Raw genomic sequence first — 144179 nt, 5'->3', positions numbered from 1 at the left:
TCACAGAACAATATATATTCGTCCATATCAGTTCAACTCATTATTTTTCATTCCTTCAAACCCTAGAACGACCTCCTACTCTCCTCCAACATCAAGAACACCAAGGTAAGTCCATTCTAATTATTCCAACTCAATTCTAACATATATCCTTGTAATCTAAATAATAAATCATCATTCCTAATATAGGGTTTTCAAGAAAACCCATCTCAAGATTTAAGAATCAAGATTTGGGAAATCTTCTCCAAAATTCAAGTCTTTAATTCAGGTTTTGGAGCAATTAAGGGTTTGCAACATATTTCCTTCCAAAGTGATTCAAGCTAGGTTTTGGGTGTTCTTCAATAGAAAAGTGAATTGTTAAATATTGTTTAACAAATTAAGGTATGCCTCTTTTGAACATACTCTTTTGATCGATTTTTTTTATAAACTCTTTGATTTTGATTCATATGTCTCTTTTGAAAAATCTTATTTTGGAATGCATGACTTCTTTTCTTGAAGGTTCTTTATTGAATAGAAAGGGTGAACTTCTCATACAAAACCCTAATGTATGTCTAAGATTTTAATAATGTTCTTACCCTTATCATTGATAGATTTGACGGGTTAGAATAGAGAAAATGGCATTGAAAGCTCGGTTATGATTTTTGGATATCAAATGATTTGTGGGCTGTTTTGGTATGATTAAATGGATAGAATTAGTTGGATATTGATATAAAATAATTGTTGTGATTGTTGTTGATGTTGTTGTTCTTGAATTTGGAAGTATAAATATTATTCAAGATCCTTTAATGAATGAAAGGAAAAGAAATCTTTTCATGTTCCTTGAACTCTAATTCATGTTTAAATGGTGGTTAATGTGTGTGAGGGGACAAACCCACATTAAACCTAGATCGTAACAAACCCTATATATGTATGTGATATTATGAATGTTTTCCTCTATAAGATATGTTTAATAATGATGGTTAAGGGTTGGTAATGATATTCTCATTGATGATTTAAGACATGGAAATCTTTCGTAAAGAAGTTATACGTTTTCAAACATTGGTCGGAATAACTTATCCTTTCAATATGGCATAATGCTCCGTAATGATAATTTGACTACAAAGATGATTTCTTTTAGACAAGGTCATGCGTGTGTAGGGTCAAGCCCGCATCGAACCTTACACGAACTATACTACTTTGTGAAACTCGCTTTTCCCCATTATTGGATGATTGAACTTAAATCTTCTAAAGGTTAGACCTTCAACTTGTTTTGTTGTAAAATGGGTTTCTTAAACTTGAAATTTGAATAAGATTCTCAATCGGTTGTAACTTGAAATGCCTCTATTTGAGATGATGACTTGAGAAGTGAGGTTCGGCTCTAAGCCATGATTGATAATTTAGTAATATGACATGATTAGTATTTTTGTTTGTATTTTGGACCTGTATGGTAAAGTTGTGTTAGTCCAGAGGACGATTAGCCTTCGTGGTTTCCTAACCAGGAGTATCGATTGATTGATTAGTTTGGCTGTGAGTGGCTTGCTTTCTATCTTGTTTCCTGTGAGTGGCTTGAAGTGATATTGAATTCGTAAGTGAAATGCTTGGCATGGTAAATGGTAAAGAGTTAAATTGATATGCCTTTCGTTGATCGATATGTGTAATGAACTTAAATGTTATTGACGGTATGACTGCTTTGAGACAATTGGTGAATCGGCTTCTATGCCATGGACTTTGTTGTTATGTTTGCCTTGCTATTCGGGAGGAGGAGTAGCCACTATGGATCCTAGTGTATTAATTGCCTTGCCATTCGGGAGGAGGAGTGGCCACTCCCGGGTTCGCTACCTGGGGTGCATTAATGGCCTTGCTATTCGGGAGGAAGAGTAGCCACCGTGAATCTATATTTCGGTGTATTGCGCAGTGTGCCTAGCCATTCGGGAGGATGAGTGGTTACCGGGAATTTCATATCCCGGTGTGTTTATGCCTAGCCATTCGGGAGGATGAGTGGTCACCGAGACTTTATAATTCGGTGTGGTGAGTTGTGACAAGGGAACCCTACGGTCATTCCCTCGATGTGATTGATTCTTGGGCTTGTGTCAGTATGTAAAATATTCGTATATGTGTAATATTCGTAATCTCTCATGGAACTGTTGTTGACAATCATGATCAATTTGAAAGGCATAATTAAAAGTTGTAACTTAACAAAAGACTTCATAATCGATTTTTGATAATTCTTATGGAGATACACATGTTGAATACTTGTTTCTATATTGATTAATGGATTTGTAAACTGTTTAACAAATGATATTGAGAATCACAAAGTGGAATGGCTGTTTTTATGCTATCTTTTTCAGAACTGATTTCTTTATATATTATTATATTTTATTTTCATAATACTTGTTGTCCCCGAGGCACTCACTGAGTACAAAAGTACTCAGGCATACCATTGTTGTTTTTGATGGTATGTTAGGTAACGAAGAAGGGCAGGTTCGTGATACTTTCGACGCTTAATAGGACTTGCTACTGCTGTGGATTTGGTGAGCCCACATCCTTGTTCGTGGGACACTTTCCGTTTCATTTATTATTCTAGATTTCCGGGCTGCGTCCCGAAGTTTGACGATTGTTATGTCTCTTAGAAGCTCCATAGATAGTTGTCAGAATTGTTGGTAGATTGTCAAAAGTCTCGTACGACTTAATGGGTGTTTGCCACGTTGATGGCCATTGCTTATAAAGACTTCCGCTGATTTAATTCATGTGTTACATTTAATTTATAAATTGTTGGAGGCGAATATTGAACCTGGCGGGTTCAAGTATTATTATTATGTCGTTTAGGTTCTTCCGATGTTGTTCATGACGTCGGATGCCGGTCACGTCTAGGGTGGGTTTTGGGGCGTGACAATTCTGTCTGAAATTTTTCCAAGTTTTACCATAGTTCCCACAAACTCAATTCCTTTATTTTGTTTGTTCTTAAATACTTCCATAGCTCATTTTATGGGCTTAAACCCCCATAACCATAATATGGGAACATGTAATCTCATATATCCTAAGGTAACTCCCGTTTCCGTGATTAGGACAACTAACGCCTAACGAATCTCAACGGACGAAACTACGAGGTGTAACATTCTCCCCCTCTTAGAAACATTCGTCCTCGAATGACAGACTCTTGGGGATTCTGCAAAATGTTTGCCAGAGTTTCCCCTACAATATGGCAATACCATCCTGCACAGCCACCTAAAATACATCGCCTCATAGGGCTATAACAACACGACAATAACTATTGCCACATACGACCAAGAAAACATCAAGAAAAGTATTACATACCTCAGGATAATGGCGTCTTTTGCCTGAGTCTCCTCGGAGGGTGAAAATAAATGCGGGTACCTGGAATTCATGTCTTCTTTGGCTTCCCAAGTCATTTCCTCTTTATTATTATTCTTCCATAAAACTTTAACTGAAGCTACCTCTTTGGTTCTGAGCTTTCGTACTTGCCTATCTAAAATGGCAATGGGGACTTCTTCATAAGACAATTGTTTCGTAACTTGGACATCATCTATCGGCACAATTCTAGAAGGATCACCAATACACTTACGAAGCATCGATACATGGAAAACTGGATGGACTGACTCCAAATCCTCAGGTAGGTCTAATTCATAATCCACTTGGCCTACCTTGCGTACAATCTCACATGGTCCCATGTACCGGGGACTAAGCTTGCCCTTTTTGCCAAATCTCATGATGCCCTTCATTGGCAACACCTTCAAGAATACCCAATCTTTCACTTGGAATTCTAAGTCTCTTGGAGAATTATCTGCGTAGGATTTTTGTCGACTCTGAGCTGTTAATAATCGATCTTGTATAAGCTTGACTTTCTCTATAGCTTGCTGGACCAAGTTTAGTCCTATCAATTTGGTCTCTCCTACTTCGAACCACCAAATTGGATATCTACACTTTCGCCCATACAAAGCCTCTTATGGGGCCATTTGGATGCTAGAATGATAACTATTGTTATACGCAAATTCAATAAGTGGTAAGTGATCATCCCAACTACCTCCAAAATCCAATACACATGCTTGTAACATATCCTCAAGAGTCTGAATGGTACGTTTAGCTTGCCCATCTATCTGTGAGTGAAATGCCATGCTAAGGCTCACCTGAGTCCCCAAACCTTCTTGGAAAGACTTCCAAAAATTGGCTGTAAATTGAGTCCCTCTATCGGAGATAATAGAAACTGGAACACCGTGAAGTCGCACTATCTTTTTAACATAAAGCTTTGCATAATCTTCTGCTACATATGTAGTTCTGACTGGTAAGAAATGAGCTGACTTCGTGAGTCTATCCACAATCACCCATATAGAATCATAATTACATCGAGAACGGGGTAAACCTGTAATGAAGTCCATGCTAATTACTTCCCATTTCCAAGTTGGAATTTCTATAGCTTACAATAATCCACCTGGCTTTTGGTGCTCAATTTTCATTTACTGACAGTTAGGACATTGAGCTACGAATCCCGCTATATCTTTGTTCATCCCATTCCACCAATATATAGATTTAAGGTCATGATACATTTTCGTTGCTCCTGGGTGAACAGAATAACGGGAACAATGAGCTTCTCTCAATATTTGGTGGCGTAATCCTGCAACATCAGGAACGCATAACCTACCTCGACATCGGAGAACTCCATCTCCAGAAATCTCAAATGATGACTTCTCCTTCTGAGGGAGTGTATTTCTGTAACAAACTAGCTTGGGATCCTCGTATTGACGCTCTTTCACTTCCACTACTAGTGACGAGACCGCTGCATTTTGATTGATAGCTCCCATACTTACTGAGTCCACTACTCGAACTCCTAGGCTAGCTAACTCCTGGAGCTCACGAGCCATCTCTCTTTTCTCTGGCTGAACATCACATAAACTTCCCATAGATCTACGGTTAAATGCATCAGCCAATACATTTGCCTTCCCGGGATGATACAGGATGTCAACATCATAGTCTTTTAATAATTCCAACCATCGCCATTGCCGTAAACTAACTCTTTTTGCTTGAAGATATACTGAAGGCTCTTATGATCTGTATAAATATCAATATGGACGCCATACAAATAATGTCTCCACATCTTCAATGCATGAATTACTGTAGCCAATTCATGATCATGGGTTGGATAATTTTTCTAATGTTTCCGCAACTGTCAATGAAGCATATGCAATAACCTTACCATGTTTTTCAACACGCAGCCTAATCCAATGCCTGAAGCATCACAATAGACAACATAACCTTCCGACCCCTCTGGAAGTGTCAAGACTGGGGCAGAAGTTAATCTATCCTTTAGCTCTTGGAAACTACGTTCACAAGCATCTGTCCATTGAAACTTAGCTGATTTCTGGGTCTGCTTCGTGAGTGGTGCAGAAATAGAAGAAAAGCCTTCTACAAATATCCTGTAATAACCTGCTAAGCCCAGAAAACTACGGACCTCCGTAGGTGTTGTTGGCTTTGGCCAAGTCTTCACCACTTCAATCATTTGGGTATCTACTCGAATACTATTGGCTGAAATAATATGCCCTAAAAGGGTCACTAAGCTCAACCAAAACTCACACTTAGAAAATTTGGCAAATAACTCTCGAGTTTAGAGAGAACTCCAAGAATGGTATGCAAATGATCCGTATACTCTGCCTCGGACCTAGAATATACGAGGATATCATCGATGAACATAATCACAAATAAATCTAAGAAAGGCCTGAACACATTGTTCATCAAATCCATAAATATGATCGGTGCATTAGTTAGCCCGAATGACATTACCCGGAACTCAAAATGGCTGTATCTGGTTCTAAAGGCTGTCTTAGGGATATCTTTCTCCCGAACTCGCACCTGATGATACCCGCATCTCAAATCTATCTTTGAGAACCATTTGGCGCCTTGTAATTGGCCAAACAAATCATGAATCCTTGGGAGAGGATATTTGTTCTTGATTGTTACCTTATTTAGCTGCCGATAATCAACGCACATTCGCAAGGAGCCATCTTTATTTCGCACAAACAACACGGGTTCTCCCCACGGGGAAGAACTAGGCCTAATAAAACCTTTTTCAAGCAAATCCTTCAATTTCTCCTTCAATTCTTTCAACTCTGCGGGAGCCATTCTATAAGGAGGAATAGATATGGGCTTTGTATCCGGTAGCACGTCAATAGCAAAATCAATCTCCCGTTCTGGAGGGAGGCTTCGAAGATCTTTCGGAAACACATCCGGAAACTCATTCACCATGGGGACAGACTGAAGAGTTGGCGATTCAGCTTCTACATCATGAACCCGAGCTAGATGGTAAATACAACCTTTTGCGATCATTTTTCTTGCCTTGAGATAGGAAATAAACCTACCTTTCGGGGACGCTGTGTTTCCTTTCCATTCTAAAACTGGTTCTCCCGAAAATTGAAGCGAACCATTTTCATTCTACAATCAACATTGGCATAGCAAGAAGCCAACCAATCCATGCCCATGATAATATCAAAGTCCACCATTTTTAACTCATGTAAATCAACCATAGTACGATGGTCACAAATCACAACTACACAATTCCTATATACTCGGCTAGCTATCACCGATTCACCAACGGGTGTAGATACCTCAAAAGGTTTGATCGATTCCGGTTTGACCCCAAATCGACCCGCAACATATGGAGTAACATATGAAAACGTGGAGCCCCTATCAAAGTATATACATCATGAGAAAATACCGATAATATACCTATAACGACATGGGGAGAAGACTCAAGATCTTGGCGTCCAGCCAAGGCATAAATACGGTGCTGAGGACCGCTGGAACTGGGAGCTCTCCCTCTACCTCTACCATGGCTGACTGGCGCCAGTGACCCTTGCTCCATAGGGCGTATCGATGATGATGACCCGACTGTCGATCCTGAAGGCTGAACTCTACCCCTACCACTAATCGAGGGGCATTCACGCATGATATGCCCTGGCCGACCACATGTATAGCAAACCTCTGAACCTAGTCGACACTGACCCTAATGTAACTTCCCACACCGGGAACACCATGGCACGGGTGGCCTATCCTGACCCGAATCACCCCTGAACTGAGAACCCGAAGCCCTGAAACTCTGACTCGGCCCGGAATGAGTAGATCTATCAAATCTCTGGCCTGTAAACCGTAGAGGCGCACTATTCATATAATAGCCTGAATGCCTAGAAAACTATTTTCTTGGCCCACCTCTAAACTCACTTGTTGGACCCGAAGATCTAGCCCTCTTATTATACCCTCTATCATGATCATGCTCACTTCTTGGCTTTCTTCCAAATTCTGGGCATAGGCTTGAATGCATGAAATATCCATGTTGTCCTAAAGGGATGCAGTCAAGCACCTATCCATCAAATTTTGCCCTAGGCCCCTCACAAATCGGTGCACTCGGTCACCCATATCCGCTACCATAGTCGGAGCATACCTAGCCAGAGAATTGAAGCGGAGACTATACTCTAAAGTACTCATACTTCCTTGTCTAAGATTTAAGAACTTATCGGCTCTAGCTCGCCGAACCTCAGGGGGTAAGTAATGTCGGAGGAAGGCATCCACGAATTCTTGCCATATCGGGAGAGGTGCATTGACTCCCCGTGAAGCCATCCAAACCGTATACCAATTAACCACGACATCTTGGCGTCTATAGGATGCTAACTCTACCGATTCAATATCTGAAGCATGCATTAACCGAAGTGTCCTCAACATCCCATCAATAAAATTCTGAGGGTCCTCATCCGGCTTTGACCCGAAGAATTCTGGAGGGTTCAAGCTAATAAAGTCACGGGCCCTTGCACTAATAGCCCTATCACCTTGCCCAATACCTTGCCGCTGAGTCTGGGCGGCAACTAACTGAGTAAGTAAATGAATGGCCTCTTTTACATCTTGGCCCGACGCATCCGGTAGAGAAGCTGGAGGTGCTAGAGCTTGGGCTGAGGCCCCCTCATGCTCCTCAGAATTAGGTACTGAGTGAGAGGACTGAGATTGAGCCGCATTCTGGGACTCACTTTTCTCTACAACCGTTGGCGGTGCTCTTTCAGCCTGCTTTCCTACCACTGTCTTGCCCTTTTGGGCTGCTGTAGCTTTTCTCTTCACGGGCATTTCTGAAATACATAATACACGGTTAGGGAAAAAGAAATCCTTATATCATGGCTCTATCGCACGATCTTATGAAGAAAGAAGGTCATTCATTCCTAAAATGCCCGCACCTCCTGTTTATAACTGAGGCGCGCAACACACCCATAAATAAAACTCTATTGGACACTGCTCGTAGACACACCCTAGGACAAAATTGCTCTGATACCACTTTTGTCACGACCCAACCGGAGGGACATGACGGGTACCCGGTGCTAACCCACCCGGACACCTCTTATCGTACTCTCATATTCACATCTAGGTGAGCCACATGGCCTACTCATAATTTATATGCATCAATAGTACTAATCTCATTGGGCAACAACATATTTATATCATCATTAATAACAATGCCCATATCCATATATACAAGCCGACGAGGTTATCAAAATGATACACAAAATACAAGTCGACAAGGCTACAAGATATCTAACCATACACAATTGTCTACGAGCCTCTAAGAAGAGTATGTCATATCATATAGACGGGACAGGACACCGCCATGCCCATAGGTATGTACACAAAAGAATAAATACCAAAAGCTGTAGCTCCGGAAGAAATGGAGCTCCTCTATGTAGTCCCTGAATAAGAATTTACGGATCAAGCCTATCTCCCTGTCCACCTGCGGGCATGACGTAGCGTCCACAAACAAAATGACATCAGTAAGAATAATGTACTGAGTATGTAAAGCATAATTAATATCATAATAGGAGCATAAGAGACAGCATAAGAAATAACATAAGATGGGAGATTCGGGGGATAGTAGCCATCATCGTAATTACGTACTTTTCTTTCATAGGGACCTTCCATTACTAATGCGTGCTCATGTACATAAATATATACATATACATATATCCATATCCGTATCCATATTCATATACATATTTGTATCCATAGCATACCCGACCATGAAGATTTGGTGGTTTCACATACCCGTGCCATGACAAGGCTCGGTGTCATACATACCTGGCCCTACCAAGGCTCAGTGTTATCCGTACCCAACTGCAGTGGTGTGTGCGCCATAGGTATCATACCCGGCCATATAAGCTCGGTGTTACATAATAGTCATACATACTTAAATCCGCATGCATAGGAGTTCATGAGTATCATCGTCATTATTGACATCATCATTTTTATTATATTTATCCTTAGAGGATCAACTATCATATAAAACAAGAAATATAATCGTGAACGTATCGAGAATCGTAAGCTTTGGAAACCTTAGAGATAGAGTCATTTAGAAGACATTATGGAACTCATGAAAGGATACATATAGCAAGGGGACCATGCCTTAATGAAAGAAGGGTTAGCCTTACATACCTCTTCGACTTCTTAACTATTTAGCGTTCACCGTTGAAGCTTGAATAATCTACATTTAGAGGATTCATACCATGGTTAAGCCTTAATGACACTCTTCAATTCAAACTAGAATAATTCATGTTCTAATGAAAATTGGGCAGCATTTCCCCTATTTTGTCAACTTCCACTGTATCATAAAACAACTCCCAACGACCACAATAATATCCACAATATCATAATCAGGTATTCACATTCGATTTAGCCTTCAAAATTCATCCTTGTGTTCAACTTATGCTAGCAACTTCATACCCATTTTAGTACATTTATAATGCTTCCTCAGCACCATTATTAATTTCCATAGCAATATTATACCCATATTATACTAAGAATCATAACTCAAGTTAGCTTACTACTCAAAAACCTCATAAAAACTATATTCGTAACTCATCTTCCACTTTTTACTTCTACCCAAGTTGTTCAACAAATAAGCATTCTTGATAATATGTAATAAGTATGAAAACTAACCTTTTATCTCATAAGAATGAGCTTTGGAGCAAGCTATCAACTTATATGAAAACCCTAGCTTCAATATCCAAAGAATTCTTGGACTTTATTAACCCTAGCAAGACCTCTAGCACATGGGTATCTTGATTCTTATTTATTGATATTTAATCTCTCTTGGATTTTGGCTTGGATTAGTTTATGGATTGGAGGAGAGGGTTTTTTAGAGAGCTTTTGGATCTGATTTGGTGAAATGAAATGTCCAAATGAAGTGGAGTAAAATATATAAAGTAGAACTTAAAATCCCGGTATAATATGGTTCACTGTGACCATTTGACACTGGGCTGGTGCAGTTTGACAGGCCGCAGAAATTTTCTGCGGGGACAGTCTGTCGTAGAATAGCCATAACCTTTTACTCAGACGTCACATTGACGAACGATTTATTGCGTTGGAAACTAGACCCGATGAAATTCAATTTGGACAAAAGAAACATACCAAAACTCCTTATATTCTAGGAGATATTCCCCCACCAATTTGGACAAAAATTCTGTCTGAAAATTTCCAAGTTTTACCAAAGTTCCCACAAACTCAATTCCTTTATTTGTTTGTTCTTAAATCCTTCCATAACTAATTTCATGTGCTTAAACCCCCATAACCATAATATGGGAACATGTAATCTCATATATCCTAAGGTAACTCCCGTTTCCGCGATTAGGACAACTAACGCCTAACGAATCTCAACGGACGAAACTACGAGGTGTAACAAGTTATGAGCTTACAACATTTATAGGAATAGGAGTAGCGTGAATATCTCGTATAGATGCAAAATGAGGAAAACATGTCTTTTGAGAGAAGGGTTAGCCTTACATACCTCTATATCCTCTTAACTAACTAACGTTCACCATCGAGCTTGAGCAATCTACATTTAAAAGGATTCATACCATGGTTAAGCTTTAATGACACTCTTAAATTCAAACTAGAATAATTCATGATCTAATGAAAATTGGGCAGCATTTCCCCTATTTCGTCAACTACAATAAGATCCACAATATCATACTTAAGTAATCACATTCCATTAAGCCTTAAAAATTCACCCTTTTGTTCAACTTATAATAATAACCTCACACCCATTCTTAGAACATTTTCATACAATACTTCCTCATCACCATTTCTACCTTCCATCACAAGATTATATTCATATAATACTAAGAATCATGACTCAAGTTAGCTTACTACTCAAAAACATCATAAAATTACATTTTACCCTTATTTACTACTTTCTTCTTCAACCCCAAGTTCTTCAACAACCAAGCAGTCATGATAACACGGAATAAGCATAAAAAATAGCCTTTTATCTCATGGGAATGTTCTTTGGAGCAGCTATCAACTTGTACAAAAACCCTAGCTACAATGCCCAAGTATTTCTTGAAATCTACCAACCCTAGGAAGCCTTCTAACACATCAACACTTTGATTCTTGCTATTTGATCTTTGTAATCTCTTGGATTTGGGTGAAATATATTTGGAGAAGGGTTTTGGAGATCTGTGGAGCTTGGAAGAAATGTGGGAAATGAAAAATGAGCAAGGGTAGGCCTTGTATATAAAAAGAAAATTTGACCCGACCCGATTATGCGGGCCGTATAATTTATACGGTCAGTATAATCAGACCGTATAATATCACCAGGGGACACCATTCTCTGGAAGGAATATATGGACCATTATACAAGCCGTAAAATTTATACAGTCCGTACAAATGGCCGTACAACTGGAATTTCCAAATTTCATTCCCGTCGACTCGTTTGACTTCCAATCCTCGTAGACCCTCCTTAGCACTTGCTTAACACTTCATTAACAATATAAGGAGCGTTATAACTCTTCCTCAAGACATTATTAAATAAACATCAGCTCGGTACTTTGCAAAACCTTTCCGAACACGACATACATTTCACTTCCTTTAACAAACTAGATTTCACATATTCATATGACCTCAAACTTTAAGCTACCTAATATTTCCATTACTCTTGTAAGGATTTCATAATCACCTTAAGTTCAAATTAGCCTACTCACAAGGCAACAAATCCGCAATTTCCGAGGTGTAACATCATTCCTTTGGTTTAAGCTTCAATCCATGATTTCTAAAGTAGGAAATGGGGGTTTTTCATGAAGGAGGGCTTAATGGGTCTTTCTTGAAAAGTTCATAAAATTGGTTAGACTTCCTAAGTTGCTTTAAATGATGAAATTGATTGGTTTTATGCTAGATTATGATGTATCTAAGGTTGTTAATCACATACCTTCCATTATTAGTGATAAATTCTTGAATTTAAGAGTTAGGGTTTATGCCCAAAATTGGGGGTCTTGCATTGATTTCGAAATTGGATGAATCCTTGAATTAATTTAGCAATTAGTTGATAGGCTTTGATCACCTAGTGTTTAATTTGATAATTTACCCCCGAATTTCCCTTTTTGCCCTTGTGGGCCCCATTTCCCCAATTCTAGGGTTGATTTTTGACCCAATTTTAATGATAGCAATATAGGTATCGATCTTCATGATTTCTAATCTAGATTTCGAATATTAATAGACTTTCTTGGTCTCGAGGCTCAAAAGAAATGAAAGGCTAAGGAGTGATTGTTAGTATTATTGTTGTTCGGCATTCCAGGTAGGTTACGGTTTACCCTATGGTGAGACTTCATTTAGCGAAGCATTTATTTAGTTAATATCATCAAGGAAAGCATATAAACCTTTGGGTATAAAGTTGGGTTAGATATGGTCTTAGGTTTGGCCTTGATGTGTGCTTGGTGCTAGCCACCCCATTGTGTTGTGACTTGATTTGTTCTATTGTTGTTGTCTTGATGTCACATGGTGATAGTAGATATTTGAGACAATTGACATATCTTGTTCATGATATTGTGGTATCTTACTTGTTGATGTTGATACGCGGATAGTGTTCTATATGGCTTGTGTAGCCTGTTCATGATATTGTAGTATGTTACTTGTTGATATTTGATGCGACGATAGTGTTCTCTATGGCTTGTGTAGCCTTTTCATGATATTGTTGGCGTACCCATGCGTTTTACTTGTGATATTAATTTGATTATTGACATTGAACTAATACATTGCACGCTCTCATCCTTTATGATATATTGTTGATACATTGATGACACTTAAGGAAACACTGTGATGAGCTAGGTTCAGTTGGATGAGAGTGACGTGAGGACTGATATCCGATGGTTGTCCCAGAATCGTGGTTGTGTGGTAGCGACTCCCGAGGTTTGTGCCGGGATTGTGAGGTAGTGGTATCCTAGTTATTACCGTACCGTGAGGTACAGGGGACTCCGTGGGTCCCCCATGGTTATACTACCAAGACGTCGATATTTCTGTCCAGAGTACATGTATACGCAGCATTGCATTACATTCACATTTCATACATTATTGCATTACATTGCACTCTAGCTTAATTGTGATAATGTTTGGTGATATACTTCTGTTATTTGGATTTGGATTGGATATATTGAGACTTTGCACACTTGGGTATAGATGCTATAATCTAGGTGATGACGTGTATGCGGTTTCTGGATTATGTTTGACTCACACTTGTGGATTTACCTTTTTATCTTACCTTATTGCCTGGATTATGTTAGCTAAACTTAGTCGGCCTATGATACCTACCAGTATTGTGGTTTTATACTGACCTGCAGTTGCTGTATTCCTTTATGAATGCAGAATTCCAGGTGGGTTTGACCTATGTCTCTCGTGGCTGTTAGTCGCTCCGAGAGTTGCTTAGAGTCTACAGGGTGAGCACGGGACGTCCGCAGCCCTGAAGATTCTTCTTTATTTATGTCTTATTTCCTCTTCCGTGACATATTCAGATTTGATGTATTATTGATATTCCGGACTTGTAGATTATAGTTAGATGCTCTTATATGGATTAGAACAGACTCTGGGGTGTATTTTCCTTACTTTCGCATATTTGCTTTATTATTACTGTCAGACTTACGTGCTCTCATCTCTCCCGCTTATTTAATTAATTGTTGGTGTTTTTACTATTGTTGGGTTGAGGGTTCGCCTACCAAGGTGGGGAGGGCAGGTGCCCGCGTGACTTAATTGAATTAAGTTGGTATCAAAGCCCTAGGTTACCCGGTCTATAATACAAGAGTGTGCCTAGTAGAGTCTTGTGGATCGGTACGATGAGCTTCGTACTTATCCGCGAGAGGCTATAAGACATTTAGGAAACTTCCAATTCTTTCATTCTCTCGTGCGACTTCATTAAAATTGGTATCTAGTCGATTCAAATTAGTATCTGAACTTTCTTATCTTAATCACCCAGGGAGGGTGGACACTCGTCCCTAAATTCTTATGCGAATTGTTGATCTATGGTGATGACGAATCGATTTGGGGATGAAGCCAAATCAATTCAAATGGGAAAAATTAATGAATACGAAGAAAAGGGATGAGAAATAAAGGAATAGATACTTGACCCGAATGGGGGAATCCTATAGAAAAATTTAGGTATATTAATCCTAAACCCTTCTAATTTGAATTCAAACACCCAAAATAACCAAAGAAATATGAATCAAGGCAAGAAGTCCACCTGAAATCCACAAATGAACAATCTTCATGAATTCATTGGAAATAAAAGGTTCTACAACCATCAATGGAATCCACCATCATATGACTAACACTAGATTCTACCTACCAATATATCACTCAAAATATAAGTATCTCTCAAATATTCATCATCAAAGTATTCTCCCAAAAATGAAGGCTAAGTCTAATACTTTTACTCCTAGAAATTAGAAGAAAGCTAGCTATTACATATTTGCCCTTAATGAGGCAAGGGCCTTGTTTGGCTAGTTGGGATGTTGGCTTGGAATTCGAAATGTCTCTCCCTTGCACAAATAGCCATCATCCAATCCTCAAAGCTTGCAATTGCGACCATTTGCATTTATGCCCCTTCTTTGCATGTTTGGCCACTTTTGCATTTCTATCCTTTTGCACATCCAGCCAGCTTTGAGTGTTGGCCTTCTTTCTTGCCCAAGCCTTGCCCAAGCTACCTTCCATATGTCATAAGCCATATTGTGTGGCTTATAGGAGCCTCCAAAGGCCTCAAACGACCTTCTCGTCTTGCATGTAGCTTGTAGAGCTTGATGTCTCATATATCGTCCTTGAATGTACATCTTGAAATGAAGTGTGCTAAGTAGGATCATATCATTCTCCCCTTCTTCAAAAGGATTCGTCCTCGAATCCGAACCTAGCAAAACCCAAAGGAAGACATACGAAAATATACTCCTCAAGGATTGAGGGTTAGCACACAAAGTATAACCACACATACATGCCTAGGATGGACAAGTTTGTGGTACAACCACACATCAATAACAATCATGAATAACATTGGCACACATGAGGTACCAAGAAGTTGATCCCTCCAAAGTTCATGACATAAGGATGAAGTAACAATGGATGCAAAATACAAAGTATGCGATACTACATTGGTTCTATTTGACATGACGCACCATGGAAACTCAGTTTCCAAATAATGTGTCCCTAAATCAAACAAGGTAACACCTGAATCAAATGGGAAGTATAGCCACCTATTAGGGTCAATTCCCCAACATAAGATGCACCCCCAACACAAATAAGAGCATCATCATATGCAAACAAGTAATAAAGAAATGTTTCACTTAAGATAACTTCCTCATCTATGTCATCCTCCAATGTAGCCTCACTATTAGGTTCAAGAATAAAATCATCCAATGGGCTATTATGAAGTTGAACATGAAAGGAAAAATTTGAAATTTCTAGATAAGAATCACCTTCCTTTTTAACACTTTCCGTTCCCATAAGTTTATCACAATTCCTCAAAGGAAGATCTCCATCGTAGGGAAGAGTGTCATCATCCCATAGTGGATTACAAAACACATTATAGCCTCCAAAGGTAGCTACATGCTCAACATTGCAATATCAACCACTATGCATATCACCCTCACTAGTGATGTTATCATTGAATAGGACATTATCTTTTAAGAGAGAAGAATCTATAAACAACAAAGATTCTGAGCATGCAATGCCACTCTCAGAAAGACAAAGGTCACTTCCCACAACACTTTCATGCACACGACTAGGTAAATGATCAATTATATCAACATCATCACTAAATTAAGGGTCATTAAGCACATCACAAGGTTCCTCAAATAGTGGACTTTCATAGTAAACAAATTGATCAACACAAGTAACCACACTAGTTGGATGCAAATCAATCTTGCTAGAAGAATCAATTCGGTCATCCCTAGGATCAACTAGTGGGTGTCCTAAAATCGCACATGAAAATGTACTAACACACATATCAAGAGGATCAACACTAGGTGGACACAACTTGCACTCAAAGGAAGAGTCAAGATAGTCATCAATATGATCAACTAGTGTTGGATCACCCATAACAACTACATTGTCAATTGTCATTATAGCATTAGGCATATCACAAGGAAAAGATTCGTTAAGATCATTTAGGGGAAAGATATCATTTATACTCACTTCAACAATATGTTCATTCACATCATTTAGAGAGTTAAGATTAGCTATTGTACCTTAGTTCACATTCATCTTCTTTGCCTCGGGTTTCATCTTTGGAGCTTACTTGCCCCTTCGGGAAGCACTCAACTACCTCAAAATCCTTCAAAGGTTGAGGTTAATCATTTGGCTTGCTTTCAATAATACCTACACTATCAACAAGACCACTAGAAAAGAAAGAAAAGTTACAATGGTTAGAAATAGGTTGTGACAACTCTCTCACATCACTCCTCACTTCCTCTTTTTTTTTCCTCTCTAGAGTTGTCACTTTTCACTCTCTTATTCCTCTCAATCTTTTCTCTCTCAATTTCTTGGGAGTTGGAACAAGTGCCAAGTATTCCTTTAGAAGGGTTAGGGAAAACCTCCACTTCATCCCCTTCTTTTGCTCCATAAGGCTTGGGTTTTTTTCCTTTCAATTTTTCCTCCTTGAGCATTCGGAGGAGTATTTCCCTTATGTACTTGAAGTCTTCTTTTATCTCCTTGAACCTACCACTTGTTCTTCTTTCTTCTTTGGGATCATTCCTCGCTTGAGACCCCCTATTCCTTCTACTTCCTTCACCTATCGTCACTCCTCTCCTACCTTTCATAACATAACCATCTTAAGAACATGGTAACCTCGGATTAGGATAAGAGTGATGATTAATTGTATTCCTTGGAGTAGGATATGATGTCGGATTTGAATAACTGCCATAGGGGCTTCCATACCCAACATGTTGGTCATCTCCCCTCAACGCTTCTCTCCTCCTACCCTCCACATCATAACCATATTGGGAACATGATAACTCGAGCTTAGGATAAGAAGTATGATTCATCGTGTTTCTTGGAGGAGGAAATGTATACTCTCTTCTCCTTCTAGGAGGACTTCTACTCGGCCCAACCCACATACTTATACCATTTTGCTTGGAATGGAAAGTATTATAATATTGACTAGAAGACCCGTCATAAGAACCATATGCAACTTCATTGTCTTCACAAACATATCCACCATGAAGTGCATAGTCACTAGGCTCATCATCACCACATTCTTCCCATTCTTGCAAGTTCCCACCAATTGCTTCATATCGAAAGTGTGAGGAAGGAGTATAGCTTAATTCTCCCCCATGTCTATGGCATGTAAGATGAGACTCTTCATAATCGCATCCATTATAGGACTCGTTGTGATACTCATCATGAGGTGTTGCCTCACAATTACTGTCGGAGTAGTATTCTTCACATACGGGTTATGATCATATCGACCATATTCTTCATTCGGTCTATGAGCACCATCACCATCATATTCATTGTAAGAATAGTGATGTCCATACTCATGGTCATACCTCTCGTCAACTCCCTCATAGCCTCCGTCACCCTCATAGTCATACCCTCAATTGCTACAGGCATAACCTTCAAAATCATCTTCACAAGACTCGGAAGCTATGGATGACATTCTTATCTCTCCTTCTCCTTATGTCTCCTTTTCGTGTACCTACAAAACGAGCAAACAAGATTAGTTGCAAAAGCTCCTCACGTCACTCGTATTTGCACTCAAACTTACCTCTCAACCTAAGCTTCTTCCAAGGTTGGTCAAGAACCCTTTTTAATCCAAATCAATTCACAAGATTGCTAACCTTTGTAGAGGAATATATTCTTATTAATCAAAATACGGAAGACTCGATAAAGCAAAAGGACTTGAGCCAAGAAAATTTAACGTTATTAAAACGCAAAAAGCTTGAGAAAAATTGGCACGAAAGAAATTAAGGACTCAAGAACTAGTTAACAACCAAGTAAGGATCATTACTAGTTGTTAATTAGTTAGAAGAATCAAAGAAATGAAATTAGGAAAGAAACAAACTGTTTTGGACACTTAGAAAAATTTTCAATTTTTTTTTTTTGATCAGGTGTTGGCCATGCATCGGGGCCAACACGCAAAAATTAGTCTCTGAAAAGTTCCCTTTCCGTGTCGAGTCCATGTCGCGGGGCTAACACGTAATGGTGTTTCCGTGTCGAGCCCGCGTCGCGGTCTAGCACCTGATTGGTGCTGACGTGGCAGGCTTTTAGTGTAAAATGCACTCCTCAAATGCATTTTATTCTATATATTTTTTTCTCGAATTTCTTGGATCTGATGACGTTTTGACCCTATCACAACCTTGTATTTACTATATTGGGGTAGAAAAATAACTTTTGATGACTTTTGATTCAGACACTTGGATCAAACCCCTCTCTTAATCTTCTTCTCCCTTATGAAGATTTGAATACCCTCAAGAACACCCAAATTTAAACCCATTCAAATCTTCTTGTTTTTCCACGAACTTTTATATCTAGGATCCCCTTCACCTAGAGAACAAGATTCAACACTCAATTATCTTCAATTTATCCCTAAATTTGAAGACCCATTTGAAGTTCTTCAAACCTTCAAAACCCAAAAATGGTAGATCGCTCACAATTAACTCAAATTTCGGATCTAAGTTCTCCATGATGTAGAGAACAAATCCCAATAGGTTTCCATCTCCAATTTTACCTCCTTCAACAAAACCCAAACTTGTTCTTCAAGCTTGAAGCTCCAACAATGGTAAAATTCACAAAACACCTTCAAACTTCACCAAACTTCGGATTTAGATGTATTCCACCTCAACAAACTCAAATCCAACTTCAAAAACAACCAAACCAAACCACAAAACAATTTTCAAATTTTTGTTTTTGATCTTTCAATTTTTTATTTTTTTGAAAATTTTCAAAATACAACCTTACGATTAAGGATTGTGGAAACAAAACTAGAGCCTAAGCTCTCATATCAAATGATAATGAATCAATTTGGGGATGAATCCAAATCAATTCACACGCAAAAAATTAAGGAATACGAAGAAAAGGGATGAGAAATAGACGAATAGATACTTGACCCGAATGGGGGACTCCTATAGACAAATTTAGGTATATTAAACCTAAACCCTTCTAATTTGAATTCAAACACCAAAAAGAACAAATTTAGGTATATTAAACCTAAACCCTTCTAATTTGAATTCAAACACCCAAAAGAACCAAAGCAATATGAATCAAGGCAAGAAGTCCACCTGAATTCCACAAATGAACAATCTTCATGAATTCATTGGAAATAAAAGTCTCTACAACCAATAATGGAATCCACAATCATATGACTAACACTAGATTCTACCGACCAATCTATCACTCAAAATATGAGTATCTCTCAAATATTTATCATCAAAGCTTTCTCCCAAAAATGAAGGCTAAGTCTAATACTTATACTCCTAGAAATTACAAGACAGCTAGCTATTACATATTGCCCTTAATGAGGCAAGGGCCTTGTTTGGCTAGTTGGGATGTTGGCGTGAAATTCGAAATGTCTCTCTCTTGCACAAATAGCAATCATCCAATCCTCAAAGCCTGTAATTGCGACCATTTGCATTGATGCCCCTTCTTTGCATGTTTGGCCACTTTTGCATTTCTATCCTTTTGCACATCTAGACATTTTTTAGTGTTGGCCTTCTTTCTTGCCCAAGCCTTGCCCAAGCTACCTTCCACATGTCGTAAGTCATCTTGTGTGGCTTGTAGGAGCCTCCAAAGGCCTCAAATGACGTCCTCATCTTCCATGTAGCTTGTAAAGCTCGATGTCTCATATATCATCCTTGAATGTACATCTTGAAATGAAATGTGCTAAGTAGGATCATATCATATGGCGTGTTTTGGTTTGGGTGCGAGATATGTTATTCTGATTTAGGAACTTGATCAAGTTTAGTCTTTAGTTATGGCTTGAGGATTCTATTGTGTGGAGTCACGATTAGACTTAATTGTTGTGCGGTGTCGCGATTAGACTCATTTATTGTGAGTACTTTCATGAGATTCGGAAGGAAAAAAATTGGCATCTGACATGGTTGTCAGGATAAGGTTACTACTGGTGTAAAAAGTTATTCTTGATATGACCTCGTTGATGTTAAAAGACTGCTCGGTTCTTAAGTGAATGCTATAAGCACATCGTTTGATTGGTAAATTGACTGGGTTGTAGATTTCTGAGAAGTTAGTAATCGATTGATGGAAATGACTTCAAATATAGGGGTATGCGATGAGTTAAGGACTTGAAGAGTTAGTGGTCACTACGCTTCAATTTGAGGAGGGTATTGATATTGTTTGTGGTCCGTTCGGCTCAGAGGAATGATTGGCTTAGAGGATCGAGTGGATTTGAGTGTTGTTGGTTGATAGTGATAGAGTGGTTTGAGATAGAATACGGGAACTGAAGGATTATAATGAGGCATCTTGTTATCGGGTTCAGGTGATTAAGGTTCCCAAGAGTAAAGGCAAGGTACATGAGTACGTGGGTTATGTTTAGACTGCGGGGGCATTATATCACGACGTATGGCAAGGGGTGTGACCGATGAGGTTGATTGATGTCTTCGAGGTTAAGGGCAAAAAAAATCATTGAAACACGTGTTAGTGATGTGAGAGCTTGGTTGCAATTGTACAGTGTAGAGTGGGCTTGAGAGTTTATGGATGAGTTGTAATGTTCAGTTATATCATAGACTAATAGAGATTAGTGGTGGACTAAGGTTGGGAACCTTGTACTCATTGTGTAAAAAATTGGCTAGATCGCCTTACTAGTGGTGTTATCACTCGACTTGGATGATTGAATAAAAAGGAATTGTCGTGCAAGTGGTTAGAGGTTTTCAGATTCAATAATTGAGGTGATTATTTGAGGAGTAGTAATGTTAAGGATTTGAGTAAGAGATTAGTAAACCTGGGTACTTAAAACGATAGAATAGACGATGATGGGTTAACTGAGTTATGTTCGGTATACATTTTAGAAATTGAGTAAGGCAATTCGGGCAAGCACGGTTCAGTGGGATACGTAAGGATATTAGTGATATTGTTGTGTGATATGCCGGATTTAGAGAGCGCTCAGTTCAGAGTGGTAAGCATTAAGGAAATGTTGATGGTCAGAGTGTGTTGTTCGATCCTATCTCCAGGATTAATTCGTCTGGTTTGCAAGATTTATGATTATGTGGTATATGATGGAGTGGATTCGAGGATTGATTACGGTATTGATGATCGTGAAGCGATTAGAAAATTCTGAGTTGACGAGTCGAGAAAAGGTGTAGATGATTGTGAATCTATAAGAAAAAAGTACATCTTGGGGATTTCTTGGGTCAGTATGGATTGTGGTGTCGTCTTCTTGCATTTTCCAATTGAGATGTGTTTGTTACGAGTGCTTAAGAAGGAAATCTACTTGGATGGACTATGTGATATGAAAGAGTTCCGTGAGGTTTGTGATTCGCGACTAGTGAGAATCATATTCCGTAAGACGACTTGTTGAGGTTTGTATAAAGTGGCTTGGTTATATTGACTGGACAGTTTGGGTAAACGGACCTTTTTCGGGAATCCATCGATTCTGTGAGGTCTGGATGGTTATTTAGAACTTGTGTGCTTATCTGGTTCAATTTCCAATGCACTCGGGTGCATTTTGAGACTTGGGTTGGGAAGTGAAATTGAGGTATCGAGGGTTGACTTGGTCAACGAGACCTCCGTTAGGAATTTCGAGGCCACGAGTGCGTTTGTAGTGTGTTTTTATGTATGTCTGTGTTTGTCGTTTGTGAGCAGATGGCCTCGGGAGTTAGTCAAAATTTTGAATTGAGTTGTGAAACTTGGAATCTTTTCTGTTGTTTGGTGCCCGCTTTGGCAGTACCAGCACTGCTGCAGCGGTACCACTATAGTAGTCACCCTACCGTTGAAGCGGCCTGCGACATTTGGGAATGACCGCTATAGAGGTCATGGGGCCGCTGGAGAGGCACCGCTCTGGAGCAATTATCTCGTGCATCAAACCAGTCCCATAGGAAAATGCTGAGGAAGTACCATTCCGATGGATCTTACATTATTCTTTGCGATTCAGCATCGCTTGATGAGAACTTGTCTTGTCAGGAGGAGCCTATTGCCATGTAGGATAGGAAGGTTAGAAAATTGAGATCTAAGGAGATTGCGTCAGTAAAAGTCAATGGAAGCATCGTGTGATTGAGGAGACTACTTGGGAGACTGAGTCTGAGATACGTGAGAGATATCACCAGTTATTTTCCGAGTCAAGTACTCTTCCCTCATTTCATTCCCTTGTCGCTCGAGGATGAGCAATTATTTAACTAGTATCTGATGTAACGACCGGTTTGCTTGTTATTGCGTTTTTACCATTTTTGCCCTTGTTGACTCGTCCCCGAGCCTTGTTAGTACTATTTTGACCCCTGGGAACCGGTGGGACAGTACCCTAGGCATTTGGGTTTTGGAATGACTTTTAGAAAATTTGCCTTAAAGCGAAAATCGTTTGACTCGAAGTTGACTTTTGGGTAAACGTGCCCATAATCGAATTCTGACTGTTCCATTAGTTCTAGAGGGTGTTTTATGACTTAGTGGTGTCATTGATTTAGTTCCCAAAGGGTTCAGGTGTGATTTGGGTCATTGGTTGAGAAACTGGTTAAGTTAGACTTGGAGTTGACCACGGTCAACATCGGGTCGAGATGATCCCGTGTCGATGTTTTGAAAGTTCTAATAAGTTTGTATGATGATTTTGGACATGGCCACAAAGTTTTGTTAGATTCCAATGAGTTTTGGATAAGTTTGGGTTGTATGGTGTTTGTTTTCGGTTTTGACGTCGACTTGAGCATAACGGGTACCATATTGAGCAAACGGCCTTTGATTCATGTTTCGACTGAACCATTATATTCGTATCGTAATTTCGGAACTAGGGTTGTACATTGACCGGGTTGGTTCGGGTTTTTTAAAGACCAAACCAGACCAATTGCATCGTATTTTTAAATTTATAAACCAAACCAAGACAACAAATGTCGGGTTTTTCAACCTCGGGTTTTCATAGCTTTCTTGATTTTTTCGGGTTGCTCGAGTTTTTTGGGTTTTTCTGGTAAAGTATTCATACTAAACATATAACTTGTACATTAAATATTTTTTTAATCCGTGTACGATACGACTATCTAATTAAGATGTTTTTTAAGAAAATAACACAAAATGTGAGATGAGAGATGACATTATACCAAAATATTCAACAAAAAAAGTAATGAGGCATATAGAAAATGATCATAAACTAAAAGTACTAAGTCTAAAATAAGTACGGCTAATAAGTATTAATTTATAACTAAATATTAAAGAAAAAAATAAAATTAATTTATGTATTTTCACTTTCTAAATCAATATAAAACTAAAGAATGGATATACAACATTATTGTCATTCCTAGGGTTAGAATTGCATTTCTTTTGTTAGCATTAGTATCGATTTGATTTTTGTTGAGTTTTATTTCAGTTACTACTATCTATTGGCTATAAAACTTATTGGACCATTCAAAATTTTAATTCCAAGTGAAATGATATGTTAAAAGACAAAAAACTATGGAAAGGTTTAAGAAATATTTATAAATTACATTATAAATAAATATTTTTATGCATAAAATATTTTTGAAATTTAAAGAATGTAATGTCGGGTTGATTTGATTTGGTTTTTTAGTTAAAACCAAACCAATCCAATAGTAGTCGGGTTTTCCTTTTTAAAACCAAACCACTCATCGGGTTTTTTTCTCGATTTGGTTCGGATTATCGGTTTGGTGCGGTTTATCAGTTTCCTTTGTACACCCCTATGGAACCATAGCTAATGAAATCATCGAGTTTCAACATCGTATGAGGGAGTTATGGTCATTTTATTAAGAATTGGGTTGACAGATTTTTCAGATTAATTACAAAATTACCACTGAATTCATATTTAAAAATCTGCATTCTTCCAAATATTGAAACCAACATATCTCATTCATTATAAGGTCAAATGGAGTGATTCAAAAGCCTAACTTGAGTGAATTCACAAGGAATACATTGGAGGAATCAAAAGCGAGTTTTGGGATCGTTTGGCACCAGAAACAAGGTGGAACAGCTGGTCATTTTTGCTATTAATGTTGTTTGGGGTTTCTCTCATCTTGAAACCTTGGGGTTGGGAGAATTCAAGGATGTGCTTCAAGTTTCTTCCATGGGGTATGGTCTAAACGATAATTTAAGTATTCTCCTTTGATTCATTTCCTTGGTTTAAGCTTTAAATCATGATTTCTAAAGTAGAAAATTGGGGTTTTTCATGAAGGAGGGTTTAATGCCTCTTTCTTGAGAAGTTCATAAAATTGGTTAGACTTCCTAATTTACTTTAAATGATTAAATTGATTGGGTTTATGCTAGGCTATGATGTATCTAAGGTTGTTAATCAGATACCTTCCATTATTAGTGATGAATTTTTGAATTTAAGAGTTGGGGTTTATACCCAAAATTGGGGGTTTTGCTTGGATTTCTAAATTGGATCAATCCTTGAGTTAATTTAGCAATTAGCTGATGGGGTCTGATCACCTAGTGTTTAATTTGATAATTTACCCCATTTTGCCCTTGTGGGCCCTGTTTCCCCAAATTCTAGGATTGATTTTTGACCCAATTTGAATGATAGCAATATAGGTATCGATCTTCATGATTTATAATCAAGATTTTGAATATTAATAGACTTTCTTGATCTCGAGGCTCTAAGGAAAGGAAAGGCTAAGGAGTGATTGTTGGTGTTATTGCTGTTCAGCCTTCCAGGTAGGTTACGGTTTACCCTATGGTAAGACTTCCTTTAGCGAAGCATATATTTAGATAATATTATCAGACTTCGGGTATAAATTTGGGTTGGATATTGCCTTAGCTTGGGCCCTATTGTGTGATTGGGGCGAGCCACCCCATTGTGTTGTGACTTGATTTGTTCTATTGTTGTTGGCTTGATGCCACGTGGTGATAGTAGATATTGTTGATTATTGACATATCTTGTTCATGATATTGTTGTATCTTACTTGTTGATGTTGATACGTGGATAGTGCTCTATATGGCTTGTGTAGGCTTTTCATGATATTGTTGGTGTACCCATGTGTGGTACTTGTGATATTGATCTGATTATTGACATTGAACTCATACATTGCACGCATTCTCATCCTTTATGATATACTATGGATACATTGATAACACTTGAGGAAACACTGTGATAAGCTGGGCTCAGTTGGATAAGAGTGACGTGAGGACCGATATCCGATGGTTGTCCCGGAATCGTGGTTGTGTGGTAGCGACTCTCGAGATTTATGTCGGGATCGTGAGGTAGCGGTATCCAGGTTGTTGTCGAAACGTGCGGTACATGGACTCCGCGGGTCCCCCATGGGTTATGCTACCGAGACGTCGATACTTCCATCCGGAGGACAAGTGTACACAACATTGCATTGCATTCACATTTCATACATTATTGCATTGCATTGCACTCTGGCTTGATTGTGATGATGTTTGTGATATACTTGTGTTATTTGGATTTGGATTGGATATATTGAGACTTGGCACACTTGGATTTAGATGCTATAATCTAGGTGATGACGTGTACTTGGTTTTTGGCTTATGTTTGACTTGCAATTGTTGATTTACCTGTTTATCTTACTTAATTGTCTGGATTATGTTAGCTAAACTTAGTCGGCCTAGGATACCTACTTTGTCACGACCCAGTTAGGAGCCGTGACGGGTACCCGGGGCTAACCACCGAGCACCGCTCGTGCCATCACTTATTAAGCTTATTTAGCAGGCAATTATCCGATTCATGCTTAATATATAATAAAATCCATTTTCATTTAGAACGAAATGCTTTTATACATACGAGCCCTTAGGCTAGTAAAATAATATACACACATATATATACATAATGACCATGCCATGAAACCACACGACCCATGTCGAGCATCTACGAGCCTCTAAGAGATGAAACCTACAACTGTACACAAACGAATCATCATAGGCACCTCCGGGACAATGGAGGGCTTCCAATCAGCTAGAAGCCTCTAAGAATCCGGAGTGAGATCTCCTCCCTGTCTACCTGTGGGCATGAACACAGCGTCCATAGAAAAAAAAGACGTCAGTACGAATATTGTACTGAGTATGTAAGGCAGGAACGAAATAAACAAACATAATAGAAAGATCATGAGTCATGGGACAAAGATATAACCTGCACACATGTCATAGGCAATCATATTACTATCATATTTCACAGTTTACACAATCATAGTACCCATGTTATCACATCCCATACATCATTACGTACGTCATTATATACCTCATCACAACATAATCTGTATCGTTACCCGCGTCCGGGTAACCCTCATATGCCGCCCACTAGTGGTGATCATGCCCGGCCCCCTCGGTTGGGTGTAAACATCGCAGCCCGCATTAGCGGTGACAGGCCCGGCCATATAGGCACGGTGGAATCATACGCATCCCGCATTAACAGTGATATGCCCGGCCATATAGGCGCGGTGGAATCATATCATCATAACATCTATCATAACACGTCATTATTATACATCTCAAGCCATAAAATCATGTTATCATTTCTTAGTGTCCCATGTATCCGATAGTGTTACAAGTTAGCATTACTTATCATCTGATTGTCATAACATACAGTAGCATTAAGAGCATTCATTAGGCTTTAAGACAACCATACTATGTCGGGGTGACGTAAGGTTGTGAACCCCCGATTGTATTATGGACATTTATGAGTATCATGCCTCGCCTTGAAGGGAATAAAACATAAGGCGAGTGTTTACAGTAATAACATCATTAGCATTGTAGGAACAACATGCCACAGTTTCTTGAATCTCTATACTCTAGCTCATTGTCATCACTATCATGCTCATAGAGGATTTAATATATGGAAGAGATCTTAAGCTTCATCTTATAGAAGGATTTATGAAAAGCTTGAAGAATTCATGCCTTTTGAAAGAAGAGTTAAGCCTCACATACCTTTGTTGTTTAAGCAATTTAGCGTTTGCTTATTCTCCTTCAACGTCACGCCTCTACCTTCAAGAAGAGGATTCATACTAACATTAGACAATTAGCCATAAGAACGCATTACTATTTCTAGAGAAAATTGGGCAGATCTTCTTTTGCTTATACTACTTCTCCCATCTTCCGTATCAACTCCCAACACTTACAACAACAACCACAATATAGCAATCACCAATCATCTTCTATATACTTTAAACAAAATCCACCATTTCTCCCCCTTTTTCCCGCATTTATGGTTTTAGGTTCGCTATCATATTTTCCACGTATCACACTTATCTCACGGTCTACATGTCATTTATAACATATTCATACTCACAACACACTAGCATTCATGATTCAATTCCACTATCATTCAATGGTGACACTATTCACCCATTCAAGACCCATTTCCCATGTCTCTCTACAATTAAAGCTTCTTAGTCTCCTAATACCTTAAACAACATGATAAAGTCATGAAACATACCTTAGATGAGGGTTGAACAAGTCTTGAGTTGAATTACTTCACTTGCACCAAACCCTAGTTCCACCTTCTATGGAATTTCTTGACTTAAATGACCCTTTGATGTGTTTCTTACACTTGGTTTTAGTGGATTGATGAAGTTGATCTTAATTCTTCACTTGAATTCTTGGTTTGGAAGAGTTTGGATTGTTCTAGAGAGAGATGGGGTCGTGGAGTGAGAAGGAGAAATGAATAAAATGAACTTGGATCATTTCATTTTTATATAAAGTTGAAATCTGTCCCGATGCCATTATATGGTCCATTATACGGTCCGTATAAATTTATACGGTCCGTATAATTGACCGTAAAACTTCTCCAGTGGCTGCCCTTTCCTGTGTCAACTTGACGGTTCATTTTACGGGCCGTATAATTTTATACGGTCCGCATAATCTACCGTAAAACCCACTTTTTCTCAACTTATTCTGTTACACTTCTACGGTTCATTATACGGCCGTAAAACCATTATACGGTCCGTATAATCGACCGTATAATCCACCAGTTAATTGAATCTTATTTTGTCACTTCGTTAAATCTCCGATCTTTATGGAACCTTCTTAACAATTGTTTAACTCTTCGATACCAATCTAAGGGACGTTATCACTCGTCAAAACACCATATACATCATACCTTTCATCGGCCTAATCACTGCACGCTAGCGGGGGAATTTCCAAGGTGTAACATTCTTTCCCCTTTTTGGAACATTCGTCCTCGAATGTTAAACACTCGGGATTCTACAAAAAATTTGCCAGAGTTTCCCCTGTAATCTGGCACTACTAACCTGTCACAACAACCCATAATATCATCGCCTCACAGGGCTACATCACAATATCAACACATCTATGGCCACACGCGACCAAAAGCATAAAAATAAAGCATACATATCTTATATCGTCGACGCTTCATCTTGAATCTCTTCCGGGGGTTGGAACAAATGGGGGTACTTGGATCTCATTTTCTCTTCCGCTTCCCAAGTCATCTCTTCGCGATTGTTATTCCGCCATAGAACTTTGACTGATGCTACCTCTTTATTCCGAAGCCTTCGCACTTGCCTATCTAGAATAGCCATAGGCACCTCTTCATATGTTAGCTTCTCTGTCACTTGCACATCCTCTATTGGGACAATCTTTGTGGGATCTCCGATACACTTACGGAGCATCTAAACATGGAATACTGGATGGACTGATTCAAGCTCCGAAGGCAATTTCAACTCATAGGCTACCTGACCCACCTTACTAATGATTTCATAGGTTCCGATGTATCTAGGGCTTAGCTTCCCTTTCTTGCAAAATCTCATCACCCCTTTCATCGGTGATACTTTCAGAAACACCCAATCGACAGCTTGAAATTCCAAGTCTCGTCGGCGATTGTCTGCATAAGACTTTTGGCGGCTTTGAGCTGTTAGTAATCGATCTCGGATCACCTTAACTTTTTCCACCGCTTGTTGAATCAATTCGGGGCCTATCAATTGTGCTTCTCCTGTTTCAAACCATCCAATTGGAGATCTACACTTCCTTCCATATAAAGCCTCGTATAGAGCCATCTGAATGCTGGAATGATAACTATTGTTATATGCGAACTCAATTAGTGGCAAATGATCATCCCAACTACCACCGAAATCCAACACACACGCCCGTAACATATCTTCTAAGGTTTGAATGGTACGCTCGGCTTGCCCGTCAGTTTGTGGATGAAATACCGTGCTAAACTTCACTTGCGTGCCCAAACCTTCTTGAAAAGACTTCCAGAACTTAGCTGTAAACTGTGCTCCTCTATCCGTGATAATAGACAATGGAATACCATGGAGTCCCACAATTTCCTTGAGGTATAGCCTTGCATAGTCTTCTGCTGAGTACGTGGTTCTAACTGGAAAAAAATGGGCTGCTTTTGTCAATCTATCCACGGTCACCCATATAGAATCATATTTACCACGAGAATGAGGTAATCCCACGATGAAATCCATGTTAATCACTTCCCATTTCCAAGTGGGTATTTCTATCGCTTGCAACAATCCTCGTGGCTTTTGATGTTCCGCTTTTACTTATTGGCAATTTGGGCATTGTGCTACGAATTCTGCTATATCTCTTTTCATGCCATCCCACCAATACATCATCTTGAGATCATGATACATTTTGGTTGCACCCGGGTGAATAGAATATCGAGACCAATGTGCTTCTTCTAGAATTCGTCGGCATAAATTCGCCACATTCGGCACACACAACCTGCCTCGGTATCTAAGAATCCCATCAATAGAAACTTCAAACGGGGACTTTTCTTTCTCATGAGATGTGTCTCTATAATGACATAACTGAGGACCTTCAAACTGTCGTTCTTTCACCTCCATATCCAAGGATGAAATTATGGAATCTTTGATACTAATACCCGCATTACCTGAATCAATTACACGCACTCCAAGATTAGTCAATCGATGAAGTTCTTGAACCATCTCTTTCCTTTCCGGAGGGATTTCACATAAACTGCCCATTGATCGGCGGCCAAGTACATCGGCTACTACATTCGCCTTCCCGGGGTGGTATAAAATGTTAATATCATAATCTTTTAATAATTCTAACCACCGCCTCTGCCGCAGGTTCAACTCCCTTTGCTTGAGGATGTACTGGAGGCTCTTGTGATCTGTATAGATATCAACATGCACACCATACAAATAATGCCTCCACATTTTTAGGGCATAAATAACCGCAGCCAATTCAAGATCATGCGTCGGATAGTTCTTTTCATGTTTACGCAATTGTCACGAAGCATATGCAATAACTTTACCATGCTGCATCAACACGCATCCTAATCCCACACCGGAAGCATCACAATACACAACGTAGCCATCTGGCCCTTCTGGAAGTGTCAACACTGGAGCTGAAGTTAATCTGTCTTTCAACTCTTGAAAGCTACGTTCACAAGCATCACTCCATTGGAATTTTGCCGACTTCTGGGTTAGCTTCGTTAATGGGGATGAAATGGAAGAGAAACCCTCTACAAACCTTCTATAATAGCCTGCTAAACCCAGAAAACTACGAACTTCCGTAGGCGTCGTAGGCCTTGGCCAAGTCTTCACTGCTTCAATTTTATGAGTGTCGACTCGAATACCGTCATTGGAAATAACATGGCCCAGGAATGTCACCGAGTTCAGCCAAAATTCGCATTTTAAAAATTTTGCATACAGCTCCCGAGCTAGAAGAATACCAAGAACGATCCTCAAATGATCTGCATGTTCTGATTCCGTGCGAGTACACCAAGATATCATCAATAAACACTATCATAAACAAGGACAAGAGAGGCCTGAATACGGTGTTCATCAAATTCATAAATACAGTCGGAGCATTAGTTAGCCCGAATGACAACACTCGAAATTCATAGTGGCCGTACCTCGTTCTGAAGGCTGTTTTCGGAATATCCGCTTCTCTAATCCTTACTTGATGGTAGCTCGACCTCAAGTATATTTTTGAAAACCACTTGGCACCTTGCAATTGATCGAATAAATCATCAATCCTTGGGAGAGGATATTTGTTCTTTATTGTCACTTTGTTCAATTTCCTGTAGTCGATACACATTCGTAGATATCCGTCTTTCTTTCTCACAAACAAGACCGGTGCTCCCCACGGTGATGAACTGGGTCTAATGAATCCCTTCTCGAGCAAGTCTTTCAGCTGCGTCTTTAGCTCTTTTAATTCTGCCGGAGCCATTCGATAAGGGGGAATAGAAATAGGCTTTGTGTCCGGCAATACGTCAATAGCGAAATCAATTTCCCTTTCTGGTGGAAGACCTGGAAGTTCATCTGGAAATACGTCTGGATGCTCATTCACCACCGGAACTGACTGGAAAATTTATGGCTTTGCCTCAGTATCATGAACCCAAACTAAGTGATAAATATAGCCCTTAGCTATCATCTTCCTTGCCTTGAGGTAGGAAATAAACCTACCCTTCGGGGATGCTGTATTACCCTGCCATTCGAGCACGGGCTCTCCTGGAAATTGGAATCGAACCACTTTTGTGCGACAATCAACATTTGCATAACACGAGGCCAACCAATCCATACCCATGATTACATCGAAATCTACCATTTCTAACTCAATCAAGTCAACTTGGGTCTGACGATCGCATATCACAATAACACAATTTTTGTACACTTGTCTTGCTATCACGGGATCACCAACTGCAGTGAGTACCTCAAAGGGTTTAATTGACTCGGGTTTTACCCCGATACAACCCGCAACATATGGAGAAATATAAGAAAATGTAGAACCCGAATCTATCAACGCATACACATCACGGGAAAATATAGACCATATACCTGTGACTACATCCGGAGAGGACTCGAGATCCTGTCGTCCCGCTAAAGCGTATACACGGGGCTAAGTGGCACCCGAAGTAGATGTTGCCTCTCGGCCTCTGCCTCGGCCTGCTGTCATCTAGGAAGTCTGCCCTGCGGGGCATGCTGATGAGGAATCCATTGCTGAGCCTGTGGGCTGAACCCCACCTCTACCATATCACGAGGGACAATCTCGCATCAAATGTCCAGTCTGCCCACAAACATAGCAACCATCAGTGTCCTGACGACACGGCTCTGAATGTAATTTGTTGCACCGACTACATCGGGGAACTGGTGGTCTCCTCTGACTGTAATCACCCCCAAACTGAGAAACCGAAGCTCTCGAGCTCTGACCCTGCCCCGACGGAAAAGAGCGATCAAATCCCCTGTCTGCGAACCTGGGAGGTGCACTAGTCGCTGACTGGCCTGAATGTCGGGAATAAGCTTGCCTTGATCCCCCTCTATAATCACCACCTGTGCCCTCAGATCTATCCCTTTTGTTTTGCCTCCTATCACTGTCGCGGTCGCCCCTTTGTTATCGTTGTCGTCCCTCTAAGTTCTGAGCATGGGCCTGTATCCGGGAAATGTCCATCCCGTCTTGCAAGGAAGCCGCCAGACAATCTCGGAATAGATGCGGTCCCAGACCACTCACAAATCTATGTACCCGATCTCCCATTTCGTCCACCATAGTCGGAGCATATCTAGCCAAGGAATTGAACTGTATGCTATACTCCCGGGCACTCATGTTTCCTTGCCTCAAATTCAGAAATCTATCCGCTCTCGCCCGGCGGACCTCGGGTGGTAAATAGTGGCGAATGAAAGCATCTACGAACTCCTGCCAAACCAGAGGAGGCGCGTTCTCTCCTCTTGATAATAACCAATTGTTGTACCACAATACCGCCACATCCCGGAGCCTATATGATGCCAACTACACGGATTCGGTTTCGGAGGCATGGACAATCTTCAACGTCCTCAATATTTCATCAATAAAACTTTGGGGGTCTTCCTCCGGCTTTGACCCGAAGAATTCCGAGGGATTTAGACTCATAAAATCACGGGCCTTTGTACTTGTTGCCCGGTCACTGGAACCCACATTTTGTCGCTGTGCTTGTGCGGCAACCAACTGGGTCAATAACTGAATAGCCTCGGTCATTTGCTGACCCGAAGCAACCGGTGGAGGGATCGGAGCTGGGGCTCCTCCTTGCTCTCCCACATCGGGCGGGGTAGAAGAAGTATTTGACAAGGCCTCGTTGTGTGATTCGCCTTCCTCTATATTCACCAGAGGCTCTCTTTCTACCCGCCTCTTTGTCGTAATCTTTCCCTTCTGGGCGGCGGTAGCTTTTCCCTTTGGCGGCATTCTGAAATCATAACACACTATTAAGGAGGATAACATCGTATACACAGCTCTATCTCACGATCTCATAGAAGAAAGATGGTCATTTTTCCTAAATGCCCTGTAGCCTCCTGTTTATTGATGTGGCGCGCTACACACCATAAACAAGACTCTACTAGACACGGCACGTAGACACTTCGTAGGACCGAACTGCTCTGATACCACTTTTGTCACGACCCATCTAGGGGCCGTGACGGGTACCTGGGGCTAACCACCGAGCACCGCTCGTGCCATCACTTATTAAGCTTATTTAGCAGGCAATTATCCGATTCATGCTTAATATATAATAAAATCCATTTTCATTTATAACGAAATGCTTTTATACATACGAGCCCTTAGGCTAGTAAAATAATATACACACATATATATAAACATAATGACCATGCCATGAAACCACACGACCCATGTCGAGCATCTACGAGCCTCTAAGAGATGAAACCTACAACTGTACACAAACGAATCATCATAGGCACCACCGGGACAATGGAGGGCTTCCAATCAGCTAGCAGCCTCTAAGAATCCGGAGTGAGATCTCCTCCCTGTCTACCTGTGGGCATGAACACAGCGTCCATAGAAAAAAAGGACGTCAGTACGAATATTGTACTGAGTATGTAAGGCAGGAACGAAATAAACAAACATAATAGAAAGATCATGAGTCATGGGACAAAGATATAACCTGCACACATGTCATAGGCAATCATATTACTATCATATTTCACAGTTTACACAATCATAGTACCCATGTTATCACATCCCATACATCATTATGTACGTCATTATATACCTCATCACCACATAATCTGTATCGTTACCCGCGTTCGGGTAACCCTCATATGTCGCCCACAAGTGGTGATCATGCCCGGCCCCCTCGGCTCGGTGTAAACATCGTAGCCCGCATTAGCTGTAACATGCCCGGCCATATAGGCGCGGTGGAATCATACGCAGCCCGCATTAGCGGTGACATGCCCGGCCATATAGGCGCGGTGGAATCATATCATCATAACATCAATCATAACACGTCATTATTATACATCTCAAGCCATAGCATAATGTTATCATTTCTTAGTGTCCCATGTATCCCATAGTGTTACAAGTTAGCATTACTTATCATCTTATTGTCAAAACATACATTAGCATTAAGGGCATTCATTAGGCTTTAAGACAACCATACTATGTCGGGGTGACGTAAGGTCGTGAACCCCCGATTGTATTATGGACATTTATGAGTATCATGCCTCGCCTTGAATGGAATAAAACATAAGGAGAGTGTTTACAGTAATAACATCATTAGCATTGTAGGAACAACATTCCACAGTTTCTTGAATCTCTATACTCTAGCTCATTGTCATCACTATCATGCTCATAGAGGATTTAATATATGGAAGGGCTCTTAAGCTTCGTCTTATAGAAGGATTTATGAAAAGCTTGAAGGATTCATGCCTTTTGAAAGAAGAGTTAAGCCTCACATACCTTTGTTGTTTAAGCAATTTAGCGTTTGCTTATTCTCCTTCAACGTCACGCCTCTACCTTCAAGAAGAGGATTCATACTAACATTAGTCAATTAGCCATAAGAACGCATTACTATTTCTAGAGACAATTGGGCAGCACTTCCTTTGCTTATACTACTTCTCCTATCTTCCGTATCAACTCCCAACACTTACAACAACAATCACAATATAGCAATCACCAATCATCTTCTATATACTTTAAACAAAATCCACAATTTCTCCCCCTTTTTCCCGCATTTATGGTTTTAGATTCGCTATCGTATTTTCCACGTATCACACTTATCTCACGGTCTACATGTCATTTATAACATATTCATACTCACAACACACTAGCATTCATGATTCAATTCCACTATCATTCAATGGTGACATTATTCACCCATTCAAGACCCATTTCCCATGTCTCTCTACAATTCAAGCTTGTTAGTCTCCTAATACCTTAAAAAACATGATAAAGTCATGAAACATACCTTAGATGAGGGTTGAACAAGTCTTGAGTTGAATTACTTCACTTGCACCAAACCCTAGTTCCACCTTCTATGGAATTTCTTGACTTAAATGACCCTTTGATGTGTTTCTTAAACTTGGTTTTAGTGGATTGATGAAGTTGATCTTAATTCTTCACTTGAATTCTTGGTTTGGAAGAGTTTGGAATGTTCTAGAGAGAGATAGGGTTGTGGAGTGAGAAGGAGAAATGAATAAAATGAACTTGGATCATTTCATTTTTTTATAAAGTTTAAATCTGTCCCGATGCCATTATACGGTCCATTATATGGTCCGTATAAATTTATACGGTCCGTATAATCGACCGTAAAACTGCTCCAGTGGCTGCCCTTTCCTGTGTCAACTTGACGGTTCATTTTACGGGCCGTAAAATTTTATACGGTCCGTAAAATTTTATACGGTCCGTATAATCTACCGTAAAACCCACTTTTTCTCAACTTATTCTGTGACACTTCGATGGTTCATTATATGGCCATAAAACCACTATACGGTCCATATAATCGACCGTATAATCCACCAGTTAATTGAATCTTATTTTGTCACTTCGTTAATGTCACGACCCGACCAGGGCCGTGACGAGTACCCGATACTTGTACCGTGCACTCCTTAGCTATCCTGTATAAGCAGTGCCATATTTTTTTTATTTTTTATTTTTCTAAACATTAACATTTGCAGTAAACTTTCTAATATCGCGTTACACCAGAACGCGGACCATTCGGAATAAAATACATTAAACTGCACATAGCTGACTGTGTATATCTGTCTACGAGCCTCTAGACATAGTACATTTATACATAGAAAGGGCCGAGTACGGTCGCGCCCGAAAATACATACACAAAATAGTACCAATGATATGAGGCTCCGGAACGACTGGAGCGCTGTACAATGCTGCAGATGGAGCCCTAGAAACCCGGTCCGTGTACCTGCTGACCTGCGCGGCATGAACGCAGCGTCCACAAGAAGGGACGTCAGTACGAATAATGTACCGAGTATGTAAGGCATGGAAAACAGTTCAAGCAGTAACATAAAGTACGATCAATAATAATATCACAGAGTCATAGCGCGTATAACGAGGCAAGAACTTAACCTGTACATAGGGAGGCCCCTCTTTAGGCCGGCTGTCATGTAGGCTTTTCTTTTCATCTTTGAAACGTTTCTTTTCATAGGCATAGGAATCAACATTTTTATATTACTTATTCTCGTGTACAGAAAACAGTACATTTCAGTAACGGTATCTTTCATTTACATTTACAGACGCCGAATACAATCGGCTCCCCCAACCCCCTCCCCAACGATGACCCAACATATTACATCACATATGTATCACACATTATATATATATATATATATATATATATATATATATATATATATATATATATATATATATATACAGACGCCGCGTACGGCTCATCCCATATCCCGCGTCCGGGCATCCCGCGTCCAGGATGGAATCCAGCTGAATCAGGTGGTGATATAACAGTGGCCCTTCCCTTTTTCCCCATATACACATACATATACATTTACTTATCTTTTACGCATATACATGTCTCATATACAATTACTTCATCGTATATATATATACACATCCACATACGTATACCCGCTTTATATACATATATCATATGGGCACACAAGAGAGCCAAGGAGACTCATGTATCCATCGGAGTGACATAAGGTCGATGATCTCCGATTACTTTACGGAATGTTAGTGATAGCTTTGTCTCACCTTGAAGGAACAAGTATTCTAAAGTGAGACTATCAACGGATAATAGGGTTACGGTAACCAAAATTGACATCGTAGGCATTTTAGATGACAGTCATGGGTTTTGGAATCTTAGAAAATAAAGTTATAACTAGAAAATATAAATACGATTTAAAAATTAGTTTATCGCTTTCATGTTTACATAAGGTACTTGGCTTAGTCATAGGGTCGTTTTGGTCGTACTTATCATAGCTACATTCCCTTACCCAACATTGTCATTATCATTATCATCATAGGGGCACTCCCGTTGGAGTGGTCATAGCACTTATTTCTTGGTGACGGAATCGGGATCGAAGGCCCCCTTTGGATACACTTCAAGCACGTTAACCAAGACTCTAGGAAAATCCGAGAGCAACGGGCCCACCTCGGGCCGGACGAGGTAGCGTATACCATTTACCCATATTACGTGTCATAGCATTACTTGTATGAGTCTTGGGGTGATCGGGTCCCACTTAGGCAAGTTATAGGGGTCTAGAAGGTCATTTCATCATTTTGCACACTTTCTACTTCAATTCAATTGAACGAAAAGTTGAAAACTTTAAGTGCGGATTCCGGGGATTAGGGGTGTCCCCGAGGCTCGTACCCGACTTCTTTTAGTTAAGACATGCCATAGAAAGAAGGGTGAAGCCTTACATACCTCTTTTCGCGTCCTTTGCTACTCCGAATTCACGACACAATCTCGTCAAAATCTGCAAATTGGTCAAGTTTACCAAAACTTCTTATTAGAATACTTAGTGTTGAAATCCTAAGGGAGTACTTGGCTACCGAAATTTCGGCAGCACTTCCTCTGTAAATACATCATCCTCGACATTTAACTTAGTCAAATTCTCATCAAGCACAATCCGGGAATTCAAACCCGGCCAAACTACTAACATAATTCAACAACCACACTAGTAATTCACATATTCCATTCAAAGTACATTATAACGATTTCCTACTATCGTCAACACCTTCCGACTCCAACGAGCACAATAACAACTTCATAAATATATATATATATATATATATATATATATATATTCCAACAACATTATACCAATACCATTACATACTATCCATGCAAGAGCATTATTTCCAACTTACACAAACTTCCAATCACCAATACTTCACCAAACTTATTGAGTCTTTATTTGCAATATATGATCTACAACACAACAACTAAAATATTAAATTCAACTTGCCCCTTATCCCTTCACAATTCAACACATACACACGATTATACATGCCTTATACACGGCCTAACATCAAGCACACCTACACTGCTTCAACCTTAGTAGAGTCATTCAACTTTCATCATCAACATGGCATTCATAACAATAATAACTAAACATTAGATAAAATGATTAACATACAATTTCTACACACACAATCATGCACCACACCTCACGGCCTCCACCCCCACTTCCCTATTCTTCACAAATTTCACTCACTTTGCATACTACAACATGCATAATTATTCATAACATGAAAAAAAAGGGCATAAGTTCTCACCTTGCTTCTTCTCCACTTCTTCACTTGACTACACTTCCAACTTATAAGTATTTGTATTGTTCTTGCTCCAATAAACACTCCATCTTGTTAAGCACCCCCTACTTAGTTAGAAATAATTTTTGAAGGAATTTTTGTCAGTTTTTCTTGGAAATTTTTGGTATGGCCGAAATGCCCCCTTTGTTGGTCTTCTCTTCAAGCTTCTTGATCCTTCTATGTGATAAAGATGAAAATATGAGGTGTTTATCACCCTTTTATTTATTTCCACATGGTTTAATTAAAAGAGAATTTGGGCTTGGGCCATTTTTTGCTTGGCATGGCCGGTTGGGCTTCTTTTTTGCTTTAAAAATTTAAGCCCAATTATATTTTGGGCTAGTCCTTGTAATTCTTGAAAATAATTTGCCCAACTTCCAATTTTGCCCTTCGTGTTTCTCCATATTTCCATGAGTCATACCTCGGATCCCCTTTTTTGCTCTTGACCTTTCTCACTATTTTCTCTTCTAAATTTTCCATACGCAACTCATGTGCCAAACAAGATAAAATGTGGCCTTGCTTGCCGCCTTCCCGCGATTGCCTTGAATTATCCAATTTCACAAAACGCGGGATATAACATCCTCTCCCCCTTTAAAACATTCGTCCTCGAATGTTGAACTGGCCTCATTGCGTATCATATTATTTCGGGGAGGGTTCCTTTGTAGATACTTCATGTCGCTTAGCATGTCCATTTTAGAGGCTTAGGTTGCCCTCAGCGATCTTTACCGTTGTGCTCCTTCCTCCGTGGAGTCTGCTGCGTCTATCCCTTCACTATACATGTTACTGTATGTCGCCATATTAGGAATTCCTTGCCTTAGACAGTGTGGACTCAATATTGGTCCCACCCTGCGACACCTGTACTTTTCTCCTTCATTCCCAAGGCTTTCTGTTGTCATGGCTTTTCTTTTTCTGTTAGCTTCATCTGTCTCAGCCGATATGGCTCGTATGGGGTTTCTAACCACTTTCCACACCCCAACTTACTCTGGGCTGCCTAATTTTTCACTCGTCTCTTGTTTCCTCATTTATGAAATTTTCAGCATATTTCCCAGGGGGTCACCCATCATGGAATTACTCCCACCTGAGCACGCTTAACCTTGGAACTTTAATGCATTCCGATATCTCGGCGTCAATATTTTTACTTCCGCTTCCCCGTACTACTTAGGTCACATAATATGGAACAAGTTGAGGTCTAGGCAGTTTTCGAAACGTCCGCGTCACACGTCTTTTCCTTCATTTACGGTTCTGACCTTCTCAATTTCCCGTATTCGCCTTTTTACCTATGCGTATGACCATTTTTCGTCCAAATTCTCAGTGTGTTCAGTAATACAGAGGGCAGTATAGGAAAAATAAAATTTGAGTTAATTAACACACGTCTATCACAGAAAATACTGAAAAATACCTATGGCCGCGTCTGCGAATGGTTCAGGGTCCTGTCGTCCTGTCAGTGCATATAGGCGGTGTGGAGGACCGACTGAACTAGGTGCTCCTCCCCTACCTCGGCCGCGGCCTGCTGGAGCCTGAGAAGTCTGTCCACGAGGGCGCACGGTCGACGTCGAACCGATCGCTGATCCGGCTGGCTGAGTTTGGCCTCCTCCATCCTTTAGCGGGCAATCGCGTACAAAATGGTCAGTCCGACCACAGGAAAAACAACCACCGGTGTCTAAGTAGCACTGCCCAGAGTGTGGCTTGCCACACCGAGCACATCGTGGTGGGGGAATCCCCGTCCTGCCGGAATCAATTCTGTACTGGGAATCCGAAGCTCTGGCACCCTGACCTGGTCCTGAATAAGTAGGGCGATCAAATCCCCTATCCACAAATCGAGGTGGGGCACTGGCCGCTGATTGGCCTGAATACCTGGATTGCTCTTGTGCTTGCCCCCCTCTATACTCGCTTCTAGCCCTGGAAAATCTGCCTCTTTTTCTGGAACCCCTTTCTGGATAGCTCTCCTCTCTCCGTGGCTGATACTGCTCTTCCAGATTTTGGGCGTGGGCCTGGATGCGGGTAATAGTCATCCCATCTTGGAGTGAGGCTGTCAAACACTCCTTAACCAAATGTGGCCCAAGCCCGCTTACAAATCGGTGCACATGGTCTCCCCTATCTGCTATCAGGGCGGGGGCATACCTGGCTAGCGAGTTGAAACGAAGACTGTATTCCCGAACGCTCATATTTCCCTGTCTCAGGTTCAAGAACATATCGGCTCGAGCCCGTCGAACCTCTAGCGGTAGGAAATGTCGTAGGAAAGCCTCAGTGAACTCCTGCCAAACCGGAGGGGGTGCATTTGCTCCACTCGATGATATCCAGTTACCGTACCACAGAACTGCCACATCCCGCAGCCTGTATGAAGCCAACTCTACGGACTCCGTATCCGAAGCATGTATGATCCTCAGAGTCCTCAGCATCTCGTCTATAAAACCCTGCGGGTCCTCCTCTGGCTTCGATCCATAGAACTCTGGCGGCTTCAGGGTAATAAAGTCTCGGGCCCTTGCGCTTACCGCCCTGCCGCCTGTGTCCACATCTTGCCGCTGAGCTTGTGCGGCGACTAGCTGGGTCAATAACTGGATGGCCTCTGCCATCTGCTGGCCCGGAGCTGCTGGCGGTGGAACTGGAGGTGCGGGGGCTGGAGCTGGAGCTCTTCCCTGCTCTGCCGGTGCAGGGGGTGCAGGAACAGTCTGAGGGGGAGCTTCATTGTGAGATTCTTCTTCGTCTAGCTCCTGTTCAACTCTGCGGGCCGCCACCCCCTTGGCTTTCTCGGCCGTCGTAGCCTTTCTCTTCGGCGGCATTACTGAAACCATAACATCGGTTTTAGAAAATGAGCATGGAAGCCTGGTAACATAGCTCTATCGCACGATTTCAGAATACAAAGAAGGTCACATTTCCTAAATGCCCTGTAGCCTCCCGTCTATAAGTGTGGCGCGCTACACACCCATAGACAAGACTCTACTGGACACGGCTCGTAGACAAACCCTAGGACCGAACTGCTCTGATACCACTTCTGTCACGACCCGACCAGGGCCGTGACGAGTACCCGATACTTGTACCGAGCACCCCTTAGCTATCCTGTATAACCAGTGCCATATTTTTTTATTTTTTTTTTTTTCTAAACATTAACATTTGCAGTAAACTTTCTAATATCGCGTTACACCAGAACGCGGACCATTCGGAATAAAATACATTAAACTGCACATAGCTGACTGTGTATATCTGTCTACGAGCCTCTAGACATAGTACATTTATACATAGAAAGGGCCGAGTACGGTCGCGCCCGAAAATACATACACAAAATAGTACCAATGATATGAGGCTCCGGAACGACTGGAGCGCTGTACAATGCTGCAGATGGAGCCCTAGAAACCCGGTCCGTGTACCTGCTGACCTGCGCGGCATGAACGCAGCGTCCACAAGAAGGGACGTCAGTACGAATAATGTACCGAGTATGTAAGGCATGGAAAACAGTTCAAGCAGTAACATAAAGTACGATCAATAATAATATCACAGAGTCATAGCGCGTATAACGAGGCAAGAACTTAACCTGTACATAGGGAGGCCCCTCTTTAGGCCGGCTGTCATGTAGGCTTTTCTTTTCATCTTTGAAACGTTTCTTTTCATAGGCATAGGAATCAACATTTTTATATTACTTATTCTCGTGTATAGAAAACAGTACATTTCAGTAACGGTATCTTTCATTTACATTTACAGACGTCGAATACAATCGGCTCCCCCAACCCCCTCCCCAACGATGACCCAACATATTACATCACATATGTATCACACATTATATATATATATATATATATATACAGACGCCGCGTACGGCTCATCCCATATCCCGCGTCCGGGCATCCCGCGTCCAGGATGGAATCCAGCTGAATCAGGTGGTGATATAACAGTGGCCCTTCCCTTTTTCCCCATATACACATACATATACATTTACTTATCTTTTACGCATATACATGTCTCATATACAATTACTTCATCGTATATATATATACACATCCACACACGTATACCCGCTTTATATACATATATCATATGGGCACACAAGAGAGCCAAGGAGACTCATGTATCCATCGGAGTGACATAAGGTCGATGATCTCCGATTACTTTACGGAATGTTAGTGATAGCTTTGTCTCACCTTGAAGGAACAAGTATTCTAAAGTGAGACTATCAACGGAGAATAGGGTTACGGTAACCAAACTTGACATCGTAGGCATTTTAGATGACAGTCATGGGTTTTGGAATCTTAGAAAATAAAGTTATAACTAGAAAATATAAATACGATTTAAAAATTAGTTTATCGCTTTCATGTTTACATAAGGTACTTGGCTTAGTCATAGGGTCGTTTTGGTCGTACTTATCATAGCTACATTCCCTTACCCAACATTGTCATTATCATTATCATCATAGGGGCACTCCCGTTGGAGTGGTCATAGCACTTATTGCTTGGTGACGGAATCGGGATCGAAGGCCCCCTTTGGATACACTTCAAGCACGTTAACCAAGACTCTAGGAAAATCCGAGAGCAACGGGCCCACCTCGGGCCGGACGAGGTAGCGTATACCATTTACCCATATTACGTGTCATAGCATTACTTGTATGAGTCTTGGGGTGATCGGGTCCCACTTAGGCAAGTTATAGGGGTCTAGAAGGTCATTTCATCATTTTGCACACTTTCTACTTCAATTCAATTGAACGAAAAGTTGAAAACTTTAAGTGCGGATTCCGGGGATTAGGGGTGTCCCCGAGGCTCGTACCCGACTTCTTTTAGTTAAGACATGCCATAGAAAGAAGGGTGAAGCCTTACATACCTCTTTTCGCGTCCTTTGCTACTCCGAATTCACGACACAATCTCGTCAAAATCTGCAAATTGGTCAAGTTTACCAAAACTTCTTATTAGAATACTTAGTGTTGAAATCCTAAGGGAGTACTTGGCTACCGAAATTTCGGCAGCACTTCCTCTGTAAATACATCATCCTCGACATTTAACTTAGTCAAATTCTCATCAAGCACAATCCGGGAATTCAAACCCGGCCAAACTACTAACATAATTCAACAACCACACTAGTAATTCACATATTCCATTCAAAGTACATTATAACGATTTCCTACTATCGTCAACACCTTCCGACTCCAACGAGCACAATAACAACTTCATAAATATATATATATATATATATATATATATATATATTCCAACAACATTATACCAATACCATTACATACTATCCATGCAAGAGCATTATTTCCAACTTACACAAACTTCCAATCACCAATACTTCACCAAACTTATTGAGTCTTTATTTGCAATATATGATCTACAACACAACAACTAAAATATTAAATTCAACTTGCCCCTTATCCCTTCACAATTCAACACATACACACGATTATACATGCCTTATACACGGCCTAACATCAAGCACACCTACACGGCTTCAACCTTAGTAGAGTCATTCAACTTTCATCATCAACATGGCATTCATAACAATAATAACTAAACATTAGATAAAATGATTAACATACAATTTCTACACACACAATCATGCACCACACCTCACGGCCTCCACCCCCACTTCCCTATTCTTCACAAATTTCACTCACTTTGCATACTACAACATGCATAATTATTCATAACATGAAAAAAAAGGGCATAAGTTCTCACCTTGCTTCTTCTCCACTTCTTCACTTGACTACACTTCCAACTTATAAGTATTTGTATTGTTCTTGCTCCAATAAACACTCCATCTTGTTAAGCACCCCCTACTTAGTTAGAAATAATTTTTGAAGGAATTTTTGTCACTTTTTCTTGGAAATTTTTGGTATGGCCGAAATGCCCCCTTTGTTGGTCTTCTCTTCAAGCTTCTTGATCCTTCTATGTGATAAAGATGAAAATATGAGGTGTTTATCACCCTTTTATTTATTTCCACATGGTTTAATTAAAAGAGAATTTGGGCTTGGGCCATTTTTTGCTTGGCATGGCCGGTTGGGCTTCTTTTTTGCTTTAAAAATTTAAGCCCAATTATATTTTGGGCTAGTCCTTGTAATTCTTGAAAATAATTTGCCCAACTTCCAATTTTGCCCTTCGTGTTTCTCCATATTTCCATGAGTCATACCTCGGATCCCCTTTTTTGCTCTTGACCTTTCTCACTATTTTCTCTTCTAAATTTTCCATACGCAACTCATGTGCCAAACAAGATAAAATGTGGCCTTGCTTGCCGCCTTCCCGCGATTGCCTTGAATTATCCAATTTCACAAAACGCGGGATATAACAGTTAAATCTCCGATCCTTATGGAACCTTCTTAACAATTGGTTAACTCTTCGATACCAATCTAAGGGACGTTATCACTCGTCAAAACACCATATACGTCATACCTTTCATCGGCCTAATCACTGCACGCTAGCGGGGGAATTTCCAAGGTGTAACATACTAGTACTGTGGTTTTGTACTGACCTGCACATGCTACATTCCTTTATGAATGCAGAATTCCAAGTGGGTTCGACCTCTGTTTCTTGTGGTTTTTAGTCGCTCCGAGAGTTGTTTGGAGTCTACCGGTGAGCACGGGACGTCGGCCGCCTTGAAGATTCTTCTGTATTTTTGCCTTATTTCCTCTTCCAATAAATATTCGGACTTGATGTATTATTGATATTCCAAACATGTAGTTTATAGTTAGATGCTCTTATATGAATTAGACCAAACTATGGGGTGTATTTTCCTTACGTCCGCATATTTTCTATATTATTATCGTCTGACTTATGTGCTTTCATCTCTTTCGCTTATTTAATTAATTGTTGGTGTTTTTACTATTGTTCGGTTGAGGGTTCATGTCACGACCTGACTAGGGGCCATGACGGGTACCCAGGGCTAACCACTGAGCACCACTCATTCTATTACTCATCATACTCATAATACATTTCTTTAATATTCATATGCTCATAATCATAGGAAAACCATTTTTTTTCATTTGGAAACATAATTACCTTATATACATAACCCCTCCGGCTATAAAAATAATATATACATACGAGGAGAAACCGTGAGACCATACTACCCACACATACGTATCTACGAGCCTCTACTACAGTACTAGACATATGGACGGGAAAAGACCCCGTCGTGCCAAAAATACATACATACATATATATATACATATATATATATATATATATATATATAATCAACCAAATAGCACCTTCGGAATAATGGAGTGCTCCTGTAAATCTGCTGGTGGCTCCTATGGGTCTGCACCGTCTCCCTGTCCACCTGTGGGCATGAACATAGCGTCCAAAGAAAACGGTCGTCAGTACAAATATTGTACTGAGTATGTAAGGCATGCATGAAATGAACATAATAGAGAAATCATAAGTCATAAGGTGAAGATACAACCTGTATAACCTTTAAGGGTGGATACATTTCATACATATATCATATACATAGTCATAGTACATGTATCATTATAGTGCGTACATCATCGTATCGTATAAATCACCATCGTTAACCCGCGTCCGAGTAACCATCATATGCCGCCCACTAGTGGTGCTCATGTCCGGCCTTCTAGGCGCGATGGAATCGTAAGCAGCCCGCCTTAGTGGTGACATGTCCGGCTAAATAGGCATGGTGGAATAACAGGCAGCCCGCCTTAGCGGTGACATGTCCGGCCAAATAGGCACGGTGGAATCGTATCGTCATATAATCAATCATAAACTCATAGGCATATCATAACTTTATCGTAACTTAGCATCATCATACATTTATCACGAAAACATACATTAGAACTTTGAGGCAATTATGGCTATATCGGGGTGACATAAGGTCGTGAACCCCCGGTTATATTATGGAGTAATCATATTCATATATCCCACCTTGGAGGAACTAACATTTTTAAGGTGACTGTGTACAAGGAAGAGCATCAATGGAGCCATACTTAGAATCATTAGCTTCATGGATATCTTACTTCACTCTAGGACTCTTTATACTTAACTCATCATCATCATTACCTTGCTCGTCGTACCTCTTTTCTTTATCTCGTACATATATAGCTCATTACAGTCATGAACTCATAGTTTCCGTTATTCAGAAAGATAATGGAAAAATAGGGAGATTTATGCCGTAGGAGTCATGCCATAGAAAGGAAGGATTAGCCAGTTTTATCGCTTGATCGCTCTCCTTTGATGCTCACGTTTCTACCTTCAAGAGGATTTGCATTACCGTTAGTTAATCGATTACAAGAACGTGTTACTATTTCAAGGGAAAATTAGGCAGCATTTCGTTTGTTTATACAACTTTTCTCATATTCCATATCAACTCCCAAACGTTCATAACCACATTCACAATATCACAAATAACAATCGTCATTAATCTATATTACCCACATTTCGTAGTTTCACTCCAACATCTCCATAATCACGATCATAGTTCATTATTGCATTTTCTCACATATAATACTTATTCCATGCTCTAAATGTCGTTCACAACATACTTACAATTACAACATACCAATATTCATAATTCACCCCAAACTACTACACAACAATGACTGTATTCACACATTCATGACCCATTTTCTATCTCCTTTTACAATCAAAGTGTTTCAACTTTCAACACCTTAAATAACATGTAAATACCATAAAACGCACCTTTGATAGTGTAGGAATAAGCCTTCATTTGAAATATTCCTCTCTCACCAAAACTCTAGCCCACTTCCCATGAAATTTTCTTGCCTTAGGTGAACCCTAGTGAGTTTCTTGCACTTGATTCATTTGACGAAATTTCCTCCCTTGCCTCAAATGTCTTTGGAATCTTAGTTAGAATCATTAATAATCCCTTCTTACTTGTAGGGACATCATGTACACCTTAACTTACGTTAGTCCATTCGTCGTTCAGCAACCCAAAGTTCCAAGGTGTAACAGTTCGCCTACCGAGGTGGGGAAGGTAGGTGCCCGCATGACTTAGTTGAATTGGGTCGTGATAGACCCTATGTGTTTGCTTGCCTCTGTTGTGTTTGTTTAATTAGGAACTAATTGGAAAACATGGACTCAAGTGTTGTATAAGGTTGGTATATGAACATAAGTATTGAAAGGCAAAGTTAAAGGGAGGTTGGCACTTATTATATAAATGACTGTGAGTGTGACTTACCTAGGACTAAAGAAAAGGAGGATAAGGCTTGGAGTTTCTAGCTAACTCTGTCTAACCTCTCTATTCTAGGTTGTTGGGGTTCCCTCATAGGAGTTCATATTCTATGGGACCCTCCAAATGTTAAAGACAAGTGGAAATATGTTTACTTACAATTTGAGTCTCTTTTTAAAGGATTAAATTGGTATGCAACATTTTACCTTCAAATAGTATACTCTAAATCTATTGATTTTGGGTCTGTGCACACTATGCACACTGTTTGGTTTCACTTTGTATATTACCTCCCTTTCTTTGATTTTTTTTTACTTTTGTCTAATTAATATTCCAAAGATGTTAAAGGTCTTAATTTACTTTTTTGCTGTTTTCCCTTGGATTAATTGAGTTTCTTCATTGTATACAATGGGATATGCCCAGATATATAGTATATCCAGTTCCATATATATATATATACAAATGTATAGAACATGGTATATTTAGTATATGGTAGGTATATCACTTATGTAAGCCATAAAAATGTTGACTTTGTTGTTAATACCTTGTTTCAGTTTTGGGCCACATCTCCTGTGTTTTGTTGTTGGGCCTCGGTTTCTTTTATTATCATTTAGTCTTTATTTACGCCACGGTCTTAGACTATTGTTCACTTAATTTTGACCTATTAGTTCCTCTGAATCCTCATTTATGTATATGACTTTGGTTTGGGCTTCTTGCATTAGTTATAAATCTGTGAACATGTTTGCCATTATAATCTGCTTGTAGTAAATGAATGATTAATTCCAAAACACTTGTCTAATCCCACCACCTCTTTTGTGTTTGCATGTGATACCCCACGGGCCATTTGGGCCACCTCTCTGCATCTGGAAACCCGTTGGGCCTGAAGCCCAGCTACTCCTATTCATTGATCGAGTCCAATGAAAGGAAAGGGAAGCTGATATTTGTTAAAGGCCTAATCATGGGTGAAAATGACACTGATGGGCTTGCGTAGGCCCATCGGTTTTTTTTTTTTTTACTTTCTTCTTTTCTCTATTTCATATATACCTGGCATGTATACATATTGTATATGTACTGAATGTGCAAAATATTGAAACCCCATAGTTGTAGAACTTAGGAGATAGTTAGTAATTTAGGAAAGTTGCCAAACTGGTTTTAAACTCGGTTATTTTCTCGCATTAAAATTGGAGCTTAACCATAAGATTTTAAGTTTCAAAATAATTTTCAAAATTGCGGTTGATTATAAAGAATGAAAAACGGGATTTGGTTAAGTTTAAATTGGTTCAAGGTTTAAATGAGGGAAAAATGATTCTTCAAGTGCTAAGTAATAGATTTGGGCCCACAGCCTGTGATGTAGATAATAAAACTGTTGGATAATGTCACTTCAAAAGAGGGATTTGAGTTAATTGACTTCAAAACACTTGTAAATTTGTATACTTAAAGAAACAAATCTTGGACTTGGGCTGATTTGAGGATTGGCTTTGGACTTGCATGAAATTCTGAACAGTATAAAGGTTGTTTTGGGCCGGGAAGCCCAAAACTTATTTTGGACAGAAAAACAAACCTGTTGGACCGAATTTGATGCATGAAGGATTTGGACTGAGAGTGCAAATTTGATTCTATTGGCTTCAATGATAAAAATTGGACCGAAGCAATAAAAACTTGTGTTTTCTTATATATATATGTATAAAATCGAATATACACTCCATATTTTCTATATACGTATAATAAAACCCGTAAGAACTAAACTCATTTTATCAGGACTAGAATAGTAGTGACTCTACTCGGGAGAAATTCCGAGTATGTCCTAGTCCGGCAATAAAGTGAGTTGAACACTTACGCGGATTTTTGAACCCAAAACCCCCTTTTCTAAGGGGACTTTTTGCTAATTTTTTCTTGAATTTATGATATGAATGAAATGACAAGTTTGTGGAAACTTAAACATTTTTAGCAAATAAATACAGTAAATCACACATTGAAGCTCATAGGTCAATCGTATTCTATGGATCTTTAATACTAGGGTGCATAAAACCTTTCCTAGGGGATCACCAGAGCCCTTACCCATCGGGCTGAGTTAATTTCCAAGTATAAATATAAGTTCCCACTTCTAATTTCTCATTTTTCCAACTTCTCAACTTCTCTCAAGAACTCTAGAATATTCCATACACTTCACCAACATAAAATCAAGGGAAATCAAAGATCAGACACCAATAATCAAGGGAAATCAAGTATATGGGTGCTTGCTGGGGTCCATGGAAGCAAGGCATTCCTTTGGAATTGAAGTTAGGGTTTTCTCCAAGTGAAGTACTTTCATCCAAAGACCATTCCTACTTAATCAAATGTGAGTTTTATGTTCCATTTACGTTATTAAGAGTACTGAATGGTTGAGAGACTTGGATTATGGAAGAAAGTAGAAAATGGAGTACAAACATGGAAATAATAGTATTCCTGAATGGTAACTTGATTTCAATCATAGCTCTTGACATGTTATGAATATAATCATGTTGAGAATGATATTAACAGTGTTGAGGAAGCATTGTATGTGAATGGATACGACGTATAGTGGTAATCATGGTTATGGATGACTTTGAAATAGAATTGTGAGAATTGAATAATGTATAGCTTGATGAAGATTATTGATTATGATATTGTGGTGTTGTTAATGATGTTCGGGAGTTGTTACTATGTGGAGAAAGTTATTGAAACAAAGGGAGTGCTGCCCAATTTTCGTTAGCTTTTAGTTGCTTTAACTTAAGCTTAAGTATGTTTCTGATTATCTAATATTAGTACGAATTCCCTTGAATATAGAGTTGTAATCTTGGAAGGAGGACGCTTAGCCGTTAAGGAAACATAAAGGTATGTAAAGCTAGTCACTTCTTTTCCAAGGCATGATTCCTACACCATGACTTCCTTTATCTTTCCATGACTCTCTTATATTCCGGAAACGATGAGTCTATTGACTATTGAGAGTTTTCCACGAGATAGGGATAAGAGATGTGTTATGTATAGGGCAATGATGATGATGAATTTAAGTCTAGAGGCCCTAAAGCTTATCATATGATATTCTTATGAAGCTAATGATCCTTATATGATTCCTTGATGTTATTCATTGTTGTTAGGCTCACCTTATCATGCTAGTTCTTCAAGTGAGCATGATGGTCATAACCTCCATAAGGGAATCGGGGGTTCTCGACCTTACGTCACCCCGATAGAGTTGTAGCTTTTACTTGAGTTCTTATGCATGCTTTATGATAAGTATTTGATAATGAGATTACACCGGACCTATATGGCCGGTCAAAACCACTAAGGCGGGTGGCTTATTACATCATGTCAATATGGCATGGGCAGCACCGCTAAGGCAAGTGGCTTATGGATGATGATGACAGCACTACTAGTGGGCGGTGCGATATGATTACCCCGGACGCGGGCTAATGATGTCATTGGTTCAGACAGTGTATGAATATATGTGTGATTTGTTTTAAAAGGTAAAAAGTGAGCATGCATGATTCCGCCTCAAAGGGCAAGCAGTTGTATTGATACTTTCTCCTTATGTCTTCTATATTTCCTTATCGTGTGATCATATATGCCTTACATACTCAGTGCATTGTTCGTACTGACGTCCTTTCTTTTATGGATGCTGTGTTCATGCCCACAGGTAGACAAGGAGACGGTGCATATTCATAGGAGGCTATCAGCAGCAATATAGGATCACTCTAGTACTTCGGAGGTGTCATTTGTTGATACATTCTTTTGTGCACATATTTGGGTATGCCAGGGTCCTATCCCGTCTTTATGCCTCGGTACTCCAGTAGAGGCTCGTAGATGCGTATGCGTAGGTAGTAGACGTCTTATGAATACACTAGTGTATATTTTGTATATCATTTTTGGTAGCCTTCTGGGCTGATGTATATATATATATATATATATATATATATATATATATATATATATATATATATATATATATGTTTTGTAAATGTTGATGGCCATCTCATGATAAGTTTCGTGTTGGGAATAGTGTATGTTCAGGTTGAGTTTGATGGTAAATATGATAGGCGGTGCTCGGTAGGGTAGTTCCGGGTACCCGTCATGGCCCCTAGTCAGGGCGTGACAAAAGTGGATCAGAGTAGTTCCGTCCTAGGGTCTGTCTACGAGCCGTGTCCAGTAGAGTCTTGTTTATGGGTGTGAAGCGCACCACACTTATAAACAAGAAGTTTCGGGGCATTTAGGAATAATGACTGTCTTTTTTCTACATAGATCGTGCGATAGAGCTATAGTACAAGATTCCCCTTTTCGGTAATTGTGCGTTATGATTTTAGCAATGCCGGTAAAAAGGAAAGCAATAGCCACCCAGAAGGGCAAGGCTATGACAGAAAGGAGGATGGAAAGGGAGCCACCAATGAATATAGAAGAAGGTGAATCCCATAATGAGGCTCCATCCCATACCTCCCACACTCATCCTATTCTAAAGGAACAAGATGGTGTCTCTACTCCAGCTCTTATGCCTCTAGTTCCCCCATCAGGTGCTTCGGGTCAACAAATGACTGAGGCTATCAAGTTCTTGACTTAGCTAGTTGCTGCCCAGGCCCAGCGATAGGGTGCGGGTTCCAGTTACAAGGTGGTTAGTGCAAGGGCCCATGATTTCATGAATTTAAATCCTCCGGAATTTTTTAGGTCAAAGCCGGATGAATACCCGTAAGGGTTTATAGATGAGATGTTGAGGATGCTGAGGATTATCCATGCTTCCAATAAAGAGTCCGTGGAATTGGCATCTTATAGGCTCCGTGATGTAGCGGTTCTTTGGTATAATAATTGAATTTCTTCAAGAGAGGAAAATGTGCCTCCCCCTGTTTGGCAAGAGTTCGTAAATGCTTTTATCCGTCATTATTTGCCACCCGAGGTCCGTCGGGCTAGGGCTGATCAATTTTTGAATCTGAAGCAAGGGAATATGGGCGCCCGGGAGTACAGCCTTCACTTTAATTCATTGGCTAGATATGCTCCGACAATGGTAGCCAATATGGGAGGCAGAGTATATAGATTCGTGAGTGGCTTAGGGCCACATTTGTTCAAAGACTGTTTGACGGCTTCATTACAGGAGGGGATGGACATTTCCCGTATTCAGGCCTATGTCCCGAACTTAGAAGAGCAGCAACGACCGCACCGAGATGAGAGTAATGTTGATAGGGGGAAGAGTATGAGGGCCAGATCTGTTGGCAGCAAAGCGACCATAGAGGGGGATCGAGGCAGTCATATTCTAGATATTCAGGCTAGTCGGTGACTAGTACACCTCCTCGATTTGCGAGCAGGTGATTTGACCGCCCCATTTATTTAGGACAGGGCCAGAGCTTGAGGGTTTCGGGTTCCCAGTTTGGAGGTGATTAGAGTCGGAGGAGACCACCGGGTCCACGATGCAGCCAGTGTAGGAGGTTACATTTGGGTCCATTTCGTCAGGGCTCAGATGCTTGCTATGCCTATGGTCAGGTTGGGCACATGATGCGTGATTACCCGTCGAGGGGTGGTAGAGTTGGGGCCTATCCCACAGGATCAGTAGCTGGTTCTTCCTTGTTTGTGCGCCCGGTAGGGCAGACTCCCCAGACTTCAGCAGGCTGAGGCAGGGGCAGAAGGGGGGCATAGAGTTCCGGTGGCACCCAGCCCCGTATTTATTCTTTAGCCGGACGTCAGGATCTTGAGTCCTCCCCAGATGTGGTTACAGGTATATTATCCATATTCTCCCATGATGTTTATGCATTGATTGATCCGGGTTCTACCTTGTCATATATCACTCTTATGTTGCTGGTCGTAGTGGGATGAAACCCGAACCGATCAAACCTTTCGAAGTATCTACTCCTATTGGTGATCCAGTGATAGCTAGGCAAGTATATAAAAATCGGGAGATTGTGGTGTGTGGTCGGCATACTGTAGCTGATTTAATTGAGCTGGAAATGCTTGATTTTGATGTTTTTATAGGCATGAATTGGTTGGCATCTTGTTATGCTAATGTTGATTGCAGAATGAGAATAGTTAGATTCCAATTCCCGGGAGAACCCGTGCTTGAATGGAAAGGCAATACAGCGTCTCCAAGAGGTAGGTTTATTTCCTACCTCAAAGCGAGAAAGATGATCGCAAAAGGCTATATTTACCATTTAATCCGGGTTCATGACATCGAAGCAAAGCCACCGGCTCTTCAATCTGTTCTCGTAGTAAATGAGTTTCCGGATGTATTTCCAGATGAACTTCCAGGCCTTCCACCAGAACGGAAAATTGATTTTGCTATTGATGTGTTGCCGGACACCAAACCTATATATATTCCTCCCTACAGAATGGCTCCTGCAGAATTGAAAGAGCTAAATGCGCAATTGAAAGACTTGCTCGAGAAGGGATTCACTAGACCCAATTCATCGCCATGGGGAGCACCTATCTTATTCGTAAGAAAGAAAGATGGTTCTTTATGAATGTGCATTGACTATAGGCAGCTGAACAAGGTGACGATCAAGAATAAATATCCTCTTCTGAGAATCGATGATTTGTTTGATCAATTACAGGGTGCCAAGTGGTTTTCCCAAATAGATCTGAGGTCAGGTTATCATCAAGTGAGAGTTAGAGAAAAACACATTCCGAAGACAGCTTTCCGGACCAGATATGGTCATTATGAATTTCGAGTAATGTCATTCGGGTTGACAAATTCCCCAGCGGTGTTCATGAATTTGATGAATAATGTGTTCAGACCTTTCTTAGATCTATTTGTGATATTGTTCATTGATGACATTCTAGTATATTCTCAGACTAAAGCAGAACATGCAGATCATTTGCATACTGTCCTTGGAATTCTTCGGGCTCGTGAATTGTATGCTAAATTTTTGAAATGCGAATTCTGGCTGAATTTGGTAACTTTTATGGGCCATATCATTTGAGCTGACGCCATTCGAGTTGATACTCAGAAAATTGAGGTTGTGAAGACTTGGCCAAGGCCTACAACGCCTACAGAAGTCCGTAGCATTTTGGGTTTGGCAGACTATTATAGAAGATTTGTGGAAGGATTTTCTTCTATTTCTGCACCACTGACAAAGCTACCTAAGAAGTTAGCAAAATTTCAATAGACCGATGCTTGTGAACGCAGTTTTCAGGAATTGAAGGATAGGTTGACTTCAGCTCCAGTTTTAACCCTTCCAGAAGGGGCCGATGGTTATGTTGTGTATTGTGATGCCTACGGTGTTGGATTAGGTTGTGTGTTGATGCAGCATGGTAAGGTTTTCGCCTATGCTTCTAGGCAGTTGCGGAAGCATGAGAAGAATTATCCAACTCATGACCTCGAATTGGCTGTGGTTATTCATGCACTAAAGATGCGGAGACATTATTTGTACGGCATCCATGTTGATATCTACACGAATCACAAAAGTCTCAAATATGTCTTCAAACAAAAAGACTTGAATTTAAGGCAGAGATGGTGGTTAGAGCTATTGAAAGATTATGATGTGAGTATTTTATATCACCCCGGAAAAGCGAATGTTGTGGCGGATGCACTTAGCCACAAATCAATGGGTAGTCTATGTAGTGTCCAGCTAGAGAAGAAAGAATTAGTCCATGAACTCCACCAGCTAGCTAGCCTAGGAGTTCGCTTAATGGACTCGGGCGACACAAGAGTTACTGTGCATAACCCAGTTATTTCATCTCTAGACATGGAAGTGAAAAGCGCCAATATGAAGATCCCAAGTTGAGCCACTATAGAGGCATACTTTCCCAGAAGGAGAAGTCACCATTTGAGATCTATGCAGATAGGATTCTCAAATACCGAGGCAGATTGTGTGTTTCGAATGTTGCGGGATTACGATATCAAATTCTGGAGGAAGCTCATTACTCCCGTTATTTTATTCATCCATGAGCAACCAAAATGTACCATGATCTCAAGTTAATGTACTGGTGGGATGGAATGAAGAAAGATATAGCAGAATTTGTAGGCTAGTGCCCCAATTGTCAGCAAGTGAAAATTATGCACCAAAAACCGGGAGGATTGTTGCAAGCTATGGAAATTCCAACTTGGAAATGGGAGGTTATCTACATGAATTTTATTGTCGGTTTACCTCGTTCCCGGCGCAAATATGACTCCATATCAGTAATTGTTGACAGAATTACAAAGTCAGCTCATTTTCTACTAGTTAGGACTACATACGCCGCAGAAGATTATGTCAGGCTATATCTTAAAGAAATAGTACAACTTCATGGAGTTCCTATCTATTATTACCGATAGAGGAGCACAATTTATGGCTAAATTCTGGAAGTCTTTTCAGGACGGTTTGAGTACTCAAGTGAAGTTTAGCACATCATTTCACCCACAAACGGATGGACGGGCAGAGCGTACTATTCAGACTTTGGAAGATATGTTACAAGCATGTATACTAGACTTCGGAGGTAGTTGGGATGATCATTTTCCGCTAATTGAGTTTGGTCATAACAACAGCTACCGTTCCAGCATCCAAATGGCCCCGTATGAAGCTCTATATGGAAGAAAGTGCAGATCACCAATTGGATGGTTTGAGGTAAGAGAGGCACAACTAATAGGTCCAGAATTGATCCACCAAGCGGTGGAAAAGATCAAGCTTATTCGAGACTGATTACTGACAGCCCATAGTCGCTAAAAATCTTATACAGATAGTCGTCGATGGAACTTAGAGTTCCAAGTCAATGATTGGGTATTCCTGAAGGTACCGATGAAGGGTGTGATGAGATTTGGCAAGGGAAAATTGAGTCCTCGATATATTGGACCTTATAAGGTAGTCCGCAAGTGTCACGACCCAACCCCATGGGCCATGACTAGTGCCCGAGCTGGACACTCGTATACGTACCTGTTAAATATAGACAAACTGATTCTTAAGAACAATATGGAAACTTTGCAAAAGAACCTCAAAGGTTCATAACGTCATCATATATAGGTATCCAGATAACCTGTCTCCTGAGGAGTCAAAACTAATCAAAATATAATATGATACGCAAGCCGACAAGGCTGCCACTACATGTCAATATAATACGCAAGCCGACAAGGCTGCCACAACATATCAATACCACACGCAAGCCGACAAGGCTGCCACAACATATCAATACCATACGTAAGACGGCAAGGTTGTCATAACATGTCAATACCATACGTAATCCATATAGACACAGCTGAACAATGCTTATAATGCAACAAACCTCTCGTCAATAGGACATCGGAGTAGAGAATTATAGACGTTACAAACTGAGCTGTCAACGCAGAAACAGGACTGCTACAGTACCGTCGGCCCACCCACTATAAAAGGGCTAAAAACCCCCATTTTCATCATAAAAAATGCTACAATGTTCCAGAAATTCAGCCATTAAAAAGGGCTCTTAATCTCACATAAAAGTGAAGATTTTGAGCAAAATTTCAAGCTACGAAGTACTAATCGAAGTTCAGGCAACGCATAGTCACGAATATAATTTTGTTTGGAGTTAGAGGAGCATGGGAACAAGAAAATGTTGAAGATTTTGCTACTTTCATAAAAACAAGGTATGAATCTTCAAATCTCTCTCTTTATCAAGTTTGATTAAGGAATAATTGCAAGAATAGAATTATAGTTTGTTGTGTTGATGTTGTTGAATTATGGATCGAGGCTTGAAGAGAATTTTGGATAAGATATGTATATGTTCATCTTGTAGAATGTTAAGGATGTTGATATTGATGTTGTTAGTATTAATTTCGTCTTCTTTACGGAAATAAATTTATTAATTAGTCGTACCCCAAGTTGGTTGGTTGAGAAATTTGGACAACAGCGTGTGGGCTGTTGTATGGCATATATTGGTGTTGGAAATGATGTTACTACTATTGTTATTGTTGTCGATGTTGTTGGTTGTTGAATTGGAATTTCGGGCTAGGCACATAAACAGGGGAAATGATGCCCGAATTTCGACAGAATCTAAAAGGACTTTCATTAAGTGTTTAAGACGAGCGTATGACGATGATCCTAATGATATTATGAATGGTTATATATGTATATTATGAGGCTACGAATAATTCTTAAGAGAGTTGCAAGACGGGAAGTAAGTTGGAAGTCGAGAATCATCTTCCAGGTATGTTAAGTCTAGTCCCCTTCTTTCTAAAGGCAGATCCTTTCGTTATAAACCTTTGTATCGTACCCATAATATCATTGGTTCCGTAAATGATGGAAGTCCACGAATTTCGTGATCCTTATGATGTTATTGAGTTCTAAAGGCATGATTATTTTCCTACCAAACCATGTATGAATTCCATAAAAATTGTCATTTCCAAGAATGTTAGAGATTCATGACGCTTAAAGTTTTTAATGATGCCAAAGATGAGAATATTTTTCTATGGTGACTATGAAGAGAACGATTTCATGTTTAATGATTCCAAGGCATGATTCCTTTCCCGATAATCCATAAACGTTTTCCAAAAATGTCGTATTTTCTAAACCAGAGATTTATGATTCTGTGGGCTCTTATGATAACAGCGATGAACATGTTTTTATGATGATGATTTTATGGTTAAAAGTCTCAAGTTATGAGATCAATGCTTTTATGAGATTATTGAGCTTATGTCATGATTATGTCGATTTTATTCATTGTTGTTGATCTCACCCTATAATAATTGTTCCTTCAAGGTGAGATATAGCGATGGTGATAATTCCATAATGAAAATCGGAGGTTACCGACCTTACGTCACTCCGATATAGTTGTGGCTTTTGATTGGGCTCTTATGCATGCTTTATATATATGTATGTATTTTTTCACACCGCACCGCGCTATAGTCGGTCGGGCAGGCACGTAGATGTGCACACCACTGCAGTGGGCATGTTATGATATTGCCCCGGACACGGGAGGCCTGGACGCAGGCTAATAATGATAACACCGAGCCTTGATGGCTGGGCATGATATTATATATGACACCGCGCCTTAATGGCCGGGCATGTTACTATGTATATGTATAGAAATGTTTTTTTTAAAAGGTTAAGCATGCATGACATCCGCCCTACGAGGCATTCAGATGTACAGGTTATCTTTCTTATTCCTTGTTACTTTTCATATCTATGTTATGTTGTTACTCATGCCTTACATACTCAGTACATTATTCGTACTGACGCCCCTTCTTGTGGATATTGCTAAAAGATGAGTAGAGGATATTGCTAAAAGATGTTCCAGCGGGATTAGCGAACTCCATTTCTTTCCGGAGTGTTGCCGAGTCAGAGTATGTGTGTTATGGTATATTGATTTATGTTAGAGACTTTGCAGACAGAGTCATGTATACAGTATGCCAGTCTTATAAGCGGCCATTTAAGCCGATGTATCATTATGCATTACTTTACAGATTCATATGATTAGAGATTTAATTTGATTCGAGAACGATGAAAAGAATGTTTTCGAAAAGCTCCCATTGTGCATTTCATTTCATGACTTAAGAGTCTTGTGAGATTTATGAGTATAACGAGAACCAGTGGGTTCGCTCGACTCTAAGTAAGGGTCGGGTGCCCATCATGCCCTATCAGGATTGGGGTGTGACAACTACGGACTTCCGTGGGCGTCGTAGGCCTTGGCCAAGTCATCACCGCTTCAATTTTCTGAGTGTCGACTCGAATGCCATCATTGGAAATAACATGGCCCAGAAATGTTACAGAATTTAGCCAAAACTCGCACTTTGAAAATTTTGCATACAGTTCTCGGGCTCGAAGAATGCCAAGTACAATTCTCAAATGATCTGCATGTTCTGATTCTGTGCGAGAATATACTAGAATGTCATCAATAAATACTATGACAAACAAATCCAAGAGCGGCCTGAATACATTATTCATCAGATTCATGAACACGGCCGGAGCGTTGGTTAGCCCAAACGACATCACTCGGAATTCATAGTGGCCATATCTCGTTCTGAAAGCTGTTTTGGGGATATCTGCTTCTCTAACTCTCACTTGAAGATAACCCGACCTCAAATCTATTTTAGAAAACCACTTTGCACCTTGCAGCTGATCGAATAAATCATCAATCCTTGGAAGAGGATATTTGTTCTTTATCGTCACTTTGTTCAATTGCCTGTAGTCGATACACATTCGTAAGGATCCATCCTTCTTTCTCACAAACAAGACTGGTGCTCCCCACGGCGATGAGCTGGGTCTGATAAACCCCTTGTCAAGCAGATCTTTCAGCTGTGCTTTTAGCTCTTTCAATTCTGCCAGGGCCATTCGATAAGAAAGAATAGAAATGGGCTTGGTGTCCGGCAACACATCTATGGCGAAGTCAATCTCTCTTTCTGGTGGAAGACCTGGAAGTTCGTCCGGAAACACGTCTGGGAATTCATTCACTACCGGAACTGACTGGAAAGTTGGCGACTTTGCCTCTGTGTCATGAACCCGAACTAAGTGGTAAATATAACCCTTGGCTATCATCTTCCTTGCCTTGAGATAGGAAATAAACCTACCCTTTGGTGATGCTGCATTACCTTTCCATTCAAGCACGGGCTCTCCCGGAAATTGGAATCGAACCACTTTTGTGCAGCAATCAACATTAGCATAGCACGACGCCAACCAATCCATACCCATGATTACATCGAAATCTACCATTTTCAGCTCAATCAAATCAGCTTTGGTCTGACGATCACATATCACTACGACACAATTTTTGTACACTTGTTTTGCTATCACGGGATCACCAACCGGAGTGAGTACCTCAAAGGGTTTAATTGACTTCGGTTTCACCCCAATACAACCAGCAACATATGGGGTAATATAAGAGAATGTAGAACCCGGATCTATCAATGCATACACATCACGAGAAAATATAGTCAATGTACCTGTGACAACGTTCGGGGAGGACTCAAGATCCTGTCGCCCAGCTAAAGCATATATGCGGGGCTGAACAGCACCTGAAGTAAATGCTCCCCCTCTGCCTCTACCTCTGCCTGCTGGAGTCTGGGGAGTCTGTGCTGTGGGGCATACTGAAGAAGAACCCGCTACTGAACCTGTGGGCTGAGTCCCAACCCTATCTCTCATCGAAGGGCAATCCCTCATCATATGGCCAACTTGACCGCAGGCATAACAAGCGTCCGAGCCTCGGAAACACTGTCCGGAATGTAATCTACGGCACTGGTTGCACCGCGGTACTGGGGGTCCCTTCTGACTAAAATCTCCTCTAGACTGAAAATCTGAGGCCCTCGAACTCTGGCCCTATCCTGACCGAAAAGAATGATCAAACCTCCTATCTGAAAATCTGGGAGGCGCACTAGTCGCTGACTGACCTGGGTGCCTAGAATGCATCTGTCCCGGTCCCCCTCTATACTCACTGCTTGCCCCCATAGATCTAGCCCTCTTGCCTTGTCTCCTGTCAATATCACGATCACCTTTCTGCGGTGGCTATCACCCCTCTAAATTCTGGGCATGGGCTTGTATACGGGAAATGTCCATCCCGTCCTCCAATGAAGCTGTCAAGCAATCTTTGAATAGATGTGGTCCTAAACCACTCACAAACCTGTGCACTCGATCCCCCATGTCGGCCACCATAGTCGGGGCATACCTGGCCAGGGAATTAAATTGGAGGCTATATTCCCGGGCGCTCATATTTCCTTGCCTCAGGTTCAGAAATCTATCTGCTCTAGCTCGGCGGACCTCGGGCATCAAATAGTGACGAATAAAAGCATCTACGAACTCTTGCCAAACCGGAGGAGGCGTGTTCTCTCCTCTTGATAACACCCAATTGTTGTACCATAACACCGCCACATCCCGGAGTCTATAAAATGCCAACTCCACAGATTCGGTCTCAGAGGCATGGACAATCTTCAATGTCCTTAACATATCATCTACGAAACCTTGCGGATCTTCATCCGGCTTTGACCCGAATAATTCTGGAGGATTTAAACTCGTAAAATCACGGGCCTTTGTACTCGCTGCCCGATCTCTTGAACCTACGTTCTGCCGTTGTGCCTGTGCGGCAACCAATTGTGTCAATAGTTGAATGGCCTCGGTCATTTGTTGACCCGAAGCAGCCGGCGGAGGGATTGGAGCTGGAGATCCTCCTTGCTCTCCCACATTGGGCGGGGTAGAAGAAGTATTGGACAAGGCCTCGTTATGCGATTCGCCTTCTTCTATATTCATTGGAGGTTCTCTTTCTACCCGTCTCTTTGTCGTAGTATTGCCCGTCCGGGCAGCTGTAGCTTTACCCTTTGGCGGCATTCTGAAATCATAACGCGCTATTAGGGAGGATAAAATCTTACACATGGCTCTATCGCACGATCTCATAGAAGAAGAATGGTCATTTTTCCTAAATGCCCTGTAGCCTCCTGTTTATTGATGTGGCGTGAAACACACCATAAACAAGACTCTACTAGACACGGCTCATAGACACTTTCTAGGACTGAACTGTTCCGATACCACTTTTGTCACGACCCAGCTAGGGGACTTGACGGGTACCCAGGGCTAGCCACCGAGCACCACTCGTTCTGCTACTCACCTTACCCATTTAATGTTTTTTTATCAATTCATGCTTAGGACATAAGAAAATCATCTTTTCATTTGAGAGCATAAAAATACTTTGATATACATAAGCCTCTCGGCCATCAAAATAATATATACATATACATAAAAGCCTCTCGTTAGACCATCTACCCACACTGCGCATCTACGAGCCTCTACTGATATACTATACATATAGGTGGAACAAGACTCCACCGTGCCCAAAATATACATATACCAAGAGAATAATCATGAGCACCTCCGGATAATAGAGTGCTCGCAATCAGCTGGCAGCTACTAAGAATCTGGATCGAGCTCACCTCCCTGTCTACCTGTGGGCATGAACACAGCGTCCAAAGAAAACGGACGTCAGTACGAATATTGTATTGAGTATGAGAGGCATGAAAAACAATAATACATCAAGGAAATAAGGGAGGCATCAAGTATGGAGCAACTGTACCTGACTGGGAATTACATGTAAAGTAATGCATGCTGACTTACTTTTAAGCTTATCATCATCTCATGTATGCATATCATATATATATATATAAACTGCCCGACCATATAGGTGCGGTGTGATAATCAGTAACATTAGCCCGCGTCCAGGCCTCCCGCGTCTGAGGTACCATGTCATGCCGCCCACTAGTGGTGTCTGCCCATGCCAACTGGCCATGGTGTATAAGCTGCCCGCCTTAGCGGTGACTGCCCGGCCAACTAGGCGCGGTGTAATATCATCATAACATGCTCATTATAATATGCTCATCATAACATATGCATAAAGACTCTAAGACAACCATACTTTATCGAGGTGACGTAAGGTCGTGAACCCTCGATTTCATTATGAACATTTATAAACATTCTGCCTCACCTTGAAGGAATTAGTATGTAAGGTGAGTCTAAGCAAGGAATTCCAACATATCACTACTGAACTCATGACATTTCTCTTATCTCGTATCATTATTCATGATCTTACACTCTTAGCTTTTAGGAGCATAGGAGAGTCGTGAAGAAGAAAGAAGAATCATGTCATAGGATTCATGCCATAGAAAGAAAGGACTAGCCTCACATACCTTTGTCATTTAGCTAAGCTATCGTTCACGTGTTCTCCTCCAATATCACGTCGCTACCTTCACGAGAGAGTTCGCATTAACGTTAGTTAACGGATTATGAGAACGTATCGTTATTTCTAGGAAAAATTGGGCAGCATTTCCTTTGTTTTTACTACTTTTCCCACATTCTATTTCAACTCCTAAACATTTACAACAACACTTCACAATATCGTATCAACAATCGTCATTCAAATACGTTGAGCAAAATCCACCATTTTTTTTCTCCATTTTCTCCACATTTATGGTTATAGTTCGTTATCGTGTTTTCTCATATATAATGCTTATTTCCTGGTCTAAACATCATTTACAACATATTCATAATCATGGAACATCAACGTTTATGGTTCCATTGACTACCATTCAATTATGACACTATTCTCCCATTTAAGACCCATTTTCCATGTCTTTCTACAATTCAAGCATCTTAGCTTTCCAATACCTTAAACAACATTATAAAGTCATGAAACTTACCTTAGATGATGGTGGAACAAGCCTAGAGTAGAGTTCTTTCTTTAGCCCTAAAACCCTACTTCACCTCTTTTGGAATTTCTTGGTTTGGATGAACTTCACTTAAGTTTCACACACTTTGTTTCATGGATTTAATGTGGTTGATCTTGATCTCCCTTTGATTCTCTTAAATTCTTATGGATGAAGTGTTTTGGATTATTCTAGAGAGTTCTTGAACCGTGTAGGTGAGAAATGAAATAAAATGAGCTTAGGGTCCCTTTTTAATAACTCAAAATCTGATTTTTAATGAACAGCAGTCAGGGTGTACAGTGGTCGTAAACCCCACTTTACGGGCCATACACTGGTTTACGGTCCGTCCTCCACGACCGTATTTAAGCATATCAAAACCAGAAAGGTAGGCTGAAGATCATGGCAGTTTACGACTCAGTTTACGGGCCATACACTGGTTTACGATCCGTATTCCAAGTCGTGTTTAACCATTTGATGCATTTGACAGGAAGTTGAAATTTTGGAAGGTTGAAGGACGATGGCACTTTACGGTCCGTAAATCACTTTACGGGCCGTATTCCATTTTACGACCACTGGGCTGAAATGAAATTCTGCAACTTTCTTATTTTCAAAGTTCATAAATAGTCATCCCCTACTTAGTAAAACATCGCACACTCATGCCCTTCGTTGGTCTATTCATTGTTGGCTCACGAAAAATTTCTGAGGTGTAACACCGCCGTACCCCTGGGTAAACATATATATACATCAAAAAGGATTTGTACCAAAATTCTAGGCTCCGAAACAATGGAGCTCTCCAAGACAGCTGAGTAGAAGTCCTAATCTGGAGGATCGCCAAATCGAGTATATGTACCTGCGGGCATGAAACACAGCCCCCCGAAGAAAGGGGGGTCAGTACGATATATGTACTGAGTATATAAAGCATGAAATACAACAAAGAGAATCACGACTGAAATAGAGATCATAGGAGACAAGTATGACATTTAAAGTACCAATACACTAGCCTTATGAAACGTAAAACATGCATGTCATTATCATATATCGTACCCGGCCCATTACGGGACTCGGTGAATAAAGTCATCACACACCATCCTTGGCGCCATAATCACATCATCATGTCATCATATCATCATATATATACATATACCGTACCCGACCCTCTAGTGAGTGACTCGGTGAACAATGCAGTGAACTGTGCACGAGAACATACCCGGCCCGGGACTCGGTGAAAGATATAATAACAGCATGCACGAGCAGAGTAGTGAGTAACCATATGCAAATCAAATCATCATCTGAGACTCGATAGAATAGATAAAATGAACTAACACTTGAATATCAACGGAGACAGTCATGTCAAGTATCTCTCGAACATCATTATGAATTTTGTCAAATGGATCTTCAGGAGTCATAGACGTGTACCGAGACAATATGAAATAACTTATGGAGATCAATAATATTAACCACCCTAGTGTCTCTAAGAATAGGAACTTATACATTCGTCGTTTGTTCATTCCATGTAAATCATGCCAAAAAGAAAGAAGGGTTAGCTTTACATACCTTGGGCGCTTAATCCGTGACTCGATATGTATACGTTGCCCAAAATATCTCAACCTGTATTAAGACGTCAAGACTATGGTTAGGCTACGAAAAGGCATAAACCGTACTTCAACATTAGTAGCTTATTTCAAGACAATTGGGCAGCACTTTCCCTATATTGCTCAATTTCCTCACATTTACGCCAACTATACAACAACCAACATAACAACAACCAAGGCACGTCTAAGTTATCGCATTAAGAACTAGTCGAAGCAAGATCCGAGGATACTCCAAAACAGCCCACATACGTTTCGCATACGATATTTTATACGTTTCTTTCTTATCAATTAGTGATTCACATTAGCAACAACACAACAACGACCTTAACTACACTTAGTCCTCCAATTTCACAAGAACAACAACACGTGTACCCACTTATAACTATATTTCCATTCCTTTCCACACAACCAAATCATTCTCGAATACAATACAATTGTAACCTTAAGCATCAAATTCTTTCACTTTCATCACACAATCAATGACAACCATAACGACAACAACATCAAAATTAATTTATCATTTTTAAGTTAGAGCAACCCCCACACGGCCCCAAACAGTAACTTAGCATCAACACACACAATTCTTTACATCCAATTCCACATTTACCAATTTATACAAAGTCCAAACCACTTCTAAAACGTGTTAGAGAGAATTAAATATTACCTTAACAAGCTTGGCTCCTTAACGTTGCTAATCACCTTTAATATCTAAGATGTCTTAGAAATTCAATCTCTTTCCATGAAAACCTTAAGCTCGGCTAAGATCAACCATGGCCGTGAGCTTCTTTATTTTTCTCTTCTAATTGGACTTGAAATTCATCAACTCAATTGTGTAGAAGGTGGGGGGGGAGCTGACCGTGAGCTTCACTAGGTGGCTGCCATGGCTGGCCGTAGCTCTCTCTCTCTCTCTCTCTCTCTCTCTCTCTCTCTCTCTCTCTCTAGTTCACTTTGTTGAATTGAAAATGGAATGCAAAATGATGAATTAGTCATCAATTTGTGACTTTATATGCTGCCTCATGAGATGACACGTGTCCACCACAATGACACGTGTCCCACCATTTTGACACATGTCCCACCATGACATGGACCAATCAGATTTGGCCATGTTGTAGTGGGGTCCATTTAATACACTTAATTAATTATTAATCCCCACTTAATAATCTAATCATGGTTAATTAATCCCTAATCTCCACTAATATTTCTACACTAATTGAATTTTATAAAAAAAATCGTGTACTAGTTAAAATCAGGAATTAAAAGTCCTTGCCTCATATCCCGAGAATAATCTCGTCCTTAAACTTATGTCGATTAGCTTACGAATAATCCAATGTATAAAAATATGGGGTATAACAACAAGATAGGTCAAGTAGCTTATGAACTGAACTTACCTCCAGAACTTGAATCAGTCCATCCAGTTTTCCAAGTATCGATACTCCGCAAGTGTGTTGGAGATCTTTCTAGAATCGTGCCTGTAGATGATGTTCAAATCACTGAGAAGTTTGCCTATGAAGAGGTACCTATTGCAGTATTAGATAGGCAAGTGAGGAGGCTCAGAACTAAAGATGTCGCCTCAGTCAAGGTTCTGTGGAAGGAATAACAATAGAGAAGAGATGACTTGGGTGGCAGAAGAGGATATGAAGATCAAACATCCGCATTTATTTCCACCCCCGTAAGAGGTTCGAGATAAGATACCATTGACCCCAGGTATGTAATGCTTTCTTTTATCGCTTTTGGGTTGTGTGTGGCCATGTTCTTACTGTGTTATTGTAGCCCTACGAGGCATTGTTATTTTTGGTTGATGCAACAAGATGGTAGTGCCATATTACAGGAGAAACTCTGGCGAAATTTTTGTAGGATCCCTGAGAACCTAACATTCGAGGAAGAATGTTCTTAAGCGAGGGAGAGTGTTATACCTCAGAAATTTCATGTCATTATGTTGTAAGTAGACTAACGCGAGCTTGAGGTTAATATTAAGCTCATATGACTATAAGAAGGATACTTGGTAATTTTAGGGTGCATGCGACAAGATTCAAAGTTATATGCATTGGTGAAATAAAGTTTGATAAGGACAAGTGAAGTATAAGTGGTATTTAGGAAAGATTTCGCAAACTATCAAGCTATGGATTGATTAGTAATGTCTTAGGAAGAAGTTATAAGGATACTTAGGTGGTTAATAAAGTGTTAAACAAGTGTTAAGAAGGTTCCATAAGGATTGGAGATCAAACGAATCGACGAGAACAAGCTCGGGGAGAAGGTGGATTATACGACCATTTATACGGTCCGTATAATAGTTACAGTGAAGGGCCATCACTGATGGAGTTATACGGTCACTTATACGGACCATATAATATTATACAGACCGTATAAGGGTCCGTGTAATCCTATCGGGCTGAGTTAATTTCCAAGTATAAATATAAGTTCCCACTTCTAATTTCTCATTTTTCGAAATTCTCCACTTCTCTCAAGAACTCTAGAATATTCCATACACTTCACCAACATAAACTCAAGGGAAATCAAAGATCAAACACCAATAATCAAGGGAAATCAAGTATATAGGTGCTTGCTAGGGTCCATGGAAGCTAGAAATTCCTTTGGAATTGAAGTTAAGGTTTTCTCCAAGTGAAGTACTTTCATCCAAAGACCATTCCTACTTAATCAAAGGTGAGTTTTATGTTCCATTTACGTTATTAAGAGTAATGAATGGTTAAGAGACTTGGATTATGGAAGAAAGTAGAAAATGGAGTACAAACATGGAAATAATGGTATTCCTGAATGGTAACTTGATTTGAATCATAGCTCTTGACATGTTATGAATGTAATCTTGATGAGAATGATATTAACAGTGTTGAAGAAGCATTGTATGTGAATGGATACGACGTATAGTGGTAATCATGGTTATGGATGACTTTGAAATAGAATTGTGAGAATTGAATAATGTATACCTTGATGAAGATTATTGATTATGATACTGTGGTGTTGTTAATGATATTCGGGAGTTGTTACTATGTGGAGGAAGTTATTGAAACAAAGGGAGTGCTGCCCAATTTTCGTTAGCTTTTAGTTGCTTTAACTTAAGCTTAAGTATGTTTCTGATTATCTAATCTTAGTACGAATTCCCTTGAATGTAGAGTTGTAAGCTTGGAAGGAGGACGCTTAGCCGTTAAGGAAACATAAAGGTATGTAAAGCTAGTCCCTTCTTTCCAAGGCATGATTCCTTAACCATGACTTCCTTTATCTTTCCATGACTCTCTTATATTCCGGAAACGATGAGTCTATGACTATTGAGAGTTTTCCACGAGATACGGATAAGAGATGTGTTATGTATAGGGCAATGATGATGATGAATTTAAGTCTAGAGGCCTTAAAGCTTATGATATGATATTCTTATGAAGCTAATCATCCTTATATGATTCCATGATGTTATTCATTGTTTTTAGGCTCACCTTATAATGCTAGTTCTTCAAGGTGAAACATCATGATCATAACTATTCCATAAGGGAATCGGGGGTTCTCGACCTTATGTCACCCCGATAGAGTTGTAGCTTTTACTTAAGTTTTTATGCATGCTTTATGATAAGTATTTGATAATGAGTTTACACCGGACCTATATGGTCGGGCAGCACTGCTAAGGCGGGCGGCTTATTACACCGTGTCTATATGGCACGGGTAGCACCGCTAAGGCAGGAAACACCGCTAAGGCGGGCAGCTTATGGATGATGATGACAGCACCACTAGTGGGCGGCGTGATATGATTACCCCGGACGAGGGCTAATGATGTCATTGGTTCAGACGGTGTATTTATATATGTGTGATTTGTTTTAAAAGGTAAAAAGTGAGCATGCATGATTCCGCCTCAAGGGGCAAGTAGTTGTATTGATACTTTCGCCTTATGTCTTCTATATTTTCTTATTGTGTGATCATTTATGCCTTACATACTCAGTACATTGTTCGTACTGACGTCCTTTCTTTTATGGACGTTGTTTTTATGCCCACAGGTAGATAGGGAGACGGTGCATATTCATAGGAGGCTATCAGCAGCAATATAGGAGCACTCCAGTACTTCGGAGGTGCCATTTGTTGATACATTCTTTTGTGCACATATTAGGGTATGACGGGGTCCCTTCCCGTTTTTATGTCTCAGTACTCAAGTAGAGGCTCGTAGATGCATATACGTGGGTAGTAGACGTCCCATGAATACACCAGTGTATATATCATTTTTGATAGCCTCGTGGGCTGATGTATATATATATATGTTTTGTAAATGTTGATGGCCATCTCATGATAAGTTTCGTGTTGGGCATAGTGTATGTTCAGGTTGAGTTTGATGGTAAATATGATAGGCGGTGCTCGGTAGGGTAGCTCCGGGTACCCGTCATGGCCCCTAGTCGGGTCGTGACAAGAAGTTTGCTAGTCATGCTAATATAGTTGAAATTTGGTTATGATTGGTAGTCCTATTAATTATCTATGGAAAATCTAGACCAAATGGGTGTTGAACTTGATCAATATGGTTACATATACATAAGATTTATTGTTTGACACCATGATTAGTGTGCCCAACTATTTGTCTGGGTTTAGCTAGCATGAGAGTTGGTTTTAACTACCTAAGATATGGTTGTACATGTTTAAGCTAAGTATGGAGTCCTTTGTGACCTATGTGCTTGATGCTTTAGAATGATTTCTCGGTGGTGTGTATGAGAGTCAAGGGTTGGTCTAAAAATGTGTTATTGAGGATAAAATGAAACCGTTGTGATTATTGGATCTGAAACTATAACTATTGAAGCTAGAAATAACATTTACTTGACTTAAGAGAGGAGTAAGACCCTCTATATGCCACCTTTAATGATTCTGTTTTCAAACTATGAGGCTGGTACTACTTGGTTTGTTGTTGGTTTTGATATTATAAGTCTCAGATTGTATTCTAAAAAAGCTAAAGGCATTTTAAACTTAGTTTAGCATCTGTGAACCTATACTGATGCTTTGTTGAGTCTTGTAAGGATGTTTGAAGTCCCTTGTTGACAAAACCTATAGTTATGTGTTGTGTGACCCTATATGTGACTCTGTATGCCTACTTCATTATTTGTGACCCTATATGTTTTCTTGCCTCTATTGTGTTTGTTAAATTAGGAGTTGATTGTAAAACATGGACTCAAGTGTAGTCTGAGGTTGGTATATGGACATAAGTACTGAAAGGCTAAGCTAAAGGGAGGTTGGCACTTAGTGTATGAATGACTATGAGTGTGACTTACCTAGGACCAAAGAAAAGGAGGATAAGGCTTGGAGTTTCTAGCTAACTCATCCTAACCTCTCTAATCTAGGTTGTTGGGGTTCCCTCATAGGAGTTTATATTCTATGAGACCCTCCAAATGTTAAAGACAAGTGGAAATATGTGTACTCACAATCTGAGTCCCTTTTTAAAGGATTGAATTGGTATGCGGTATTTTACCTTCAAATATTATACTCCAAATCTGTTGATCTTGGGTTTGTGCACACTGTTTGGTTACACTTTCTTTGTTACCTCCCTTTCTTTGATTTTGTTTACTTTTGTCTAAATAAAATTCCAAAGGTGTTGAAGGTCTTAATTTGCTTTTTTGTTGTTTTCCCTTGGATTGATTGATTTTCTTCATGGTATACAATGGGATATGCCCAAATATATAGAGTATATCCAGTTATGTATACATACAAATGTATAGAACTTGGTATATTTAGTATATGGTAGGTATATCACTTATGTAAGCCATAAAAATGTTGACTTTGTTGTTAATACCTTGTTTCAATTTTGGGCCGCATCTCCTGTGTTTTGTTGTTGGGCCTCTGTTTCTTTTATTATCATTTAGTCTTTATTTAGGCCACAGTCTTGGGCCATTGTTATCTTAATTTGGACCTATTAGTTCCTCTGAATCCTCTTTTATGTATATGACTTTGGTTTGGGCATCTCGCATCAGTTATAAATTTGTGAACATGTTTGCCATTATAATCTGCTTGTAGTAAATGAATGATTAATTCTAAAACACTTGTCTAATCCCACCACCTCCTTTGTGTTTGCATATGATATCCCACGGGCCATTTAGGCCACATCTCTGCATCTGGAAACCTGTTGTGCCTGACCCAGCTACTCCTATTCAATGACCGAGTCCGATAAAAGGAAAGGGAAGCTGATATTTGTTGAAGGCCCAGCCATAGGTGAAAATGACACTGATGGACTTGGGTAGGCCGATCGGTTATTTTATTTTTTAATTTTTTTTTTTACTTTCTCCTTTTCTCTATTTCATATATACCTGGCATGTGTATATATATATTTTATATGTACTGAATATGCAAAATATTGAAACCCCATGGATGTAGAACTTAGGAGATAGTTAGTAATTTAGGAAAGTTGTCAAACTAGTTTTAAACTCAGTTATTTTCTCACATAAAAATTGGAGCTTAACCATAAGATTTTAAGTTTCAAAACTATTTTCAAAATTGTGGTTGAGTATAAAGAAGGAAAAATGGGATTTGGTTTAGTTTAAATTGGTTCAAGGTTTAAATGAGGCAAAAACGATTATTCAAGTGCTAAGTAACATATTTTGGGCCCCAAGCCAGTGGCGTAGATAATAAAACGGTTGGATAATGTCACTTCAAAATAGGGATTTGAGTTATTTGACTTCAAAAAAACTATTAAATTTTTTATACTTAAGAAACAAATCTTGGACTTGGGCTGATTTGAGGATTGGCTATGGACTTGCTTGAAATTTTGAAGAATATAAAGGTTGTTTTGGGCCTGGAAGCCCAAAACTTATTTTGGACTGAAAAACAAACTTGTTGGACCGAATTTGAGGCATGACGAATTTGGACTGAGAATGCAAATTTTATTCCATAGGCTTCAATGATAAAAATTGGACCGAAGCAATAAAAACTTGTGTTTTCTTATATATATATATATATATATATATATATATATATATATATATATATATATATATATATATAATCGGAGATATACTCCATATTTTCTATATACGTATAATAAAGCTCGTAAGAACTAAACTCATTTTATTAGGACTAGAATAGTAGTGACTCTAATCGGGATAAATCCCGGATAGGTCCTAGTCCGGCAATAAAGTGAGTTGAAAATTTACGCAGATTTTTGAACCCAACCCCCCTTTTTCTAAGGGGACTTTTTGCCAATTTTTTCTTGAATTTATGATATGAATGAAATGACAAGTTTGCGGAAACTTAAACAGTTTTAGCATATAAATACAGGAAATCACATATTGAAGCTTATAGGTCAACTGTATTCTATGAATCTTTAATACTAGGATGCGTAAAACCTTCCCTAGAGGATCAGCAGAACCCTTACCGCGAACTTTGGTCCAATAAGACTTTTTCTCTTGCTTGAAAAACTCTTTAAACCCAATTTTCCTAATTTCCCTAAATAAATTAGGTGGCGACTCTAAAATACTAAAATCCAATTAGAGCACCAACAACCTCTTAGTAACTTTTATGCCTTAACCCGTTTAAAAGCGAACCGTAACATCGATACTCTTGAATCTCCCACACAACCACTGTACCAGATTCACATAGTCGGTCGGGCAGGCACGTAGATGTGCACACCACTGCAGTGGGCAGATTATGATGGTACCCCGGACGCGAGATGCCCCGGACGTAGGATGACATGATATATGGATCGGGATGTACGCTCTGCAACACTATTATTTATATATGTGTATGATGATTGTTTTTTAAAAGCTAAGCATGCATGATATCCGTCCTAAGAGGCAGTCAGATACGCTCGTGTTTGAAGTTTCAGCACCGTTTCTTCAGCCATAAAGGGTACCATAATGATCAAACAACATTTTGTTGTTGTTTCTATTCAACCATTAGATCTGTATCATAATTACGAAGTCATAGCAAAAAGAATCATCGAATTTCGACGTTGTATGAGGGAGTTATGCCTATTTTAGTATAGGAGAGGATTACTAGTGCTGGTGTTCCTCACCAGCAAAGTGGGGTCCGCACTTGTGACCCTGCAGGTGCGAAAAATAATCCGCAGGTGTGGAAATGACAAGTGGCAGGCCCCAGGTGCGACCTTTTGGCCGGTGAAGGGGAAATAGCTGAGTATTTAAAAATAAGACTTCATCCATTTAGTATTTTGAGCATATCTTGAGTTCTAGAGCTCTGTTTAAGGTGATTTTCACGGCGTTGTTCTCATCTAAACAAGGGGTATGTATTTATCCTTTATTTTGATGTTTACACAAGATTATTTCCCTTGATTATCGATTTTATCTGTGTTTTGTTGGGAAAATTAGGGTTTTGAACCCAAAAGTTCAAAAGTTGTACAAAATGGTTTTGAGGATCGATGACTTTTTGAATGGTTTTCTGGATCTAGACTAATTAAGCTATGGATAATCTAATTTTGAAATAAATTTCTAGTTTTTCCCTTGCAGGCTCGGGGTTACATTTTTTGATTCTGAATCAAAGTATTTCAATATGGGTATCATTGGACTCGTTTAAACTCATAGAGTACTATTTTGACTATATTGGACCTGATTTTGCAACGAAATTCTAAGTTTTTCCCTTGGGGCTCAGGTTTGACTATTTGGGTTTCTGAATAGAAGTATAACAACATGGGTATCGTTAGACTCGTTTAACCTTATAGAATACTATTTCGACTAGATTGAACTCATTTGGCAAATTTGGATGTGGTAGAGCTTCCAGAAGACTTAATCTTCATCTGAATTGAGATTTTGACCGTTCAAAGGCACTTCGGAAGGGGAAGGCTCAAGTTTGGGTTCGTGGCTCCTGCTCGGATTCGAGGTAGGTTACGGCATACCCTTGTTAGACTCTGATTATACAATCGTATGTAGATGGTAGATATTGATGGGGAAAGCATGATTGGCCTTCGGGTATAGTTGTGGTGATAAATCCACTGGCTTGGTGTGGATGTTGTTATGTGGGCTTGTCGTCATGTTTACTAATATGTTGTGATTATTGATTGACTTACCTTGTCACTTGATATCTCACTTATCTCACAAAAAGAGAAGGATCATATTAACGACGTGAGTTGTGTTCAGCATTCATGACATGCATCTATTGGTTCCATGAGTTGCGATCTTGTTGAATTTGATTCCATGCATTGACATACCATCAATTTACATACATGATTGGTTACAATGGTGGGAAAGTGATGATAGCTTGAGTGGCAATTGATAAAAATGGTAATTTGTAAGGACCTGTTAGGTAGTTTTGTCTATTTTGACTGTTTTTACCCCTATTTGACCTTCCACAAGCTTCATCCTGATATATTTGATGTCGAGATCGGTGGTGAAATTCCCGAGGCATTCGGATATGATTTGAGAGAGAAAATGAGAATTTTAGAATTTCATAAGTGTTGAGTTGACCAAAGTCAACATCGGGGGAAATGGGTCTTTTTGGTAATTTCATCGATTCCAATAGGTCTGGAATGTTGATTATGACATGATAGAGTAGTTGGTTCAGTTTCCAAGTGACTCGGGGGTATTTTGGTCATTTGGTTGGAAAACTAGTTTTCAAGCATTTGGGGTTGACCGGGTCAAGATGGCCTCTTTTGGAAATTCCGAGTGCATGGGTGAGTTCGTAGCATGTTTTTAGGCAAAGGTGCATATTTGGTTTGTATCCAGGAGGTTCTGGATGAGTCTTGGGATTTCGGTTGAAAGAGCGAAAAACCAGAAAAATTTTGCTTTCAGTTTCTGCTGTCCTTCTTCGCTAGCTCTAGTGAACCCAGTGTCACGACCCAAATCGTGGTCATGACGGCACAAACACTAACGCTCCTGGTGGGTGAACCATCCCCTCAATCAGTACTTAATCAATGAAGTAAGTACGCGGAAGTAAATAACACCAACAACAATAACTCTTTAAATCATCCATAATCATAAAGTGCGGAAATACCAAGTCAATACATTCCCAAGGACTGAAGTAAGAGTACAGAACGACTAATCCAAATACAAGTCTAGAAATATAAATAAATGTTTGATCACAAGGGAATATTGTCTAAGGGAAATAAGAAGTAGACAATAAAGGAAGAGATCTGAAGCTGCGGGCTGACAGGTGGCTCACCCTCCAATCTCGATATAAGAAGCCTTGGGGATAAACTCGGCCTTAATGTAGATCTTGTCTCAAACTCTGCACTTAGGAAAAGTGCAGCAAGAGTAGTATCATTACAGCACATGTACTGGTAAGCATCATAGGACGACTTAGATTAGATAACGTATATGAAATACAAATATTAACAAGTAAACAGATAGGGTAGTCGAACATAATCAACAGGCAACGAATATCCGAAATCATCAAGTCATATCCTAGGTGAAGCTCCTAATCCACAAGTCTGCCAAGTTCAAGGAATTACCTCATCTAAATAACACAACTCAAGTACAGCACCAACAACGTCCAATAAGACAATATATGATGCGATAATGAAGGATGCAATGCAAATGTGATGCAAATGTCGTACTGTAATGTCCAATATCTCAATCTGTACATACATGCTATAAGCATTTGTCGCTTCAATAGTCATAACCCATGGGGAGTCCATGTACTAGCAACCCCAGACAGACTACTGGCTGAGGCTTTATCAATATATTCGGTATAAACCTCGGATCATAGCAAAAACACATGTTACTTTCATCTTTCTCTTTCTTTCCATTTCAAACTATTTCCATTAACTATTCCAATTCCGAATCCATTTCCATAACTTTTTCATCATGTATGAATGCAACAATGATGTATCACATACAACAATTCCAATAGTAGGATACAAAATTCACAACACAATAAGCCAATTCAATCCTTGCACGAATTATCAAGACTACCATGGAAATGTATCATGAAATCAATCCCAATACATCAAATAAAACTAACACATCCCGCATCACCACGGTCACGTAGTCAAGTACACCACATGTCAATAAATGCATAAAGAATGGCAAAAATCCCACATAATCAAAAATCATACTAACCTAGTGGATTTAAAGATACAACCATGCTTGAAGGCCTATAATGCTTTCCCTGTCAAAAACTACATAACACATGCGATTCACTTATCAAAGTTTAAGAGGATAAGCCGTAACCTACCTTGAAGCCGAGCACAAGCCTCGAACTCCTCAAATCTGGGCCTTACCCTTTCGGATTGCCTCCGAACGCTCGAAGTCTAGGAATTAAATGATCTACATTATACTACGAATCTAACAATATAAATATATCTATGTTTTCAAAAAGAAAAAAAACCAAAATAACCCTAAAAGTTACCCCAGGCTCACAAGGTTAAATTGGGAAAATACGAGTATGTACCTTTTCTCTTCTCATAGCCAGTCACAGAGGAACTGTTGGATGATCTTGAATAAAACAGACTTCAACTGATTTCTTTCGATATGCACCTAACTCAAAGCCTTGATGAAGAATCATGAAAACTGGTATATGGTTCAGACCCTCATGTAGAATGTCATTCTTTTCACATTGTCCCTCATAAGGTAATATTTCACATCATCAAGAATGCTCCCTCTCTTTTCCTCAAATTCTGAAGATTACATACCATTACAAGGTTTGATGACATCTCTAATTGCATGGTCAACTCATGTCATTTACTTATTTGTATCTAAAGGGTTAACCATATTCACTCAGGATATCTCAATCCATGAGTACTCTTCAATCATAAGTAATCCAGTTCAAAGGACTTCAGCATATCCAACAGACTGGTGTTATCTCCTGAGGAGGAGTAGGAACTAGGTCCTTCCTTCCCTTAAGATACTGTTGTTCCTTGCTAGCTATTATCAACTCAGCATACTTGTAGTTCAAATCTTCAACTTGTTACGCACATTCAATTCTATGGGAGAGTATCTAACCAAATTTTGGTCACATAAATATTACATTATCTCTTTATGATAATACTTGACACGCTCCCACTTTTTAAGGCTTTGAGTGAGAGAGGATTCTCCATTTCATCAGTCATTTGCTCAGAGCAGTCACCATGTACCAACTATTGTTAACTGCCTCCCTCTCACTCCAGCCTTTATACATGATCACTTGTTGGTCGTAGGAACCCAAACCAACTTGGATCCCAAGTACTGATAGAATGGGTGAACTAGATGTATGTTCGCCTATACTGGTAACACACTCTTCTTCTTATGGGGACCAGGTCCCTGTTTTCTCAGTCTGTTCTCAACGTCCTCTCTGTTTCTCTATACAGACTGCGCTTTTGCTTTACTCAAGTCCTCATAATGAGCAGCATGATCATAATGAGTGCACCACCATTTTTGAGTCACAGAGAAACATTCACTCTGCATATTGTAGGGATTCTTGACTTGTTTAGCACCAAATCTCCGTTTTCTATCATCACCATTGCACGTAGCAGCAGTTTTATCCAAGGGCAAGGTCGAAAATAGTGACTTCTCAAGTTCAATTTTGACTTGTTTTAGCTCCTTTGAAGTAGTCTATTCTTATCTACTTCATCAATGAGGCTCATCCTGACCTTTTCAAGTCTGCTTTCAATCTCAAGATGAGTTTTACTACCCTTCCCCTCTTGTTTTCTCCATGGCGTGTTTATCCATTTTTTTCGTTTGTCTATTTAACAGAGCATTATCTCTAGACAAATCCTCCACTTGTTCCTTTAGATCCACTATAGTGGATGCCATATTATCTCTTGCTTGTTCTAAAACATCAGCTTCCTCATTTAGAGTGTTTTTCTCATTTACAAGGCTATGATAGGCATCAATCAATACATTTGCAAGAGATATTAACTTCTTTTAAGAGTAGTTTTTTAGATTTCTTTGAACATCAAGAAGATTTAGGTCATTTTCATCCTCGTCTTTAGATTCTGCCACAAGGGCAAGGAAGGAATCATGTTGTGAATCTTCCCCATGAATATCCATCGAGGATGCCTTCCTAGAATCATTTCCATCTTCAGATTTTTCTGAGGTATCTTCCCAAGCAGCCAGAGCCTCTTCTACCATGATGTCTGCAGCAGTTTTTGAATTAAGCTTGTCGACCGGGACCTGGTTCTTTTCCTTTCCTTCTTGAGCATTTTTGCTGCAGCATCCTATCTTCGACAGTTCCTCAGTAATGAGAGTTAATTCAAACTCCTCATTTGCTAGGTTATTTTTGTCCTCATCCTTGGTAACTTTCCTTTTCTTCCTTCTTCATTTCTTGTTTTCTTCATCTTTCCCTTTTAGCTCATACGTCTTGAGATCGTATATAAGCTCATCAAGAGTTATATTTGCCAAATCTTCAGATTCAACGATGGTACACACTTCCCTTTCCGATGATATTGGCAATGCCCATAGTATTTTGCGGTTAAAGGACTCCTCTTCATATCCTTTACCCAGAGTATGAAGCTCATCAATGATTGAGGAAAATCTAGCACACGTATCAAAAATTGACTCACTATCCTTCATTTTGAAGAACTCATATTCAGTAGTAAGCATCTCAATCGTGGACTGCTTTGCTTTATTTATTCCTTCATACTTATTTTGGAGAGCCTTCCAGATGTCTTTAGCAGTTTTACAATAAAATTGTATTCTTCTGATCCCAGACTGCGAACAAGCATGTTTTTGGCTTTGATATACTTTTGAGCTATCTCCCTATCAACATCATTTTGTTCGTCCTTTATCTTTGAATCTGTTACAGCACTGGTCACGCAAACATCCATAGGAGAGTGAGGACCATCACAGATGATGTCCCACAGCTCTGAGTCATGTCCCATGATGAAATCTTGCATTCTTGCCTTCCACCATTCATAATGTTGTCCATTGAATCTTGGTGGCCCATTGATATATTCTCCTATCTCAAGACTTGGTGGATCAGACATAACGAGAGATCATTTCTAGTTGTTACCCTTTTAGAAAGCACCTGCTCTGATACCAATTGCTAGAACCGATGAATCCACCAGAACAGTTTAAGGGACCTGGTCCCTGAAATGTTTACAAAGTAACTAAAGCAAAATATTTATGTGAAAAACTCCTTGCTCAAGGGATTAAAAACCACGACCTATCTCAGTAGGATTTCCAACTTCACTAAACTGAGCAATGTTTCAGATTACAAGCTTTTGCAACCTAGGAATTTGACCACTAATCCCTCCACTTACAATAACTCTATTGCAAGTACCTTCTTGACTAACTCTAATCAAGCACCAAACTGATTCAACTAACTTTAGCTGAATCTTAACACCACTATGACTAACTTTAGCCAAGTGTTTACAACAAAAGTTTGATAAAAACAAAATACCTACAAAACCCTTCTTGAAGAAGTGTAGGTTTACAATGTAGAGATCATAAGGATAAAGACTAGACAATTCTAGGACTCAAAACATCTTCCATTGTTGAGATCTGGTCCTTGAACTTGTCTTAGCTTTGTTCTTGAAAGCACCAAGAGAACTGTGGCGGCTGCACTTGTAAAGATCTGTATATTAAGGTTTTCAAGTGATAGTTTAAACAATGCCAACATGTTGTTTAAATAGGAACTCAAATGAGAGCATGTGAGGATCATGTGAGATGCATGTGACCTCAAAAGAGACGCTACACTGGTCTTTAGCATTTAGCATGCATATAGCTGTGCTTCTTTGGTACTGCCTGACGGAACATTACACACAGCTTTATAGATGTCATGTGATGTACAGTCTTCAGGGGACCTTATCAAGAACCTGATCCTTGGCATGTTTGTCAAATCATCAAAACTATAAAAAGTCATAACTTATCACAAAAGCTTCTGGAAAATTCCTTTCTCAAGAATGTTTCTTCAAAAATTGCAATCTAAACACACAAATTCTCATAATGATTTCCAAAAATATTTCTCAAAAACTTTGTATACACGTCATATGATACCTTGTTATTCGAATGTGAAAAAATGTTCACTACAACTCTAAATTTTCTGACAAGAAGAAAATGTAATTACAAAAGCTATAAAATTAATAATGATTCACTATGTTGAATAGAATAGACATAAAGATACATGAGTATAAATAAATTATAGATTACGTAGTGTCCAGGTGCCAAAGTGTGGGAAACAAAGAAGAGAGATTTCAATAGAATAAACAAGAGGAAAATGTTTTAGAGTATTGAATGCAGCTTCAGAATTGACGGCACTTCACGGGTTGAATCACTGACCTGTTCATGGAGCCAAATTGACCCTTTTAGGAGATGGGTCAATTTAATTTCAACCTGTTGGGTCAACTCAATAGTCAGATCATGACCCAACCCGTAGAAACATCGAAGGGTTTGACGGGTTGCACGGGATTGGGTTGAATTTGCCACCCTACCTAGGACCATCTTCTTCTCCCTTACTATTTTTCTTCCCAATCACCAGCTCAATAATCATCAATCAAATTATTCTCTGGATCTGGATCATATGCACATAGACGAACCCCCTCACCAATTCGTCCAATTTCACCTTTTTTACCGAAATTTCTGAGTAGTGACCAACAAAACTAATTCTAAAATTGATGTTGATAACTTCATAACTCTCACTAGCTCAGATAAAACTAGATTATATTCCTCATGAAAATACTCTATTATTCTGAAACTGTTTGGTTGGTAGGGGTGCTTATCGGGTGGTTCGGTGGATATATGCGCTTAACGATTTGGCTTATAAACTATCGGGTATTAAATATACTTATCTGTCAACCTAACCAGTACTATATCGGTTGGTTCGATTTGAATTTAACGTTTATCGATCATTTATCGGTCGGTTTATCGGTTAATCAACAAAGTTAATTAAGAAAAGACGAAACCCAAAAAACCTCATCGTTGAATCTGATAAAATGAGCATGAAACTCAAGAACTTTCTTATCACTTTCTAATATAATTGAAAGCATGGAATTCAAGCACTCTCTAATACTTATCACTAGCAAAATCAAAATACATAAACAACATATACATGAAGCAGAAAGTCGAAACAAATGGATAAAAAAGAAAAACACATACACACATCAAGGAACATATAAAATTCAAAGTGTTTATTGGAATTATTTGAAATTCAAGCGCTGCTATTTACTCTTTAGAGTTTAACAATTTTGGATTTCTAACTGTATATATTTTCTAATCTGCTTATATATACAAAAGGGTGTAAATGTAAATTTAATCATTCTTAGCAGGTTAACGGTTTATCCGATTAGAAAATTGAGTAATGCGTACCCCACATGTTACGCCCTTAATTATAGATTTCAATATGTTCACCAACTGTTAATCCGATAACCCGATATCAGTAAATTTGTAGTTGGATTATCAGTTACGTAACTACGATTTTGAACACCCCTATTGGTCGCGATTAAGTCATCAAATACTCAAAAAGAAAATCATCACCCTTTGGAAGCCCTCTGAGGATATTTCTTTAGTAGATCTCAGCTCTGATTTCTTTCAAATTAAGCTTAACAGGAAAACAATACGCTTAGGGATCTACATGAGGGGCCTTGGGTAATATTGAACCACTTCTTATCACTCCGTCGTTGGGATCCTAAATTTGTTGCTTTCACTTCTCAATTAACTTATTATACCGTTTGGATTCGTCTTCCACAGTTGCCCACAGAATTTTACGATATTCAAATCCTTCAAAAAGTGGGCAATAAGGTTGGAAAATCATTGAAAATAGATACATGTACTAGCGATGCTACAAGGGACAAATATGCCCGTCTTTGTGTTGAGGTGCCATTAGAGAGCCTGTTAAAAATACAAGTCTATTTAGTATCACATCGTCAACAGATCTTATACGAAGTCCTTAATATGTTGTGTGTTTCTTATGGGAGTTCTGATCCATACCCGCCCAGTCTTGACTGGAGTTGGATCTTCAGAACCATACAATCACATTCTCAATGGTTATAAACAATCAAGAGGTGATTATGAAAATTCAAAAACTCTAGACATTGCCCAAATAGTGATGTAAGGTGTGAGGATAGGGACAAAGCTTTACAATCAACACTACTGGATGATTACTCTAGTTCCTTACCCACATCCATCTCAAGCGTCATCATCCAACAATTCCTTATGGACAGCCATGCAGAACTCATTCTTGGAAAATACGATGTTTCATAATCTTCCATTTTATCCCCTTATGAGTCAGGGACGCCATATATTCATAGTCAAGTTTCTATGCAAACTCTTTTTCCTCTGTTTCCTCGTCCTCTCTGATGGGCCCTTATGACCCACGGTCTCCTTCTCCATCCCCTACACCTCCCAACTCACCTAGTCCCAGCGAACAAAAGGTGCTAACTCACCTTGAGGTCGCGGTGGTTATGGAGTAATTTCAAAAAAACTTAAACATAAATTCTCTAGCTGAGGGGGATTCGTCTTTACATCCTCAAAGAGTAGTTTGCAAAAAACTGCTTCTTAATTGTAAATTGTCCCCCCGAGTTGATCAAGTACTACATAGAAATGTGACCAACCACAAACTCCAAATCGGGGAAGTATTCAGTTGTGGTCAACCCTACTCTGATCCAACTGGCTCCAATGAATGAGGGAGAGAACCAAATGGAGGAACACCCCTTAGTACCTCCTGATTGACTCCCACGCAATAATAGATATATGAATTTCATAGTTTGGAACTGTAGGGGTTGTCAATCGCGCCACTTTACAAGAAATTTCAGGAACATGCTAAACTACCATATGCCTCCAGTGGTAATTTTACTAGAAACTCACTTACAAAATCTTGAAATACTTGGGGATGATTTTGGTTTTATCAATATGTACCAATCTCCAACTGAGGGGCAAGTTGGGGATATGGTTTTACTCTGGAACAATGCTCTTGTGATGGTTGAAAATGTGGCTACTAGCCTACTACAAATCATGAAATACACAGCATGGTCCAGGTAACTCCTAACCCTACTAAATGGTTACTCACTGCTATTTATGCAGTCCCATGTCAAATAATAAAAAAGTTCTATGGGAAAATCTTATACTTGACTTTCAATTTAAAGATTCCATGAATAGTTCGAGGTGATTTTGATTATATTCTCTGTTCCTTAGAAACATGTGGTGGACTATCATTAAATAACTCCATATCCAATTTATTATTCTACTGCTTTAGTTATTGTCAATTAATTGATTTGGGTTTTAGTTGTAGCTGTTATACGTGGACCAATAAGAGGAAACAATATCATACGATTTCAGAGCGTCTGGATCGAGTCATGGCAAATTATGAATGGTTAAATCTCTTTCCTGAAAGCCATGTTCGTCATCTGCCTCGGATTCATTCCGATCATTGTCCGCTTTTGTTGTCCTTAGATTCTTATTATCATAGAGAAAATAAGATTTTCAGGTTAGAAACTATTTGCACTTCTGACCCTTCCTTCCAACATCTAGTTAATGATGTTTGGAGTCAAGAATGTAATCTTCTTCATGCTATTACTACTTTTGTTGATGCTGTCAAGATTTGAGACGTGATTCCTTTTGTAATATTTTAAGAAGAAAAAGGGTATTTTAGCACGTCTCTCATGTATTCAAGCCTCTTCTCCAGAGGCGGATTCAGGATTTGGAGATTACGGGTGTCATACCGTTTGTTTTAAATATATATATATGTTGATAAAAAATTTACCCTATTTTCGACCTTGTAAGACAAAGTTTCTACTTACAAGGTCGAAAATAGGGTAAATTTGTCATCAACACATATATAATTTGTCAATCTATAAAGACAAATGGATCTAACAAAAACTGAAATAATTATGATACTTTGGCACAACGGAAAAAAATTCGAACAAAATTAGTAATTGCATAAAATATTTATACATCACTCATTTATAATTGCACTCGATGAGTTATCATATTCTAAAAACACTCAATGATGGCATAATTATTTAAAGAGACCGAATAATTTCACATACATAATTTCAATAACAGAGACGAAGTCTTATGTGAAAGTCTCGACTCACAACAATAGAAAATCTAAAAAAAAAAAAAAGCCAAAGAAATCAAATGAGATTTCAATATAGTTTTCATGTCGTCCTTCGTTGCAACAGCGTTTTATTTTGTAAATTAAAATTTTCAACATGATTTAAATCATTTCATTAAGAGTAAAAGGAGAATTTAAAAGTCAAGTTATTTCTAATTATAGAAAGGTGACATTCTTTTTTAGATAAAATAAAAAAGGAAAGTGCATCACATAAGAAGAGACTAATATTTAATGCATAAAATAAAAAAGGAAGAAAAAGAAAGTCAGCAAAAATTAAAACAAAAAAATGTAAACAAAAATTCGAGGATGTGTAATGGAAATAAATATAGCAATGTGAAAGGTCTTGTGGCCTAATGGATAAGGCGTTGTGTGTTTGAGTCTGGGCGTGATCCCTCTTTTTGCAAAAGAAAATAAAAACGCGGCATAAAAAGTCAGTACAAAGCAAGCCAAAGGATTCGAACTCGCGTTCCGTGACAGAAAACTTAACCCTTCACCACTGGCACCATGCCTTTAGTTCTTACTGGGGGTGGCAAGTTTAATATTTTAAGAGTATCTTATACATATTATAGGTATATACACAGAATTTCAACCGAGGTGTCCGGGTGCTGTGGCATCCCTACCATAGTACATAGATCCGCCCCTGCTCTTCCCGTTATGCTACCAGTTTATTTCTTCAAAATCTTGAGGACTCTTTTTTATAAGTCAATTTAATGATATTCTTAAATTAGAAGAAGATTTATGAAAATTGGAATCTCGTATTAATGGAGATGTTACTCGGTTTGATTCAGATTATCAGTTTGGTGCGGTTTGTCGATTTTTCTTTGTACAGCCCTACAAGCGAGTTAGACTGATAGTTCAATCACCGGATGCCTAAACAGAAAAAAATGTCTTGGATCAAGTACAAAACTTTAGGAATTTCTTTTCCTTATTAAAAAAAAGGCATAATACATAAACAGGCTCTCAAACTTGGCCTCAGCTGGCAAGTATGCCCTCCAACTTTGGATGTGCACAAGTAGACACCTCTACTTGTATAAAGTTGAACAAGTAAACGCAAATGCCGACGTGGCACCTCCAATATTTATGTGTCACATCAGTATTTGTGTTTACTTGTTCAACTTTATACAAGTTAATATGTCTATTTGTGCACACTAAAGTTGGAGGACATACTTGCCAGCTGAGGCCAAGTTTGAGGTTCTATTTAGGTATTGTGCCGAAAAAAAATGACAATGTTTATTCACTTTAGCTTGATTTTTGAATTTTTAAAAAGTCGGAAGACTTTTTGTTTAAGAATATATGCAAATTGACTAAAACATTTAACTTATATATAACTTTTTGTTATATTGAATTTGGTCAAAACATACGACTTGCATATAAATTTTTTGTTGTATACAAATTCGGTCAACAAATACAACTTACATACAACTTGTATACAAATGGCTTGTTGTATACAAGTTCGGTCAAAACATACAATTTACATACAATTTCCATACAACTTATTTATATCTTCCTATTGAGTTTCAATCCAAAATTCCAACCATACCAACTTTGATCTTCACCAAACTCCCCCAAGATCAAGATATAAACTCCAAAGGATATTCCCAGTCCTTTGCAACGACGTCAAATCCAAACAAATACGCCTTTTGTCCCAATTTATGTGACATTCTTTCCTTTTTAGTCAGTTCAAAAAATAATAACATCTTTCCCTATGTAGTAACAATTTAATTTCAAACTTTCCGTGTACCCTTAATGAAAGGATTTATAACCACATGAGTGTTTATGACTTATTTTAGACCACAAGCTTTGAAAGTCTTCATTTTTCTCTTAAATTATGTGTTCGGTCAAACACTTTCACACAGGGAATAACTATTTTGATGAACTCGTTTTCCAAATTAAAAGCTTCGAAACTTTTTAATGGTAGTCAATGGAGGTTTTTAATAAATTTTATGTTCAATTGTTCATGTGATTGTCCTTCAATTCACCACTGATAAGCCATCTTTTAATTTCGCCACTAATAAACCATGTGTCCCCAAAAACAAAAAGTGAACTCTCATTACAGTTTTAAACAATTAAAACTTCAAAGTGTAATCGAAATTTTCTTTTAATTTTGCAGTCAACTCTCATTACAATTCAGGTGATGAAGAGAGGGAAAGACTATCGCCTAATCCCTTTATATACAATTGGTAAATATAGTTATATTAGGTAATTAAAAGGGAACCCTCCTTAATTGTGGTAATTAGGTTTATAATATTGGTAAAAAAAAAAAAATCCAAACTTTATAATTCTAACAAGCTACCGCTACTTCCACTTAATTAGGATTTGATTAACTATTAATACAGTCAAATCTCTCTATAACGACATCCGCATATAACAGCTAAGATTTTTTTGAACCGATTTTTTATGTTATATTTTACTTCTCTACAACAGCATTTCACCTATAACAGCAGCAGACAACTTTATAGCAGTACGTTCTTTGTAAAATTACCCCCATATAACAATTTTCTTTTTTCGGTAATATAATAATTAACCATTTTTATAAAAATAGAATATCTGTGATTACCAATAATAAGAGTAGAAATTTTGACCAAATATTTAATCATTTAATACATTATTTATGACAAAAAATATCATATGAATTTTCATCATTAAACGATTTTCCTCCGTTATACAAAGTGTGATTAAACTTAAAATTTGACAATTAAAAATGAAAATTTGATTTTATGCATCTTTTTTGCCTATAACAGCGAAGTATTATTTAAATGTTAATGTTGTTATAGGTGTATAACAGTCATTCTCAATAACAGCTGAAAAATTTCGAACCCAACCATGTTGTTATAGAGAGGTTTGACCGTAATACCCAAGGAAGATTTAGCTCAAGGCACTGTACTCTGTTGAAAAGCGGTAACGTTACAAGTGAATATCTAAAACAAACAATGAACCCTACTCACATGGACCGTTTGGTTACTAAGATTATTAAATTTTAGAACAATTATTATTGACATTAGCTAATAGTACTACATAAATTATATGCCAAATTTTAGTATTGTCGACTGCATATTGAGTGGGTAACTTATTCCTACTCCCAGGATAACCCTGTTCCAAACCAAACAAAAAATTTGCTCTAAATTTTGAAATGTTTATAATCTACTAAATACTGATGATGAAATTCCTAACAGACAATTCCAGCAATCACACTTAGACCAAAATCAGCGTTTGTACACTTCTCTTACATGTCCCTTAGGGCCATGAGACAATTGCATCAACAAACAGACTTTGAATTTTATGAATCAGGCAAAAGCAACGTATTGGGCATGCGAGAATTGCATTAACCAAGACTTCGAATTTTATGAATTAGGTAAAAGCGTTGATTCTACTCGGTGTAATTATGGAGTAGAACGTAGATGGTGCATTGAATGGAAGATATGCCCCAATACACCTCAGGCTACTGAAAGGACAAAACTTGACATACTGAGAAAAGTCGCAAAGTTCAGAAAAAGGCACAACATCCACAAAATTGATTGAACAATACCCTAAATCTATATAGGTCCAAACTGAAACAATAAGTCTGAGCTAACTTATGTATTCATATCATAAGATTGCATGAACTCATCTCTCTTAAACAGCAACAGCAATTCTTCCAGCTACTTGGTCAAGATCTCGCTGGCCATTGGATGTGATCCTCCTTCCACTATAAGAGAGAAAAATTAGACAGATGATAACAAGTAAAAATTTCATCTCAAATGAATGAGAAATTTGATTTCTTAAAGAAGCTGATGTAGTTGAGTTGTGAGCATTCGCTAGCAATTAGGATGTAAGTTTGAGTTGGGAGCATTTGCTAATTAGGATGTCTCCCCCACAGAACAAGGTAAAGCACTTCATCTTGATTCATTTAAGCCATGTTCCTATTTTCAATGGAAAAGTCAGCCCCTTATCATTTCCTTGTACAATTAATCACAAATATCACATTCTTATTTTCAAAGGAATAGTCAATCTTTGCCATGTCTTTCACCACCTCTTTCCTGAATAAAGAGAGAGTTTTTGCTTGCTCCACAAAACGATAAACACAAACAACTTTTTGAGAATAGTTAAACACAAATATTACCACCTGAATGACATTCTTATTCTCGGCAGAGTAATCAGACTCCTTATGATTTTCTTTTTCTGAACAAAGCAACAATTTTCCTGGCTCCATAACGTGATTAAACACACATATGTATATTAACAAGTGCATCATATTCGATATATGGGACAATAAATATCAGAAAAAGCAAGAAAGAAAGCCATCACTGTTATCCTTACCACCTAAAATGACTTGCCAAATTGAGACACCAAACAGGTTTCTGGCTAATCAATAAATTTCAATCCTACAACCACTACAAAATAAGGGGACACATCAAATTCTGCAGCAATTACATGACAAAGGTTACTTACCCCTTAGGCTCAAAGTCGATGATGTTCATGGTCTGCAATTGCTGAAGGATGTGGCGTGCAACTGAACCACTGCTCTTGCAGAAATGACGGGGACGGCTGCCATTCCTCTGGTTACCACCATAGATTCTTCGGAATCCACCAACACCAATACCACCCCTCAAATAGATCTTCCTTGCCATAGAAGCTGCCATACATCAATTAAGAGAAGTTAGAAAGAACGACAATTACCATAGACAAGCTCCTTCGTCTAATCATGGAGATGAAACGTACCGGCTCTAATGTAGTACCAATCAGGGTCATATGGGGCAAGCTCCTTGAGCTTACCAGTCTTGACAATGTCAGTCCACTCAGGAAGCTCCATCTGGACAAACCAAAGGTAATAAGCAAGAATAGAAAAGCACAAATAACCACAATATTAACTCAAACTTCCATGAAATTTCAGCGGTAACATTGGCTGGAAGCCAGGAATTAACAAGGAAGAAAACTATACAACCTATGCTAGGTCTCTCGAGTTAGTAGAGAAACAGAGAGGCATAGAGCAGATTCCATACTAATGATAAGGCAAAATGTCAACTTCACAGAGCAAATAACTTCTGGTTGGATAATTCCAATTTTGCTCTTCAATGCAACAAGCCAAACAAAAAACTAATGTTTCTAAAAGAAAAAAGGACAAAAATGCAATGAGGTCCTTAGGGCTTGAAGCGGAAAGTGAGAAGGAAAACACATGCTTTTTTGAAGTCTCAAATTACAGAAAAAAATCAAACATATATACATTTTAATCAGGAATACCAAATATATGTGTGTGTGAATTTGGTAATATAACGGCAAAAGTGCAATAAAAATAACTAATTTCAAATCCAATTTAAGAAAATAATGATACTAATCCAACTCCTAAAAGTTGAGATTCAAAGAACGGACTGCTTTTTGTTTGGATCACTTTGCATGTCACTATTTTAAACACACATTTCTCTAAAGCGCATGGCTTCATCTATGAAGCGATAACCCCTCGATATGCAGATTCATTTCACTTTTGTAACATCGCAATGAACTCATCCAGAGGAATAATCACTTTAGCAGCTTAGAGGATGTTGTGAACAGATAATGAATAAATAAATGTGTCCTACCACGGATCCCCTCTCTGCAGACTTAAGCATCTCGATGAATCCAACGAGATCAAAGTAAGCAAAACACTTGGATCAAGTCTCACTAATGCAACTACTATGCCTCAATCTCAAGCAAACTTTACCAACGCCAAAACTGAAATTATTTCCATGCACTTGATTCTGTAGAAGGAATCAACCCAGTTTTTGTTTTTGAAGAGATAATAATGTAATCGTACGAAACGGCACCGTGGTGGAATATTGATCCATCCACAGATTCCTATCAAAATGCAAAAAGTTAATAAAAACTTGTTATTGGTCCAATCATAGCATTGTCGGTCATTACTCATTTTGCTACCGTCGACGTGGCAGACCTAAAATCAACCCAGTATTTTTACATACCTAAATAAATAAATGAAAGTGTCCCATCTCCAACCATTTAAATATGGTCAACTCAACATGTACTTTATATTCACCAAGAACAAGTTCCTTCTACCTCAGTCTTCAGTAACTACCTATACAACATATACTAAATTAACAAGCCATGTATGACAAACAACACTAAACCAAATGCAAGTTCAGATTAAAAAAGTCTGTTCTATTCAAGAACATGAATTTGTGACTGAAAACAAACAGCTACAGAAAAGTAAGTTGGTTCTTTCTTATTTAAATATCCCTTCATTTCAATTTATGTGAACCCATTACTATTTGGGGAGTCTACAAGGTGGATCTTTGACCAGATTTTCCTTACATTTTTCTAAATTGTTTGAATTATAAATTATCATAACATATAAGTAGTACTTTTTATGTAAGGTCAAAGTTATAAAGTTTGACCCATATACTCCCAAAAGTCACATAAATTAAAATGGATGGAATTTTTAATGATGTATCAAAAAATGAAAACTATAGTAGTTAGAAACTTGTTCAGAAAATTGTACAACAAAATCGAAGCTAAAAAGTAAAAACAAACAAGGCGCCACACAAAGTGGCTGTTCATACACAAATTCAATATATTCACGCAGTCATTAAGTGAGCATTTTACGTTACAAGAAGCAGTATTACTCACTGTTCACATAAATGGAAGAACATATAGATGCAAATACATATAGATGGTACCTTGCCGGAGCGTTTGAGGTGAGCGGCATAAGCCTTAACAAAGTCATGTGGGGAAACATCCTTCACTGTTCTTGCTATTCCTCCCTCCATCTTCCCTTCCCTTTAGCTTGCCGATGCAGATCTCTCTCTCTCTCTCTCTCTCTCTCTCCACCGAGGGTTGTGTTTGTTCGTTCGTAAGAGAACAAGGAAATAATGGGATGCTAGGGTTTATACTTGCTGAAGGGATCCCCGGACTCTCAAGGGCCTAGATAATAAGCCCACAGAATTTGGGCTTCATTCCACGAAAGTCCACTGTCTGCCATCCGACATTATTTGTAGGGGAAGTTACTGTTTGGCCCCGCGGTTCACAATAATTATATTCTTTATTCCAATTATGTCAATTACTACTCTTTCCATTCATTCCTATTCTATATTGTAAAATAAAAGGCCTAATATTTACTATTCCAACCTTTCATTTCCTCCGTGAAGAATGAAAATATATTTGGATGGAGTAGTCCAATGGGTATCATTTCAAGTTGCATTTGGATGAGTTCAAGTCAATAAATTTCCCTACAAAAGAAATCTTAAGGAAAGTTAGATTTTGCTCCCCGGAAATTTGCACAGGTTCTTCGCCAACAACTGCAACAATTTCTATTATGTGAGTATTTTAAATTCTTAAATTATTTATCTTTGGATACATACCCTTTAAAATGACACTTACTAATTCATTCAGCTTTGTATTCAATTTCATGAATCATGTTCAGCTAATTTCGATTGGTAAATATACTCTTTCGGAAAATGTTGTGGATGAATGATGCAACGTTTGAGTTGTCTAAAAAAAAGGTATGATTTAGAATATTTATTTAATTTTTTTATGATTTGTTTTATTTGTATTGTTGTATCAAGTTAATAATTTCTGAATGACTAGAACTATAGCTTTCGGGACTAAGAATTATTGTAAGGTTTTATGACATATCATATATACCACTACTTTCAGTATCTATATTTGGACTTTTATTGAAATTTCTTTTTTTAGATGAATAGCATTTTTCTCGTATGTTGCTTCAAATCTACGTACTTACGTTTTCTGTTTCGTAATAAGAATAGTTTAAAATCTCTTATTCTTTTAAGTAGATATTTGACGGGAATAACATCTTTATTAGGTATTGATAATGATTTTGTTTACTCCGAATTTAGATAATCAATTAAATTTGCTGGTGAGGTATAGGATATGTGGTTATATCTTGAGTTTACTCGTTGGAGAAAAGAAATATATGAATATAATATGAAGAAGCGGCCAACAATCGGTGGTTTACTATATACTTGTATGTTTTCTAATATATGAGTGTTACTTAATTGAAGCAATGTAAGAGATGAACACCACAAATGCTGACCGAAAATCAGATATTGAGAGGGAGATTCTGTATATATATTACTATTACAAAGTGTTCTTCATATGAAAAAGCCAACCCTCTAAAAGGAGGACAATGCCCCCTATTTATAGTGTTGCCCCATGGGCTTCATACAACATAAAAAATAATAGAATAAAGAAAAAGTTCTGAGTTGGATTAGGTAGACCGTACGGTCTGACACCCGTACGATTGGCAGTTGAACACTGCAGGACGTCATCGACGCGTGGCAACCGCGCAACGGATCTCCCGGACCACCGGCCACGACCAAACGGACATACGGCCTCGAATAACCGGTCATGGAAGAACCGGACCAAATGACGCCCTTCCTTTGCTCCGGTCCAAGCGTTTCCCCGGTTCAGAATGGGAGCCTTCATGCACGTTCTTGCCCCTTTCTTCCCTCGGCCTTCGGTCCCACCAGTTTAACATATACCCGGTTTTTACCTTATACAGATAGTCCCCACACTTCCTGGATCGTAGATTTGTTGGAGTGACGGGGAGTGGACGAATCACTAAACCGGTGACTCCCTTTGTCCGTCGTTATCTTTTCGTTTTTGGCGGGAACAGTTGCGCCACGTTCTTCTGCCATCGGCCACGTGTCTCGTCCCGGATGGTCTGCTCTGACAACCGCTGCACGCACGTCGTTTCAAGTCATTTCTCATTAATTATGGGGCACGTGGCGCTCCCCGGTTGGCTGGAAAATCGTAACCGTCACAGCCCTTACCTATATAAGGCCCTTTTACCTCTTCATTCTAACACTCTTACGACCCATTCCTTTTTCATTTTCACTCTTTGCTACATTTCTTCATCTTCATCACAGTTGTTCATCCTCTATTCCAAATTCGTTGTTGATTCATCGTTTACTCTACGCGAAAGGAAGCAACTTTGCCCCTCTCTTACACTATTCTGTTATTGTTTATTGTTGTTTCTCATCTTCTGATACTTCATATATCGTTTGTTCCCTTATTCCCTTTTTTTAACTCCCTTTCTGAATCCACTCAACTTTTTTTTTCCATACTTTCAAAATGTGTGAGACCACTTCCCATGACATTCCCTCGGTTTCGTCCCAAGGAACCGAGCCTGCATCTCCGGCTAAAGCAAAGAGCTCCTTTGAGCCTAAAGCCTCGGACATTATACCGGCCAAACCCAACTTCAACAAAGATCTCGAGGTTGAAAAACCTTCTTCGGTGTCCGATAGGGGGTACGACGTGAGGCGATACCCCTCATCCATTACTGAGGAGAAGCTCGACATAGTCCGGGCTGACTGCGGGTGGGACACCCGTCCGGTTCGGGTTTTTGCCCCCGGGCCGAGTGAGTCAGTCACTGACCACCGGGAAGGTTTTTTGTATGTGTATACTTACCCTTTCACCCTCAAGCTCGACCCTCCGATTGACCCGGTCATCCTGGACATGTGTCGGACCTATGATGTGACCTTGGCACAGATTGGTCCAATCGTTTGGAGGGTCGTAGCATGCCTCCGGCTGTTGGCCAACAATGCCGGAAAGGAGCTCACGCTGGCCCACTTGATACGCTTATACTCCCCGAGGTTGTTCCGGGGTGGCATAATAAAACTCGCCAAGCGTAGCTGGAATCCATTTTTCTCGAAAATGGACGAGGACAGAGACAGTGGCTGGTTGGAGCGATATGTCCGGGTGAGGACCGAGGACATCATTCCGGCCAGTTACATGCCCTTCCCGGAGAGGTGGAATAACAAGCGTAAGTCTGAACCCTTAAGTGATTGCTTCTGTATGTTTCGTCAAATTTTGATCCCACTTTCTCACCGTTTTTCTTATTCATTTCAGCCAATGGGTATATTCCTCCGGTCGTCCGGAACCTGAGCGAATGGGTCACTGCACTTCTTAGCCAACATGTCCACGATAACCGGACGTTGGGCCACCTGTCACTTGGCCGATGGGTCGCCCAGAACCACAGTAGTATTTTGCTTCTTCCTGTGTTCACTGCACCTTCTACTATCCTTATTCATTGCGTCTTTGACTTTCAGGTTTACCCAAAGGCTCGGTGGATCCCAGGCCGGAGTCGGCAGCCGAACCTACAACGTCGGCACTCGAGTTTGACTCAGCGGGTGCATCTCGTACCCTTGCTGCTGCTGCTACTGCCAAGAGGAAAAGGCCCTCGGACAAAGGGCAAAAGTCGAAGAAGAGGGTGAGGAGCGTCACTCGGACCTTACGGGATGAAACAGAGCCCGACATTATTATTCGGAGAGTCGATGCCGATCCTCCCGTGGCTCCGATCCCGGAGGAGGCTGTCGCCGTTCCACCCCTTCTTTCTGCTGGTGAAGGACTTTTAGTTCCGGTTTCACACACAGGTGCGGAAGAAATTCTTTCTCCGGCTCCTCTAAGGTCGATTGATTTCGTCGACATTTCAGGTGAAACTTCTTCCGAAGAAACGCCCCTGCAAAGGACAAGAAGGCCCGGGGAGGCGGCCGCTGCTGAAGCCGATCAAAGGACTGAGCCGATCCCGGAGATCGAAGTCCCCATTGACGTTCATCTGACGCCCGAGCATGAGCCTGCTGCAACTACGGAGCCCCCGACCTTTGCGGAAGATTCTGAGGCTGCTCCAAGTTCCTCTACTCCGGCTCCGAGGCCTGACGAATTTGAGGTTATGTTCTTGGGCACTCCTCCCGCTACCGGCGAAGCTGCAGGATTCGGGCATCTCCCGATCCCTCGGGCCACGAGGTCGGCCAGTCGGACCTCCGAATCTGGGGCCAGGGACAGCTTGGTGAGTATCTTTCCGGCCCTAAGCGTGGAGCCGAGGAGAACAAAATCGGTTATGGTCACTGTCCCCGAGGACTGCAGCTTTCTTTCTCGCCCGGTGGGTGTGGCGAGCTATCTGCGGCCTTTTGTCTCGGATTCGGACAAGCGGAAGATGACCGGGGTATCTTGGCAGTGCCTCATTAACGAGGGTATGCATGCGGGCAACCGGGTAAGATTTTTTAGCCGTCCTTGCATAACTTCACTGAGAATTTTAGCCTTGTTTTGTTCAAGTTTTTAACTTGCTTCATTTGCAGAGTGTGGTGCTCGTCAACGAAGCCTTCATCCGCGCCCAGCAAGAGATGGACGATCTTAGGGGCCAACTGATGCCCAGGGCCGGGAAATGGAGAAATATCTGCACCTTCTTCAGGAGAAGGAGGGGGAGTTGAACCGAGCAGTCGCTCTTTCCAATCTCCGACCCGAGCTTGACGCAATGAAGGCCGAAAACCGTCAGTTAAAGAGTGAGCTGGCCGCGATGACCGAATACAATCGGAGTCTCGAAGCTGACAAGATCGGCCTTAGCCAAGACAACACTCAAATTTCTTCGAGGCTCGGTGAGCTCGAAACCACCTTCTCCCAACTCCGGGGGAGCTGGATTTGGTGAAATCGGACGCTGCGAGCCTGGCCGAGAGGAATCGACTGCTCGAATCTGAGCGTGCCCGATACCAAGAGCGTGCAAGGGTGTTCTAGGAGAAGGCGGAGAGCAGGGCCCAGATGTGTGATGATCTAAAAAACGAGCTTAAGGAGACGGCCGATGCATATGACACTCTCCAGGCCGAGCTTCAATCGGCCATCCAAATGCAGAATGTTCTTGGAGAGGCTCGGGATGCTCTAGCGGCGAAGTTAGCCCAAGCCGAGGCCGATTTGGACGAAGCTTTGAAGAGAGTCGAGGCCGCCGAGGCTCATACTACCATTGCCACTGAATACGAAAAATGGAAATCTCGGAGGATCACCCTTGAGCAAGCCGAGCACGGTTTTACGGATCTGCCGACCCTTATTCTCGAGGCTAAAAGAATCGAGGAAGAGGCAAAGGGTGCCCTCGGTTCTGACTCCGACGACTCTGAGCCGACAGTGTCCGAGCATTCTGGCTCCAGCCATTCCGGATAGATTAGGGCCTGTGCTTAGCCTTTTATCTTTTGCCTTTGTAGGACTTTGGTTTTGATGTAAAAACATTCCTTGTATAAATTTGTATAAATGGGAAATGCATCTTTCTTGTTTCTTTGTTTGAGTGTTCGCTATTATTTTTCCCTGAATCGTTGGTCCGTTTTACGGACAAGCGGATTCGTAGTCATTTTTTCATTGTTCGGGGATTTTATTGCCCGTGAGACTTATCGAATGCTTTGTGGATCCGGACGTATCCGGATCACGATAGGCATATCTTTTAGGGCCGGTATTTTTCGGCAATATACTTGGGCCGGTTTTATTCGGACACCTGAATCCCAGCCTTAGCAAAATTTTAATGTACAGTCCCCGTTTGTGGGGTTAAAGATTTTGCTTGGTTCGCTATGACCTTGTTGCCTTTGTCGAATTTCGACCGTAGCGCCCGGTATCGGGTATATGAATGAAGTAGTGCCGAAATACGGCAGTAATCCCCGGGGTAAAGTGCTTTACCGGTAAGACATTTCAAGAATATTATCCCACTTTCGATGATTTTTGCATTGCAAGTATTTATATACATGAGAGCGAACTTTTTCCTTCTGCCTTTGCCGTAGCAAATACTAAATGGACACGATTCATTCTGATCATTTGGTCCTTACATCGGAACCTACTGCAGAAGGTCCAATTCTTTGTTTTGTCGTAGCAAATATTGCGTGGACACGATTCGTTTTGATCGTTTGGTCCTTACATCGGAACCTAACATTTTTAGGTCCGGTTTTGTTTGTTGAGGGCGGCCTCCGGTTTCGACTAACCGAGACAAACTCCGGAGTGGGTGTGATAGTCCCCTAGCCCTTAGCCGAGCTGCAAGATCGGATGAGTGCTATCAAGTCCCCATTCGTTGGGTGTGACCCCGAGAATCGGAACGTTTGTCCTTTATCTTTGTCAAGGAACACGTTGTACTTGTTGCCTCATTAAAAACCTTGTCGAAAAACCCATTTTGGGACAAAACCGCACTAAGGAAAAGAGTGCAACACGTGTTTTCAGAATTAGGTTCTTTTCTTTGCCCGGTACTCGGCTTTCTGCAAAAAAGAAGGGTCAAAATAGAAAACATGGGGAGTTCATACCTTAGCAGTAGTATCTTTTCAGATGAGCCACATTCCAATTATTGCGCAACCGTTGCCCGTCCATGGACTCCAGCTGGTATGATCCTTTACCCGTTTCTTCGGTTATCTTGTACGGTCCTTCCCAGTTCGGATCCAGTTTTCCTTCGTTGGGATTCTTGGTGTTCAAGGTAACTTTTCGAAGCACCAAGTCCCCAACTTGTAAATAACTAAAATTGGCTCTCCGATTGTAGTACCTCTCCACCCTCTGTTTCTGGGCTGCGATACAGACCAACGTCTTTTCGCGGAGTTCATCCGTGAGGTCGAGTCTGACGGCTATGGCCTCCTCGTTTGACTCCTCGGTTGTATACTGGAACCGGAGGGTCGGTTTACCGACTTCCACGGGGATAAGGGCTTCAGCCCCGTAGACCAACGAGAAAGGAGTTTCCCCCGTGCTTGATTTCGAAGTAGTTCTGTAAGCCCATAGTACCTCCGGTAATATTTCTCTCCAATGATGCTTTGATGCTTCGAGTCTTTTCCTCAGATTTTGGATTATTGTCTTGTTCGTGGATTCCGCCTGTCCGTTCGCACACGGGTGATACGGAGTTGATACAACTTTCTTGATCTTCAACCCTTCGAGGAATTTGTTGACTTTGCCACCCACGAACTGGGGCCCGTTATCACAAGTTATCTCAGCGGGGATGCCGAAACGACAGATGATGTGATCCCATATGAAGTCAATGACTTTCTTTTCTCTGATTTTTTCGAAGGCCTGTGCTTTAACCCATTTGGAGAAATAATCAGTCATAAACAAAATAAAACGGGCTTTACCTGGTGCCCATGGTAATGGACCGACGATGTCCATTCCCCACTTCATGAAAGGCCAGGGTGACACCACCAAATGCAACAACTCCCCGGGCTGATGAATCATCGGAGCATGTCTTCGACACCCGTCGCATTTACGGACAAAGTTCTTTGAGTCTTCCTCCATCTGGTTCCAATAATAACCGGCCCTGATAATCTTTCGAACCAGAGCGTCGGCGCCGGAGTGATTGCCGCAGGTTCCTTCGTGCACCTCTCTCATCACATACTCCGTCTCTCCGGGACCCAAACACTTAGCCAAGGGTCCGAAGAAAAACTGTCGATACAATTGGCCGTCTACCAAACAAAAACGCGCAGCTTTGGTCCTTAATGACCGTGATTCTTTCGGGTCATTCGGGAGCTTCCCATCACGCAAGTAGTCGATGTACTTGTTGCACCAATCCCAAGTTAAACCCATTGTGTTTATTTCGGCGTGTCCGTTTTCTATCGCCGTGTTTAACAAGTGCACAGTTGTACCGGGGTTGATTTCCTCCCCTTCGACCGAGGATCCCAAATTTGCTAATGCATCAGCTTCGCTGTTCTACTCCCTCGGTATGTGTTGTATGGTCCATTCTTTAAATCGATGTAGTATCACTTGGATTTTTTCAAGATACCTTTGCATCCGTTCATCCTTGACCTCGAAGACGCCGTTCACCTGGTTTACGACCAAAAGTGAATCGCACTTTGCCTCGATTATTTCGGCCTCTATACCTCGGGCCAGTTCCAAACCTGCAATCATAGCCTCATACTCGGCTTCATTGTTAGTCAATTTAGCAGTTCTAATGGACTGTCGAACGGCATCCCCGGCCGGGGTTCTAAGGACGATTCCCAGCCCGGAACCTTTGAGGTTCGAGGCCCCGTCCGTATGTAGAGACCAAATACTCGAGGCCTTTCCCGGGGTCAGCAGAAGTTCTTTCTCGACCTCAGGGACCATAGCCGGGGCGAAATCTGCCACGAAGTCGGCCAAGATCTGGGACTTGATGGCCGTTCGAGGTTTGTACTCGATATCATACCCGCTAATTTCTACAGTGCCAATGCAAATTTGTAATAGACCCGTTATCTTCCTGCAAATGCTTTAAATGGTCCTCTATTTCCAGGGACTTGACAACCATGTCGTCAATATAAACTTCTATTGGTACGTTGCACCGGCATTTTTTAGGCCAAAAGGCATGACATTATAACAGTAAGTCCCATACTGGGTAATGAAGGATGTTTTCTCTTGATCCTCCGGGTGCATCCGAATTTGGTTATACCCGGAGTAAGCATCGAGAAAACTTAACATCTCATGTTCGGTCGTAGCATCGATCATTCTGTCGATGTGAGGCAACGGAAATGAATCCTTCGGGCATGCTTTATTTAAATCCTTGTAATCAACACACATTCGAAATTTATTACCTTTCTTGGGCACCACTACCACATTAGCCAGCCAATCCGGGTACTTTACCTCCCGGATAGAACCTATTTTTAAGAGCTTTGTTACCTCGTCTTTTACGAAGGCGTGTTTTGCTTCCGCCATGGGCTTTCTCTTATGCTTCATCGGGGGAAACTTCCCGTCCAAGCTAAGCTTGTGAGCTGCTACTTCTGGTGATATACCTGTCATATCTATATGGGACCATGCGAAGCAATCTGCGTTAGCTCGAAGAAATTTAATTAACTCGTTCTTGAGCTCCGGGGTTAGCCCCGTGCCCAGGTATACCTTTCTGTCCGGTAGGTACTCGAACAAGATGATCTGCTCCAGCTCCTCTACAGTCGATTTGGTTGCATCCGAGTCATCCAGCATGACAAACGATCTGGGTACATCGAAATCATCCCCTTCACACCCCGGATCCGACCCGACGTGCTTTGATTGCTATTTGGTGTCCTCTCCCCCGATTAGATCTTCTCCCTTCTGAACCGATTCTTTGGGCCGAGGTGTTGCTTCCTCAACTGCGAACATCTCCCTTGCAGCGGGTTGCTCACCTCGGATGGTTTTTATCCCTTCCGGGGTGGGGAATTTCAGCAGCTGATGCAGTGTTGAGGGCACGACCCTCATGCTATGTATCCAGGGTCTACCCAGCAATGCACTATACTTCATGTCCCCTTCAATTACATAGAACACCATTTGCTGGATAATGTCATCGATGTTTACAGGCAATGAGATCTCCCCTTTTGTGGTTTCGCTCGCCATGTTAAACCCACTGAGTACCCGGGCTACCGGTACGATCTGATCGATCAGCCCTAGCTGTTCGACCACTCTCCACCGGATGATGTTGGCCGAGCTACCTAGGTCAATCAAAATACGTTTAACCTTAGTTTTAAAGATAAGTACAGAAATTACCAATGCATCATTGTGCGGTTGAATGATACCCTCTGCGTCCTCGTTGCTGAAAGAGATAGAACCATCGGGTAAATGATCCCGGCTGCACTTTTCGCGAACAACAGAAACCTTGGCCCGTTTCATCACCAGCCCCCGAGGGGCATCGATACCCCCAACTATCATGTTGATTATATGCTGGGGTTCTACGGGCTCGGCCTTTCGATGAGCTTCCCTTTCCTTGTAGTGACTTTTGGCTCGTTCACTCAGCAGTTCTCGGAGATGACCATTCTTCAGCAACCGGGCTACCTCCTCTCTCAACTGGCGACAATCCTCGGTTCTGTGACCATGGGTTCCATGGTATTCACACACCATGCTCGGGTCCCGTTGGCTCGGATCTGACCTTAGAGGTCTCGGCCATCTTACATCCGGGACACGACCGATGGCCGAGATGAGACCCGAGGTACTGACGTTGAAGTTATACTCCGATATCTTTGGTGAGTCCTTGTTGCCGGCAGAGCTTCCGGCATCGCTCCTGAATGAGAGACCCCGGCTGTTCGATGGGCGCTCGACCCGTTTACTACCCCGACCGGAGAAACGGATTGGGCTCACTCTTGATTTTTCCAACCTAAAACTTTGCTTCTCCGAATGGGAGTATGGTCGATACCTTTCCTTCGACGATTCGGCCTTTGTTTCGTAACCCTTCCTTGGTCTCTCAAAACTTTTATTCGCATTTATTGGCCCCGGGGGGAGCTCGAATTGATCGTCCTCCACCCGAATCTTCGACTCGTATCGATTATGGACATCATCCCATGTCACAGCCTCGTATTCTAGCAAGCTTTCTTTTAATTTGAACGAAGCTGTTGAACTCTGAACATTGAGCCCCTTTGTGAAAGCTTGTGCGGCCCATTCTTCTGGAACCGAGGGGAGTTCCATCCATTCCCTTTGGAATCGGTTGACGAATTCACGCAGTAACTCATCGTCTCTTTGGGTTATACGGAAAATATCGGCCTTACGGGCCTGCACCTTTTTGGTACCGGCGTGAACTTTGATGAAGGCATCGGCGAGCATTTCGAAAGAAGTGATCGAATGTTCGGGCAGATGGTTGTACCATGTCAATGCTCCTTTTGACAAGGTTTTCCCGAACTTTTTCAGCAATACCGATTCAATTTCGTCCTCCTCCATATCATTGCCTTTTATGGCGCATGTGTATGAGGTCACGTGTTCGTGCGGGTCCGTTGTGCCGTCATATTTATGGATATCCGGCATTTTAAACCTCTTCGGGATTAATTTCGGGGCTGCACTCAGAGGAAAAGGCCTTTGGATGTACCTCTTCGAATCCGGCCCCTTCAGTAAAGGCGGAGCCCCCGGTATTTGATCCACCCAAGAGTTGTATGTTTCGACCCTCTTTTCGATCGAGTCTACCCGCTTTGCCAAAGTCTCGAGCATTTTCAGAACCTCGGTGGAAGAGCCAGCTCCGGATCCATTGCTCCCGATAACGCATGCCTCCTCCCTTCTGGGTTCAACAACACCGCTCGTTTTTTTCGGGGCCGTTGTATCCTCTCCGTTTTGCAACCGGGCTATTGCGATTCCCTATTCGGCAATCGCCGCTCTCTGCTCCTGCAACATTTCAAAAATTAAACGTAAGTCAATATTATCATTAGGTGTACCCGGTTCTTTCCGGTCCTGTGCCCGGGACAAAGTAACAGAATTGTGGGTACTTAGAGGATCAGTGGTCGGTAAGGTGGCATTCTCCTGGTCCACGGTGTTTTGACGGTTGAGGCCCCACCTCGAATTAACGGAGTTAGGAGCAGCGGGGTTTGGTGGTCATCGTGGACCGCTTCCTTCATTTTCGGCCATGATTTCGTTGTTGTTGACGTGACCAGATTGCCCACTGTCAGCCATCTAGTCCGTTTCTTCAGACACGAACAAAAGGTGTTTTTTATTTAGATGGGTAAGGTAGAGATCAAGATAAAAGACCACTATTATCCTAGCCCCACGGTGGGCGCCAAACTGTTTACCCCGAATTTAGATAATCAATTAAATTTGCTGGTGAGGTATAGGATATGTGGTTATATCTTGAGTTTACTCGTTGGAGAAAAGAAATATATGAATATAATATGAAGAAGAAGCCAACAATCGGTGGTTTACTATATACTTGTATGTTTTCTAATATATGAGTGTTACTTAATTGAAGCAATGTAAGAGATGAACACCACAAATGCTGACCGAAAATCAGATATTGAGAGGGAGATTCTGTATATATATTGCTATTACAAAGTGTTCTTCATATGAAAAAGCCAACCCTCTAAAAGGAGGACAATGCCCCCTATTTATAGTGTTGCCCCATGGGCTTCATACAACATAAAAAATAATAGAATAAAGAAAAGGTTCTGAGTTGGATTAGGTTGGATTAGGTAGACTGTACGGTCTGACACCCGTACGATTGGCAGTTGAACACTGCAGGACGTCATCGACGCGTGGCAACCGCACAACGGATCTCCCGGACCACCGGCCACAACCAAACGGACATACGGCCTCGAACAACCGGTCATGGAAGAACCGGACCAAATGACGCCCTTCCTTTGCTCCGGTCCAAGCGTTTCCCCGGTTCAGAATGGGAGCCTTCATGCACGTTCTTGCCCCTTTCTTCCCTCGGCCTTCAGTCCCACCAGTTTAACATATACCCGGTTTTTACCGTATACAAATTTGCTTTTAACCTATCATGTTATTACTTAAATTTATGACACCTACAAGTTCACTCAAACCTCATCTCTTTCGTCATGGAAAATAGTTCAATGAGTGGTTTGGATAATAGGCTGTGGCTAAATTGTAGGGATGAAAAAGAACAAGAAACAGTTGAAATTTATTTTTTATTTTTATTTTGTGCTAGTAAATCCTAGACTAATTCAGTAAAAGTGTTATGATGTTGTGTTTGTTCTGCAATTCTCTGTCCCTTTTTCTCTATCTAATTTACCTTCTTCTTTTTTGTTCAAGAGATGTATGAATTGACATAGCTAGAAAATGAAGTTTGGTTCTCCATATATGGTGGAAATTATTTTTTCAGTAATTAAATCTTAATCTTTTTGAGGTTCAAATATTACTTTTAAAATTATGGCCAAACCCATCGGCGACCCCCTGTGGTCGTCCACTTCTTTCACTTGAACACCTCAAGTGCCCTTTGTTCCATTTAGACATCTGAGGTAGGGTTAGACTGTGTCATTTAGACACTTTTTGCTGACTTGGCAACTTGTGTGGTTTACACACCAAAACAAGCGCGTGAATAGTCTAAAAAAACAGATTTTTTTTTATTTCCTTCTTCTTCATCTTTATTTTTTTCCATTCACTTCTTCTACACTTATTCTTAGAAATTACATGATCTATACATCCATAGTTTTGTTTCTCTGTCTGTTTCTTGATTTTCACCTTTTTTGATCTATTATAAAGGCAGTAATGATAATGATGATTTAATTATGGGCTAATCGGGTCGGGCATAGAGACTACCCGACCTGTATCTTGGCTTGGCAAATTACCTTTGCAGCCATGGCGGGTCACCTCTCTTTTGCATCGATCTCTTTGCATATCTGAGCCTCTCATTACTAAACAAACACAAACTAAAACTCCTTGTTTTTCGAATTTTAATTGCTTTTACGACACAATAATGAGGCTGCATTCTTCTTTGGTGTGGTTTATATTTCCAAATTTTTACGACAATAATTACTTAATCGTGATAATAATGGAGAGAAAATAGAGAGAAGATAATATTTTTTGTGAAATTCCGAAAATCTGGGGGCGGGGATGACGCCGGCGGGGTGGAAGTTCTGGGGGGTTTTGGGATGAGGGGAAGGAAGGGTGGGGCGGGTGGGGTTTCAAAAATAAGTTTTTTCATTTATTTTTTTGCTGAAAAATAATTTTGTCTTTTTTTTATATTATATTTTAAAATTATTATTTTACACTCAAATGTCACATGTCATCTTTTAATTGGTCATCATGTCACGTCACCAGCAAGTGTATTACACTCACTTTTTAATATTAGTTGATTGTCAAAAAAGTGTCTAAATGACACATTCTAACCCTACCTCAGATGTCTAAATGGAAAAAAGGGCACTTGAGGTGTTCAAGTGAAAGAAGTGGACGACTACATGGGGTCGCCGATGAGTTTGGCCTAAAGTTATTTACTATCTCTCCCATTTTTCTTCTTCTTTTCTTTTCTTTTTTGTTATCTTAGTTAGAGCCTTTATCTTGGTTTTGACATATGCAACTATGGGGCTCTAACTATTCAATAACAATGTAGTTTTAAAAATAGTATATGAGGTGTGTATATTTTAAATTTTGTGGGCCTACAAAGTTTTTTTTTTTTTTGGTAACTAATAACCTTGTATTAATACCAAGTGAATAATTACAAACAAGCAAAGCTTTCACGTAGCTTGCTCAATATTTTGGGATCACCCCTCACCTACTACGTAAAACTACATAGATTAGATATTATCACTAAAATCAGTACATGAGTAATAAATACCTATAGTCTGCTGACACTTTCAAACTCAGAAAATTTCAAGAATCAGAATTTGCATAGCATAAGCCTGATTTTTATCTCTGGTGGTGCTCTAATAGTGCAGATGCATGCAATTTCTTTAGCAACGTGGTCTCCAGTGCTTCTCTTTTTTCAAAGATCCTATTGTTTCTCTCTTTCCAAATAGCATGGATGTATTCTGCATAGACCATTCTAATTAGTTGTGCTTGTATGCTCTTGCCTTTGCCGCACTTTCGTACTGCCTGATACTGCAAATCCCAGTTTTGATTTACTGGCCATTGGAGCTGCAGCCATGTCATCAATTTTTTCCATAATGCTTGAGCAAAACAGCAATAAAAAAAGAGATGATTTCTAGTATCAATTCCATTGTGACACATTTGATAGACAGGATCAACTAGAATGTTCCATTTCAATAGTCTGTCAGTAGTAAGCAACCTATTTTGAATCTGCAGCCACATGATGAATAAATCTTTAAGCCTAGCTGAGTTCTGAAACCTTAGATACCTCTAAGGGACCTTAGGAAAATCTCCAAGCAATTGCAAATACAGGTGATGCAAGAACGGAAACGAAAACAACAATATAATGACAAAGGAAAAGAAAACATATATAGATTGACACAAAAATAGGCACCATTAGGCAACCAAGGTTCTATAATAGCTAAGACCTCCTAACTACACACTATTAAGCACCTAATCTCCTAGGATGACCTCAAGGGACTCTAATGCCTAGCAACCAATCCTCTCAACAAGTTCTCAATCAAATGCTTAAGCAAGCTCTCAACACTCAAAGTATTTGTAATATCAATAATCATAAAAAGTCTAACTAGGAAATGTTTCAACATGCTATTTATACTAGAAAGCTAAGGAAGATAACTATGCTATTACAATTCTACCCTTGATGAAGTAAGGGTCTTGTTTGGATGTCTTTCTTGGAATTAAATTCTTGAAAATACTAGCCTTTAAGTAATAGCCTCATTGCAAGAATAACTATCTTCAACATTCTTCCCCAATCCATCTTCCTGTGCAATTATCAACACTTAGAATCCCCGGGAAGGCTCTAGAGTGTACTCAGGTACGTCTCTCTTCATGAATAACCCTTGCATTGCTTGGAGCTCACGGGCTTGGCTCCTTGTGAAAGGCCTTGATGCCACTTGGGTTGTATCAATAGGTGCTTGATCAGACTGCTCTTAGTGTTCTGGTTAGTAACATTGTTGCCAAGTAGATAGTCTTTAGTCCCAAGAATCTTTCTAACCATCCAGCTAGATTGCTGCGGAATAGTGAGCATATCAAGCCTCTGTCCCTTTATGTAGTACACATGGATCCATTTAATCCACAATGTATCTTGCTTATTTGTCAAATCCCAACATGTCTTTATGATTGCAACTTTGTTCCATGCTTTCAAGTTAATCAAATTCATACCTCTTGCTAAGTGAGGCAGACACATTTTGTCCCAAGATACTAATGCCTTCTTGGTTATGGTGTTCACCCCGGACTAGATAAAACTTCGACAATAAACATGTATTGCCTTCATGACTTTAGCAGGTAGGATAAATAACTGAGCCCAATATGATTGCACCCCAAAGATGACTGATTTAACCAATTGTATCCTACTAGCATAAGATAGTTATTTAGTTGTCCATGATGAAATTCTTGCCACCACCTTTTCAATCAATGGTTGCCATTGCAATATATTCAACTTCTTGGTAGTGAGAGGGACTCCTAAATACTTGAATGGGAGATCCCCTTGTCCATATACTAGGTAACCGATGATTCTTTGAGCTTCAGTTGACTGAACCCCCACCTATATAAACTGAACTTTTTGCTAAGTTAGGTTGCAAACCAGAAGCCGCTGAGAATCTAAGGAACTTGCCATGCAGTTTAACAATTGTCAGGACCCATTTTGACATAAGTCGTGCGGGCACTTACCTTCCCCACCTCCGTAAGCAAACCCTCAATCATAACGATAAATAAAGACATGAATAAGTAATCGGTCAAGCAGAAAAGAATAAAAACGTAAGTCTCACAATATTATATAATAGAAGTAGTGCAGAATAAGAAAAGTACCCCCCAGGGTCTAGTCTAAGTCATACAAGAGCATTTAAAGGAATAAATACAAGTCTGGAGTAATAATACATAAAAATGTCTGTCTATGAATAGAAATAATAAGACATAAAATAGGAAGAGTCTTCAAGGCGGCGGACGCTTGTGCTCACCCCGGAAACTCGCAGCAATACTGATGACGATGATCAGCCACGTGAGATGGAAGCAGACCCAACCTGATACTCTACTTACATAAAGGAATGCAGCAAGTGCAGGTCAGTACAATACAACGGTACTGGTAGGTATCATTGGCCGACTAAGCATAGCTAACACAATTCAGACAATAAGGCAAGATAGGCAGAAAACCAACAAGCATAAATCAAACATAATCAAATCCAAGTACACGTCATCACCTAAGTAGAGTATCTAATCCCAAATGTGCCAAGTCTCAATATATCAAGTCCGAATCCAACATCACAAGTACAATACCAAATCATCTCAAAGTAAGTCGTGATGCAATGCAATGCAATAATGTATGGATGCAATGTAATGTCATGCAACTGCTGTGTACACATGTACTCCGGACGGAAATATGGACATCTCGATAGCACAACCCAAAGTGACTCGCGAAGTCTAAGTGCCACTCGTCCCGGATCTTTTCCTAACAGACAGACGAGAACCCAGATCTTTGCCCACGAGGGGTTCTCACCGGCACCACCCTGGGGGACCCGCGAAGTCCATACACTCACTAAATCCATGATTCCGGAACTAACATCAGATATCGGACACTCACGTCACTCTCATTTTAAAATCGAGCCTAGCTCATCACAGTGTTTCATCAAGTACCAACAGTGTCTCAACAGTACATCATGAAGAATAAGAGAGCGTGCAATGCATGTATCAATATCAATAATCATGCTCAATATCACATGTACCAACAAAGGGGTACGCCAACAATATCACAATCAAGATGAAACAACAGGTTCTAATAACTACTAACATCACGTGGCATCAAGCCAACACAATAAACAATCAAGTCATAACACAATGGGGTGGCTAACCCCAATCACGCAATAGGGCCCAACCTAAGACAATATCCAACCCAACTTCATACCCGAAGGTTTACATGCTTTCTGCGACGATATAATCTAAATATATGATTTACTATACGAAGTCTCACCAAGGGTAAACCATAACCTACCTAGATGGTCGAACAACAAACACCGACAACTCACTCCTTTGCCTTTCCTTTCCGTTGAGCCTCAATAGTAAAAGAAGTCTAGGCATATTTGAAATCTAGATTAGAATTCATGAAGAATGATACTAATACTGCTATCATTCAATTTAGGTTAAATCCAACCCTAGAATTTGGGGAAATGGGGCCTGCAAGGTCAAAACAGGAATTCGAGAGTGAAATATCAAATTAAGAACTAGGTAATTATAACCCAATAACTAATTGCTAATTTAACTCATAGATTTACCCAATTTCAAATTTGAAGCAAAACCTCCAATTTTGGATATAAACCCTAACTCTTTGATTCGAGAATTCAACTCTAATAATGGAAGATAGATGATTAATAACCTTAGATTCATCATAATCTAGCACAAATCGCATTAATTTCACCAATAATAAGCCTAGATAGAACTTTCATCAAAACCCACTTTTAATCTTCCATAACTAAGGAATTGGTAAGGGAACAGGAATTCTAAGATGATTAGGATTAATGAAATAGTAAAAGGATTAGGGGAACTTACCACCAAGAATCTTCACTAAAAATCTCTAAGAACAGATCCCAAGAGTTCTATTTTCGTAATGGTATTAAATGAGGGACTAAAGGCTTATTTAAAACACACTTAAAGAAATAACAGGCCCATTACCGTCACGACGGTAACGGGGCCGCAACAACGCCCAACAGACCGCCGTGGCGGTCTAGGCCAAATCACCCTTGGCCGCCCCAACGGTCAACCAGCCGTATCAGCGGTACCGCTGGGACGACACTGGTGTCGCCAATGCGGACATCAGGTACTAGAATCCCCCAATTTTCCTAAGTCTTAACCGAAATTCCAAACCACTCCCGAGGCCATCTGATCACAAACCACATGCACATATCCACATAAAAATACACTACGAACGGACTCGTGACCTCAGAATTTCCAATGGAGATCTCGTTGATCGAGTCAACCCCCGATACCTCATTTCCAATTTCCCAACCCAAGTCCCAAAATGCATCCGAGTACATTGGGAACCGAACCAGATATACACACAAGTTATAAACAACCATCCAGACCTCTCGAAATCGATGAAATTTCGAAAAAGGTCCGTTTACCCAAAAGTCAACTTTAGGTCAACTCTTTTTGACTTAAAGCCTATATTCCACAAGAAGTTGCCTGAATCCGACCTAGACACCTCGGGAAAGTCAACGGGTCCCCTCGGGTCAAAAGTGAGCTAATCAGTGCTCGGGAATGAGCGAAAATGCTGAAAAGACTATAACAACCAAACGGGTCGTTACAACAATGGAAGAGAAGTCACCTTTTGCGAATAAGAGTAAATCATCTGCAAAACAAAGGTGGGTGATTCCTAGCTTTGCACATCTAGGATGAAACTTGAAAGTCTTATCTTCCTTCAACTCATTGAGACACCTGCTTAAATATTCTATTGCTATTGCAAATAAATAAGGTGAAACTAGATTACCTTGTTTCAATCCTTTAGCTGCATCAAATGGTGGGATGGTTCACTATTGATGCAGATGGAATAGTTGACTGAGGAAACACATCCAAAGAACCAGTGCAAAAATTTCCATGGAAACCCAGCCCTTCCATAACCTGTTGAAGATAAGGCCGCTCTACAAAATCATAAGCCTTTTGAAGGTCAACTTTGATCATGTACCTTAAAGAGATATGTTTCCTAGTATAAGCTTTCACTAGTTCATGAGCCAATACAACACTGTCTGCTATTTTCCTGTCCGGGATGAACCCTGATCGAGCCTCTGTAGCCTGTTAGTTAGCACTTTAGCTATGATCTTTTACAGGACAGTTCAACTAGCAATAGTTTGGTATTCTTTATATTTGCTGGGTTAGGAACTTTTGGTAGCAAAGTGATTGTTGTACAGTTGACAACTTTCAGGAGTTTGCCAGTCCTGGAAAAATCAAGGATAACTTTTGTTACCTCAGTTTATATCACTGGCCAAGCTTTTTTATAGAACAAGGCTTTATATCCATCCACCCCTTGTGCTTTATCATCACCAATAGCACATAGAGCATCATAAATTTCAAGAGGAGTAACTGGTGCACATAAGTCCAGTTACTGATGATGATTCAAGACAGGCCCTTTCCTTATTGTAAGAATGTTTACTGCCTCCAGTTGATGAGCAGCAGTGCCCATCAAGGACTTATAAAAGCTAATAATTTCCTTTTGAATAGCAGCAGGTTCATGCAATGTTCTACCATCCAGGCTAGTTAGCATTGTGATCTGTTTCTTCTACTTTTTTTCCTTGATAACTGTTGGAAAGTGCTTATTGGTTTGCATCTCCTAGTTTTATCCAAGTGGCTCTTGACTTCTGCTAAAGGACATGTTCTTCAATAAGAGACCACTGTTCTAAGCGTTGCAAAGTGGTTTGTTCCAGTTCAGCTAAGGAATTTGTATAATTGATTGCCATATTAGCCTGAACAGCCTTCAAAGTTGCTTTGGCAATATTTATCTTCTCTAGTATTGATGTTCGGCAAAAAATGCATACATTTAGCCATTGTTGTCTCATATTATAGTACTTTTAGTTGTCTTTTGAGTATTAATTATAATTGATGTGCTTAATATTATAAGTTTATTGTGTAGGAATAAATCGATGTGGAGATAAAGAGATTTGGAGCAAAAGTTGAATTAAAGCGGAAGAGAAATAAAAGAATTGAGAAGCACACGAAAGGAATAAAAAAATGGGAGATCTTACAATGTATTTCTCCACGTAGGACCAACAAAAGAAACAAATTGGCTCATGATTAGTTAATGATGACATGATAATTAAATGAAAGTGTGAAAAATGACAATTGAATGTGAAGAATTGAAGTTTTATTACGTGGCAGCGAATAACACAAGCAAAAGGAAGCAGCAAGGCAGGAAACATACATGGCAGCAATAAAATTGAAGCACTGGAAATTTGTCTTGGGGCGACGCCTGCGCCGGGCTTATTTTCGACTGTTTTTCCTCCTCCGATTTGAATTTGATTTTTTAAAAGCGCAGGCTTTTTAGTACCTTATAAATGTATATTTTATATGGTTTTTACAAAACTTTTGATCTAGAGAGATCTTGGAGCCGCCGTGGAGGCCGTAGTTACAGGGTTTTATCTTCTCTTCTCTGTAATACTTATTTTGACGTTTTTATTCGGATGTTTTGTTGTTTTTCCTCCCTGTCTATGTGGAGCTAAACTCTTTAGTTCTAGGATTTTGGCTCAAACATGAAAGTTGACTTTTGATTATTGTTTCTATCTATTAAATTTTCATATTTTTGGGTTGCTTATTTATTCTTGTGCTTAATTGTTTAGTTACTTGATCACTAATTGAACACTATCTGTGGTGCGTGAATTGGACTTGAGAGAGGGAATTCACGTACGTAATAAGAATAAATAGAGTTTGTTCAATTTACCATTTCGCTACTGAGGATAGAGATATACCCTTTAGCCCTACTTAGTTGGATACAGAGAAGTAAATGCGTTCTTGTTACCTCTGGCGACCATAGAGATATAGGCGTTATAGTAGCATCTACAGGCTTGTGAGTAGTTTGAGAGAACATTATAAACTTAAAATCAACCCGTCAACTAGTAACCCATAGGTAAAACAAATATTTGAAGACTCAACTGGATTGTTAGTGGTCATAGCCCTAGATCTATCTCTTCTCTGATAAAAAACCTCTCTTTCTTGGTTGAAGTTCAATATTTATTTTCTTTTATTTTTAGTTAGTTTATAAATATAATCTTGGGATTTTATTTCTTGTATGGAAAATTAGGATCATTTAATTTAATAAATAGTTAATCATAAGTCCCTGTGGGTATGATATCTGGACTTAAAAATTCTATATTACTTATACGACCGCGTATACTTGCGTGTGCATTTGGGAGCAACAATTATCCCTTTGAATTCCTCATTGTCCAATTTTCTGAATGCAACCCTTAAATTTTTAAGTTTCATCCATATATTTCTCATTGGATCATTGTTGAGCTTGTTGCACCACCCTTCTTCTACCAACCTTAAGAAATTTGAGTGTTCAACCCATACATTGAAAAATTTGAACGGAACCTTAGTATTGTGATTGTCCACTCTAATGTTTAAGACCAGAGGTGAATGATCTGATATGTGAGGTTGCTAGAAATCCACAATTAGATGGCCTTGTTGTGTCATCCATTCAACATTTTCCAAAGCTCTGACCAATCTGCTATAGATTCTATCTACTCCCCTTTGTTTATTTGTCCAGGTATAATATTCCCCTCTCCAAGCAACTTCTGATAGATTAAGGACCTGGACACGGTCTTGAAAGTCTTGCATATCAACATGTGTAACTAGGGCACCACATAATCTATCTTGAACACATAATACTGCACTAAAATCTCCCCACAACAACCCAGGAATGGAAGTTTGTTGAGCAATATCACATAGTTGATGCCACAATTCTCTTCTTTGCTCAACAGTGTTGAAAGCATAAATTATAGTCATGCAACGGGTCATAGCAGTAATTCTATAGGTCACCTCTAGAATTACATACATATGAAATTTTTTAAATACATATGAAAGGGACTCTTTTGTGCTTGGAGGATTTATTTTATAATATTGATAGTTGATTCTGTTGAATTTTATTATTGTTTCATAGTGCATTTAAATTAAGAACAAATAATATGTTTTCAATCTGGTACTTAAAAACATTTTAAGAAACCAAAAAAATAATTGATTAAGAAATATATATTAACTTTACAAATATAGTCCATGTATAAAAGTCGGGTCATCTGTACGCTAATATATAGAGAGAGAGTGTGTAAAATACCTCTTTTTTTTACATTTAGTAAATTATTAGAGTTTTTATGATCACGCGAAGCGCGGGTAAATTTACTAGTTAAGTGATAAAGATTATGAAAAAACATATGTCATCCACTTAAGGGCGGGAATTGGTGGATTAGACTGAATTTGGCCAGGTTAATAAAGGTCAAATTAATAAAGGGGCTAAAATAAGTTGAATTAGGATGTGTCAAACAACTAATCATAATATAATCTGACCAACTTGACCTATTATTTTTGCTCAGAATATACTTTAGAGTGTAATTACGTAACGTAGCTATAGTTTGCGGATTTACGATTTGTAGCTACAATTGTGTTTCAGAATGTAACGACATAGCGTATCTGCGCAAGTGAAATACAATGTATCCGCGGATACAAGATCAACTTACATACAGTTTACAATCATCATCCCAAAAACGCCACACATACAACTTACATGCATATAACATACTATACATACATACATACATACATACATACAAACATACACTTGTATATCACTGTATTTCATTGTATCACACTTGTATTTTATGAGATATACTTATATCATCACCAGAAACCACCCAACCACCACCAAAAATCACTTGTATGTCACTGACACTACTAAAAAACTGGCAAAAACCGACGGACCGCGTCGGTTTTTTCAATGAAACTGACCCTTTACGGTCCGTCGGTTTACATAGCCTCACTTTTTGAAAATCGACGGACAACGTCGGTTTTTTCCGACGGACTGCGTTAGTTACGTGGTCGGGTTTTATCCAATAATTTAAAAAAAAAAAAAAAATCGACGGACTGAATCGTTTTTTTAATTTCTGATTTATTATCTTATATAAAAACAATATATATTTGATGAAAAAACCGACGCACTACGTCAGTTTTTTATTTTAATTTTTTTATTTTAAATACAAAACCGGCACAGTGCGTCGGTTTTTTCATAAAATTTAAGAATTATTTTCCAGAAAACCGACAGACTGTGTCGGTTTTCTGGAAAATTTCCTGCATGCAATTCCTGCATTTTCTGCAGCCACACCTGCACAGAAACCAGTACCAAAAGTTGCTCAAAACTAGCATTAAAATGCTCCAAATCAATTCTAAAAGAGCTACAACACATAAAATCACCCTAAGTAATTATAAAACACATCATATCTAAACACATCAAATACGATCTAAATAGACCTTCAAAGTTCAGAAATATTTAAATGTCCAACCAAAAGTACCATTAACTAGTTTTAACATAAGTCCATTATTAAATCCAAACTACTACAACTGATCATCCGGTGTCCGGGCTATGTAATCACCGTCATCATCATCTTCTAGGTCGGGGGGGGGGGGGGGGGAGAAGGGGGCACACCAAATTGTCCACATGCAATGTGGCTTTTAACTTGTGTCATGAGCGATTCAAGGCTCGCTTTCATGGTGTTACTTTCCTTAACTCTTTTTGCCTCAAGCTCAGCTAATTTCCTATTAAGTTCAGCAATTTGTTGTGCCATAGCTGCGACCTGAACACCATCAACTCCCTCGGCTTGTCGAGAAGACCCTTCACCTCGCAATCTTGACCGAAGGCGACTTAAGTTGTTCCTTGGGCCTAGACCGTACGCTCTACCCTTTTGTACTCCCCCAACTACTCTACACCAAAAATCTATCTCTAATTCCGGTGGAGAACGACTCGAATGCTCAGGCTGAGTTTGGCTGTACTGGTCCACATCATCCATAAATTGTGTCTGTATATTAAAAAATGAAACTTAGTATATAACGAATATATCATAATTAAACTTATATATAATTACTTAAATAATAAAATTATCACTTACATAGGAATTACGAGCCCTGTCCTCAACCCATACGGTCGGATCCGACTCCTGCTTTTTCTTTTTTGTATGGGTCTTTAGGAATAGCTTATGAGTTGGCATCTGTCTCGTAGCTTTTTTCTGCAAAAAAAAAAAAAGTTAAACATAAAATTAATAACTCAATAATGATATATTGATCGTAGGTAACTTTAAAAGTATAAAATTACTTACCATTGTCCTAGCCACGTGCCCCTGACTTCTTGCACCCGCAGTGTGCAAAGATCCCCCTTTTTGGGATGCACGGGCAGCCTTTGCCTGCTCAGACTTGGCGATAAACTCAGGAGTTCGCCAATATGCCTTAAGTTTCTCCCACTGTTCAGCGTTTAGCCATTGGGGCATCTTCATATACCTTCTAGCCCTCGAAAACCAATCAGACAACCTTGCACTCCCCTTCATCTCAAAGTTTGCAGCAACCCTATCATTGTCCATTGGATCCCATGTACAATACATCTGCAAATCAAATAGCTAATGTTAGATGATTTATATAAAAGTAAATTCAAGTTATGAAATGTATAATAAGATGCATACGTTAAACTCTCTAAACATAGCCTGCCGAGTATCATATGGGATTTCACCCCATAAAGTATAAAAATGATCGCCATAAAGCCTCCGAATAACATCCAGCAAGACTTTTGTAGTTTCGTGATCTGGATATATAGAACCTGCAATTAAAAAATTTAATGCATATAAGATTAAGATGAAAAAAAAAACTTTAGGAAAACTTAATAAAAGACAATCTTACCCAGCTCCCTCAGGCACGATGAAAATCCGACCCATCGCATCTCTGTCTCCCGGATGTAACCATGACATATCGGTGCCTGTATAGGAGCCGGTGCAAGAGCAGGTGTAGGTGCAGGAGGACAAAGATAGGTCTGAGAATGGCTGGATGGCAGTGACTCAGGCTCAGAGCTGTTATCTCTAAGGCGCAAATTAGATACACTTGGAGGTGTACCACTTGGAGAAGGAGAAGGAGACAAAGTGGTCGATGTGCTAGGAGATCTGTCACGTGGTGGGCAATAAATAGGTATAGGTATAGAAGTGGGATAGGTAAATGATGCCAGCTGAGGTGGTGCCGGCTGAAAGACCCACTGACCAGACTGGGCCTGCATAGAAGAGCCAGGCATAAAAAAAGGAGGCGGAGTAGACTGCATATGTTGAGCGGACGGAATGGACTGACTATTAGTAGCTGTAGGATCTATAGGTCTCTTATCTTTTCTCTTACTAGTACCTCCAGCTCTACCTCTACCTCTACCTCTGCCTCTACCTTGATCACTACCACCTGATGACATCTGCATACAGAAAGTTAATAACGTTAAAATAAAAATTTAACAAGTATAGAATTGTGTTATTATCAAGTATAGAATAAACTAATATGCAACTAGTTATCCTCCCACTCATCCTCGCTTGTTGCATTTTCATCAGATAATTCTTCCTCATTGCTTGTTTCAGGTCCATCGGTCGATTCTTCCTCAACATTTTCTATGATAGTTACATCATCTTCATCAACTTCTTCTAATATGTGTTGAGGATGTTCCAAACTATTTTCTAACTCGGTGTCAACCGTTTGATGAACAACTGGTACATCATTTTGATACGCCACATCTAATGCATTATCGACCTCAATCCTCCCCACAGGCTTAGTCTTTATAACCACCCACCAATCAGCCTTATCCCTACGCAAAGGATATGGAGTATAATACACTTGCTTAGCATTTTGTACAATTATAAAGGGATCATAGCGATTGTATTGTCTTGTGTATTTGACTTCAATTACGTTATGTTGATGATTCACCCTTGTACCTCTTTGGCTTGGATCAAACCACTTGCACCGAAATAATGTTATCTTCTTCTTAGGGTAACCTGGATACTTAAGTTGTATGATCTCCTGCAGCACACCGTAATAATCAATAGTTACACCGCTACCATCAGCATCTCCTTTAATGCACACTCCACTATTATTCGTCTTCTTATATTAAGAAACTTCTTCGGTGTGAAACTTGTAGCCATTAACAATGTACTTTTTCATTTTCCTAACTTCATTGCCTAGTCCAAGAGCTATATCTTTCACAAATTGGGAATGTTCTCCTGTATGATAAACCTATATAATAAGGAGGAAAATTAAACTTCAATAACTTCTATGTAGCCTACATTTAATTGAAATTATGCAATGAATTTCCACACTTACAAAATCGTACAACCAATGGGAAAACTTAGAATATATGGCTTCATCGCCCTCAAGTTCTACGAAGTAACTGCTCGACATATGCAAGATTTTCATTAGTTTCACCATTATCAGTTACCCATTTAATTCAGTAACATATTTCGACACTCACCGAATATATACTTGAATTTCAGGGCAATTGAGCAAAACATATGTCACAGCTGATTGCCTCTCCATACTACTCAGGGTTCGTTTTGGAGGCGTTTTAGAACCTCGTCCTGGTTGATTAAAGATGGACATTGGTGGGTAGTTAGGATCAACCCCACCCTCATCATTACGGTTGGGTCTATTTCTCATACACGACACTTGCTCTCCGAAATAATATGAACAGAAATGTGCTGTTTCCTTTGCAAGATACGCTTCACAAATAGATCCTTCAATCTTAGATCTCTACTTAGCCAAATTTTCACATTTTCCAATGGTCCTGCACATGTTTAATATCAATAGGAACAATAATTATTTAACAAAATACTATTAAAGAAAAAGGTAGTAAGTTTGGTTACTTACCTCTCGAAAGGATACATCCACCTAGTTTGAACTGGGCCTCCAAGGCGCGCCTCTTGTACAAGATGAATGGGAAGATGTTCCATCACATCAAAAAATCCACATGGAAAGATATTCTCAAGCTTAGTTGTAATGACTGGTATATTCTGTTCCATTCTTTGAAGGTTTTCTACTGTCAAAGTGTTAGAACATAAATCCTTGAAGAACAAACTTATCTCTGTGATTGGTTTCCATATTATTTCCGGTAGGCGGCTAAATGAAATAGGAATCAAAATTTCCATGAAAACATGGCAATCATGACTTTTCATACCCATCAATTTTCCTTCATTCATATCAGAACGCTTGTCAAAATTAGACACATACCCCTCTGGCATCCGCAAATTCTTAACTCATTGACAAATCTGTCGTTTCTTCTCCAAAGTGAATGAAAAACTAGCCTTGGGCTTGAACACTTTATTATTCGCTAACTCTTGCAAGTTCAATTCAGGGCGCCTACAATATTCCTTTAGGTCCAATCTAACTTTTGGGTTATCTTTTGTCTTGCCTTTAACATCCATAACAGTGTTGAACAAATTATCAAAGTAATTTTTTTCAATATGCATCACATCAAGATTATGCCGTAGAAGATTATCCTTCCAATACGGTAACTCCCAGAATATGCTCTGTTTAGTCCAATTATGTTTAACACCATAACCAGGTAGTCTATAAGGGGCAACTTTTGTGACCTTAGGCAAGGGACAAACCCTCCCCCAAATTTCTTCTCCTGACAGTGTTCGAGGTAGGGGATCATTTTCAGTTTTATTCTTTCTAAATGCTTGTTTCTTTTTCCTGAATTGGTGATCCATAGGCAAGAATTGATGATGACAATCAAACCATGATTTTTTGTGGCTATGTTTTAAAGTGAAAGCTTTACTATTTTCCATGCAATGAGGACAAGCAAGCTTTCCAGCAGTCATCCAACCAGACAACATTCCATATGCAGGAAAATCGTTAATAGTCCACATCAAAGAAGCACGCATATTGAAATTGCTCTTAGTTGATATATCATATGTCACTACACCTTCACACCACAATTGTTTTAACTCATCAATCAAAGGTTGTAGATATACATCAATCAAAACTTTTGGATTACGAGGACCAGGGATAACACAATTTAGGAATATATAGGGACTTGTCATACACATCTCAGGCGGTAGATTATATGGAGTAAGAAATACAGGTCAACAAGAATAGGGTGCAACCGAAACAGAGTATGGTGTGAAACCATCCGCACACAAACCCAAATGAATGTTTCTTGGTTCACTAGCAAAATCAGGATAAGTTCTATCAAAATGTTTCTACGCTTCTCCATCCGATGGATGACACATAACACCAGGTGGGCTTCTATTTTCACTGTGCCATCTCATGTGAGGAGCAGAACTCAGCGATGCAAACAACCTCTTTAACCTAGGTATAATAGGTAAATAATGCATCGCCTTAATTGGAACCATCTTCCCACTAGGTGTCCGCTTATAACGCGCATGTCCACATATTTTACATTCATTTAAATCAGCATCTTGCTTATAGAACAACATACAACCGTTTGGACAACAATGAATTCTATCATACGACAATCCTAATTTGGAAACCAATCTCTTTGCTTCATAGTAACTCTTAGGTATGTCGAATTCCAGACTAACTAGTTCCCCTACAAGCTTAATCATTGAGTGCATAGCAGCTTCAGCAACAGTCCAATCTGATTTGATGTTAATCATTCTAACTGCAACAGACAACTTAGAATGCTGACTCCCTACCCAAAGTGGACGACTAGTCTCTTCTAATTTTTGATAGAAGCGCATTGCTTCTTCATTAGGAGGTTCCTCAAAAATTTTCTCAGGTTCAAACCCAGACTGTACGCCAAAAGCATCATTAACCATATCATTAACTCTATCATATTGGACATGACTATATTCCTGCGACACACTACTTTCACCGACAACCATATTGTAAAATATACCATTGACCCCATCAGTCTCTCCATGATCAGTCCAAACATAATATTTCTTCTTAAACTCACGACTATATAAATGAACCCTAACCGCTTTCAGTTTCAAATACTTCATACACCGGCAATGAGAACAAGGACACCTAATTACCCCTTCATTTTGAAAAGGGTGAAGTGTCATTGCATGTGTGATAAACCCATCAACACCTTCAACAAATTCATCATGTACACCCACACGATTACTATTATTCATATTATACATCCACATACGATACATCTACAAAAATATAGCCACAAATTATTGAGGTTATAGAAATATATTATAATTTAAGAATTCTAACTTAAAATATAACTTAAGAAAACACAATCCCAACCACTTCTAACTTTAAATTCTCAATAAAAATTCTAACTTTAATATAATTTTGAAAAGCACAATCCCAACCAATTCTAACTTTGAATTCTCAATAACAATTCTAACTTTAATAACTTATGGATTCTAACTTTAATTCTAAAAATTGAAAAGTAAATCTAGTCAAATAAAGTCTACATTTTAGTTTTGAGGTTATAGAAATATGATAACTTAATAATTCTAACATAACTTAATAATTCTAACTTCGAAAAGCACAATCCCAACCAATTCTAAAAATTGAAAAGTAAATCTAGAGAAATAAAGTCTACATTTTAGTATTGATGTTATAGAAATACTATACCTTAACAATTCTAACTTTGAAAAGCACAATCTCAATCAATTCTAATTTGGAATGATCAATAACAATTCGAATAACTTATGAAATTCTAACTAAAAGCACAATCCAAAAAAAAAAAAAAACTAGTCAAATAATTAAAGTATACATTTTTGCACATATTCAACATCAATAATATTACAAAGAATGATAACTAAGCTAACACAAATACATTGACAAAGAACATGAAATATAGCACAATCTCAAGCCAAAAAAAAAAAAATGACAAGTAAACTAGTCAAATAAAGTTTACATTTTTTTCACAAATTCAACATTAATAACATTGCAAATGATGTTTAACAAAGCTAAATAGACTAGAATTAGGCCTAAAATCTATAAATAAAACTAAAATTGAAAGAATTTTAAAAGCTCTAATTTAAGAGAAACTAACATCAATTTATTAACTTCAAAACGGGTCTGGGGTAGGTGGGGATGGGCTGCGCAGGCGGCGGGGCTGGGCGGAGGGGAGGGGGGCGGCGGGTAGGGTTTGAGGGGAATGGGAGTTTTAATTTGGAAGAGGAGAGGAAATAGGTATGAACCCGTCTGCCATGTTTTAAAAAAAAAAAACCGACGGACAAAACCGACCCTGTCCATCGGTTTTTCCCGCACATTGACCAGATTTTGACCCAAAAAATTTTAAAAAAAAAAAGGAAACCGACCCTGTCCGTCGGTTTCTTAAAAAAAAATTGTTTAATATTTTTTTAAAAAACAAAATGAATTGCATATTATTTAAAATATTTTTAAAAATAAAATCGACGTCGGCTGTCAGTTTTATATTAGTTATTATTACTCCCGCCATTTCAATTTATATGAACCCATTTGACTGGGCACGACATTTAAGAAAGAGGAAAGACTTTTGAAACTTGCGGTTCAAAATAAGCCTTGAAAATTTGTGTGGCTGTAAATCATTCATAAAGTGAATTTGTTTTCAAATTAGGAAAGAGGTCATTCATTTTGGCACGGACTAAAAAGGAAATAGATTCAAACAAATTGAAACAAAGGGAGTATTATTTTTAAATAAAACCGACGTGGGACGTCGGTTTTTTTTTGGCGGAAATATATTTTCAAAATTCTGCCAAAAAAACCGACGCCGTCCGTCAGTTTTCTAATTAAAATAATTAAAAAAAATTAGAAATGCAAAAAATTAGAGATACAGGTCACTGTATCTCGTTTTCATCAACGTTGTTGTTTTGCCGGAAATATATTTTCAAAATTCTGCCCAAAAAAAAAAAAACCGATGTCGTCCGTCAGTTTTCTAATTAAAATAATTAAAAAAAAAATAGAAATGCAAAAAAACCGACGCAGTGAGTCGGTTTTTTAAACCGACGCAGTGCGTCAGTTTTTTATCCGTTGATTTTTGGCAATTTTTTAGTAGTGTGAATTTCGTTGTATGACACTTGTATTTTATGAGATACAGGTCATTGTATCTCGTTTTCATCATTAGTGTTTTTCGTTTTAGTACCCTTGTCGTCTTCAATAATCATCTCTACAGCCCTATAACATTCTCATTTTTTTCCCTTTTACCTAGCGGGAACAAGTGTCACACCCCAATTCCACTAGGGTGTGATGGGCACCCGACCCCATATCCGGAGCCGAGCGAACCCACAGATTCTTATTACACACATAATTTCTTCAGACGCTGAAAATCAGATAAAAGTAAAATACATATTAAGCTTTCGAAATCCATCTTTTATCGTTCTCAATTTTAGGCAAAGTCCGTAATTATATAAAATTTACTACATAACACAGAATGACATATCGGCTGATGGAGCCGCTTACAGACTGATAACCAATACCCACGACTCTGTCTGCAAAGTCTCTAGCATAAATCCAGAATTCATAACATACATATACAAACTCTGACTCGGCAACACTCCGGGAGCAAATGGAGCCTACCAACTCCGCTGGAACATCTTTTGTAATAACTTCAACTCATCTAGGTGTACCTGCGCGGCATGAAACGCAGCCCCCGAAGAAGAGGGGTCAGTACGAAAAATGTACTGAGTATGTAAAGCATGGAATACAGAAAACTAAACCATAATCGAAACAGACAGTACAAACAGTAAGTACACTATCCAAAGTACCAATATTTATTTTTCGAACGCAGATCATATGTCAGAAAAAAGGGGGTACCGATCGAGAGTACTAGAAGGTTTGTTTTCCACACGCAGAGCATATATGTCGAAGTCATATGTCAGAAGAAGTACGGATCCAGAATGTCAGAATGTTGATTTTCCAGACACAGATCATGTATATCAATATCATAGGTCAGAAAAAGTACAGAGGGTACAGAATTCCAGAGAACTTACTTTCCAGACACAAATCGTATATCGCATGTGTGTGTATAACAGATCCCGGCCCTTCCGTGAGGGACGCGGTGGACAGAAATATCAATGCATGTCAGAACATATGCCATATCCGGCCCCATTATGGGACACGGTGAACAGAACGTGGTCGCCACCCCGTCACTGGCGCCACAACACAGCATACTCTAGAGTATGGAATAGCTCCGTAACATATCATATCGTATCATAATGTGCACATATCAAACATATCAGATGGCCATATCATATCATCATATATCAGAATGTGTGTACATGGCACAGCATACTCCACAACCCATGTACACGTATACCTGCCCCCTCACATCGAGGCACGGCGAACAATGCAGTGGAATACGCGTGATAACATATCCTGGCCCGGGCTCAGTGAAGGAAGCATTGAGGCATCCACGAGTGGAGTAGTGAGAAACTTATGCATCATAAAATATTTACAAAGACCCGACAGAATAATCCGAATGACAGGTCATTTAAGAAAGAAATCAGACGATAGTCATAGCACGTACCTTTCGGATGTCGCGAGGGATTATATCAAATTAAAGATTTTGGGATTGTTTGAACATATCAAAATATAAACATTTACAGAATCTCGATAGCATAACTCAGACGACAAATCATATAAAAGAGATTGAACGGTAGTCATAGCGTATGCCTTTCGGATATCACAATAGCATATGTCAAAATAAGCTTTCTGAAATCATTTTCATGTTTCAAAATATATTATGGGACTTAAAAAAATGAGTCAAACGAATGTCATATAGTAGTTAGAAGAGTAACCAAGAGTTTTCCTTTGAATTTTATTCCAAAATAAGTCAAACGGAACAAATCAAAAAAATCCGGGAAAGTGGGCCCACCTCGGGTCAAATGAGGTGGCGCACATAATTTACGTATGTTACACTTCATAACGTTACCCGTGAGAGTTCTAAGGTAGTCGGGTCCTATTTGTGAAAGTTCTAGATATTTAGGCACCTTTTCTAACTATTCATAACATATTCAATTCAATTCTACTGAATGAAAAAGGGGCAAATTCGAACGTAGATTCCGAAGAGTAGAGTCGTCCCCGAGGCTCGTATCAAAGCCTATCATACCTAGGACATGCCAAGAGAAGGAAAGGTAAAGCTTTACATACCTTATTCGCTCCTTACGCCTCTCCAAATTCAAATCCCGTTTCGTCCAAAATCTACATTTGGTCACATTTACCAAATATAAATCATAAGGTTTAAAAGTTCAATCTTAACCAATACTTGTCTACAAAAATTTGGGCAGCATCTCCCCTATACATATAGCATCCCCGAGAATTCAACTCGGCCAAAAATACAACAACAAATCCGAGAATGTAACTCGGCCAAATTATCAATAACGATACCAACAATCATATCTTCCAACTTCACAATTATTTCGAAATACATCCTAACTTTAGCAACTCTTGTCACACAATCCAACAACATTTTTCTTATATTCAATTCAATCCCGACAACCCAACTTACAATCTTCCAAACATATTTCTTGCTTCCAAATTCATGAGTTATATCCACAATCCACACATTACAAATTCACTCATACAATTATAAGGAATCATACTAATATCCATTAACTTATTCAATAATCCACAAACGATTTTCACTCCGTTTCAGGCCACTAAATCCTCATTTTACATCATAGAATCTACTATAACAATAATTAAAATACTAAGTGAAATTAGTTCATCACTTCTACACAATACACTACACGGGCTCATTCCATAATTCAACAACATCAACACAACAAACTATAACTTTATTCTTGCAATTATTCCTTAACCAAACTTGATAAAGAAAGAGATTCAATAATTTATACCTTATTTTTATGAAGGTAGCAAACTCTTCACCATTTTCTTGTTCCCAAGCCACTCCAACACCAAACGAAATTATATCCGCGACTACGCGTTGCCCGGACCTCGATCCATATTTCGTAGCTTGAAATTTTGCTCAAGATCTTCACTTTTATGTGAGATTTAAGCTCCCTTTTGAGTGCAGAATTTTCTGGAAATTTTGGACCATTCTATGATGAAAAATGGGGGTTTTGACCCTTTTTATAATAAGTTTGGGTCGGTTTCACTGTAGCTACAGTGCTGTAGCGGTACTGTAGCGGTACTGTTTCTGCGCGACAGTTCAGTTTGTAACGTCTATAATTCTCTACTCCGACGCCCTATCGACGAGCGGTTTGTTGTATTACAAACTAGACTCGACGAACTTCATTTTAGGCTTTTCAAACACCTTAAAAATCCTCATATACTAGGAGAAATGACCCTCCAAAGTTGACTAAAAATCTGTCTAGCATTTTCTCAAATTTTCGTCGAACTTATTTTTCAAATTTCGAAATTTGCCCTTAGCCTTTCTCAATATTTCCGCATCAATATTTTTACAGACAACTTGTGTGCTAAACAAGATCAAGAACGTAGCCTTTCTCTTAATTTCCCGCAATTATCTTGAATTATCCGAATGTACAAAATGCGGGATATAACAACAAGGTCCTACCTTGGTAGGAGTAAGGTCTGCGTACACTCTACCCTCCCCAGACCCCACGATGTGGGATTTCACTGGGTTGTTGTTGTTGTTGTACCTAGTGGGAACAAGAATCACATCCTATGGCTAGTGGGAACCTGATCACCAAGTTGTTGGAAGAATTGTGCATATGATTTCTGCTCGGATCTACAGTGGAGGAGCCAGGAATTTCACGAAGAGTGTTCAAATTTTAGATAGTAAATACTTTTTTTTTTCCAAATAACTAGGTGCACCAAAAAAATTAAAATACAGGTCACTGCATCTCGTTTTCATCATTGGTGTGTTTCCTTTTAGTACCCTTTCTTTGTCGTCTTCAAAGATAATCTCCACAACCCATAGTGTTCTCATTTTTTTTTTACCTTTTACCTAGTGGAAACAGAATAACACCCAATGGCTAGCAGGATCCTGATTACCAAGTTGTTGGGAGAATTGTGCATATGATGTCTGCTCTGACCTAGTGGAGGAGTCAGAAATTTCACTAAGGATGTTCAAATTTTAGATAGTAAATAATTTTTTTTTCAATAACTGGGTGCACCAAAAAAATTAAAATGCAGGTCACTGTATCTCGTTTTCATCATTGGTGTGCTTCCTTTTAGTACCCTTTTTTTACCTTCTTCAATAATAATCTCTACAGTCCCATAGTGTTCTCGCTTTTTCCTTACCTAGTGAAAACAGAATAACACCCAATGGCTAGCGGGATCTTGATAACCAAGTTGCAGGAAGAATTGTGCATATGATTTCTGCTCAGACCTTAAACTTATGGGATGTGGAGTATTCTTGATTCACCAAGTTACTGGAAGATTTGTGCATATGATTTCTGCTCGGACCGGTAGCGATGACAGAAGAAGCAGATTAGAGGTTCTTGATTCTAGAGCCTCCAAGAACAAAGATTGATATGTCTTTTTTAAGTAATCTGCTACAAAATCTAAATGTAGTTATGTATCGTAATGTTTTGAAACTATAGCTATCTATCGTATATACAGTTCATATGTTTGCCAACCCACATACCTTTTTCTTATTTCTTTTTTAAAAAATTGGCACCGGGTATGCAATATGGAGAAACAAATGGAATAAAATACCCATACTTCAAAATTTCGGCAAAGGTATCAAATTCCTACGTTTTTCGGCTATAGTTTTGTGTTTAATAACCGGTAAAGATTCTCTCTTCTGAAAATCTTCCACTGATCTTCTAAATCTCTCAAATCATATTTATAAATCTCCTAAACCATCAAAGTTTCTCGTTAAAATAGTTTCCAAAATTTTGAACTCATTCTCTCACTTCCGAAAATCTTCCACTCCTCAAAATCTATCACCTTAAATTTCTCAAAACATATCCGTAAATCTCTCAAACCATCACCACAATACTCGTAAGTAGTGTATTAGTATCCTAATGTTCCACTTGCTAACTTTTTTATTGAGTTTCTCACGATTTTGATACAAAGTCATTCGTAAATGATATACAAAATAATTATTAAAAAAAATATGTGTCTCATTTATTCGGTTTGATATACATATACATATTGGGATACAAAAAAATTTCTACTGATATAATAGTAGATTCATTTATTACATGATTTTTTTTTATTTTTTTTTTGCAATTCTCTAATTTTATCTCCAAAAGTTTAGACTCCAATGATGAAGAGAATAGCGATTTTTACTAATTTAGATGCTTATGAAAGTACTTTTGTTTTTTATAAAAAGACTTTTTTGTGTGTGAAAAAGAACGGCGTGTGAAAAAGAACGGCATTGATAGATAACTAATTATTTACGGAGTACTATATAATTGGAAGTGAATACGAATAAAGGTAGAAATAAGACCATGTCAAGAATAGTACTTGAGACTTTTCCTGAGTGATGAAGCAAACAACTAATAAAGAAGCCAGTAATATAATAGCTTATGCTGAAGAACTATGAATAATATCATTCAAAGTGGAATTTTTAAATTTTATTGAATAAGAACTATAAGGGAAAAAGAATAGGACCTCATATATCAGATGAAACTTGGTAAAAATTTAATAGTGCTTTAATTCGAGAGGGGAAAGAATCATCGACCTTTACCCTAAAGCATAAAGTCAAACTATTTATAATTACAGATTTTCCGAACTCTATCTTTGAGATAGAGTCGCTTTGCCTTTTTCCTTCATTGGAGCTTTAGATGGTTTATCCAGTTGATATTGGGAATTCAAAAAACTTTCTATAATTTTTTGTATTTCGGTGAGCTTTTCTACTTGCATTTCACAAAGTGTCAAATAAAACAATCGTTATTAGTTAATTTTCCAAGTTATTTCTACCATCTCTTTGATAAAAGTGTTTCTCTCGATAAAAAGAAAAGACGTAAAAACAAGAGTTGTCACAAGGAGACGATTCATTAGAACTTATTTTATGTGACTTTCAGTGGCATAATTAAGATTTTGTAGAAGCGTTATCGACCATTATTGCTATTCATCGATCATGTAAGTAGATTTGGGGTACTTATCGTCTTAAATTGATATTTACTCATATTGTTCACCAGCAATGCCGAGGTATTGCATATTTGCGGCTTTTTCGTAAAAAGATATTATTTACGCACATGTAAAGAACCGTATGTACATTTAGTGGAATATGACAAAAGTTGAACAAAATTAGTAATATTATTGAAAGAACGATGGGTGTTGAACTCTTTAGAAACAACTTGCCACTACTCTTCTTATATTTGTTTTCTTTCTGGATGAGTTGTGTACTTAAAATTTACTTTGTCTATAGCAGTAAACTCAAAGTTGTCACTAAATCCACTTTCATTTGTGTTAGACACAGATCTTGATTTATTAGTAAATTTATGTAACACGCCAACATACTTGCAATGCAGATAACCAAAAAAAAAAAAAAAAAAAAACTCTCTCAAGTGATCCTAATATAAGTTGAAATGTGAAGAATCTTTCACTACTAAAAAAACTGGATTTTCCGACCTCAAAAAACCGGAACTCAATGAGAGTGGGGATTCACTCCTCTTCGGGCAACTCGTCCACATCTGCAAGATACCTGACGGCGTCTGCTATTCACTCTTTATGAAGTGGAGTGCACTCCTTATATCATAAATCAAAAAGTCAGTATGGTGCCCCGGTAGACGCGCAAACCGAGTCTTTGTTGAACAGAGAGCGAACGGACGGCAAGTGTTATATCCCGCATTTTGTACATTCGGATAATTCAAGATAATCGCGGGAAGTTAAGGACAAGGTTATATTTTGATTCTGTGTAGCACACAAGTTGTTCATGAAAGTTTTTGAAGTGGACATATTAAGAAAGGTTAGGGGTAAAAAGGGAAATTCGCAAGATGACTCATAGAAATATGGAGGAAGGCTAAGGGCAAATTTGAAATTTGGAGAATAATTTTTCATGAATTACAAAAAAAAAAAAAAAAAAAAGTGGGCTTGAACTTAAGGGGCCATTTGGCCGTCCAAAAATAAATGGGCCAAGGCCCATATGGGAGCAAAATAAATAAGTCTAAAGGATGACCCATGTATTATTTCATCTTCAACACAAGAAGATTCAAGAAACTTTGAGAGGAGAAAAAAACAACAAGGCCATTCGGCCATGACCACCAAAAATTGACCCCTAGAAAACTTTGATCAAAAATTATTTTCTTCTAGTATTCCTACTAATTAAAGGGTCCTCTTTAACGTGATATAATTATTGGAGCAAGAAAAACATCTATTCTTGCATGGAGCAACTTTAGCCAAGAAAGAAGATAAGTGGAAAAGGTAAAAATCAATCTTCTTTTATATGTTATGGATGATTGTGTATGTTGTAGTGTGTAGAAATGAGTGAAATTCATGAAAATATGGATATAGTGTTATGGCCGTGTGGTGCTTATGTGGTATAGAAGAGAATGAATCAATTTTACTTAGTATTTTGATTGTTGTTGTCTGAATTCTATGTTGATAATGAAAGTTTGATGATTCTAGTTGAAGTTGTAAGTGTTGGAGAGTTGTTTAGAAACTAATGTGATGTTAAAAGCCATTTCTTGTGATTATGGAAAACAATGTTGTTAGTGTGTGAATTGTTGGTGAAGTTCATGAAATTGAAGGAAGAAAATGTGTTGTTATTGTTCTTGTTCTATTTGGAAGGCTTCGGGTGGCATAACATATGGGTTGGATTATTGTGAATATTGTACGGATTGTTTGAAGTATTCTTGAATATTGTTTGAATGGTTGCGGATTAGAACTTGAATATGTAAGCAATTATGAATATAACATAAATGGAACGCTGTCGAAGTTTGTAGAAAGAAGTTGTTAACATTGGAATGTGTTTTGAATTGATTGTCGATATTGTTGGAATAACTGTTGGCATTGTTGTTGCTAAGTTGGCCGAGTTAAATTCTCGGATTTGTTGTTGATGATATGGCCGAGTTGGATTCTCGGGGATGGTGTATTTACAGGGGAAATGCTGCCGAAATTTCTGTAGATTAAGTGTTGGTTTAGAATTGGACTCTAAGTGTTTATGGCTAATGTTTGGTATGTATGAATATTGTTGTAGATCTTGCGAAGTCAAAGACTTAAGTTCGGACTAGCGTAGAAAGCGGGCAAGGTATGTAAGGCTTACCCTTTCTTTCTTTTGGCATGATCTTTATGAAACGAACAAATGACGTATATGTATGGTTTCAAAGAAACTCCTATTCTTAGAGCCACTAGGATGGCTACTATCCTTGATTTCCATAAGCTGTTTCATATGGTTTTGATGCGGATCTATGATGTCTGAAGTTCTGTTTGATATGTTTCCGAATGGAATTCGAAAGATAATTGATATGCTGATTTGGTAAGTAAGCGTGTATGGGTGTCCATCTCGGGCATTAGTCACGGCCCACGGGGTTGGGTCGTGACAGCAAGTGACTTTGATCTCATGCTGGCCTTTACTTCGGCTACTAATAAGGGGGTTGTGGAATAATAGCTCATGTTAGACTGATGTGATAAGCGAGGCCCCTAGCGATAGGGGGAAAGAAGAGGGGGCATGCGGGCTTCTTTCGCTTTTTGGTAGTCGAAGATAGAGTCAGGTTCCGAAGAAAGAGTAGATAGCCTCAGTTGAGGTCGGAAAAAAACCGACCTCATGAGGTCGGTAAAATCGTAATATTTATTTTTCAATTCTTTTTTAAAATAAACCGACCTCATGAGGTTGGTAATATTATATCAAAATTTTTAAAAATAATGTACCGACCTCACTAGGTCGGAAATTTAATTGACGGTAAATATTATAATTTTATTTTTAATTTAAAATAATACCGACCTCACGAGACCGGTTTATTAAAAATAATTTAAAAATAATTTTTGATAAACCGACCTCGTGAGGTCGGTATGCTTTTAAATTAAAAATAAAATAATTAAATATACCGACCTCATGAGGTCGGTAATATTAGCCAAATAAAATTAAAACAACCCCAATTAAACCCTTCTCATTTCTCTCTCTTTCCCTCTCACGTTTTTTAGGTCCCCCTCTCTCTAAACCTATCCACAATCTCGAGCACCAGGTATGTTTTTGTTTCTCTCTATGTTAGGGCTTCGTCTCCTTTTTCTGTGTCTTTGTTGTCTCCGAAGTTAAATGTGAAATAGGAGTTAAAAATATTGGGTATGTCTTGTTTGTGCATAAATCTGTCTTTTTTTGCTTATTATTGCTAAAATCTTGTTTGTACTATTTTCTTTGTGCTAAAATCGAAGTTGGATGTCTTGAAATCTGCTGGGTTTTTAATTTCTTTGAAGGTTAAGTGTTGGGAATCTCTATTTGGGCCATAAATCTGCTGAAAATTGAAATAGGATCTTTGCTTGTGCTAAACCTTGTTGTGTAATACTATTTGAGCTTAAAGTTTGTTTTAATCTGTTGCATGCTTGAAGAACTCAACGTTCTTCATATTCTGTGATTTTAGAATTCCGATTTCAATCTCAAGAAGAGATCTTAGCCGCTCATCTCGAACAACAGAAAATTGAAGTAATTCTATTCTCTTTTTTTTTTTTCCATACAAATATGTAACATAAAGCTCTGAAAATATTATTAGCTAGCAGTGCATGTGAGGTTTTTTTTAAGGTTTTATAGTAATTTGACTTGATTTTATAGTTTCATTATATCTAGTAAGAGTTAAGTGTTCCTTGATTTGCTGATTTGTGGGGTGGTCATTGTTTTTTTCTTCTTCTTGAAATGAATTATTGGGATCTATAAGATAAATAAAGGATAACACAAAAAAATTGATGATTCACTTTGTAGATGGTATTTAGTTCGAAAATTTTGAATCTTTTAAGGTTGTTAATAGAAATAGTGAGTTTGCTCTGGCAGCTGTTAGTTTGGGTTAGATGTTTTTTCTTGTGTGTGTGTGAAAGAGATTAACTAGTTCACTATGGGACATGATAAATAATATCTTTTGAGTGAAAGTTTTGAGTTTTTTGAGGCTATGTGTTTGAGTCGATCACTCGTTAGGGACCCGGGGCAGAGCCAGTAAGGGGCAAGTGGGTGAAAAAGCAAACTGTTTATACAAGGTTAAATTATTTCTTATGCATATATAGTAGATGTTGAACCCCCTTGGCTTCTTCATGTGTTTACCTCTCTATAGTTTTGAACCCCTTTAGTAAATATCCTGGATTCGCCACTGTTAGGGATGGCTTATAAATCATCGAATTCCCACAAATGGAATGAAAAGTAGGTCCATGTAAATGATCAAGATCTAATAGGGTGGCCTCTTGGTCTTTTCCATTGTAGTTTATACTTTATAGACATAAAGTTCTATTTTTTGGGTTAATTATAGGCTAAAATTGTAGTTGCCTTTTGATTTCTAACTTCTTGTTGTGATGGAGATCTAAGGCGGTAAGTAGGAAATTATAAAGAGGGATGTTAAAGCTTTTCGAGCAGGAGAAAAATTAACTGTTAAAATTTGCTCATTTGGTGTTGGCTCACAAGTTGCAAGTCGGTCCAATTGAGTTAAAAACCGGGCCATATAGAGACATGCAGGAATGTGCTCCTCACATTGAGTTCGTCCTTTCGAGAGAAATATCGGAAGATCTTATACTCTTTCTGTGACTTTTTTTAGTGCTTCAGGTGTAATTATCATCTTTTTTGAAGCTGGAATATCAATTGTAGTTATCATCTGTAGAATATAGTTGATGTGATTAAATGTTTTAGAGTAACTAAATTTAGCTATATTTGTGTAATTGAATCCTTGCTGAACTTGCATTTTGATTTCTAACTTGTTATTGTTGTAATGGATATTCTAAGGCGGTAGGTAGGAAATTGTAAAGGGGAGGGCAGCAAAGAGGGATGTTAAAGCTTTTAGTAGAAGAAAATTAATTGTTAAAATTTGTTTATGTTCATTTGGCGTTGGCTCGCAAGTTATAAGTCAGGCCAATTGAGTTAAAAATCGGGCGAATATCAATTGTAGTTATCATCTGTACAATAGTTGATGTGGTTAAATGTTTTAGAGTAGCTAAATTTAGCTGTATTTGTTTATTTGAATCCTTGCTGAACTTGAATTTCATACAGATGAGAAATTTCATGAAGTTATTTAGACTTCCAATATTGTAGTTGCTGCAATATTTTTAAGCATCTTCTGTTTGTTCTTTCATGAATAAATCAAAATGGTGCATCCTTGTTTTCCGTATTTATAAAGGTTATACCTGCTATTGGATATTGGATTATTTTTGTGGAAAAAGATATATATACACATATGCAATAGAGAACAACAGAAAAAATGAAATAGTCTTGCAGATTTTATATGTGATATCTAAATACTTCATTGGTCCTCTTCTTTTATGGTAGAAGTAATGAACTATTATCATTTCTTGGTGCTCAATGTCAGCTTTGGTCAATGAGTATATTTTTTTTAAAACATTGTCTAACCAAATATAATCTTCTTTTGTAGTCTGAGGAGCCAATTATTGAGGATGATGATGACGACGATGAAGATGAAGATGATGAGGATGACAAAGATGAAGATGATGCTGAAGGTAAGCATAATTTCATAATTCTGAGCTTAAATTTGCTGATTCATTCTTTTGGTTTTTCTAAGATGATGGCTTCAAAGTATTAGTTGCTTTTCCCATCACTCATACAATTTTAGAGTCAACTAGCTATGGAGGTTAGGGACTTTGCTTGTGTATTTCCTTTTATTTGATAGGAAGCTTAGTGTGTAGTTAAAGTTGGATTCTTCGATGAATTTGAATTCTTGAGACTTGTATTTACTAGTTGTATAAGTGTGTTGAAGAAGTTAGAACAACTCAGTCCAGAGAGTGTCTCACATAAATGGGATGAAAGGAGTATTAGAAAAGTTGGAGTATCTCTCACATTGATCATAAATAGAAAAAGAAATATCATATCATTGTCAATCTTTGTTTGAATTGTGCAGTTCCGACCATAGTTCTATTGAAAGTAGAGTATATTACATTAACTCGTGCCCATTTAAAACTTGTCGGAGGAGATTCTGGGTCTCTCTTTATGCTTCTCGAAGTGTGCATTCCTTCTGAGAGAAAACAACTTAATTGAATCTTTCTTTCATTTTCTCATCACTGAAGGCATGAATATTATGGAGTTTGATTAATACAAGTATGTGAGTTAACTTGGTTATTGGAATAATTCGCTTTTACTGTCTATCCACTTGACCTGCTTGATTTAATCAACTTCATTTTTTGTCTGCACGTATTTGTTTGCTTCCTCTTTTCCTTTTGGTTCCGTTGATACTTGTGATTTTTTCTCCATATATTTTGGCTGTTACTTTTGCATGCATAAATTAACAGAGTTAGAAATCTTCTTGAACCTTAGTTATAACAAGTCTCAATGGGTTCCAGTTTTCTCGTTGTGTAGATTGTCACTTGAAATCTCTATTGTTCTAAATATATGATGAAGAGTAAATGAATGTTAAACTCTCTTCCATGGTCCACAATGCTCATAAATACTGTAATTGTCTAATCACAAATTGCAGGGGGTAGAGGTAGGTCAAAGCATAGCAGGAGCGATTAGAATGTTTGAATGTTAATGTTTGGTGGATTTGTGGATTTGCGAGGGTGAAGTAGTCTAATGTTGTATACTAACTTAGTGTAGACTAGTTTAATGTTTTGTGGATGTTTACAAATGTTGAAGTAGTTTAATGTTGTTTTGATGTTTGCGAAGGTTGAAGTAGCTTAATTAATGTCTCTTGTGAATGTTTGATTGACGTTTTTATTCAACTTTGAAGTAGTTTCGAATTGAATTTGATGTTTTGGTGGTTGTAATATATGTGTTGTAATAGTAGCTTATTGTTTTATGTATTTATAGTAGTTTGGTGTATTGTTGGCAGCTATTTGAGCTCGTTTTAGTTGAAAGTAAAATTATTTTCATCTTGACAGAGAGGCAGCTGGAGTAACAGCTAGGTGCTACAATTTTTTTTGCAGAATACCGACCTCATGAGGTCGGTTATGGGCAAAATTTACCCAGAAACTGCTAATTACCGACCTCATGAGGTCGGTTTTCTGGAAAATTTTCCCAGAAATTGCAAATTACCGACCTCATGAGGTCGGTTTTCTGCAAAATTATCCAACATATGGCAAATTACCGACCTCATGAGGCCGGTTTTCTGCAAAATATTCCCAGAAATTGCAAATTACCGACCTCATGAGGTCGGTTTTCTGCAAAATTATCTAGAAATTGCAAATTACCGACCTCATGAGGTCGGTTTTATGCAAAATATATCATATGTTCATATAAATTACCGACCTCAGGAGGTCGGTAAACTCATATCATTATATTATTAATATAATTTACCGACCTAATGAGGTCGGTATTTTATTTAATTAATACCCAGCTAAAAAAACTTTACCTACCTCATGAGGTCGGTAATAATTCCGACCCACTGTTTTCCGACCTGATTTTGAGGTCGGTTTTTGGCCAAAACCGATCTCATGAGGTCGAAAATAGCCATTTTTTGAGGTCGGTAAAACCTGTTTTTTTTAGTAGTAATTTACCCTCAAACTTCAAAAATTAAGAGCTCCTACACGTATGGAAAATATGTGCAGTATGGAAGATATGGTAGCTTATTTAATCAAAACTATGAGTTCATTTATTAAAAAATAGTGACATCGAGTGAAATGAACTCGTACCCTATATTTTTCTTATGCCCTTCACAACATTTATGTTTCAAAAGAATATCCTTAACGGATGGTATATTCATAACGGGACGACTATATAGAAATAAAAGTGTTGCTCTATTTGCTATGAAGTCAGTTTTATATTTTTGCCATAGCTTAGAAGGATTTATCTAAATTTATTGATCCATGCACCTTGATACTCCCTAAGCTTTGATAAGATAAATATTTCGGGATATGTGATGTTGCTTAGTACTTTTGATTTATATGTTGGTTCTTGACAGATTTTTCATAAAAGAATCTTAACTTTGAAGTGTTCAAAATTGTTAATATTGTGCGTTTCACGCGAAGAAAAATATTTCGATAAAGATTTTGGTTAGAAATATGTATATCTTGAAGAATCAACTTAATGTTATAGTCACACCGTTGATAATAGTGCTAATTGCTTTTGCTGCAATTATTTCAGACGATTTAATTTTTTGACCACTATGCCAATGTATTAGACTTCATAAAAATACTATACATTTAAGGTGAGAGTGATGAATAGCACAATACGCAAATGAAACATGTACTTCAATGAAGAAAGACTTTAATTAAAGAGATGATAAAATTTAGTATATATGTGGTTCAAAAATATATCCTAACAACAAACGAATAGACAAGTATCATTGAAAAATTATAATTCAGAAAGACATTTATCGTTTAATGTGAGCATATGAATAATGGATTGTTTTCTGTGAGATGTTTGACATTGTTTCTTTTAAAGGAGCTTGGTTAGCCTACATCCAGAGGCGGATCCAGGATTTGAAGTTTCCGGGTGCCATGCGTCATTCAATCAATTTGGGCTTCGTCTTTTCGGGCTTTGATTCGGGTTATTCGTCTTTTCCTATGAAACATTTATTTATAGCAATATACATAAGAGAAAAGCATAAAACTTCTAATAATATTACTAATATCATAAATATCCATCATTCATTTACAATTGTCCTCGACGAGGTTTCATCTTCTGAAAATGATCAATGACGATATCATTACTTACATTTGTGAATACATCACGCTCTATGTAACAAACTAAACAATCATTCAAATATTGATCACCAATGCTATTCCGCACTTCATTTTTGATCCGCTTCATGGATGAGAATGCTCTTTCCACAGGTGCGGTAGCAACAGGTAAGATCAGAGTTAATTTCACAAGTGAATAAGTATCCATAAGATTTGCCTCAACCAATGCTTTTGCCAAATCACGAATTCCTTGCAAGTTGGAGAACCTGGGATTACCACTTCGCGTGTGAAATATGAAAGTATCGAGTTGGTAACTCAAATCTCGAATCTATATTTCATCAAACTCATCTGGGTAACACTTTGCTAAAGTCATGATTCTACCTTTATCAAAATTAGCAAAAGAATTGATGGGATTCAAGCTACCCATCCGAAGAAGCAAATCACTACTCGCTATATGAAAGCGATCATTAAGCTCTTGAAGTTGCACATCAATCACAGCACAAAAGATTTCAATACGCAAGTGGTGTGAATAGCAAACACCAGAAGACTTACGCTTTGACTTTCCAGGAAAATAAGACTCATCTAACTTGGGAATCAAAATATCTTGTGCATCACAAAATGAGGAAACATCATCCAACAAAGGCTTCCATCCAGTTTCCCTCATATGTTGCAATCTTTCTTTTGCAATGTTAAGGAACTCCACGACATTAATAATATCTTGATCCTTTTTTTTGTAAAATTTTGCTCAACTCATTTGACATTGCCATCACTTTCAACATCAAGTGAAGCACAAAAACAAATTTGAATGTTTTAATCTCAGTCAAAAGATATTTTGCTTGATTTCTATCACTTAAGGTGGAACCTTCATGTTTAATCACTTCAAGCACATGAACAATAGTTGAGAAAATAATAATAAAGTTATCTAATGTTTTGAAATGTGATCCCCAACGAGTATCACCTGGTCTTTGAAGTCCGCGCGTTTGATTTAGTCCCCGTCTAGTATGAACTTCACCTGATTCAGGTAACTGCTCCAACTTTTCAGCTTGATGATGACAAATCAAATCTCTACGCTTAAAAGATCTTCCAACAACATTCAACACATTAGTAACATGATCAAAGAAGTCTTCAACATCCTCATGTTTTTTAGCAATAGCTACAAGTGTTAATTGCAATTGATGAGCAAAACAATGAATGTAATATGCCGATGGACTATCTTTCATAATTAAAGTTTTGAGACCATTTATCTCTCCTCTCATATTACTAGCTCCATCATAACCTTGTCCATGTATTTTGGATGGACTTAGCGAGTTATTGGAAAGCAAAGAGTAGATTTCTTTCTTTAAACGAGCATGCCGATGTATCACTAACATTGACTAGACCGATAAATCGTTCTACCACCTCACCATTGTTATCAACATACTGCAACACGAGAGTCATTTGTTCTTTGTGTGAGATATCTTTGGACTCATCCACTAATATACCAAAGTAATCTCCATTCAAGTCTCCAATTATAGCTTTCACCGTTTCTTTTGCACAAGCGTGGACAATATCTTTTTGGATCATAGGACAAGTCAAAGTATCATATTGTGGAACATTTTTTAATATCACTTTTGCCACATCCGGATGTTTATCCCCGTGCCACCGCAAAAATCCTAGAAAGAAGCCTTGATTTGTTGAAGATTCACTTTCATCATGACCTCGAAAAGGCAACCCATGGTGCAAAAGAAGTCTTGCCACATAAATTGAGGCTTCCAAACGCATTCGATAATCACTTTTTCCTTCTCAGAATGCTTTTCAAGAACAACTTGAATTGATTGATGATGATTTGACAAATCTAGCATCTTCTTGAAACATTTATTATGGACACTATTAACCTTACCAACATGCAAACGGAACCTTTCAAGAGCCCTATTCCAACTCCTAAAACCATTTTTCGTATAAAACTGACCCGCAATTCCATGTACAAATTCATTTTGAACAAGTACTAACATAGGCAATATGCGGCATCCTTCTTCATGCTATACTCCAAGCAATTAGAATGTGGACCTTTGTACCAACTTGAAACAAATTGACGACCTCTATTTCCTATTTGAGTTGTAGGAAATTTTTTCAGTAAAGGTTCACAAGGTCCTGTTTGAATATAATGTCTCCTTACTTCGTCCTGAATTCGAGGGTTATATTTAGTAATGGGTATCCTTTCTCCTGGATCGGCTTCAAGCGATCCTAAATTGAGCACATCTATGAGTTGAGAACGATTGGCATCCATACTGGAACTTGGTTGAGAACAATTAAATTTTGTGAGGACTTTATCCATCTTCAGAGAATCAAAGCACTTCCCTACAAAATGAAAGTTCAATTCAACTCACAATTTGAGATAAAGCACCACAAATTTAAGCAGCCAACAAAAAACACACAAAGCAATATGCCGGCTTCTTTACAAAAATGTACATACCCACAAGCAAAATTACACTTTTATACATAACTCTACAAAAAGCACAAGCAAGATTACAACTTTTCTATAAAACAATACACACCCACAAGAAAAATTACAACTTTTATACATAAATGTGCAAAACCCACAATCAAGATTACAACTTTTATACGGAAATGTACAAAACCCACAAGGAAAATGAAAACTTTTATACATAAATGTACAAAGCTCACAAGCAAGATTACAATTTTAACACAAAAAAGCATTTTTGTAAGAAAAAAAACTCAAAAGAAATCAAGAAAGAAAGACGAAAAGATCCTTACAATGGGTCAATGGAGGAAGCAGCCGAATGGGATTTTGGCTTTGGAGCAATGAAGAGGGTTTGTTTAGTTGATGAGAATTGAGAAGAGAGGGTTTGTTTCTTTGATGAGAATTGAGAAGAGAGAGGGGTTTTTTTTTTTTTTTATGAGAAGGAACAGAGGGAAACTTCTATTTTTAACTTTAAAAAATAAAAAGTCAAAGGTTAATAAATTAAATTAAGTCAACAACAATTATAGAAATGAGAAAAGAGAATATAAAGTTAATGGGAAATTGGGAATTGTTTTGTACCCACTACTCTGCCGAGTCACGTTGCTACTGCTCATTGTTAAGCAGCAAGAGTAAAAAAAAATAAATATAAAGTGCAGCATGCAGTCGCTGGGACTCGATTTGCGCGACTAGAGAGAAGGAATCAAAGCCTTTCACCACTGGCACCACCGGGTCACTTTGTAGTGAGGGTGCCACTTTAAATATTTGTACATAGTGTCTGTATATATACATATATATACACACGGTTTCGAGCGAAACTTGCGGGTGGCGTGGCACCCCCCGACCCTTAATAGATCCGCCCCTGCCTACATCCTATATATATGGGGGAGATTTTGCTCGTTAATGAAGTTGTTGTTTGACTTAAATTAATGAAAATAGCCAAATTTGTCCCTCTACTTTAATATATTGCTCACATCTATCTTTTATTATATTATGTGGCCAAAATTTACCCCATCCTTCAGAAAGTTTTTAAATACACCCTCAGATTAATGGATTCCCCAAATTCCCCTTTCAATTATCCAATTTCACTTGATTACTCATTAACCTGCGACCTATAACTCACATAACTAATTCCAAATCGCTTGTATTTAGGGGTGGGCATGTAGATACCGATTATCATACGGAAATCGAATTTTTAATACGGTGGTTTTAGTATTATGGTATTTGGTACGCATTTCAATTTTTTTGATATATGGTATGATATTCGGTATTTATAAAGAAAATACTGAAGTACCGAATACCGTACCAAAGTATATAAATTCATATATATTATTATGAAACTAACAAATATATAAACTAATATTAGTACAAAATAATTGTTTAGACGTTAGAATTGTTTGTCTTTCTTTTCAATATTTTTACATGTGTAAGGTGTTAGTATAATATAATTGATTGAAATGCCCTTTTTGTGTAGCTAAGTATCTGGATTGAAATGTGTCTTTTGTGAAATAGATTAACGAAGAAAATTGCTTGTATTTTCTTTTGAATATTTTTATATGTGTATGGTGTTACTATGATGTAATTGAAATGTTTCTTGAATAGCCAAAGTCAGAGTATATGTAAGTCGAAATCGAACAAATTAAGGTTACCCAGTTACCGTACCGCAAAATACGGAACTTAAAAATAGCGGACCATACCGAATTAATTTGATAGGATAATGGTATAGTACTTTTAAAAACCGAAATTACCGAACCGAAGTTTCTGATACCGTACCATGCCCACCCCTGATTATATTTACTGCATCATAATTTAGTCTTAACTTGTTCATAACCCACCATTGAGATGAGCTAGGTATGTTTTTGCTAATTCTGTTATTGGAAAATTAATTTGTTCACCTTATTGAACCCTAATTAGTTCAAATTAACGGGAGTGGAGTGCTCTTGCCATTGGAGCTACCTACTTGTCTTCTTTTCTCCTTGATAAAGTGAAAGAACATTTATAATAGCGATTAAAAATGCAAGCAGGGACAATTTACTGAATAAAAATTCTTATAAACGCAAGCAGCAGCGGATTTCTCTCTTAAACTCGCATTCACTGGCCTCCCCTGTTTTTAGGCCCATTTGGCCATGAAAATTGTGAGTATTTGAAAAAAGTACAATTTTGTTTTTCAAATTGAAAAAATGATACTTGGGAATTGCAATTGTGTTCGGCCATAAATATAAATTTGAGTTGTTTTCGAATTTTTGTGAGTGATAAGGACCCGTTTGACCATGATAAATTTTCACTTTTTTTCGGTTTTTTTTTTTTTTTTTTACTTTATTTGAAAATCAACGTTTGGCTATGAAGTTTTATTTGGAATTCGAAAAACTGATCTTATTTGCACTTTTTTTCTACTATTTTGACTTTCAGGACTACCAAATATTCTTTGTAAAAACTATAACCAAACACAACTTCATCTTCAATTCCAACTTCAAAATTCCAAACAAAGTGAAAAATATTTGGTTTTCATAGCCAAACGCCTAGAGTGAAAAAAGTGAAGACAACTATTTGGTGTTTATGGAAAAAGGTTGAAATGGTTAAAACATCCCTAAACTTGACACATATTATTACTTTAGTCCCCGAATTATAACTAGTCTTAAAAACACCCCTAAGCTTGACTATGTGAATTTAAATACACCCCCGAGCTCATACACCTTAGTGTTGTGTAGCCACTCGCGGTCCAGTTGGAATTTCCAGCTGATGTGTCCTCCATGTAGATAAATTAAAAGCCAAAAAAAAAAATCATAATCAATTAAAATACCCGATCCGATAACCCACGGATCAAATCACCCAACCATCTCAAAACACTCTAGAATTCAGTCACATGTATCCAGTTAAAAACTTTGATTGTTCATTTTTGTAGGTAGGTTGTAGATCAAACTTGCACTTTATTCTTTCATATATAATTATTCACTCAAAGTTTAATTAAAGAGTATTAATATGTATTATATTACAAAATTATATACTACAACTAGCGTTCGGAGAAACTAGTATATATTATATGTTGAATCCCCTTGACTTCTTGGTATGTTTATTTTATTTTATATGAAGTATATATTTTGATTCTCTTTAGTGAAAATCTTAGCTGTGCCACTCATTGAAAAAATCAATGATCGTGGCCAAAAAAAAAAAAAAGGTAGGGATTGGAGTTAATTCCCTAGATGTTCACCCAAGTTTGGAGAATTGCCTCCAAATATCACTTTTGTTTCTTTTAGGACAACAAAGTCACTCAACTATTACTATTTTCCTTAAAATATACTAAACACTACAAAAACCTTCTTCTTTCCTAGTTGGCATGCCATGTCATTAAAGTCAATTTTTTGAATGATATACCTATTTAACTCATCAAAATCATTTAACTAAACTTATATTTTATACCCAATCAAATATGACCCGGTTAAAAAACTGTTCGTGAATTAAACTATATTTTTTATTTAGCCACTTCTTCAAATCTAAGATTCTTCTATCTCAATTCAAATACATTATTTTTTTAATTTAAATTAATATTTAAGTAGTTTTATCTTTCTATTCAAATTCAAATATTGTTAAATATCATATTTTTTTAACATTAAACAACATATTCTTTCCACATTAAAATGGAATTACACAAATAATACAAAAAATACTTTCGTATAAGTTTAACTTTTAGAAAATTTAATTGAATCTTATATTTTAAGAAATAAACTGTTTGACGAATTCTGTCGTCAACTTAAAAACAAGAATTTCTTGGGCATATTCCACTAGTCGGAGAGTAATAAAAAAGTTGAAGAAACTAGTGAAAACTGAAAAATGAAGAATAACAACTGAACAAATGAAAGGGGTGTTATAATTAAGGCACAAGACGACAAGATAAAAAAAAGTACCTTGGTCTTAGGTGGCATAAGGTTGTGGCGGAAAATGAACTTCAATGAGTAATTTAGATTAAACGATAAATAAAGTGAAAAAGATATTTATGAAGTGTAATAATTGTAGAAAAGGATGGAAGTAAACTGAAATTGACAAGGAAGAGGAATAAAGTTAGTGTAAAGTTTTTCCTTTGTATTTTGAGTTAAATTTTGTCTTTGGAAATACCAAAAAATTACGCACTACATATTTAAAGATAAATTACTTAAAATATAAAGAAACATTTACACTAACTTTATTTATTTCTTAAAATATAAGATTCGCTTAGAATATTTTAAAGGTAACTTATACGAAAATAATTTTTGTATTATAGGTGTAATTGCATTTTAATGCGAAAGAATATGTCGTTTAATGTGGAAAAAAATATGATATTTAAAAATATTTGAATTTGAATAGAAGATAAAACTACTTAAATTTTAATTTAATTTTGAAAGATAATATATTTGAATTTAGATAAAAGAATCTTAGATTTGAAGAAGTGACTAAATAAAAAATATGGTTTAATTTCCATGCCGCTTTTAACCCTGTCATATTTGATTGGGTATAAAATATGAGTATGGTTAAATGAGTTTGATGAGTTAAATAGGTATATTATTAAAAAAAAAATTTGACTTTAATGACATGGCATGCCAATTAGGAAAGAAGAAACTTTTAAGGTGTTTAGTATATTTTGAGGAAAATGGTGAAAGTTGAGTGACTTTGTTGTCCTAAAAGAAACAAAGATGATATTTAGAGATAATTCTCCAAACTTGGGTGATCATTTAGGGAATTAACTCGGAGGAATTGCGGGGGGCGGGGGCAAAAACTTACGAATTGTCATGCAACTCTAAGAATATTAAGACGTTTCCACCACAGATTAGTATGGATAATCACATTTCACCATTTGCCAGTTGGCTAAATTTAGAATATCTAGAGATTAGACTTGTTACAATAGGACTGAGATTAAAGGACAAACAAGACTCAGATGAAACTAATTAAAGAAGATTTATAGCCTGTTTGGCCAAGCTTCAAAAAACTGCTTATTTTAAAAAGTATTTTTTTCAAAAGTACTTTTCAAAAAAATATTTTTGGCTAAAAGCAGCTTGTGTTTGGCCAATTAATTTAAAAAGTACTTTTGAGCAGCAATTAGTGTTTGACCAAGCTTTTAAAAAGTCCTTTTATGTGTATTTTTCTCAAAAGTACTTTTCAAAAAAGTGTTTTTGGACAAAAACTATTTTTTTTAGCTTCTGAAAAACTGCTTCTGCTACTCCCCAAAAGTACTTATTTT

At 38.7% G+C, this 144179-nt stretch overlaps 4 protein-coding genes, 1 long non-coding RNA gene and 1 other non-coding gene across 6 annotated transcripts; 3 read left to right on the top strand and 3 right to left on the bottom strand.

Annotated features, from left to right (window-relative positions):
* Window positions 1–81966: 81966 nt before the first annotated feature.
* On the top strand, window positions 81967–83989 carry LOC132602306 (uncharacterized). The gene is made up of 2 exons (XM_060315216.1): window positions 81967–83422; window positions 83671–83989. The coding sequence occupies exons 1-2, from the start codon at window positions 83139–83141 to the stop codon at window positions 83987–83989; spliced, it is 603 nt and encodes a 200-aa protein (XP_060171199.1). The 5' UTR covers window positions 81967–83138.
* A 3952-nt stretch (window positions 83990–87941) lies between these two features.
* Window positions 87942–91346, bottom strand: LOC132603504 (small ribosomal subunit protein eS19x). The gene is made up of 4 exons (XM_060316605.1): window positions 91146–91346; window positions 89200–89290; window positions 88930–89113; window positions 87942–88186 (listed from the first exon to the last, which is right to left on the bottom strand). Exons 1-4 carry the CDS (start codon window positions 91233–91235, stop codon window positions 88114–88116), a joined length of 438 nt encoding a protein of 145 aa, XP_060172588.1. The 5' UTR covers window positions 91236–91346; the 3' UTR covers window positions 87942–88113.
* On the bottom strand, window positions 90255–90404 carry LOC132604829 (small nucleolar RNA snoR2/U65). Its single transcript, XR_009568923.1, has one exon. It is a non-coding gene; the product is annotated as a small nucleolar RNA snoR2/U65 (small nucleolar RNA).
* A 212-nt stretch (window positions 91347–91558) lies between the features above and the next one.
* LOC132603505 (uncharacterized) lies at window positions 91559–111721 on the top strand. Its single transcript, XR_009568357.1, has 3 exons — window positions 91559–91782; window positions 91889–91967; window positions 111059–111721. It is a non-coding gene; the product is annotated as an uncharacterized LOC132603505 (long non-coding RNA).
* Window positions 111722–130318: 18597 nt separating this feature from the next.
* LOC132601558 (uncharacterized) lies at window positions 130319–136625 on the top strand. Its single transcript, XM_060314637.1, has 4 exons — window positions 130319–130351; window positions 130830–130940; window positions 133314–133398; window positions 136274–136625. The coding sequence occupies exons 1-4, from the start codon at window positions 130319–130321 to the stop codon at window positions 136528–136530; spliced, it is 486 nt and encodes a 161-aa protein (XP_060170620.1). The 3' UTR covers window positions 136531–136625.
* A 594-nt stretch (window positions 136626–137219) lies between these two features.
* LOC132601557 (uncharacterized) lies at window positions 137220–138826 on the bottom strand. Its single transcript, XM_060314636.1, has 3 exons — window positions 138502–138826; window positions 137916–138062; window positions 137220–137665 (listed from the first exon to the last, which is right to left on the bottom strand). The coding sequence occupies exons 1-3, from the start codon at window positions 138824–138826 to the stop codon at window positions 137220–137222; spliced, it is 918 nt and encodes a 305-aa protein (XP_060170619.1).
* Between the last annotated feature and the right edge of the window lie 5353 nt (window positions 138827–144179).

This window comes from Lycium barbarum, chromosome 7, assembly GCF_019175385.1.
Source record: "Lycium barbarum isolate Lr01 chromosome 7, ASM1917538v2, whole genome shotgun sequence".
NCBI lineage: Eukaryota > Viridiplantae > Streptophyta > Magnoliopsida > Solanales > Solanaceae > Lycium > Lycium barbarum.
This window is presented reverse-complemented; position numbering and strand designations above follow the sequence as displayed.

What these genes read in the sequence shown, in the direction of transcription:
- LOC132602306 (XM_060315216.1), top strand. Translation starts at nt 83,139, where the DNA reads ATGAATTTCATAGTTTGGAACTGTAGGGGTTGTCAATCGCGCCACTTT. An exon ending in AAATACACAGCATGGTCCAG is followed by an intron (nt 83,423 to 83,670) that starts GTAACTCCTAAC and finishes TTTGGGTTTTAG; the next exon opens with TTGTAGCTGTTATACGTGGA.
- LOC132603504 (XM_060316605.1), bottom strand. Translation starts at nt 91,235, where the DNA reads ATGGAGGGAGGAATAGCAAGAACAGTGAAGGATGTTTCCCCACATGAC. An exon ending in ACCTCAAACGCTCCGGCAAG is followed by an intron (nt 89,291 to 91,145) that starts GTACCATCTATA and finishes TGGTTTGTCCAG; the next exon opens with ATGGAGCTTCCTGAGTGGAC. An exon ending in ATCGACTTTGAGCCTAAGGG is followed by an intron (nt 88,187 to 88,929) that starts GTAAGTAACCTT and finishes TCTCTCTTATAG; the next exon opens with TGGAAGGAGGATCACATCCA.
- LOC132601558 (XM_060314637.1), top strand. Translation starts at nt 130,319, where the DNA reads ATGCTGGCCTTTACTTCGGCTACTAATAAGGGG. An exon ending in CTTCGGCTACTAATAAGGGG is followed by an intron (nt 130,352 to 130,829) that starts GTTGTGGAATAA and finishes CGGTAATATTAG; the next exon opens with CCAAATAAAATTAAAACAAC. An exon ending in AGATGAAGATGATGCTGAAG is followed by an intron (nt 133,399 to 136,273) that starts GTAAGCATAATT and finishes TTTCTTTTAAAG; the next exon opens with GAGCTTGGTTAGCCTACATC.
- LOC132601557 (XM_060314636.1), bottom strand. Translation starts at nt 138,826, where the DNA reads ATGGATAAAGTCCTCACAAAATTTAATTGTTCTCAACCAAGTTCCAGT. An exon ending in GGATGCCGCATATTGCCTAT is followed by an intron (nt 138,063 to 138,501) that starts GTTAGTACTTGT and finishes TGATCCAAAAAG; the next exon opens with ATATTGTCCACGCTTGTGCA. An exon ending in GCAGTATGTTGATAACAATG is followed by an intron (nt 137,666 to 137,915) that starts GTGAGGTGGTAG and finishes TAACACTTGTAG; the next exon opens with CTATTGCTAAAAAACATGAG.